Source organism: Gopherus flavomarginatus, chromosome 8 (assembly GCF_025201925.1).
Source record: "Gopherus flavomarginatus isolate rGopFla2 chromosome 8, rGopFla2.mat.asm, whole genome shotgun sequence".
NCBI lineage: Eukaryota > Metazoa > Chordata > Testudines > Testudinidae > Gopherus > Gopherus flavomarginatus.
In genome coordinates this window covers 71,503,932-71,648,110 of record NC_066624.1, presented here as the reverse complement: position 1 = coordinate 71,648,110, position 144,179 = coordinate 71,503,932, and the positions used below count along the sequence as shown (strand labels likewise).

Genomic DNA, 144,179 nt, shown 5'->3' with positions numbered 1-144,179 from the left:
TCCTCCTCCTCCCAGGGATTGCACCTACCTGTTAAGGCATGGCACAAAATATAAACATCACAGTACCTCCTGCATAGTTCTGTTTCATCGTTCATAGTGATGGGCACAATGCACCATTACAACTGTTTGAAATTTTTTGACCAAATCTTTTTTCAGAGAAAAAAAACCAGATTGGGTGAAACCAAAAGTTTAGTAAATTTGTGTCAAAATCACTTAATTTTTTTCAGGGATGATAAAAAAAATCTGAAAAAAACCAAAGCATTATTTTGATATTTTCAAAATGAAAGATTGTTTTTAATAAAATGAAAGAAAATTATTAAAAGTTGTTTGAAACAAAAATCAATGAAAAACATTTTTAAAATGCTGAAATCAAACATACCATTTTACCTACAATGACTCTTTAAATTGCCAGCTATCTGAAAAAAATCTATTATTCACCCAGCAAGTCTCCTACAAATCAGTTTAAAGTTTACATTTGTAACAGGAAAATAAAAAGTAAACAATGCCAAAATGTATCCTGGAAAGAATGTACTTTATTTTAAAACTTGATTTTCACAGGAAAAGCTAGAATATCTAGCCATGACTATGGAGCAATATGGAGGGGAAAGCCCAAAGGGAAGCATTAAAAAAGGCAACTCAGGAAATGAATAAATGTATGTGCGTTGGAGTATGAGTGACTATATGGTACAAATTATGTCAAACGGTGGCTATGGATTTGGTTTTGATGCGCACGCAGGACTAACGGTTAAAAGATAATGACTATGGGTCAGTTTGCTGGTGTGACTAGCTGCAATCCCACTGAAGTCAGCTGCGATGCCTAATTAAACCATAGGTAATTTGTCCCTATAGCCCATTTTACACTCACAAAGAACCTTATCAAACTATAAAAAAACTTTTAAAGTAGAGATGGGTTATATAAGGAGGAAATTCAAGTTAAGTTTTTGGGCTTGGTTAAAAAAACCTCTCCTATACAGATTGTATGTAAATTGCCACTGTTCAGCTAGCAGCTTTGGTATTATATGTGAAAGTCTAGAGAAAGGAAAGAAATGGTGGAGAAAGATGCATATACTAGTTCCAACTGGATTCTTCAGGCACCAACAGACAAAGCAAGGGTTTTTGGATATGTAGCCCGGGTTTAAACTGGCTCATGGCCCTCTTCCTGATCCAGCAAATGGACAGGACCCCTGGTCCACGGCAGGCCCCAATCCTTAGGGTAGGGTTGGAAGGACTGGGCCTGCCAGAATCCATGTTAGGGTTGGGGTTAACTCTGGTAAGTTTGTTAGCATGCATGCTGGTTCTTTTATTGTTTTTAATATGTTTTCTCTGTAATGCTCTTTACCTTAAAAATAAAATAGGCTTGCATAGGAAGTACTATATGGTGTCTTAGAACTGTGGACAATCAGTCTATCAGTTTCTGAAGAGAAAGCAAGCAGGTGTCCTGGGGGAACCTGTCTGTGCTAGGAAATACAGAATGAAGGAAAGGAACTGTGTGGCTTGGAATATGCCAGTCAGAAGGGACAGAGTTGTAGGGCTTCCCCCAGAAAGGCAACAGCTGGGGAGCTGGATGCCAAGAGAGGGTGCCCTTGCTGAACCACTGAGGGGAAATACAAGTGCAGTTGCCCTGAATTGTGATGAGATCCATTCGTCCTGGGTGTCACTCTGTCATGGTATAATTCCCCACTGTGAACCTTAGCGTCCAAAAGATGGGGTACCAGCATGAATTCCTCTAAGCTCAATTACCAGCTTAGTAATTGTAGCGCTGCCACCAACCAGGAATTCCAGTGCCTGGTACACTCTGGCCCCCCCAAAACCTTGCCCGGGGACCCCCAAGACCCAGTCCCTCTGGATCTTAACACAAGGAAAGTAAACCCTTTCCCTCACTGTTGCCTTTCCCAGGGTTCCCCTCCCTGGGTTACCCTGGAAGATCACTGTGATTCAAACTTCTTGAATCTTAAAACAGAGAGGAAAATCCACCTCCCCCCCCTCCTTCTCTCTCCCCCTCCCAGACTCTCCCTGAGAGAGAAAGTAATCCTAACACAGAGAGAAAATTAACCTTTTTCTCCTTCTTCCCTCCTTTCTCTCCACCAATTCCCTGGTGGATCCAGACCCAGTCCCCTGCGGTCTCACTAGAATAAAGAAACAATCAAGTTCTTAAACAATAAAAGCTTTTAATTAAAGAAAGAAAAAATCAGTAAAAATTATCTTTGTAAATTTAAGATGGAATATGTCACAGGGTCTTTCAGCTATAGACATTGGGAATACCCTCCCAGCCTAAGTATACAAGTACAAATTAAAATTATTTCAGCAAAACACAAATTTGAACTCCTTCCAGCCAAATACACATTTGCAAATAAAGAAAACAAACATAAGCCTATCTCGCTTTATTTACCTAGTACTTACTATTTTGAATCTATAAGAACCTGTATCAGGGAGATTGGAGAGAAACCTGGTTGCACATCTGGTCACTCTCAGAACCCAGAGAGAACAACAACCAAAATCTAACAGCACACACAAAAATTTCCCTCCCTCAAGATTTGAAAGTATCCTGTCCCCTGATTGGTCCTCTGGTCAGGTGACAGCCAGGCTCACTGAACTTAACCCTTTACAGGCAAAAGAGACATGAAGTACTTCTGTTCTATTAACCCTTGATTATCTGTTTATGACACAGTCACACACGTCAAAATGGAAAGAGACCCCATAGGTAAGTGGATTTCTGAGTTAATATGTGAAAGAAAGTGAGTGAACAAAATATGTCTGAGTGCTGGTGACTGACCCACGATTTTTAAAAGGTGCCGAACACCATACAAATGGGCACAGGTAGCAATGTTATCGCCAACAGCTGCAGTCAAATGAGAAACCATGCAACCTCAGTATCTTCAGTAAGATATGTGCAGACAACTCTGGATGGTGATGACTATTGACACAAATACTTCTACTTTCCTAGAGCTCTCAAACAGCTACCAAGAACATCCACAGAGCCCAGTCTAGCAGCACAGGAGCATTTCTCAGTGCATGGCATAGATGGCTATCGTCAAAAGTGTTTTTCAGCCACAACAATTATGAATAGACAGTATGCATGATAAGAACATTTTAGCATGGGGCTTACATGTCCTTTGTAGAGCAGCTCTGAGGAAAATACTGTTCTACTGCAGAAATAATCCCAGATTCCCTTTTATTTCTATTTATTTATTATCCCTAGATTTATTTATCTCAGCATCTGAGCCAGCTAGCCCTCACTTAGCTGCTAATAACTGCCACTGTTGCTGAACCACCCTGACAAATGCAGATGTAATTGGCTTCATCATCTTCCTTTTGGAGACTGCCATATTGCAGAACTAGGCAGATGTTCTCTGCTGAATGGAGTCACCAGATAACAAAATTTCTAGAGATTATCTTATCACTGAAAGGATGTTATAGTTACTAGATAATATATTGTACAACTCCACATTATTTACAGTATTACCTCTTGTGTGTGTTGCTTAATATTGCAGGCTCCACAGTTATGCTTAGGTAGTTTGAAGTCACGTAGAGTAACAATTTATAGTCTTCCCTCTATTTTATTTGGTCTGATTTAATATTCCATTCTCATACAGCTGTAGCCTTATGGGCCAAAATAGTCATTGGTGCAATCACAATTAGACTTATGGGTTATATCAAGGATGTATTTGCCCGATTTCCCTTGTTGCCTTTTCTACTGAAACAAGTCATATTGATTTCTCATACATCTTTCCTGTTGACAACTGGGCTGCCTAAGCTTTTATCTAGGGCAGACAATCAGCTAGCAGTCTCTTTTCAGATTACTCTAGTTGGTTTTCCTCAAAAATCTCCAGGTTTCAAAGGATTTTGATGTATAGGAGGCAAACCAAAAACATGGTCCATCTTGAGCATTTCTTCTGGATCAGGAGTCGGCAAACTGTGGCACGTGTACCAAAGGCAGCATGCAAGCTGATTTTTACTGGCGTGCTGCTGCCAGCTGGGGTCTTGGCTGCCGGCCCCACTCAGCCTGCTGTTGCCAGCCAGCAGCGGCTGAGTGGGGACGGTGGCTGGGACCCTGGCTGGCTGATCTGAGATTCCAGCCGCTGGCTCCTTGCCAGCTGGGGTCCCGCCCATTGACCCTGCTCAGCCTGCTGCTGGCCTGGGATACTAGCCACCAGCCCCGCTCACCTCACTGCTGGTCTGGGGTTCCAGCCGCCCAGGCCCCTGCCAACTGGGGCCAGGCCTGTGGCCCTGCTCAGCCCTCCTGCCAGCCTAGCGTACCAGCAGCCAGCCCAGGGCTCTGCTCCTGGCCTGGTCCCAGTGCTCTGCAGCCCTTATAGAAAATTACATTACAATTAGCTTAAAAACTTGAAAACTTAAAAACTTTGTATATCACAGTAATCGTTAAAACATGTAAAATGTTAATAAATACATAGGTTTGATGAAACAAAGTAGTTGTACTTATGTGCCTGTGCTTAATTTGTGTTTTCGATGATTTACCTTCTAAAAAAATCTCAGCATGTCTCGCACCCGCAGAAAGGGCATCTCGCACCCCAGGTTAAGAACCACTGCACTAAACTGATAAGATCTGCCTTTTAATTTAATTTTAAATGAAGCTTCTTAAAAATTTTAAAAAACTTGTTTACTTTAAGTCTATATTATATAACTAAACTATTGTTGTATGTAGAGAGAGAGAGACCTTCTAAGAACGTTAAAATGTATTACCAGCACATGAAACTTTAAATTAGAGTGAATAAATGAAGACTCGGCACACCACTTCTGAAAGGTTGCCGAACCCTGTTCTGGATGATTGTTCAGTCCTCTCCCCTCACTTTAACTACAAAAGCTAGTAAGAAACGTGAACCAGCTATGCTCTTATTTTTAATGCCTAGTGTCATTGCCTAGGTGATGCATAATGTACAGAAAGCTTTCTCTTCTAGAGACTCTGGGTTAAGTTCCACCCACGCCAGAAAACAACAGGTGTCCTTAACCACCTTGCATGGCAGTAGGTTATGTGAAATTGCTGCTCTCCAAGGTAAGCATGACTGGAGATTATATGTGGGGGCTAGTAAAATGGAGGCATAGTCCTCAATACTGAACTCTAGTAAAGATCCTGTTCTCTGCACAGCACAGTGCAGGGTAATAATAAAGGTTGGGGTCTGGGTGGAAAATGGGCATATTAGGGCAGATGTGGGCAGACACACAATCCCTAATATGCTAATGAGGCCGTTATCTATACCGTCCTCTTTGGCTTTGTTTATGGCAGCTGACTCATAGACTTTAAGGTGAGAAGGGACCATTATGATCATCTAGTCTGACCTCCTGCACAATGCAGGCCACAGAATCTCACCCATCCACTCCTGTAACAAACCCCTAACCTATGTCTGAGTTATTGAAGTCCTCAAATTGTGGTTTGAAGACCTCAAGCTGCAGAGAATCCTCCAGCAAGTGTCCCACGCCCCATGCTGCAGAGGAAGGCAAAAAACCTCCAGGGCCTCTGCCAATCTTCCCTGCAGGAAAATTCCTTCCCGACCCCAAATATGGCGATCAGTTAAACCCTGAGCATGTGGGCAAGACTCACCAGCCAGCACCCAGGAAAGAATTCTCTGTAGTAACTCTGATCCCACCCCATCTAACATCCCATCACCTCTGCCTTACTCACCATTTCTCACCTTGTGCTTGTATGTGTAACTCCACGCACTTGCACCATGTAGGCATAAGTCCTAGCTGAAAGGGGGCAAAGCAAAAAGTTGTAAATACTTACTATTAGAAAAGAGACCTTTTACTTAACAACGCTTCTGGGATGGACTCAAAGCAAGCCCCAATATGCCTACCCCAGAGTGCTGAGAGATGCTTGAGCTGAATCTGAACCTTCTTACCAGGGACGGCTCTATGTACTTTGCCATCCCAAGCACAGCAGTCAGGCGGCTTTTGATGGCATGGCTGCGGGAGGTCTGCTGGTCCTGCGCCTTCAGCGTACCCGCCGCCAAATTGCTGCCGAAGCCGCGGGACTGGTGAACCTCCCGCAGACATGCCACCAAAGGCAGCCTGACTGCTGCCCTCACGGTGACCGGCAGGCCTCCTCCTGCGGCTTGCCACCTCAGGCACTTGCTTGCTGTGCTGGTGCCGGGAGCTGCCCTTGCTTCTTACTCAGGCCCATCTGTACCAAACAGGTGACTATCCAAGACGCCAGTTTGTATTTCATCAGTGGTCCTCGTGCTTGGTCTACCCATTGCTGCTATCACACACTGGATTTTTAATGTTGAATTTTAACTGCATCCTTGTGCTCTGACATTTCACCTGTGCCAGCTCTTCTCTTCCAGTTTTGTCTCTTTTTGCAGATCACAAAAAGTTTTAACAAGTGCAGTTAGTGCCTTCTTAAGTAAAATCAAACAGGAGTTCTCTACCACAGCCCACCTCCTTGCAATAATGGCCCAAGAAAACTCAGCATTGCTACATACATGTACTGGCAGTTAATCATTTCATATTAACCTGCTTCACAAACCAGGGCTTTATCTGTCTTTAAAACCTAGCAGGAGTCTAGGAAGGAGGGAGGAAGAGGGAAGATGACTGCAGAAATTTCCAAACTCCCTTCAAACAGCCACTTCCTAGCTAAATAACAGAGGATCAATCTGAAAGCTATGGGCCAATGGAAAAGGAAATCAATATAGTTTTAGAGGGAGATGTATAGTTGTCAGTGATCTAATTTCGAGTACACAAAGTATATGCACCCTCTAGTGGACAAGTGAATAATTTCAAAAACAAAGCTGGCCAGTAAATACCTCTCTTCTGTGATACTGTAAAGTTAGAACCAAATTCTACCCTATTTGCATAGGAGATACTGTTTTAAATTGCACACCAATTCTTTTTGTAAGAGCTTATTTCACAAAGGACACAACTGCTGTGAAAGAGTGATAGCTTTAAATTACAGCCCACCTGAACCAGATTCAAAATAGCACTCGACAGATTAAGGGCTCCAGACTTGGTTACAGATTCCATGAACTAGCCAGTGAGTTGTGAAACTGCGACTTTCTGATCCTTCTTCAGTCACTTCAGTACAGTCTTCAAATCCCTCAGGTAGCTGCAGGTTTTCAGTTCTCTCTGGACTGTGGACTCCAATACTTTCTTAGCCTTCTCTAATCCCTTGTTTGCTTTGTCCCACCCCCTGTGTTCCATCATGCTGAATCAAACTTCTGTTTTACATCATTCTGTTGGTTAGTGCTATTATCTCCTAAGCATTTGCTTTCCCTCCATCTCCCACATTTTCTCCAGATGACAGTTATGACCTCCTTACTGTCCCAGGGCTCGCTCTCCTATGTGACAGCATTTCTCCTCCTGTATTCTCTGTTATATCTGCTCGCCTGTATGCATTAGCTCACTTTGTTAAAGGAGCACTGCAGGTGAATAGGCTATAAGTATAACCACCCCTTCCCTATAAAAAATAAAGTTATGACTCTAAATTTCTTGTATCTGATGCGGCGCCGGCTCTCTTTATTCTTTTATTGTCATCAGAACCCGGCAAAAATGAACTGCACAGATACATGTTTGTCCTGCCAGAATATGAGTGATACATGAATGCATCTATTTTATGAATGGACAGTGATTCATAACAGGAGTTATATGTGAGATGTTCCCTGTGGCTTCCTGGGACATAAATGCCTCAGTATCACCTGCATTAATGATAATGACCTAATCAGTCAGAGAGAATTACCCAGTCCAGTTGTGGATGAAACTTGTGTCCAACTCAAAGGCACATCATGCCTCACCTTCAATATACGGTTTAACAACACACTATAAATAAACAGAAACTAAAGGGTGTAACAGAAAGTTAGTGTCCTTCAATCAAGTCAGAAGGGTGTTCTCAGACTACATTTAACCTATTTTAAGACTATTGTTTAACAAATAAATATGAACAATTTACCCTCCGCAACCATATCAGATTTCATCTTTTTCCCCTCACAGTTTAATCCTCTGTAAGAGCAGGAAGTAGCAAAGTAGAACACTGCTGATCAGCTGGCCTGTTGTATTAACACATAAACTGGCAACTCTATCATGTCTTTAAAAAGTAAAAATTTAAAATCTACAAAAAGCACGGGTGCTGATAAGTGCCAGTGATGGCATTATGTAGAGACATGACCTATTGGCAAGAGCAGGGGCCTGTAGCTCAGGAGATATGGGTTTTATTCTCCACTTACTCCTTGCCATACCTTGGATAAGTTACTAATGACTTGATTTTCAAAGTTGCTCAGTATCCACAAAAGAAGCCATCTTTACTCCCACACCATTCCACTTCTGCACTCAGCACAGGAATGGGCCAACTGAGAACTGGGATCTTGCAGTCTTACAACAGGAAGAGAGAAATGGTTTAGACAAGAACTTGAGCACAGAGCTGTTTAATGGCATTCTGAAAGCCTTGTGCTGCCATACCTGCTTCCACTATCTTAATATCCCTGTTCAAGTATGTACTTATTTATAAACAAATTATCTTAGAATACAGTATCCTGTGTATGTATCGTATCTCTCTCAACTAGGGTGACCAGACGGCCTGATTTTATAGGGACAGTCCAATATTCAGGGCTTTGTCTTATATAGGCACCTATTACCCCCATCTGCTGTCCCCATTTTTCACACTTGCTATCTGATCACCCTACTCTCAACAAGGAATTGACCCGCTACCAGCATTCAAATTACCTGACTGTGAGGAAGCCTTTATAGAAAGCAGATGCTGAGACATGGATGCAAGCATATTGTTTGTTTGTATTGGACTGCTGGCATGTGCTTTTCATGGGCCTAAGCCTTAACCCAGCTTGAAAATTGAAGCTTAATCAGGCTGTGGAAGTGCACTCTTTATATGGTGTATGTTACCAGGAATGTATGGCACTAGTGTGCCATGACCTGCTCTTGCTGTTCAGGTGGAATTTAAGATATCAGTATAATTATCTAAGTAGCTTAGGAACCTGTCTATTTGAGACCCTGCCTTTCTCTCTATTTATATTGCCACATCTGTGATCAGTAGGTGCTCAAGCTTACTCCTGCTTGGTATAAATGAGAGAGATACTCAGCTTGAAGGGTCCTGAACTATGAAATCTGCCACCTTCCTTTGGTCCAAAACAGCCCAAACTTCGCTGACATTCAGGGCATGCTACAAGGCCCATTTCTTTGCATAGGGAGGATTAAGCTCAAGGACTGATCCTTAAGGGAGTAGAGGTATTGTTGGGAATTGACTTGGTTGTGATCCAACATATTCTTTGCGTTGGAAGTGTGGAGCAACTGCTGGCTTTGTTTTTTAATTGATTTTATTTTTAAATTTGTGGCAGAAACACCTAGAGCCCAGAATAGGTGCACCCACTGAAAGGAAGAAATATAAACATTTAAAAACTAGATACTTCTGTTGAAATTTACATCTCCCTTCCATATGCTATCGCAGCTTGACTAGTAACTACTTCTCTGGGTCACATTAAAACAGCAGGCTGTAGCCACTTTCGCCTCACAGCTCCTCCTGCTAAAAAGAAAGGTGCCAGTCCAGGTTCCAGAACATTCTCTGACCCACCCCCAACTTCCCTCAAACTCCCTTACTCTAGCTCTTAAGTGTTTCTTGTGAAAGTCTGTATATTATTGTTTGATCTCTCAGCAATGAGTATGGTATGGGGAAATTACACTTCTACACCATCCATTCGTTAATCAGAGACTAGGGATATTGACATGTTTTTTCTCTAAGTAAGGAGAGAAAAATCAGTTGATGAGATTAATTTTGAAGAACATCCTACTTCTAAATTAGTCCTATTGAACTACAAAATTAACAATGCACACTAAAAGCCACAATTTGTGTAATTATTTGATACCAATTAGTAATAGTGAATGAAAGACTGTCACTGCCACAGAGAGAGAGAGACAACAAAGTGAATATATCTGGTGCTAAATTAAGAGGCATAATTACACATCCCTACAGATACAGAAACATGTGTAAGGAATTGAATCTGATACAAACAGAATTTTTTAGAGTTGTTAATACTGTTAAAGCCATAAGATTCCCCAGGTGAAAGGAATGGACTTTTCCCCTCTGTTTTTCCCACCTGACACCCAGACAAATGGTTCCTGCAAAAAGATTCTAAAGCCTGCAGGGCTAAAGCCATCACCAAGCCTGCCCCATGTCAGATTCCTCTACAATGTGGAAGAAAAGGCTCCCTGTGAAGACTGTTTCATTTTCAGCCACTGGTTGCTTCTCAGATTACTGAGGCTTTGGAAGCAAAGACTGTCTCTACTCCACTGGTCACTATACTTTCCCCATCATATTAAATAAAAGGAATAAGAAGTCTGCTGGTATATACAAAAGCCATCAACTTCTTACAGCGAGCACATAACTGAAATCTTTCTTCAGTGCTGAATGAAGCCAGCAACAGCTACCAGATTATTAACAACAATATCCAGCTAATAACGACAACACAAGACCGGAAAAACAAAATAAAGCATGGTAAATTACTGGCCAAGGGAAGAGTACAAAGAGGCTTGACTTCCCCCCCCCCAAAAAAAAAAAGGCTACTAAAATGTTCTTCAGAGATGCAGGAAAAATATTCCAAAACCTATCAGCTTCCAATCTCTACCCACAAATGAATAATGAGGAGTGCAAAGCTTGTATAATTGACTCTAGAAACAATATCTTATTGCTCCAATATTCTGCAAGGTAAGATTTCATTCTGTTTGTTTTGCCTTCACTGTTCCCTGTGCCTGAGCTCTCTAATGATCCTCAGATAGCTAATATTATTTATATTGAGCGGCCTCTTTTTTCCTTACACTTCCATTCTTAAAGAAAGCAGGCTTTGCCTAGTTGGTTGTAGAGGTAACATTTAACTCTGACACTCCAGTATTATGAACAGAGAGTATCATTGTGCTGTTAATCCACGTGGAGTGTCTTGTAAAGTCAATAATATTTTCTAAAAATTATAACAAAACCTATTCATTTAAAAAAATTGTGGGTGAATTTGTTTCTCACTGAAGTGAGCATCCAACAGCTCTGCCTCTGTGACAGAGACCTTCAATGAACAATGACCCTGTAGGTTTTCCCATACAACTCTAGGAATGAACCTCAGAACCTAGTTTGGGCCTGATCCTAATCCTCTGAAATCAATAGGAGTTTTCCCCTTGTTTCCAGCAAACTGTGGATCTGGTCCTTAATGCAGTAGATAAACAGGGTCAATTATGAGCAAATCAGAGGGTTTTAAAATGTGCTTGGCTCAACAGAAATTGGCTGTGTGCAACTGTATCTATTAAAACAGCTTAAATTGGCTTAGACGATGGCCTGGTCTACACTACAGGGTTAGGTCTAATTTAGCCGTGTTAGGTCGATTTAAAAATGAATGCTTCCACACAATCAACCCCATTCCATCGACCTAAAGGGCTCTTAAAATAGACTTCTCCCCAGTGAGGGGAGTAGTGCTAAAATCAACTTTGCTGGGTTGAATTTGAGGTAGTGAGGACACAAATCAATGGTATTGGCCTCCAGAAGCTATCCCAGAATGCTCCATTGTGACCGCTCTGGACAGCATTTTGAATTCCGATGCACTAGCCAGGTACACTGGAAAAGCTCTGGGAACTTTTGAATGTCATTTCCTGTCTGGTCAGCGTGGCAAACTCAGCAGCACAGGTGACCATGCAGTCCCTCCAGAATTGTAGAGCGTAGAATGTTTCTACGCTCCCCCTATCATCTCTGTCCCTCAGGTTATCGCAGATTAGAAGGTGAAAAAAATGCACTTGTGATGACATGTTTTCCAAGATCATGCAGTCCTCCCACATTGATAGGGCACAGCTTAATGCATGGAGGCATTCAGTGGCAGAGGCCAGGAAAGAATTAAGTGAGCGCAAAGAGCAGGCAGGACACGATGCTGAGGCTAATGGGGGAGCAAATGGACATGAAGCATCTGTTGGAGCTGCAGAAAAGCCAACAAGAGCACAGACTCCCGCTGCATACACTGTATAACTGCCTAGCCTCCTCCCCATGTTCCATAGCCTCCTCCTCCGGATGCCCAAGAACGTGAGGGGGGATGGAGGCTCCGGGCACCCAGCCACTCTACTACAGAGGATGGCCAAAGCAACAGAAGGCTGTCATTCAAACAATTTGATTTTTAGTGTGGCTACAATAAGCAATGTGGCCTTGTCCTTCCCTCCTTCTCCCCCGCCCCCCGGGTAACTTGTCTGTTATTTCATTTTTTTTTAATTAATAAAGAAAGAATGTATGGTTTCAAAATAATAGTTACTTTATTTCAAAGGGGGGATAGTGGTTGGCTTACAGGGAATTAAATTCAACAAAGGGGGTGGGTTTGCATCAAGGAGAAACACACACAACTGTCACACCGAAGCCTGGCCTGTTATGAAACTGGTTTTCAAAGCCTCTCTGACGTGCAGCACGCCTTGCTGTGCTCTTCTAATTGTCCTGGTGGCTGGCTCAAAACGATTGTCTGCCGTTGCTTTCACGGGGCGGGGGAGGGCGACTGACTAAATGTACCCCAAACCACCCGCGACAATGTTTTTTGTCTTATCAGGCACTGGGAGCTGCTTAACCCAGAATTCCAATGTGTGGCAGAGACTGCGGGAACTGTGAGATAGCTACCCACAGTGCACTGCTCCGTAAGTTGATGATAGGCCCGGTAGTGAGGATGCACTCCACTGACTTAATGCGCTTAGTGTGAACATACGCAATCGACTGTATACAATCGATTGCAAAAAATCAACTTCTATAAAATCAACCTAATTTTGTAGTGTAAACGTACCCTATGTGTGACTTCTGTGATGCCTGAAAAGCTTATTAAAATCCATGTTTTGTTTTACATCAGTGCCTATTAAACATATCACTCTCCTTTAATAGCTGGATTCTCTGTGGAAACCTGAAGGATGAATGATTTTGTCACAAATACAACAGAACTCAGCCAGTCAAAATATTCATTCATAAAGGGTTCACTCCTATTGAAAACAATATCAAAACTCCCCTTCATTTCAGAAGGAACACAATTCAGTCCAGAATGAAACGATGCTTCTGATTGCTGCCAGCTTGAACTACCAATGGAAAACTAATTCCTAGAGCAGAACAATACTAAATCAGAAACTGAATCTAAGATGGAGCACTCTGCATCAGTGTCATAAACAGATAGCTAAGGGTTAATGTCTCTTCCAGCTGAAGCACCTGACCAGAGGACCAATTAGGAAACCGGATTTTTTCAACTCTGGGTGGAGGGAAGTTGGTGTCTGAGTCTTTGTTTTCTGTCTGCCTGCTTTCTCTGAGCTTTGGAGAAGTAGTTTCTACTTTCTAGTCTTCTGTTTCTAAGTGTAAGGACAAAGAGATCAGATAGTAAGTTATATGGTTTCTTTCCTTTGGTATTTGCATGAATATAAGTGCTGGAGTGCTTTAATTTGTATTCTTTTGAATAAGGCTGTTTATTCAATATTCTTTTAAGCAATCGACCCTGTATTGTATCATCTTAATACAGAGAAACCATTTGTATGTATTTTTCTTTCTTTTTATATAAAGCTTTCTTTTAAGACCTGTTGGAGTTCTTCTTTACTTCAGGGAAATTGAGTCTGTACTCACCAGGGAATTGGTGGGAGGAAGAAATCAGGGGGGGAGATCTGTGTGTGTTGGATTTGCTAGCCTGATTTTGCATTCCCTCTGGGGGAATAGGAAAGTACTTTTTGTTTCCAGGATTGGGAACAGAGAGGGAGATTCACTCTGTTTGGATTCACAGAGCTTGTGTCTGTGTATCTCTCCAGGAGCACCTGGAGGGGGGAAGGGAAAAAGGATTATTTCCCTTTGTTGTGAGACTCAAGGGATTTGGGTCTTGGGGTCCCCAGGGAAGGTTTTTCAGGGGGACCAGAGTGCCCCAAAACACTCTAATTTTTGGGTGGTGGCAGCAAGTACCAGGTCCAAGCTGGTAACTAAGCTTGGAGGTTTTCATGCTAACCCCCATATTTTGGACGCTAAGGTCCAAATCTGGGACTAAGGTTATGACAATCAGAGTCCCCGTTCGTAACTGTAGAAGCAGCTCTTCATGATTTTAAAACCAGGTGCTTTGCCCCCACAGTTGACTTTGTGGTCGTGGGTTTTTTGGTGTAGTTACACACAACATGGGAATGTAGAATGCAAACAAGAAATATAACAATATAATATGTGAGTTTGTTACTTAATCCTGCATACTGTTCTCCATCCTTCTCTCTTGGGTTTATTACCTTCATTTACTGTATCACATCTGAATTTAAGCCCCAATTCTGCAAACACTGAAGTATGTATATATCTTTACTCATGTGTACTCCTATTTACTTCATTGGGACTAAACATGAGAGTAAATTGCACACATGCTTGTATGTTTGCAGGTATGGTGGGAATCCAAATTATTCTCACAAGGATTTCTGCTTCTGCATATTAGCTTACAAGGAAAAGGATAATGTTTTTTTTTAAATTGCCAGTCTAATAAGATCAATCTTTATTCTTTCTGCCCATTCATCATCACCAAGAATGAAGTCTGTAGCTATTGACTATTTAGGTGATAATTCATGAGTCAAAATGGACTCCAACTTACCCTTTCATAGGTGTATTAGCTCATTAGTGCTGGCAGGAAACACTTGTTTTAGTCTGTAAATAAACATCTCTTGAAGACACACAGACATGTTATATTGAGTAAAAAGGTGACACTTCAAGTTTTTCTGACCATAATTATGTAATCCTTCTGCCAGTCAGAGTTGACAGCACCAGGGCCAGGTTCAGCATTTAGGTGTTCCTTTTCAACAATACAACACAAACTGGCTTAAGTCCCCACCCAGTGACCTGGGACAATTACACACCACTCCCTGGGCGCCTCTAAGGCAATACTTCCCCTCTCACAAGCACAAAGTCTGAGTGTAGCAAAATAACTTTTAATAAAAGGAGGGAAATAACACAGCATTAATTTTGGGAAACACCACAAACAGAGTATATAAACATAAACCCTGAGCAAAAGACCCACCACCAAGTAAGTTGGGCAGTGTCCTTTCCCCCCGAGGTTCTTAAGCCCAAGGGGGAAGGGATAGCTCAGTGGTTTGAGCATTGGCCTGCTAAACCCAGGGTTGTGAGGTCAATCCTTGAGGGGGCCATTTAGGGCTCTTAGGCAAAAAATCTGTCTGGGGATTGGTCCTGCTTTGAACAGGGGTTTCGACTAGATGACCTCCTGAGGTCCCTTCCAACCCTGATACTCTATGATTCTAAGGCCAGGTAACCCAAAAGTCCCTTTCATATGCCCATCCCTCTTCTGCACCCCACTCACCGTTGCTGTCCTTCAACATTGTAGGCCCAGAGTTCAGCTCCAACCCTGGGGGAGGAGGGTAAGGAGGCACTTTACTCACACCACTGCTTGGGTACTCATTCACCCCCCACTCTCTCCAGGGATCTGCTCCAGCACTCTTGGCCAGCCACCCTGCTGGCTGCTCACCCTGCCTCTCTGCTGGCCACACATGTCCACCAGTTGCCCTGCTGGCCACCAAAATGTCTTCAGAGCCCCCCACTTAACATAGCTCTTACTGATTTCAGCTGTTAATAGCAGAGCTTCACTGCTGGTGCACACTAGGCAGTTTCTTGCATCAGAGACACTGTAACAAATTAGATCTAATATTTAGATGTAGGTTGACACAAAAAGGAATAACAATTCTTTATTACTTCTGACCCAATAATGAGACCGGGGATCCAACACTAGCCACAAATGACCCTTTGGGCAAGCAATCCCATCATGCTGAGCACCTAGGCAGGGCAGGTGTGTGCATACAAATGAGACCAGTTCCTGAAGGCTTTTTCCACATCTCCCCACTAGATGTCAGGGAGAGCTCATTCACACTCTGCTTACATCCTCCTCCCAGCCAAGAATTTGTCATCCCGACAAATCACACTCCATATGATACCAAATTAATTGGTTCCCCGCAAAGGACCTCAGGAAACCCACTATGGCTTCCACAAGCCTGTGAACTAAGTGTATTGGTTCTTCACTAGCCACCCCAGGTGCATCATAAGTTAACTGGCTTACTGGCCTTATAACCCTGTCCCACCTACTGGGAGTGGGCATTGCAGGGGCAGCGGGCACATCTTCTTGGGCAAGGGATGGTTCTTCACTAGCCACCCCAGGTGCATCATAAGTTAACTGACTTACTGGCCTTATAACCCTGTCCCACCTACTGGGAGTGGGCATTGCAGGGGCAGCGGGCACATCTTCTTGGGCAAGGGATGGTGAGGGTTCCTTGGAGGATCCCTCAGCTACTGGCATAGACCTCTGCATCTCTAATAGTGGAAGGTCCAAGGCATCCGGGACACCTTCCACCTGTATGTCTCCATTGTCCAATAACTTAGATATGGCATTGCAGGATGTTCTCACTGGTGGGACAGGTGTGTCAGCAACAGGCTAAATACTTCTGCTATGGGGTTTAGGGCTGAACAAGTGCCGCTCTCTCTTGGTTCAGCTGATCGAGAACGAAATCTCATCTCCATTCTAGGATACATCATGGCGGTGTCTTCCTTCTCAGACTCACTCTCAAATATGCTGAATAGGGGTAGGTTAGCCGCAGGGGGCACATTGTCTATGTTGGATGGTGGCTTTGGTCTAGCACGTTTGTTCTGCCCAGTTGCCATGCTGTGGTCTACTTCGTAAGGGGTGCCTACCAACTCCCCAACAGGGAGTGAAAGGTTTCTATGTACTGTTTTTATTTGCCCTGGTCCCACTTCGGGTTTAATCTGGTAGACCGGCAGATCTCCCAGTTTTTCCACCACCAGGTAAGGTATTGCTTTCCATTTGTCATCTATCTTGTGTTTGCCAGCAATACCCAAATTTCGCAGCAGAACTGTATTCCCTGGCTGTATCTCCTCCGAACGCACTCTAGCATCATACCAATGCTTCTTATGGTCTGAGTTTTTCTGAGCTGAAGATGTAGCTAAGTGATAAGCATCCCGTAGCTTTTCTGTTAGTTTGGATACATATGGCTGATGAGTCTCATGGCTATGTCCACCTTCTGATATGCCAAAGCACAAGTCTATGGGTAAACTTGGTTCTTGCCCAAACATAAAGAGATATGGGGTGACTCCTGTAGCATCGTTCTTTGTAGCGTTGTAGGCATGCACCAAAAACGCAACATGCTGGCTCTAGGTTACCTTCTGCTCTGGCTGTAATGTCCCCAACATATCTAACAGAGTTTGATTAAACCTCTCTGGTTAAAGATCACCTTGCAGATGGTAAGGTGTTGTCCCAGTCTTTTAAATTCCTGCTATCATCAGCGCCTTCTTCAGAAGGTGACTCTCAAAGTCCCGCCCCTCGTCAGAGTGTATCCAAATTGGGAACCCGTACTGAAAAATATTTTTCCCACAATACTTGAGCGACGGTGGTGGCCCTTTGGTCATGTGTGGGATATGTCTCCTCGTAAAATGGTCAGGCACTACTAAAATGTTCCCAACATTCCTCTTGTCCATGTCTAAAGGCAAGAAGTCAATGCATACCAACTTCAAAAGTTTGTTGCTGGTGATGTTCTTCAGATATGCAGCTCTAGTGGGCAGAGTCTTCCTTTGAACATATCATGCACATGTCTCACATTTCCTGCAAACATCTTCAGCCATCCAGGACCAATAGAACCTATTATGAATAAGTTCCAGGGTCCTCTCCATTCCTAAATGTCCAAAGTCATTATTCAGGGCCCTCATGGCCAGGGCTCTGTACTCTTTTGGTAGCTCTCGTTGCATTTGTTGTTTTCTAAAGGATCAGTGTTAATTCGGTGCAGCACTCTCTGAATCAGTCTTAGCTTGTTCCATTCTCTCAATAGTAGCTTACCCTCAGGGTTAGGTGGGATAATCGCAGCTGGGCTTTGCCCCCTCCCTTATGGCAAGTAGTGTATCATGAATTTCAATATCTTGCAGCTGGGCTTCTTGCCAGTCAGCTGCATTGAGCATCAGCAGTGGAGACTGGCCCAACATATAGTTCACCGAGGCAGAAGGCACACTTTCAGGCGCAGAGCTTCTGCAACATACCCAGGAAGGCTCTCATGGCTCTCAGCGACTCACACTGCAAATAGCTCTCACTCCATCCATTGGTATCACAGCAACTGCTGATGCCTCTGGACACCGGGACAATGCATCTGCATCTACATTGCTTCTCTCTGATCGGTACTGAATACTGAACTCGTAACTAGCCAGTGCGGCCACCCGTCTCTGCCCAGTAGCATCCAGCTTAGCATGTTAACACATGTCAGTGTATTGTTTGTCCACATTTGTAACTGAGCACCATACAAGTATCAAAATTTCTCAGTGAGGGACCATTTCAAGGCCAAGAACTTCCACAATGCCTGTTTTCGCCTAGCTGGTCATTGGTTTGAAATCTACTGCCCTGCCCTCAGGTGACCAACCATCAACAACACCCTTTAAATTCTTTGGGAATTTTGAAAGGCATCTTCCTATTTGCTTGGCAATGCATGCAGGTGTAATAACCTTAGTCCCAGATTTGGACCTTAGCGTCCAAAATATGGGGTTAGCATGAAAACCTCCAAGCTTAGTTACCAGCTTGGACCTGGTACCTGCTGCCACCACCCAAAAAATTAGAGTGTTTTGGGGCACTCTGGTCCCTCTGAAAAACCTTCCCTGGGGACCCCAAGACCCAAATCCCTTGAGTCTCACAACAAAGGGAAATAATCCTTTTTCCCTTCCCCCCTCCAGATGCTCCTGGAGAGATACACAGACACAAGCTCTGTGAAACTACACAGAGTGACTCCCCCTCTCTGTTCCCAATCCTGGAAACAAAAGTACTTTCCTATTTCCCCAGAGGGAATGCAAAATCAGGCTAGCAATCCAACACACAAATCTCCCCTTGATTTCTTCCTCCCACCAATTCCCTGGTGAGTACAGACTCAATTTCCCTGAAGTAAAGAAAAACTCCAACAGGTCTTAAAAGAAAGCTTTATATAAAAAGAAAGAAAAATACATCCAAATGTTCTCTCTGTATTAGATAATACAACACAGGGTCAATTGCTTAAAAGAATATTGAATAAACAGCCTTATTCAAAAAGAATACAAATCAAAGCACTCCAGCACTTATATTCATGCAAATACCAAAGAAAAGAAAACATATAACTTACTAGCTGATCTCTTTGTCCTTACACTTAGAAACAGAAGACTAGAAAGTAGAACTACTTCTCCAAAGCTCAGAGAAAGCAGGCAGCCAGAAAACAAAGACCTTAGACACTCAATTCCCTCCACCCAAAGTTGAAAAAATCCGGTTTCCTGATTGGTCCTCTGGTCAGGTGTTTCAGGTGAAAGAGACATTAATCCTTAGCTATCTGTTTATGACACGCCCCCCAAATTGCAGACAGTGGGGAAGCTCACTGGCGGCGATTTCCTTCTAGAACTTGAAAATAAACAGATTAATACAACACATACACCTTTACAAATACTCCTAAGTATATAACTAACAGACTTGTACATTTTAAGAACACTTTTTAACTACTGAATTCTGGGAAACTCTCACGGGAGAGTGCATCAGCAACTTTATTAGAAGCTCCTGTGATGTGTTGAATTTTAAAATCAAAATCTTGGAGAGCTAAACTGCAACGAAGAAGTTTCTTGTTGTTTCCCTTGGCAGTATGAAGCCACTTTAGTGCAGCATGGTCAGTTTGTAGTTGGAACCGCCGTCCCCAAACATATGGGCGTAGCTTTTCCAGGGCGTACACAATGGCATAGCATTCCTTTTTACTGACTGACCAGTGACTTTCCCTCTCAGACAGTTTCTTGCTGAGAAACACGACAGGATGGAAGTTGTGATCTGTTGCTTCCTGCATGAGCACTGCTCCTATACCACGCTCAGATGCATCTGTGGTTACTAGGAATGGCTTGTCAAAATCCGGGGCCCTGAGCACAGGGTCAGACATGAGCGTTGCCTTAAGTTGGGTAAAGGCCTTTTGACACTTATCAGTCCACTTAACTGCATTTGGCTGGGTCTTTTTGGTCAGGTCGGTCAGTGGGGCAGCGATTTGGCTGTAGTGTGGTACAAATCGCCTGTAGTATCCGGCCAAGCCTAAGAAGGATTGGACCTGCTTCTTTGACCTTGGGACAGGCCACTTTTGGATAGCATCCACCTTGGCCTGTAGGGGGTTTATGGTTCCTCGACCCACCTGGTGCCCCAGGTAAGTCACTCTGTTTTGGCCTATTTGACACTTTTTGGCCTTAACAGTTAGTTCTGCCTGCCTGATGCGCTCAAAGACCTTTTCCAGGTGTAGTAGGTGTTCGGGCCAGGAGTCCGAAAAAATGGCCACATCATCGAGGTAGGCAACTGCAAATTCTCCCAGTCCAGGTAGTAGACCATCTACCAGCCTCTGGAAGGTGGCGGGTGCATTTCGAAGGCCGAAAGGAAGGACATTGAATTCATACACCCCCGCATGGGTGACGAATGCTGACCTCTCCTTGGCAGGTTCATCTAGCGGTACTTGCCAGTACCCCTTGGTTAAGTCTATTGTAGAGATGAACTGGGCCCGTCCCAACTTCTCCAATAGCTCATCGGTGCGTGGCATTGGATAGTTGTCCGGACGAGTTACCGCATTTAGCTTACGGCAGTCCACGCAAAAGCGTATTTCCCCATCTGGTTTGGGTACCAGAACCACTGGAGATGCCCATGCACTGGTAGATGGGCGGATTATACCCATCTGTAGCATGTTTTGGATCTCCCGTTCTATAGCAGCTTGGGCATGAGGAGACACCCGGTAGGGTGGGGTTCTGATTGGGTGAGCATTACCTGTATCAATGGAGTGGTATGCCCGTTCAGTCCGTCCTGGGGTGGCTGAGAACAATGGGGCGAAGCTAGTGCACAGCTCCTTGATTTGTTGCCGCTGCAGACGTTCCAGGGTGGTTGAGAGGTTCACCTCTTCCACGCCACCGTCTTTTTTCCCGTCGTAGTAGACACCGTCAGGCCACTCAGCATCATCTCCCTGGACTGTAAACTGACAAACCTGTAAGTCTCTGGAATAGAAAGGCTTGAGAGAATTAACATGGTACACTTTAGGCTTTAGTGAGGAATTGGGAAATGCTATGAGGTAGTTTACAGCTCCCAGGCGCTCTTGGACCGTGAATGGCCCTTCCCATGATGCTTCCATGTTATGGGCCTGTTGCGCCTTCAAGACCATAACCTGGTCTACTACCTTGAAGGACCGATCTCTGGCATGTCTGTCATACCAGGCCTTTTGCTCTTCTTGAGCATCCTTTAGGTTCTCTCTAGCAAGGGCTAAAGAGTGTCGGAGGGTGCTTTGTAGGTTGCTTACAAAGTCCAGAATGTTAGTTCCTGGAGAAGGCGTAAACCCCTCCCATTGCTGCTTCACCAACTGTAATGGCCCCTTAACCTCGCGACCATACACAAGTTCAAATGGTGAAAACCCTAAACTGGGATGTGGTACAGCCCTGTAGGCAAACAGCAACTGCTGCAACACTAGGTCCCAATTATTGGAGAATTCGTTGATGAATTTTCGTATTATGGCCCCCAATGTTCCATTGAACCTTTCCACCAGGCCATTGGTTTGATGGTGGTACGGGGTGGCAACCAAGTGATTCACCCCATGAGTTTCCCACAGTTTTTCCATGGTCCCTGCCAGGAAATTAGACCCTGAATCTGTAAGGATGTCAGAGGGCCAACCTACCCTGGCAAAGATGTCTGTTAGGGCCAGGCACACAGTGTTAGCCCTGGTGTTGCCTAGAGCGACTGCTTCTGGCCATCGGGTAGCAAAGTCTTTGGGAATGCTGTACCCAAGACAGGCTCTTTCAAAATTTTCCAAGAAGGCCTCGGTGTCATCACCTGCCTTGTAGGTGGGAAATTTCCTGTGCTGTGGAGCAATATTTGGCGCCGGGTTGTTAGGGTTGGCTGGCACATGCAGCCCAGCTTTTACCAACTCCAGTTCATGTTTTCTCTGTTTTTCCTTCTCTTCATTCTCTTTTTGTTGTTTTTCCATTTCTTTTTGGTGTTTTTCCATTTCTTTTTGGTGTTTTTCCATTTCTCGGTGGTGGGCCAACTCTTCTTCTGCTTGTTTCCTTCGGTAGGCTATCTCTTCTTCTTCTAGTTTTCTTTTGTGTGCTGCCTCTTGGGCTGCCTGTTCTCTTTGGAAGGCTGCCAGTTTCATGCTTTCTTCCTTTTCTTTCATCTCCATCTGTCGCCTGTGTTCAGCTTCTTTGATTTGTTCTTCGGCGCCAATTTTTGCCTTAGAAGTCATGGTTCCTGTTTTCTTGTGTTGGGGTGCCCTCCGGTGTTTATCTTCTGAACTGCAGGTTCTCTGTTGCCTCCTGAAGTCTGCCTAGCAACAGTGCTTTTTTCCCTTTCTCTCTCTAGCTAATGTTCAATGAAGGGAAACCAGAAAAACCACTTTATTTGCATGCATATAAGTGCCGGTACTTGCCCCCTAATGGGAGGGCTATTGCATGACAAAAGACCCTTAACATGCAAGCCACAAACTGCGAGAGAGAGCAGAAAAAAAAATTCTCTCTGGTTCCCTTTTAAAACCAAACTGTTTCTCTCTGCTAAAAAGCCCTTAGCAGAGAAAAGAAAAATATAATATTCCTACTGGCTTCTGGATTCTAGTCCCACCAGCTGCACACCATGTAATAACCTTAGTCCCAGATTTGGACCTTAGCGTCCAAAATATGGGGGTTAGCATGAAAACCTCCAAGCTTAGTTACCAGCTTGGACCTGGTACATGCTGCCACCACCCAAAAAATTAGAGTGTTTTGGGGCACTCTGGTCCCTCTGAAAAACCTTCCCTGGGGACCCCAAGACCCAAATCCCTTGAGTCTCACAACAAAGGGAAATAATCCTTTTTCCCTTCCCCCCTCCAGATGCTCCTGGAGAGATACACAGACACAAGCTCTGTGAAACTACACAGAGTGACTCCCCCTCTCTGTTCCCAATCCTGGAAACAAAAGTACTTTCCTATTTCCCCAGAGGGAATGCAAAATCAGGCTAGCGATCCAACACACAAATCTCCCCTTGATTTCTTCCTCCCACCAATTCCCTGGTGAGTACAGACTCAATTTCCCTGAAGTAAAGAAAAACTCCAACAGGTCTTAAAAGAAAGCTTTATATAAAAAGAAAGAAAAATACATCCAAATGTTCTCTCTGTATTAGATAATACAACACAGGGTCAATTGCTTAAAAGAATATTGAATAAACAGCCTTATTCAAAAAGAATACAAATCAAAGCACTCCAGCACTTATATTCATGCAAATACCAAAGAAAAGAAAACATATAACTTACTAGCTGATCTCTTTGTCCTTACACTTAGAAACAGAAGACTAGAAAGTAGAACTACTTCTCCAAAGCTCAGAGAAAGCAGGCAGCCAGAAAACAAAGACCTTAGACACTCAATTCCCTCCACCTAAAGTTGAAAAAATCCGGTTTCCTGATTGGTCCTCTGGTCAGGTGTTTCAGGTGAAAGAGACATTAACCCTTAGCTATCTGTTTATGACAGCAGGTCTCAGCGTATCTTTTCAGGTGACCATGGCTGCTCCATGCACCAGGCAACCCCCCCCCCACTTGGAGCAATGCCAAGCTGCAGGACCTCATCAGCATTTGGAGAGAGGAGGCTGTCCAGTCCCAGCTGCGCTCCAGCTATAGGAATTATGATACCCATGGACAGATATCACGATGAATGATAGAAAGGGGCCATGACTGGGACACAATGCAATGCAGGGTCAAAGTGAAGGAGCTGCAGAACGTCTACCACAAAGTGCAGGAGGCAAACAGCCATTCTGGTGCTGTGCCCACGAGCTGCTAGTTCTACAAAGAGCTGGATGTGATACTCTGTGGTGGCTCACCTCCACTGCGAAGAGCCCCATGGATACTTGGGGGCTCGCATACCAGTCGAGATTGGACCGAGCCAGGAGGAGGAAATTTTGGACAAGGATGTGGAGGCGGAGTGGGACCCAGATGCAGAGGATGACTCGGTGTTCAGAGATGCATGCAGCAAGGAGCTCTTCTCTATCCCAGAGGTGGCTGGCCAGTTATAGTGGTTGGAGCTTGTCAAAGTGGTAACAGGAGAGGAGGCCTCTGGTTAGTGGCTTTGACGTTGGGAATCACTGAAGTGAGTTGTTGCAGGAAGAAGGGTTGCAGAAAGCTGGCTAGTTTTCTGTGTGCTGAGCATAGGCGCCGACTCCCCTTAGTGCGCTGCGTCCCAGCTCCTCCCTCTACCTCCCAGTGCTTCCACCCCTCCCCCCCCGGCCGCCATCAAACTCCGGGAGGGAGGGAGAGGTGCGGGAATGTGGCACGCTCAGGGGAGGAGGCAGTGAAGAGGGGGAGCCAGGACATGGATTTGGGGAACGGGTTGGAATAGGGGCAGGGAGGAGGCAGAGTTGTGGCAGGGACTTTGGGGAAGGGGTTGGAATGGGGGGTGGGGCAGGGGCAGGGTCTCCTGGAAGGGGTGGAGAGGGGGAGGGGCCAGGGGCAGATCGGGGTCGAGCACCCACAGGAAAGAGGGGAAGTCAGCACCTATGGTGCTGAGCTTGCCGGAAGGGATTTGCAGAAGGCAGGCTTGTGTCTGTGTGATGTGTGTACCACCACATATCTAGTCAGAGTGGCAGAACAGGGACTCCCTCACTTCACGTGAATCTGCCTCAGCGATCTCCACAAAACTCTCATGGAGATACTGGGCAATCCACAGCGGCAGGTTCTTTGATAGAGCTGCTTTGTTTCTTGCCCCGTTAAGGGCACCACTCTGCCATCACTGTCACTCACGATGTGTTAGAGCGAGCAGCATATTTGTTAACAGTGCAGGATCCATGCCTGGCGACCTAAGAGGCAGAGCATGCACTACACAAACTGTTGAAAGATGGTGCCAAATATGGACAGAAGCACCGGGATTTCTGGGATGTGAAGCAATGCATCATGAGGCATTGGGACAGGACCAGGATGCCCAGCGACCCCCTCCACCTTCCCACAACACTTAGCAGCAAAAGAGGAAGAAATGCTCTGTGAATAGCTGCCCAGAGTGCACCACTCTCAAAGCTGATGCAAGTGCTGCAAGTGTGAACATGCTATTGTGCAGGCAGCTGACAGTGTGAACACACAACAGCAGTTTCCCTTCAGTGCTCTCTGAGTGGCGATATTACTGCCAGAGAAGAAACTCTGCCAGTGTAGACATACCCTAATAAGAAGGGTAACTGGAAGCTGTTGTTCTGTTTACTCAGGTAAAATAAAATGTTAGTGATTTTCAAAGCCCAGAGGACAGAGTTGTTCAGTGGAGTTGTGAAGAGATATGCAGGGCCCTGAAAATAGAGGACAAGCAGCAAAACCAACAAGGAGTCCTTGTGGCACCTTACAGTCTAACAAATTTATTTGGTTCTAGCCCATGAAAGCCGAAATAAATGTGTTAGTCTCTAAGGTATCACAAGGACTCCTCGTTCTTTAGGCCTGTTCTAGACACCCAGAGACACCAATGTTGAAGAAAGTGTGTACTCAGGAAGGGGCAGGTTGTGACACATAGTGATGTGTGCCAGATCAGAACATAGGCCCTGAACCTGCAATGCATGCTGGTGGATTGCTGTGCCCAGATGGAGGTCCACTAACTTTAGTGAGACTTTGGGGGCAGAGGGATCTGCCTTTCAGGATTGGGGGGACCTAGATAAAACTTCAAGCAGGATGCGATATAGAGCTTTGACAAGTCTTATGAGAGGAAAACTGGAATGGTCTAAATGTGTGATAATTAAATAGTAAATTTAACAAAGTGGAAAACTTTGAGACAGGGCTGCCCGGGGGGGGGAGGCGGGGGGGCAAGAGGGGCAATTTCTTCTGGGTCCCGGGCCCCACAGGGGCCCCCATGAGAGTTTTTCAGGGCCCCTGGAGCGGGGTCCTTCACTCGCTCTGGGGGTCCTGGAAAACTCTCAAGGCGCCCAGGCCCCCGGAGCTTCTTCCGCTCCGGGTTGTCGGCGGCGAGGGGTCCTTCTGCCCCAGGAACTGTCACTGAAGTTCCCCGAAGACCCGCGGCGGGGGGTCCTTCTGGCACTTCGCCGGCGGGTCCCTGGACGGGTCTTCAGTGGCAATTCGGTGGTGGGGGTCCTTCTGCCCCAGGACCCACCGCTGAAGTGCTGGGTCTTCGGTGGCGGGGGCTCCCCGCCGCCGAAGACCCCAGGCCCCCTGAATCCTCTGTGCAGCCCTGCTTTGAGATGAACACATACTAAACATATGCCAAACACATACTAAAAATGAGAGGTTGATTTTGGCCTCAAGAGTAACTTGTTCTGGTGCCAATAATAAACTAGCTCCTGATTTTAAAGGGGCAGAACTCTTTAAGATTCTCATAGTAATGTTAACTCAACCACATTGCACACATACAGTATCTCTTTTTTATTTTAAATATTTATTGAAATATGTAAGAAACACCATGTAAAACAATACCCTGCTTTTAACTTTAAAATATAGAAAAGACTGAGAGCGGTAAACAAAATTATTTGTTTCTTGGTTGGGTTCTTTTGATCCTGCAAATACTTACACTATCTTAATTTCATTCACATAAATAGCCCCCATCTGGACTAATATACATAAAGTACACAGTACTTGGATACTATGATGGCAGGCAGTATACAAACTGTGAGATGTGCAAAAGTGTTAGCAAGATTGAAGTCTAAAAGTTAAAAAAATATTTCTCTAACAGTTTAGTCCTGCTGTACTTAGCAACCATTTTATTTGGTGTGTTTCTAGCAAGACAGGAGCCAATATGGTGGCTAGTTGTTTCTTTGGCTGTGAACAAGAATAATTGATTATGTCAGCAGGGATGTGCACTACTGTAGGAGTAATAGACCTGGTAGCCTCTTAATTAATACTACTGTTATCAGGAGTAACTTGCTGTACTGATACAAACTGCTATAACCACTGGAAAAGTGGGACGAAAGGAGAATACAACCTAGTTTTCATTAGCACACTGCTGTGAGAAAACAGTAAAGGAACTCCCATATTTGGAGATGGCAAATAGTTTTTTCACTTTGGTTTTAAACAACCCAATAAGAAAAGTAGTTCACTTAAAAGTATATGGAAAAGTGGGGAGGAGAAGGGGTCAGGGAATAGAACCCGGACAATATTCTCATTGGTTTCTGTTTAGCCCCCGCCCCCAAAACACAACAAAAACCAAACAAAAAACCAAACCAACCTGGACAGCATCCCTTTAAAATGAGCTGGGAGCAAGTGGCACTGGTGAGGTACCAGGTGGAGTACTGTCTATAGTTTTGGATGCCACACTTTAAGATATGGACAAACTAGAGAAAGTTTGGCGGAGGGCAACAAAAATGATAAAAGGTTTAGAAAATCTGACCTATGAAGAAAAGTAAAAAGAAGTAGGCATATTTCATCATGAGAAAATACAGGGGGGCGAGGGGGAGCAGACCTGATAATAGTCTTCAAATAGCTTAACAGCTGTTATAAAGAATCTGGCAATCAATTGTTCTCTATGACCAGGAAGGGTAGGACAAGTAGTAATTAGGGTAAACAAAGAAGACTTGGTGAAATATTTCTAACTATAAGGGTAGTTAAGCAGTGGAATTGGTTTCCAAGGTAGACTGTGTCATTGGAGGATTTTAAGATCAGATCTGAAAAACCCTTGCCAGGGATGGTCTACTTGATCCCACCTCACTGCAGGGGGCTGGACTAGATGCCCTCTCCAGGTCGCTTCGAGGTCTACATTTCTATGATTTAAAGGTCTCAGCTAGGATGGGGCTAGGCTCAGTACAAGCTGGCAAAAGGCAGCCCCTGCCCCAAAGGGCAGCCTTGTCTTCAATGCTAAAAGTGTGGGGTTTTTGTTTTTTTTTTAAACCCTCAAGGTAAGTGAGCATGCATGTGCTACCCCACGGTACGAACAGCGGGCTGACCAGGTGCTCTCGTTTTATCAGGTCAACCCTGGGGAGCGGGGGAAGGGCTGGTCACCTCCTGGTTTACTTCAAGATACAGAGTCCGACCTACATCAAAATGTCAAGTCTACGCTGAGTTTTTTCCTGGGGATCACTCATGCCGGCCCAAAGTAAAACCCATCCTGGCTAGTGCCCACCACGCCAAGAACGGGGCGAGGGGAAACTGAGGCACACAGCCGCGAAGGACCCTGTCCTGGTCGGCCAAGACCGGGGCTGGGCACAGAACCAGTTTTCCTGCTCCGGGCTTTTAGCCAAGGCTGCCTCCTGCTAGCTCGGTTGGGGCCCGGCCGGCAGGTCGCCTCCGCAGAGTAGCTGGCGGGCGCGGGGCTCTGGGCACAAGGGGGAAGGTAAGGGACGAGCCACTGAGGCAGCGCTACGATGGGGCAGTCACCGGCCGCTTGCCCCGCCGCTCATGGCTGCCCATGCAGAGCCCCGCCCCTTGTGACGCACGCATTGATTCCCTCCCGTCCGCCCTCGGCACCCGTTGACGTCAGCCACAGTTTCAGGCAGGGAGAGAAGTCTCGCTGCGCTTCTGACCGGGATGCAGTCGCTGCCCTAGTTGGCCGTTGCGGGTGGCTGCTCGTACCCTGCCCAGCCCGGCGCTGGCGAGCCCAGTGGAGGGGTGAGTATGTTTTGGCCCTGCCGCAGCCCGTCGCTCCGGAATGGGAGGCGGTTGGCCCTGAAAACGGCCATGGAAACATGGTGTCACACGTGAGGCTTATGTAAAATGAGCGATGTCTGCCAGAGCCAATGGGATGGCGGGTGCCCCCTGCCGCTGGCCGAGGCGGTGCCTCCCGGGCCAATGGGCGGCGCGGGGCGGTGTCTCAGTCACGTTTCTGAGTGTATGTAGTCTGTGCTGGGCTGGGGCAGCGGCGCTGTGAGGAGCCGGGGCGCCTGGTGAGTGAGGGACGGCGGGTCCCTCTCCCGTTATGTAACCGTGCCCGGGGATTAGGGGGAATATCCCGTTCCCTGCGCCTGAGGGGGCGGGCCTGTCGGGGTGCGGTACGGACTGGGGGGTCGGCTGCAGCCCGGCCCCGAGCGCAGGGAGCCCCCTGCTCTGTCTGTTTGAGGGTTGGTGGGTGGGTGAGTGAGGGGAATCCGGGCGAGCGGATTGGGGTTCGGGGACTGGGCGACGGCGGTTACGGGATTGGGGGCAAGCGGATCGAGGGTGCAGTGGGTTATGGGGGCTGGGCTGGGTGAATGAGAGGAGCGGGGGATGGGGGCTGCTTGAGGAGAGAGCAGGCAGGTGGGTTTGCAGTGGGTGGATGTTTGGTAGTGTCAGTGTGTGCGTTGTCTGCACAGAGGGGTGCGTACTGAATGTTCCTATTTCCCTGTGATGTGTGGTTCTTATCTAGTTCCTCTCCCATGATAAGTGGAAAGTATTGGCCCTGGCTCTGCAGTGTGGCTAAGATCCTCCCTGCACTGTGAGAGGTGAGCTCCCAGCTAGACTGTGGCACTGCAGGTGGTTCTAATCCTTCCAGTCTGGCATTAGGAGGCAGGATGATGGGACAGAGTAATTGTTTCATCACATTTAGGGCTTCACTTGCACTTAAACTGATGTTAAAGATGACCTTAAAATCTAGCTGTTGCTTATTTTCTTTGCAACTCTGCTGTGTCTTGTTAAGTGTGTTATAGTGGAGTCTGCTTTTCTGATAGGAGTATTGTACAGTATTGTAGCTGAGCTGTATGTTGTAGGTGTCATGCATGTATATTAGTGATCATAGAATACTTTTGAACGTGCATAATACTAGATAAGTGATAAATATCAATTCAGAATGCAAATTCTAAAGTCAGATAGAATTTAACTTGCCGGCTGCTAAATCTTCAATGTATGCGTGCAAATCTCTACTTGTTAAAATGTGAAGATAAAACATTGTACTAGCTAGCTGAATCTCTTCTACAGAATTAAATAAACCATAAATGAGGCTGGCAAGATGCTTTGTCTTATGTTGCTTTTTATGCATGTTAGCAAACTGTCTCAAAGCTATTCAGTGTTATTATTTACCTTACAGGCACGTACGCTGTCTTAGTAAAACCATTCTATTTGCCAGGCTCTGTCCATGTAACTATATGGACAAAACTTATTAATTTCTTTTAATAACATTTAATAATTGACCATTAGTATTACACTGAATAAATTATAATTTGAGAGAATTTAGCTACAATTTAGCCAACAACAGGATCTCTAAAAGATGGCACTATGGCAGTGGTTTTCAAACTTTTATTCTGGGGACCCAGTTGAAGAAAATAGTTGATGCCCATGACCCAACGGAGCTGGGGATGAGGGGCTTGGGGTGTGGAAGAGACTCAGGACTGGGGCAGAGGGTTGGGGTGCAGCGGTGAGGGCTGTGGGGTGGAGCTGGGAATGAGGGGTTCAGGGTGTCAGAGGGGGCTCTGGGCTGAGGCAGGAGGTTGTGGTGCGGGAGGGGGTCAGGGTTCTGGGCTGGGGGTGCAGGCTGTGGAATGGGGCTGAGGATGAGGGGTTTAGGATGCAGGAGGGGCTCTGGGTTTAGGGGGGGCTCACAGCTGGGGCAGGGAGTTGCAGTGTGGGAGGGGGTCAGTTCTGGGCTGGGGGTGCAGGCTCTGGCGTGGAGCTGGAGTTTGGGGTGCAGGAAGGGTTTCCAGGTTTGGGGGTGTTCAGGGCAGGGTATTGGGGTGTGGACTTACCTCCCATGGCTCCCGGACAGCGGTGCAGCGAGGGTGCAAAGGCAGGCTTCCCGCCTGTCTTGGTACTGTGGACTGCGCTGCGCCCTGGAAGCAGCCAGCAGCACGTCCAGCTCCTAGGCGGAGGCGCATGACTCTTGCTGCTCTTCTCCCCTCTTCCTCCCCCTTTTTCCCCCCCAGTTTGGAGCCAGTGCTTGGGGCAGGAGCAGCGTGACGAGCCCTGTGGCTTCCCTGTCTAGAAGCCAGATCCACTGTTGGCCACTTCCGGGGTTCAGCGCAGTGTCAAAATAGGTACACACTAGCCTGCCTTAGCTGGGCAGAACCACTGACGGAACTTTTGTAGTCCCAGTGCGACCCAGTGCCTGACATGTTGCAACTCACCACTGGGTCGCAACCCGAAGTTTGAAAAACTCTGCTTTATGGTGTATTCTAACTTGGACACCAAAACAGATTATTTGAGACTTTATTAACTGTTTTCAGTTGAGGGCCTAGATTATCAGATTTTAAAGGACTATATTTTTTAATTGTCTTAAGACCTGTGCTATAAAACTGATTTTCTAAAATAGGTATGTAAAGTTTTAAGCTTCAGAACCTTACATATTTAATAGCTTTTTTATTTTTTTAAAAAAATGATAATACAAATTTACACTATATTAATATTGTTTGGTAGATTACATAGGAAAGTAGAAAATGTTTTTAATGCTTCAGTAAAACTGAAGGTTTATTTAGAGTGAACATCATCAACTAATATACCACATTTCTCATTCTTTCTCCTGCTATTGTTTCAAGATTACTATTATTGAAAGTTGAGAAGAAAGTTATTTTGTTTTTTTTGTTACTCATTTGACAGGTGTGTGTGTTTGTGTGCGTGCATGTGTATATTGATAGTCACTTTTTTTTCCCCTGTTATCTGTGTGGGCCTTTCATACAGCAACTAAGGAAAGATCATAAAGAAAAATAAAAACCAAACCAGTGATTCTAAAATCAAATTTGGCATGGAATCAGGAGTCATACCTGAGGCTATTAAATACGTTTTTGAAAACTGACAAGATTTCAAGTTGTCAGGGTTCCTTTAGCCATTGAGACGGTGTTTACATATGATATACCTGTTTAGGTAATATTTCTCAGTACTACTAGTATCTCTGGGAATTGTCTTCTGTCTCTCAGGGATGATGAAAATAAATCCAGAAGATGCTAATATGATAGTGGTTGCCATCTGAGCATTTACTGAGATATCCAAATCCTTATTATCTGTATGTGTAGCAGCCGTATTAAGGCTTAATACATGGCATAACAGTGTCAAACTAAGGTCCTGTTCCTGCAAAGACTTACCCATATGCTCAACTTTATGCACTCCGGCCCTGATCTTGCACTATTACAGATTTTTTTTTTTTTTTTTTTTTTTAGCCTGGCTATGGAATATGGCAGGCGTGGCCAAACCATGGCTCGTGAACCACATGCAGCTCTTTTACAGTTAGTGTGGCTTGTGGGGCTCACTCTACTCCCGCCTCCATTCTCTGCCTATTTCGGGGATTCTGCCCTGTGGTGAGATGGTAAGGTTAGGGGTTTCCGGCAGAGATGACTGGTGCCTGCTGGTGGGGGAGGGGGGCACGCAATTTAAAGGTTTATCGTCCCCCCTCCCCTGGCACACCATCCCTCTTACACTCAGCAGCCCCGCCCTGCAATTCCCAGATGTTAGTTCCACCTGGGGAAGCAGCAGCAAAAGCAGTGTCTATCTCTGCAGCTCCTACCTCTTTGCCGCTGGCGCTACCTCTCCCTATAGCCGCGCTTAACAGTTTGGTGGATTTAGCAGCTGCCTTGCTGGGAGGGGGCCTGGTGGCATCATGTGACAGAGCAAGGCCAACAAATCCTGGCAAAAATCGGGAGGGGGGGGAGCACTTGACCTCCATGTGTCCCCCCATAAATCACCTCTGGCTTCTGCCCAGCAGGCAGCTCAGGGTTTCAGCCCCACAGGGTGCACTTATCAGGGTTTGGGGCTTCAGCAAGAGTGGGACTGAAGCCCTGAGCCCTGGCAGGTGCTCCCTGCAGGGCTGAAGATCTGAAGATGGTTGTATGTGGCTCACAGGGTCAGTAAACTTGGCCGTCCCTGGAATATGGCTAACAGCCTGTCTGCCTTATGGTGTGTTGTGGCAAAGGGCCTGGTTACAGATGGATTTGAAGTGTAGGTGAACCTCACAGGAAAATTATGTACTAGTTTGAAAGAGAAGGCTGGAGTCTTCTACCACTATTAGTATATCATTTATTTTTTTACCGCCATTGTGTTGTAATGACATACGTCAAATGACCTTGAGCCACTAACACATTTACAGTAATTGAAGCAGTTTGAGTGGATTACCATTGTTTGTTTAAACAAATTCCTATGCTTATAACTGTGCAAGCAGCGTATATTAAAGACAATTTTGTAAGTGCTAAAGAGCTAGGTATGCTTTTTTCTTTTTAAACAGCTATACCATTCAGTATGATTCCTCCTGTTGTTTATGAATAGCTGCTGTCTCTGCTGAAATCTGTAAACTAGTTTTTCATCACTCTGTTTGTTTGTTTATTTATTTTGATTATTCAGGCCATTTTATTTTTTTCGCTATAGATCTAGAATTATTTTTATCTGCAAGAAAATAAAGGCTGAAGTTAACGAGAAACAATATCAGAATATCGCCCAAATACTGCAGTGCAGCGTATTAAAAAGAATACATATATAAAAATCTAGAGATGATAGTGGTGTAGGACTGAACACCACTGCAGGTTACAGTAACATTTGGAAACTTTGAGTATTTTTGACAACATTTGCTATTTGTTTGGATGGAAACATTTGTCTTAAACTCTTGAAAGGAAAAAATTGTCATCAGTATTGAATTAAGAATTTCTGTTGTGAAATTCAGTGTATTCTATGACATTAGGCTCTTTCTATTTGAGGTGTGCGTCAGGGTTTTGCAGGATCCTAGGTAGAGAAACTTTGGTTTTGTAGACTACATTCCTTTGTGTAGAAGACTATTGTTTTTGTTGTTATTTCTTAGTGGGATTATATCTCTATCTCTGGAAAGGCATCTAGTTGAAATCAAAATAAATATAATCAGTGAACTACTTGAGCTCATAGCGGTTACTTCCAGCCTGAAAAATGATCCTTGTCCCCTTTGTATTGCCTCAAGAATAAGTTCTACATATTTTTATAGTGTTAGTGGATCTCCTAGCACAATGCCTCCTATCTGCAAATCCTGACTTTTGGGATGGTACTAAATAAAACTACTTAAATTTTTAGGAAAAACTAGTTTCGGACCTAGTCCAGGAACCTCATCTTTTTTTATATTGATAAGTTTTCCTCTGCATGAGATCAAATACCAAATTCTCAGTCTACTTAATAGAATATGATTTCCTGGCTAAATACAAATAGACAAGAAGCGGGGAACGCGAAAGCTGAGCATGTGAGCTGGGTTTTTCTCTGGTTTCTGATGACCCAGAAAAATGTTAATCCTTGATAGCCTAGGCTGACATAGGGTTTAAAAGAAATTACATTAAACTTTTAACAGTGTAAAAGAGGTTTTATACTTTTTGTAAAGCTCCTTTTGTCTATTAGTAATTCATCTGAATTGACAGTAGTTTCACTGTACTCATAATTGGCCGATTTTAAAAGGGAACAGCATGTTCTCTTTAATCCATTGTGTAACACTGGGCAAAGCTTCTTTACCGGAAATGCTTGGTTACCTAGCAATTATGATACATAATAATAAAACAGCTGTTATGTATTAAAGTTTTGTTCCTCCAAGTTTTGATTCTAAGCTGTATGAATCCATTGAGTGTCTGTTACCAAGATTTCCAATTGGGTTCTGTGGTGGAGTGCTTAGGATCATTTCTACGTCTGCCCTTCGTTTCTTTTCCCATTTTACCCTTTCTTTTTCTTATCACCTTTTCTTTGCCATTCTTAGGCCATGTCTATGTGAGCAAGTTTACAGTGGCATAGCTGTATCGGCATAGCTGTATCAGCACAGCTGTGCTGCTGTAAGATTGCTTGTGTAGTTGCTCTGTGCTGATTGGAGAGAGCCCTACCGTCAACATAATTAAACCACTTCCAACTAGCGCCGCCGACATACCATGTTCACATGGTGCTTCTGTTGGTGTAACTTACGTTGCTTAGAGGGGTGGTTTTTTCACATCCCTGAGTGACATAAGTTATACCGACAAAAGTACTAGTGTAGAGTTAGGTCAAGCCTCTTCTGTTCTATTCCTCCCCCCACCCTCCTTTCTGAAGTCCTGCAGCGTGTAAAGCATTTTTTTACTACTCTTTTTCCTCTGGCTACAGTAAAGCTCTCTACACAATCTGCTGAAAAAAGAAAATTTAGTAGGCTTATGTAATCTTATACATTTTCCTTGCTAGCTGTTTGTGGCTACTGTTGACATTGTATCAGACTACATTGTGCTCTTAAACTAACATAAGGGCTAGATGAATACATTGATTGGGCCAACAGTGTGAAGTTCATGTACTACTTAGTTTAAATACATAATTACACAGTTTGTAAAATCAGTATTTATTCACTTTGTTTCAGGAGTTCACTGTATCAAGGGTTACTTAAGTAGCATGATTCATTGACTGTCTAGAAGCCACTAGGAATCAGGTGGCCTTTACATGCTAAAAATCCTGTGCAAGTATTGTAGATGTATGTTATACATTTTGGTTTAAAAATTATTTGTAATTGAATTACTTTTGTTACTAGTAATATGAGAAGTCAGGTTCTTCTTCAAATATGCGTTGCTGTGGATCTATAGGTGTGCATATGCCCCAGGCATTCAAGCTTGGAATCTTTTGCATAGCTGACTTTCAGAAACCAGTTTCCCCTGCTTCCAGGAGGTTTGGGTGGAGATTTTAGCTAACAAATGGGTGCTAGACATTTTTTTCTTGTCTTCTACCTGCCCCTTTCCTCTCCTCCCTTCGTCTGCAACCCATCTCACAAGAGCCTTTTTACAAAAAGTGGCCTATTCCACCTGGGAGCCATAGAAAACATTCTTCAAGAATACAGGGGCAAGAGTTTCTACTCTCATTATTTCTTCATTCTGAAGAAGGTGGATCTTCATCTTTGACCAAAACTGAGGTATTTCCTGATCCTAAGGCATTTCCCTACTCTCAGTTGCTGGGAAAATTCTTGCATGGGTCATATTGAATAGATTTAACACCTGTCTTGTGGAAACCATTCTAGACATGATCTTCGCAGCCCATAAGCTTCAGGAAAAGTGCTAAGAGTAAAACCATGGTCTTTACATGATATTTTTTGACTCAGCTAAAGCTTTTAACTCTATAAATCATGAGGGACTCTAGAAATGCAGAGGGTTTTTTCTTTTTCTTTTTAATTTTTAGTCATTCAGTCCTTCCATGATGTGGTGCTGTCCAGAGTTGTGGAAATGGCAAGATACCAGACCCATTTCTGGTTGCCTGTGTCACTGAACAAGGTTGTGTGTTGGCTGCCATGCTTTTTTCCATCTTTTTTTTTTTTTCCCAGCTATGCTTATGGATGCATTTCATACCATTGACAGAGGAGAATTTATCCAGTTCTGCACTGATAGACAGTTGTTCAATCTACAACAGTTGCACTGCAACTTCTTGCATTGGTCTGACTTTGCATATGTGTTTACCTGTAGTGTTTACTGACTCCTCATACATCGATGTGAGATGTGAGAACTTGAGGAGACTGAACAAATGCCTCCACAGCCTTGGCTTCAAGATGGTGGTGCTTGCCTCCATCACTTCTGACTCAAGATTGGTTTGTGACTTTCAATTTGCATTCCATGTTGCCATCCATCAAGCCTGAGGAAGTACCCCTTACTTATGCAATGGCCTAATGATGATCAGTAATGCTGCAATTCTGTTACAGAGGTCGCGGAAGTCATAGGGCCAGTTGCTCAGGCACCCCACGGCCAGCCTCACCGGCCACTGCTGGAGTGGCCCTGGAGCCTGCCGCTGCTAGAATAAAATCGAGATATTGAGAAAAAAATTAATCGAGGAACCAAAGGACATGAAGAGAAGACGTTCTTTAACTGCCCGTCCACCAGTGCTAGGAGCTTGGATAACAAACAATTAACTTGTGAGCATAAATTTGATCTAGTTGGTATTACTGAAACTGGTGGCTGATTACCTTTATCAAAATGCTAAAATCAATGGCTATAACCAATTTAGAAAGACTTCAGCAGGTAAGTCTTTTTGGATTCGTCTTCAAGAGGATGTGGTGGACATACCCACCCTTTTTGGGTGACACATCTGAAGTACTGTCTCTCACTGATGTGTCCATAGAAGAAGTTTTAGAACAAATTGATAGATTAAACAGTAATAAGTCATTAGGGCCAGATGGTATTCACCCAAGAGTTCTCAAATATGAAATTGCGGAATGGAGTGTAGTGTGTAATGGATTGCTGAAGCAAGTCTCTGTATCAGATGATTGGAAGGTAGCTAATATAATTTCAAGCTTTAAAAAGGGCTCCAGAGGTGATCCTGGTCATTACAGGCCCATGAGCCTTACTGCACTACTGGGCAAATTGAATCAGATGCTTAGGTGACCATGCTATGTTGGAGAAGAGTCAATCTGACTTTTGTTAAGGGAAATCATGCCTCATCAATCTATTAAAATTCTTTGTGTGTCCCCACGAGCATGCGGATAGGGGTGATCAAGGCCATATAGCGTACTTGAATTTTTAGAAAGATTTTAACAAGCTCCTTCACCAAAGACTCTTAAGCAAAATAGGCAGTCATGGGACAAGAGGGGAGGTCCGCTCATGGATCAGTATCTGATTATTCCTACCCTTTGTTTCTTATCTTTTAAATAGTTTCCATAATGGAGGAGAGTAAAAAGTGGAGTCTCCCAAGCATTTCTGTTGGGACCTGTGCTTTTCAATATGTGTATTAATAATTTGGAAAACAGAGTGAACCAGTGAAGTGGCAAAGTTTGAAGATATTACAAAATTATTCAAGATGGTTATGTCCAAAGCAACAAAATGGCATATGAAATTCAACATTTGATAAGTGCAAAGTAATGGGCATTGGAGGGGAGGGGTTGCCTTAAAAAGGGTAAGTGGAACTGGAAAAGATTCCGAGAAGCGTAACCAAAATGATCAGGGGTTTGGAATGGCATCTGAATGAGCAGAAATGAAAGACTAGCTCTTTTTAGCTTAGAAAAGAGATGGCTAAGGAGGGATAGGATAGAGGCCTATAAAATCATGAAAGATGTGGAAAAAGTGAATAGAGAAGCGTTCTTTATCCTCTTCCACAATGCAAAACCGGGATCACTTGATGAAATTAATAGGCAGCAGGTTTAATAAAAACATGCAGTTAGCCTATGGAATTCATTCCCATGGGGCATTATTGCCGAAAGTATAACTTAATTATTTTTTTGAACCCATACATTCATGGAGGATAGGCCCATCAGGGGCTCTTGGCCAAGATGGTCAGGGATGCAGCCATCTACTTGGGGTGATCCTAAATCTCTGACTGCCAGAAACTGAGAGGAGAAGACAGGGCTGGATCACTCCACCTGCTTTGTTCTGTGTACACTCCTTAAGCTCTGGTACTGGTCATTTTTGGAAACAGGATACTGGGCTAGATGGACCATTGGTCTGACTCAGTGTGGCGGTTTTTATGCCCTTAAAAGGAGAGGAGGAGTGGCACCCGATGTTAAAAAATGGCATTACCAGTTTGAGTCACTGATAACTTGGAAGAAAATTATCTTGAATGTACATGGATCAATGTTCAAACAAACAACACAAGACTGGTATTAGTTGGTGTCTGCTACAGGCCACCAAATCACAGTAGGCAATAGGATGACTGGCTCCTTATGCCTCATCTCTAATAGATGGAGAGGGAGGGAAGCTGTGTGATCATAGAATCGTAGACTATCAGGGTTGGAAGGAACCTCAGGAGGTCTAGTACAACCTCCTGCTCAAAGCAGAACCAATTTCCAACTAAATCATCCCAGCCAGGGCTTTGTCAAGCCTGACCTTAAAAACATCTAAGGAAGGAGATTCCACCACCTCCCTAGGGAGCCCATTCCAGTGCTTCAGCACCCTCCTAGTGAAGACGTTTTTCCTAATATCCAACCTAAACCTCCCCCACTGCAACTGGAGACCATTACTCCTTGTTCTGTCATCTGGTACCACTGAGAACAGTCTAGATCCATCCTCTTTGGAACCCCCTTTCAGGTAGTTGAAAGCAGCTATCAAATCCCCCCTTGTTATTCTCTTCTGAAGACTAAACAATCCCAGTTCCTTCAGCCCAGGCCTGCACAGCTCGTAAAGTGGCGAGGGCCATATTACTCCAAAGAAAACAATTGAGAGCTGAACACCCCCTGCCCCCAGTGCTGCCAAAACACCCCCCCCAATCCCCTCCCGAAACATAGCATTCTCCCCCTCCCCCAGTGCTGTCCGCACTGCGGAAACAAACCCTCCTTCCCCAGTGCCGCCCTGCTGAAACAGCTGTGGGCTGAAAAGGAAGGTTGTGGGGGGAGGGCGTGGGTGATACTCTCAAGAATTTTTCAAGTAAAGCAAACAATTCTTTAAATTTATTTTAAATTTTTTTATAAATCATGGAAAAATGAAACACCTGTTCCGTTGACACAAAACATTTGTACTTTTCATAATTACCTTGCAAATTTAATGAGAGAGATTACATCTCTTTTTGGCAACAAGCTTGTCTTATTCCGGGCTCATATTTGAAGTGGATATTTTCATAATGTCTTCCAAATGGTCATCAGTCAGAGAAGAATGTTGCTTGTTTTTATTCATGTTCACGATGGACAATGTTTGTTCACATATGTAAGTGCCTCCAAAAATGCTGAACGTTTTCAGTGTAACTTTGATAAGATTCTTGTATTTTCCATCGTCCAGACTTTTGTAGAAGTCCCGCAGGCCACTTTCTCTGTGCTTATTTCGGTTAACTGCCGAACATTGAAGTTTAATAACCTCCAACTGCAAATCTAATGGCACTTCCTCTGGATCCACAGAAAAGGGATCTTCAGTCAGCTTCAACTGGATGTCTTCTTCTTTAGACAAAGTAAATCTTCTGTCAAATTTTTCAATCAAAAGATTGATGTGCTCTGCGTAATTTTCTCCTAACTCAACGTGTTTGTGCTGAGGGATACGCTGTGCACAAGTGGAAAAGTGACACATTTCACCTTTTGACAGCTGACTTCTGAAAAGTTTCAATTTCATTTTGAAAACTTTCACTGCTGCACACATGTGAAATATAGTTGATTTTTTTTTCCTGAAGTTGAATGTTGAGATCATTCAGATTTGCTGTAATATGACAAAAGAAAGAGATCTTGATTCTAGGACTCATTTTCAAGCTCTGGGAATTTTATTGGCCCAATTTTCTAGGAATTTTGCTACCTTCTCTTTCAAAGCAACAAAATGTTGGAGCACTCTTCCTTGACTCAACTACCTCACTTATGTATGGTAGATTAAGTTGCTGCACTTGACGTCTCTCCCTTCAAGAAAGGCTCAAAATGTCCTATGTTTTAGTTCTCTAGAACAGATGTAGTTTACAATGGAAACTACCACTGACATTATATGCTCAAATTTTAAGACTTTTTACATCAGCAGCTTTTGTGTAGCATAATGCAGTGATTGGTTATTTGTCTCCCAATAAATTCTTCAAGAAAAGTAACTGCTCCAACATTTTTTCCGTACATTGCTGGAGCACCATCAGTACAAATGGCCACCAAGTTTGTGAAATCTAATCCTGACTCATCATTTGTGCACTTTATCACTTCAGTGGAGATTTCTTTGCCGGTTGTGTGACCTGTCATGGAGCACATGCCAACAAGTTCTTCAGCAATTTTAAAGTTTTTATCAATACCTCTAATAAAAATAAGAAGCTGGGCGCCGTGTCTTTTAAATCGATGCTTTCATCCATAGCTAGGGAGTAAAAGCAGAATTCACTGACTCTCTGTTTTAACTGATCACTTAGACTGGTAGAAACGTCAGCTATTCTTCTCTGTACAGACATGCGTGATAGACTGACATTCTCAGATATTCCCCTTTTCTGGACATAACTCAGATACAGCAATCAACATACGCTTTTTTAAAAACTAGCCTTCCGTGAAGCATTTCCCAGCAGCAGCAATGTCCTTAGAAATTTGAAAGCTTACTTTAGTAACCGTATCGTTCTCAGTGCTCACTTTCTTGAAAATTTGCTCCACTAAGGTTTTTCGCTAAGATGGCTGCTTTAATTATTTTTTCATTTGGGTTCAATTTGGCGAAATTGGGATGTTTAGTTTCAAAGTGCCGTTGAGGGTTGTATTCTCGGAAGGGCTAACATTTCGTGACTCACGAGGCGCTGTATTTTATCTTTGGAAATGGTACATAAGTATTTATTTATTCGTCCATTCAGTGTTGAAAACTGTGCTCTGATTCTCTTCCTTTTCACTCATGGTAGCCATTATGAAGCTCAGGGTTTTGTTGAATAAATTCACATACAAGGGAAACACTCATAGTCACACACAAAGAGAAGAGATATCTCATGGTGCATGTCACACTAGCAAGGCACTGACAGTGTGTGGAAGCCGGTAGAGGGAGAAAGAAACAGTGCACATAGAGTGATCAGATCACAGCAGTAAAATAGGACCCGCCCCCTCTTCAGCCCCCAGGGGTCACTATATTACTGCACACAGCAATGCCAAAAATTAAAATAATGAAAATAGATGCCTCCTTCCAGCCACCGACTTGCCACTCGTCTCCTCACTCCCCTCCCCAAATATAAAGCCTCACTGCCCACCTGCCCACTCAGTTCATCATCCTCTCATGAAATAAAGGGAGGGGAAAAGGACACTTTGAAGGGATTTTCTGGAGTTACGAACTAGGCTGGGGAGGGGAAAGGGGGGCAATGTGAAGGGATTGGATGTGACTGTCCAGCGCACAAACACAGGGGCCACAGGGAGCTCTCCAGAACTCCCACCCATTCAACCCTCCTCCTGCTCCCTGTCCCCTGACTGCTATGATCCCTCTCCACACCCCTGCTCCCTGACCGCCCCTCTGAACTCCCAACCCATCCAACTCTCCCCCGACAGCCCCCCCCGAACTCCCGACCCCTCCAACCTTCCCCTGCCCCTTGGCAGCCCTGCCCCCTCGAACTCCTGACCCATCTAACCCTCCTTCTGCTCCCTGACCGCCCCCTGGGACTCCCCTTACCACCACGCCTCTCCAGCTGCTGGCTCCATGTGGAGCCAACCAAACAAGCTGCTGAGCACACAACCCCTCCCCTGCAGAGTGCTGTGATGCGACACTGAGGCAGGGGGGGAGCGGGGGAGGGACTCTACCTGCTGGAGGCCAATGGGAGCAGCTAAATCAGGCCCAGGTGCCCAATCAGCCACGCCGCACTCTGTGTGAGGGGAGGGAGGAAAAATCCCAGACCGTTGCACCAGCGTTGGGTGAACCTGACATCCCCACCCTGCCGCTTCCCTGCGGGCCGCACAGTGAGCCCATGCGGACTGCATGTTGTGCAGCCCTGGTTCAGCCTCTCTTCATAAGTCATGTGCTCCAGCCCCTTAATCATTTTTGTTGCCCTCCACTGGGGAAGAGCGCAGCGGCAGCATGCTTGCCACTGGGGAGAGGAGGCAGAGAAGGTGCGGGGCCTTGGGGAGAGGGGTGGAATGAGCATACCTACTCTGTGACGGCAGAGCTGCACAGCCCAGCTGAAAAAAGAAGGTGCTGCTCAGCTCCCTGGACTTTACAGCTGGACACCACCTTCTGGTCCTAGTGCTGGTTAAGCTCCCTTCTGTGGGCTGGGAGCCATCCTTTGTCTTGTACAACAGTGAGTGTCCGCAGGGGCAGGCAGGGCAGGGGGACAGGCAGTGGGGAAGGAAGGGGGTGGGATGGGGAGGAGATGGAGTGGTGGGGAAGGGGCATGGGATGGGGAAGAGAAGGGGATAGGACAAGGATTGGCAACCTTCAGCACATGGTCCGCCGAGGTAAGCCCCCGGCAGGACGGAATGGTTTGTTTACTGGCTGCATTCACAGGTTTGACCAGTTGCGGCTTCCACTGGCCATGGTTTGCTGCTCTAGGCCAATGGGGGGCTGCAGGAAGCAGTGCAGGACGAGGGATGTCCTTGCTGCGGCTTCTCGCAGCCCCCATTGGCCTGGAGCGACAAACTGCGGCCAGTGGGAGCTGTGATCGTCTGAACCTGCGGACGCGGCAAGTAAACAAGTCCGCCTGGCTCGCCGGGGGCTTACCTTGGTGGGCTGCGTGCCGAAGGTTGCTGATCCCTGTGATAAGGGAAATAGGGGCCCAGTATGTGGATCCCCTTGGCAGCATCTGGGGCTCCCCTGTTAAGCAGGCCCATCAAACCCTCATCCTGACAAGCCCCACCTGCTCTGCATCTGTACTACCTCGAAGAGCCCCAACCACCCACACCTAGACCCCCACCCAAATGAACCCTCTAGAGAAATCTCTGTATTAAGCATCTTCACATAACTTTCATGTGACTCTATATTATACCTCTTCATATAACCTTGTATTAAGCTATTTTCATACAACTTTGTATCAGACCCCTATGTAGAATAACGTATAGAAAACTTTGTGTTAAGCCTTGGTATAATGTTATAGCCCCTAAGGCAGTGGCTCTCAAAACTTTTTTACTGGTGACCCCTTTCACATAGCAAGCCTCTGAGTGAGACCCCCCTAATAAATTTAAAAACACTTTTTATATATTTAACACCATTATAAATGCTGGAATAAAGTGGGGTTTGGGGTGGAGGTTGACAGCTCATGACCCCCCATGTAATAACTTCACGACCCACTGAGGGGTCCCGACCCCCAGTTTGAGAACCCTTGCCCTAAGGATAATTAAAGTAAAAGAAAAATTTCTTTTTGCTAGGAGTAGAATAAGATTTCCTCCCCTCCCCCAGTCAGTTGTCCTGTTGAATGAATGAGGTGTGAATGAGCAAGGCATTGAAGGCGAGCACCTCCAGACAGCTGCAAGGGTTGGAGAGGGGATGGAAGCCAGACCCAAGGACAATAAAACTTGTCAAGTGGGCTCACTAAAGAAGATCAGATGTATTGACGGCTCGGGGGGGGGGGGGGGAAGAGTAGAAGCAAGCACCTTCTTTTGGAAGCACCCTCTTTGAACAGCATTGGCACAACTTCCCAGAAGGAAGCAACACAAAGGACCAACGGACACAGACACAGATTTTGCATCTGGTATAGATTTGCGTGAGTGGGAAGCTGCTGTAAATATGAGGTGTCTTGCAGAGGACCCTCGGTCATGTCTTGTCAACATCGGAGCATCGATCTGGATTGGCAGAAGCCTGGCTCCACCCTTCCCCCATCTAACTCACCTGGCCAGTGAAGTTAAGGGGAGTAACTAGTTGGTAACAACAACAAGAAGATGGAGTGTGTTTGTGTGTATGTGAATGCATGAGTGTTATATATATCATATGCATATGATACAGTGTTGATTGATGCATATATTACCAATAACTGTGGCGTTTGCCTTATTCCCCCTGAAAAGATCCTGTGCAGTACTTTAAGTACAACAATGCCCCCTGCTGCACCCAGCCTCCCGCCCCCCGCTGAGCTCCAACCACTTTCACTTGGTCCTCCACTGCAGACTCCCATTGCCCCTGAACCTGGCATGTCCCTGTGCATCCAAATCCCACACTGAGCTGCCTGCACCCAGACTGTCCTCCACAGAACTGTCTTACCCACATCTGGATATCCTCACACTAAGTCCTTCTGCACTTGGATCCTGCTGCCAGGCTGAGCCTCCCTGCCCACATCTGGTATGCCTGCCGCAAAAGGGGCAGGGCCCCAGGGTGTTTCTGTGGCAGACATGGCCCTTGTTTTGTATCAGTGTCAGGTCAGCCTCACTCCCAAGTCCCTGTACCAGGACAGTGGGGGACGCTGCAGGATATTCTCCCACTTCCATGCAGCCAGTGGCCTGTGCTACCCACTGCCATGGTGGAGCTTCCACATTTATTTATTATTAAAAAAAAATTCAGAATTTTAAAATATTGTCCACAGACTTTGATGTAGAATTCCCTCAGGAATATGGAGCACTGTACAGCTGTGATGGTGGGACTGTGAAGGGGGTGCTGGACAGTAGGGGATCTGTGGGTGGGGAAGCTGGGCAGGAGGTATGGTGTGCAGGGTGCTGTGCAGTTGTGGTGGGAGGTCAGCGGGAGGGGTCTCCAGGCAGGGGGTGCTGTGCATAGGTATCTGTGGAGGAAGTCTTGGTGAGGGGGCACTGGGCAGGGGGCAATGTGGAAGGGGCACACTGGCAGTGCAGGGCTGGATGGGCCAGTGTGTGTCTAGCAGTTTTGGGTTTGTAAACAGTGCCCTTGTGCTGGGCTGAGGGGCCACTCCCGCTGTGCTGTGTTGTGTCTCATTGCCCACAACCGGGCCCTTGCTCTGCGGATCGCCCTCCCATCACATGCCCTATTTCCCCAATGGGGGCCCACAAGTGTTTGGCGCCAGGCCCGCAAAAAGTTAATCCGGCCCTGTCACTTGTCCTTGTTGAACCTCATCAGGTTTCTTTTGGCCCAATCCTCTAATTTGTCTAGGTTTCTCTGTATCTCATCCTTACCCTCCCGCATATCTACCATTCCTCCCAGTTTAGTGTCATCTGCAAACTTGCTGAGAGTGCAGTCCACGTGTCAAGGTTCTTTCCCCACTCTGAACTTTAGGGTACAGATGTGGGGACATGCGAGGACACTACTAAGCTTAATTACTAGCTTAAATCTGGTATCACTGCCACCATCCAGAATTTTCAGTGTCTGGATCACTCCCTGTCCCCCCAAAACCTTCCCCTCCCTGGGTGGCCTTGAGGGACTTCACCAATTCCCTGGTGAACACAGATCCAAACCCCTTGGATCTTAAAGCAAGGAGAAATTAACCATTCCCCTCCTTTCCCCCCACCAATCCCTGGTGAGTCTAGATCCAATCCCTTTGGATCTAAAAACAAGGGGAAATCAATTAGATATTAAGAAAAAAGGCTTTTAATTAAAGAAAAAAATGGTACAAGAAAACCCTCCGGGAGAGATTAGCGTACCAGCTATTCTCACAGACAACAGATTTCAAACACCGAGGATGTTCCCCTGGGCACAAATTTAGTTACACACAAAAAAATAATAATATCCAAATACCCAATTTGATTCTACCTCTAATTGCATAAGACAGGTTACAAAGAAATAAACATAAACCTATTTATTCCTTTCTGAAACTTATTACTCTGAAAAGAGGCTGGTTCCTTGATCTTTTTCACTCCGGCTGAAACTGAAACTCTCAACAAAGGAAAAACTTCCCTCCTTCCTTTTGAAACAGCTTGTTTCCCCATTGGTCCCTCTGGTCAGGTGTCAGCTAGGCTAAGTGAACTTTTTAACCCTTTACAGGTAAAAGAGGCATTAACCCTTAACCATCTGTTTATGATACCACGTCATCCTCCAGATCATTAATGAAGATACTGAACAAAACCGGCTCCAGGACTGACCATTGGGGAGGCACTCTGCTTCATACCGGCTGCCAACTAGACATGGAGCCACTGATCATTACCTGTTGAGCCGGATGATCTAGCCAGCTTTCTATCCACCTTATAGTCCATTCATCCAGCCCATACTTCTTTAATTTGCTGGCAAGAATACTGTGGGAGACCGTATCAAAAACTTTGCTAAAGTCAAGGAATAATATCCACTGCTTTCCCCTCATCCACAGACCCAGTTATCTCCTCGTAGAAGGCAGTTAGGTTAGTCAGGCATGACTTGCCCTTGGTGAATCCATGCTGACTGTCGTGATCACTTTCTTCTCCTCTAAGTGCTTCAGAATTGATTCCTTGAGGACCTGCTCCATGATTTTTCCAGGAACTGAGGTGACACTGACTGGCCTGTAGTTCCCCGGTTCTTCCTCCTTCCCTTTTTTAAAGATGGGCACTACATTAGCCTTTTTCCCAGTCATCCGGGACCTCCCCCAAACGCCTGGAGTTTTCAAAGATAATGGCTAATGGCTCTGCAGTCACATCCACCAACTCCTTTAGCACCCTTGGATGCGGCGTATCCGGCCCCATGGATTTGTGCTCATCCAGCTTTTCTAAATAGTCTCGAACCACTTCTTTCTCCACAGAGGGCTGGTCACCTCCTCCCCATACTGTGCTGCCTAGTGCAAAAGTCTGGGAGCTGACCTTGTTCATGAAGACGGAGGCAAAAAAGGCATTGAGTACATTAGGTTTTTCCACATTCTCTGTCACTAGGTTGCCTCCCTCATTCATAAGGGGCGCCCACTTTCCTCGACTTTCTTCTTTTTGCTAACATACCTGAAGAACCCTTCTTGTTACTCTTAATATCTCTTGCTAGCTGCAACTCCAAGTGTGATTTGGCCTTCCTAATTTCATTCCTGAATGCCTGAGCAATATTTTTATACTCCTCCCTGGTCATTTGTCCAATCTTACACTTCTTGTAAGCTGCTTTTTTGTGTTTAAGATCAGCAAGGATTTCACTGTTAAGCCAAGCTGGTCCCCCTGCCATATTTATTATTCTTTCTACACATCGGGATGGTTTGTTCCTGCAACCTCAATAAGGAGGGATTGAAGTTACACATGCTGGAGGTCTTATGCTGCCAATACTAAAATATCTTTGGAATTTCTAAATATCATAGGTGACAATTTCCTAACTCAAAAAGTGTTGCAACCGATGTGGGTGAATTCTAAATTTTGATCTAGTCCTGACAGGTAAAGAAAAAATGATCACAGAACAAAAATTAATGGTAGCTTAGGTACATGTTTTGATTGATAAAAGGTAATAGTATTGATGTGATATACTAACACTTCTTTAAGGTATTTGACTTGGTAAGGCATGATATTTTGATTAAATATACTAGAACAAAATAAAATTAACATGGCTCACATTAAATGGATTAAATTGATAGGTCTCAAAATATAATTGTGAACAGGGACTCCTCATTGAATAGGTGTGTTTCTAAGGTGATTCCTTTCTTGGCCCTCTGCTGTTTAACCATTTTATCAATGACCTGGAAGAAGACATAAGTTTATCACTAACACAGTTCTCAGATAACACACAATTGGGGGAGTGGTAAATAATGAGGAGGACATGTCACTAATACAGAGCAATCTGGATTACTTGGTAAGCTGGGTACAGACAAACAATAAACATTTTAACATGGGTAAATGTATACACCTAGGAACAATGAATGTAGACTATATTTACACAATGAGGGATGCTATCCTGGGAAGCAATGACTCTGAAAATTTTTTGGAGGTCATGATGGAGCTCCTCACACAGTCCCATGAAAGTGGCTTTTCTCATCTGAAAGTTCTGCAGCCACTACAACCCAGAGTTGTAGGACGATGTGATCCCACCACTCAGTGCTTGTTTCCCAAGCCCAAACGTGGCATTCCACAGTGGTGAGCATGTCCATGAATGCCACAAGCATTCTCTTGTCGTATGTGTTACTTGAGTTGATATCGTCGGAGTCCTCACTGTCAGTTTGGATCTTAAGGAGTAACTCAGTTGCCAAACATGATGTGCTGGTGAGAGTCATCTGCATATTCCTCAGCAGTTTGGGCTCCATTCCCGCAGACCAAAAGGGAAGACAGAGTGCGCAGTGCAGAAAACGTTGAAAAATGGCACCAAATGTGGACGGAAGCAGAGGGATTGCTGGGATGCCAACTGATGCATCACAGGATGTTGGGACAGGACCCAGAATGCCCTACACACATCCCTACCCCGCATCCTTCCCACAAGCCACAGCACCAGAATGGGAAGAGGTGCTCTGTGGGATAGTTGCCTATAATGCACCGCTCCCAATGCCGCTGCAAATGTGGCCACACCAGTGCGCTTGCAGCTGTCTGTGTGGACAGACTGCACTGCTTTCCCTACTGTGCTCTATGAAAGCTGGTTTAACGCAAAGAGCTCTATATTTGCAAGTGTAGCCATGCCCTTAGTCTCCACATATATCCCATGCAGTCTTTGGCCTCTGTGGAAATGTGCCTGTGAACAGGCTGCAACAAAGTTGTCAATCATGGGCAAACTTCTGTGTGCAGTGCTATTCCTAAGAGAAGAAAGGGAACAAGGGAAAATGTTGAATGTGAGGGTGGTGACTTGGATCTAAACCTATTGGGAAAGGAGAATAGGAAGACTCATGAGAGAGAGAGAGAGACTGAGAGAGCTATTGGAGTGTTTTGGGAAGCCTTGAATAATCCAGACCTGTTGTGGAAGTGAGCAGTCATGGTGGAGGAGCAGCAAGAGAATGGTGCTAAATCTGTGAGAGGAGTAGGATAAGCATTGCTTATGGTTTGGCTAAGGGAGGGAACATGGTCCTACTGGATGACTAAGGATGAAGTGAAGCAATTGGAATAACTAGGTGCTGTGGGGAGGTGGAAGTCAAACCGTGCTTCAGATAGATTAGGTGCTTCAGCATCACAGATAACTCAGGTGGTGGGGTGTGGACTCAAGAACTCAACCACTGAGATTTGAGGCCTCCTGCACCCTTCAGTTCTACCAGAACATAGTTGAAGGAACTTTACATTCCCATTCTACTGTCCTGACAGCAGCATGCTGATAGTGAGTGGCTTCTGCTGAGACCTCCTCTTTCATGGTTGTAAATCCCATTTTCCAAGAACGGCTTTTGCAGTTGTGAATGCACAGCAGTGTGTCAAAGCAAGGGGCTAGTAATGGCCACAATGGGCTCTGAACATTATGTATGTACTGAGTACTTTTACCCCATTGGATTACAGTATTTAGCTGAATGCAGTTCAAAAGTTATCTGAAATGTCTTTGCAAGAGAAAAATTATAGTTAAGGGTTCTCCGTTTGTCTTGCAATAGTTGACTATTTCTCAAACACTTGTAGAGTAAGAAATGCACCTTTTTGCCATTCTTCAAGTGTTTTATCTCAATTTTTATTCTAGGAATACAGATTCTTTAACTTGGATTTTGGCAGGCAAGCAATTGCATAAATGCCTTTTGAAATAGGTTTTTCTAGCATATATATTTAAGTGTGTGTGTGTCCTGTTGATTTAGGGTCTAAAACTGGTGTGAGGCTTTTTTGGCTTTTTCAAATTTACAGAGGAAAACAGATCAGTAACTCTTCATGTACAGTTTAAGAAAACAATATTGTAGTTTTATTTTCAGATATCAGTTGTAGCTAAGCTAAGGAATTTTCCCCATTTCCTCTGGTTTCACCTTTGAATATAACTGCTCTCTAACTTTACAATTCATGTTTTCTGTCATGTGTGACTAGCCTTTATTCCACTAATTAAATTGACTCATTAAATAAGTAGGATTTTAAAGTCCTTTTCTGTAATTTATTTATAATACTATGTTGGGTTTGTTGTTTTTGCAGGAGAGTATTAACTACAATTTCAGACCTTGATTTGGAAAGATCATAATTAGCACATTCATTAAGGTGAGTGTCTTACTTATGCTCTCCCCCAAGAAATGATCTGAAGTGTGTACATTCTGCTTTCTTGCTTACTCTGAACTTATTGTGTGTTTGTGTGTGGTGTTGCTTTGGAGCTGTTGTTTATATATAAAGCTTTTTGACAAATAGGAAATACAGAACAGAGAGAGTGAGGTAAAAGTCATGAAGCACATGGAAATAAGCAGACTTCTGCTTCCTTTTTAGAAAGTGGAAGCCCTCTAGTGTTACATCTAATACCATGTGCTAGATGTGCTGCATCTTGCTATGCAATAAAATGATTTTCTGTTTTTTTTCCAATATTTTGGGTTCTCCTTTCAGATGTTTTAAGGAATTATAATGCCAAAGGTGATTCTGGGAACAGCAAATGTAGATGCTAATTTGCATCAGAGTCTATGGGATTGTGGCTCAGGAGAAAATGGGCACAACTTTGCTCCTAAGGCTTGATGTTACAGGGGATAGTATGCTTTTTTTGGTCAGATTCTAGTTTCTAGTCACTCCAGTACTAGTTTATATGTGGATTGTCTATGCCTAAATAGTCTTTGACACACACAGATTTCAGAATATTGCAGGCTTCTCTATACAGAGAACTATTGTGATCATGAAAAGGTTACTTTCAGTACAATAGTTTTTAGTTTCTGTGAATAGTCCGGTGATGCCTATGTAATGTATAAATCAAAATAGTATAGATGCTTACTGAGCTAATACTGTTCTAGATAGGAAATTAGAATTGAATTATAAATAGGGCTTCTGATTTTCAGGCTTTATTTCATTTTTGGAAGTTTATTTTTTGGCATTTTTTTCAGTTTTATGCAGATATCCAAAAATGAGGATGGGGTGGGGGGGGGGTCTTTTTGTATATATCCCTAGTGCTGTTTCAAGCACCACTATGTGAAGTGCACTAGCGAGTCTTTAGTGTATATTGGCAGGGTTTAAATATACCAATTAATGAGGAGCATGTTAATGCGCTTTAGAAATTGCATCCCCATAGTTTGCATTACTGCCGCATGTAGACAGGGCCTTAAATGCAAGCCAGGAAGCAGACAAATTGCCTGTATATAGGGCCCTACCAAACTCATGGTTGATTTTGGTCAATTTTAAAAATCCTAAATTTCAGTTTCAGATCCTTAAATATGAAATTTCATGGTGGTGTAAACGTGGAGGTCCCAACCCAAAAGGGGGCTGGAGCGGCGGTGTTGCAGTATTGCCACCCTTACTTCTGTGCTGTTTCTGGTGGTAGTGCTGCCTTCAGAGCTGGGCAGCCAGAGATCAGTGGCTGCTGGCTGGGCGCCTGACTCTGAAGGAGTACTGCTACTAACAGCAGTGCAGAAGTGAAGGTGGCATCATATAGGGGGGTCCTCACTTTTTGAGGGGGCAGGGATGGTCTTTAGGTGTGTTACTGCCCAAGGTTTCGTGGTTTGGGGGGTGGGAGGAAGTGTTCCGTGGTTACCTCCCCTCCACACACACACACAACCAGCCCAAGACACCTTTTACTCCCAAGCACCGGGGCACTGGGCCCACAGCCAGGGGAGGGGTAAGCCTGGGGACACCTTGGCTGAGGGCTCCTATTGTACGTCGGGATCTAGCTGCTGGTCCTGGACGGACTGGTGAGGTATGGGACTTCCATCTCCAGGAACCTCTGCAGCTGCTGACTGGGAGCCCAGTTCTGAAGGTAGTGCCACTGCCAGCAACAGTGCAAAAATAAGGATGGTATGATATGGTATTGCCACTTATACTGCTGCAGCACTGCCTTCAGAGCTGGGCTCTCAACCAGCAACCGCCGCTTTCTAGCCACCCAGCATTGAAGGCAGCACAGAAGTAAAGGTGGCAATACTACGACCCCCCCCAATAGCTTTGAGACCCCCTCATACACCCTTTTATTGATGTTTGTTAAAATATGAAATCAGAAGCCTTAATAAACAACCATAGCTGAGTTCTTTGTCAATCACTTAATTTTCCTCTAAAAAGTAGAAAACATGACTTCAGAAGATGAAAGCTTAGTGCAGAAGAAAAAACTAAATTTTGATAAGGCTCCATTGTACACTTCAGAGAGGGCAGTTCCTTATGGATCAAGTTCAAGGAGAGTTTTCCATATGTAAGAAGTTGACAAGCAGGCAGACAAGGCTGATGTTGCAGGGCTAGGATGTGTGTGAGGAAATGAGTTACTGGATGCAGGGTTCTTAAAAGACCTAGAAGATGAGGGCACATTTGAAGATGATGCAGTGAATATGGGAAGATCGTGGAGAGCTTCAAATAAGGGGTGATGTGGTCGGGGCAATAAGCAAGGAAGATGATCTTAGAAGCTTTATTTTCTGTAGGCTGGAGAGGGACAATGTATTAGAGAGGCTGGAAGGGAGGAGATGGGTTCCTGTACAAGAGTTTTGGCTAGTTCTATAACATTGCTGAGGATGTAGAATCAGAATTCTAAGCATTTTGGTAGTATCACATATATACCTAAATATCCTTCTGATCATTTGATCTTCATCTGTTGCTACAAAAACCTTAACTTGTTAAGTTTTTAAAGCTGACAGTTTACTATTCTGTTTTTAATACTACAGGTGTGACTTCTGTTCCCTTTAAAAGGGGGATTTGACTTGGATCCCGTGATACAGGTGTGTCACCTAAAGCAGGTTGTTGGCTCTTCTCTAATATTTGAAGACTTTCTATTTTATGTTGTGTACAATATATATAATTCAATCTCAAAAGAAATTATTTAATTAGTCTGAATGTTCTCTTTAGTTCAAATTTCAACTAGATTTCCTCTCATAGAAAAGCTGTTCTTAGGGTTCCATATTTGAGTGCTTTAATTTCTTCTTCTTCTCAGCCACAATTCGAAGCAGAAGACATTCTCTTTTTGGGGGAGAAATTAGCCGAATCCCATCGTGCTAAGTGAGAACCACTTAGTGTTTCTTTTAATCACTGGAATTTGTTATTCATATTTAATTTCATGATACTTTTAATTTAAACAAATAATCTTCTGAAGATGCATTCTCTATGTAATTTAAGATGCTATACATCCTTTGTATGGTTGTATTTCAAGGTATAGCTGGAAACTACCTTTTCAATTTCAGATAAATCTCTTTGACATAGACTTGGCTGCTCAGCTCAGTTAAACACTGAGCAAAAGGCATGTATTGAACCATTAAATAGGTAATAACTTACAAAAAAAAAATCTTTTCCCAAACATGAGCACAAGGAAGTCTGTATTACCCCACTTCAATCTACTTCACTGTCCCATCTTCAGTGAAACAGTTGATCTTGAAACAGAATCTTATTTTTAGTTAAGTTTAATTGAGAATTCCATGATTCATAGCAGGTTGTTAAACCAAATGCCGAATACATCATTCATGGAGAGAATAACAAGTCCTTGTGGCTCATTTTCAAATATCTCAATTAGTGAAGATAAAAATTAATTTCCATAGCCCAAATAGTGTTTGGAGGGAGATGGAAGGGAAAGGACACTGTCACCTACAATAAATATGAAAACTGGGAAAGACTATGCATGAGAATTCCTTAATTATTGTTGGAAATGCAGCCACATTTCCAGTGCAAAATTTTCAGATGTGCAAATACTTCTGGCTAAGAGTTGTTGGTTCTAAAATTTTATTGTCAGAGGGACCGGATTTATTATGGAAAACTTGAGGCCAGATCCTGCACCGTGAAAATATACAATAGAGGAGGCCAAACATTGATGGAATTAATCTGTTCACAAGATTGCCTGTTATGTAACATATAACCACAACACAAGACATTCTAAACTACTCTTTGGTACAGTCATTAATATTATACTTAAAAAATTTCTGTAGTCTCTTAGAACCAACAAAAAGGGCCTCATCCTGTATTCGTTGCACATCCAGAACTCACATTGACTCATGTCACATGTTGCAGAATGGAGCGTTGTGAATAAGTTTTTTTTCCTGAGAAGTCTTGCCAACATTGTAGTGTACTTTAACAAACAGTAGTTGTAAAGACACAGCATTTTATGATGAGACTTAGTAACATATGCTGTTTTCCAGCACATTTAATGAAAGGTTCTAGTACTAGACCATTTTTTTTAAACCATTAGTCTTGGGTATTGAAATGCAATTTGTTTTTTCAGTCTAAGTATTTTGAAAATGATTTAGATGTTTGACACATATAAAATACTGTTTATTTTAATTTATTCTGCTACTTATGTCTGCCATATACTGATTATACTTTCCAACATAGCTGGATGTTTTGGGTTCAACAGGAAATTCAGCCAACCTCCCCCCCCTCCAAGTTTCACACAATCTAGAGCAGCCTCAGAAGGACCCAGAATTTACTAATGTATATTGCCAAAGAGCCACAGTAATACATGAGCAGCCTGCATCAGTTCCCCTTCCCACCCCGCTCCCAGTGCCTTCCACCCACCCGCAGCCCCACTGATCAGTGCCTCCCTCTTCCTCCCCCACCCCCTGATCAGCTGTTTTGTGGCATGCAGGAGGATCTGGGATGGGGGAGGAGCAAGGGTACGGAAAACTCAGGGGAGGGGAGGGGAAGGGGTGGAGTGGCAGCAGGGCCAGTGGCAGAGGTAGGAGTTGAGCAGTGAGCACCCCCTGGCACATTGGAAAGTTGGTGCCTGTAGCAACAGCCCGAGAGTTGGTACCTATACAAGTAGCTGCATATTAATTTCTGAAGAGCTGCATGTGGCTCCGGAGCCACAGGTTGGCCACTCCGATCTAGACTCTTACTTTCCCCAAGATGTGCTGAATCGGATTTTAATGTACACCAAACCAGAACTTGAAAAATCCTCTTACTAATGGGAAGCTTTTACTGATGAACATGAAGGCTTAAGACATCAGTTCCTGTAGAATTTAACCTTTGCTTTAAAACAACAAAAGATGTTAATGCCCCATATGGTTGTAAAGATACCATTTCAAAAGGGATTGAAAACTAAAGAATGGATGTTGACTTTGTCAGTAGACAGGCAGCTCCAGTGCTTTTGCTTCTTAGGCTCTGTGTATACTACACAGCTTTTAGTGACATGGCTGTGTTGATACAGCCATGCCACTAAAAGTCACGCAGTATAGCCGCTGTTTTTTTGTCAGCAGGAGAGCCAACACATCCACTCCCAACAAGCGGAGTTGGCGGCAGGAGAGGGCTTCTGCCAACAAAGTCCTGTTCAGAACGGTGCTTGTTGGTGGCAAATTTTTTTTGTCTTTTAGGGTGTGTTTTTTTTTTTTTAAAAACACCTCTGAAAGACAAGAGTGTTTTGTTTTTTCCTTTGCCAGTGTATGCATAGCCTTAGTTTAATAAGTAGAAGCAGAATGAAATGTGTATCTTTTCATTCATTAAGATTACTGCTGTTGAGAACCTTTGTGGGCAATGGCTAAACCGAGAACTGTACAAATTTCATATTTCTGCAGAGCACTAGGAGGGGAGAAGAAACACACAACTTCTTTCCAGGATTTATTACTTCAGAAAATTGTAGGTTTTGAATTTCAGACCCCTACTAGCCTGATGCTGACAAGAAATATGGATAGTGAAAATCATTGGGCCAGAAATCTGAAATCTGAGTACCTGAACTTGGACTCCTAAACAAGTAGTCTAGTTTTTCCAAAGGTGCTGAATACATGCAACTTCTCTTGACTTAAATGGGTGTTTAGTGGTGGTAAAGGCCACAAAATGTGGCTCTAAATGTGGAGGTGACATTTTTCAACCAGTGCAGACTTAGAAGAATCCTACCATGCTGCTGCTTAACCAGAACTCTACATACTGTTTAGGTGTGTTCTATCTAGTTTAAAGATATTTATATTTTGAAACTTTAAATAATTTTGCTGAAATCCAAGTGTATTAAAATATCCATATGCTTCCTTTGCTGGATGAGAATTCCTTCTTTGCCAAAAGGTTATCTGTGTAGGGTTGGCATAACTGTGAGCAATATTGTGGTATTTTTTTTGTTCTCAAAGCTATAAGAAAAGGACATTGCTGGGGGGCCCTGGTATTTCTTTTATATTTTATAGTTTTAGAGGTGTCCGGACTCTCTAATGGATGAGGATTACCAGTTGAAGAGGAAGAGACACAGTTTAAGTGCATGTGGGAGATTCTGGACCTAGGTACTTCATGCTTTTTGATGCTAGCAGGGAGGGAACCTGATAACACTTATGCCAACCTTGATTAAAAAAGCAGGTAAGGAATGTGTGTAATTGTTCTGATTCATTTGAGTAGAAAGTTAGATTTTAAATAGTTTATACAAAAAGCTATTTTTCTTCCAATTGTGCTTTAATTTCTCTTTAATTGCTGCTAATGTAAATATGCCAAAAATACAATAATAGAATCAACATATAAGCTCAGTGAATTAGGCTTTATTCACTGCCTTAAAAGACTGAATTTTCAAGCATTAGGGTTTCTCAATGTAGATTGCAGCATCTGATTATTGGTTTGGATATTGCTGAGAATTTTTTTTATTGCTGTGAATTTTTAATGCTTAATGAATAGTTTAATACCAGAATTCTTCAAGTATTAAGCTTATGCTCATGGTAACTCGAAGAACACTAGATGTGAAAAAACATATTTAGGAAATAAAGATTCCTGGATTACTGTAAAAGTCTGCCAAGTAAGCACTGCTCTGCATTTTCCTTGTGCTGAGGTCTGAGAACACAAGTTTTTTGCTGTCTCTTTTCTGGAAAGAATGCCACATTGAGGATAGTCTATTAACTCTTAGCTCTCAAATAAGTTTTAAGACTCAACTATTTGTATAGTTAATCTTTTACAGGTACACAGACAACTTGTAGATTAGTACTAAAGCGACTTCTCACTTTTGTTGGTTGTTGTCAAGTTAGCATCCTTTTGTTACCAAGTATGAGGAAGTATTTAAGCATTGCCTGCTTGCTCAGGGAGCCTTGTCTTCAGTGTAAATTTTCACATCTAATTTTTCACTCAGATAGCATGGAATGGTCAAATCATCGTCAGTTGTTTGCCATATAACAATTGCAAAACAATACCAGTTGGCAAAGCAGCCCTCTAAAAGAGGACTTCTGGAAACATTTCACATTAATGAAAATTACAGTAGCAAACTCTAAAATCTATACTGTCAAGAATGATCACTCTGATATCTGTACTTGTGTATGCAGTCTGACACAACCCGTCCTGGTAAAAAAATTATCCTAAAGTGTTAGAAAATGAGGCAAAATCAGCATACTTAGATTTTTAGAGAGAGTTGATTGTGTTCACTGATGTACATCACTAGTACTTCTGTGGTTTGGGGAAACTGAAATTAATTTGCTTTTCCTTTTTGCCGTATAAAGACCCATAGTTTATATGTTGTCACTTTGCCAATGGCTCTGGGCGTGGGGATTTAAAAAATATTAATAAGAGAGTGGTTGTGTCGAGGCAGTTCTCATCCCATAGTATGAAACCAGTCACTCTGCACAATGTGAGCTTGTTACACCCCAAAATGAGCACTATGTATGTGAAGGACTAGATAAGACTGTCTGTATACAGAATATGTGATGGAATATACCATACAGTAGAATAATCCTTTTTGTTAGAACTCAACCATAGTTGCTTGGCCACTTGTGCTTTTGTGAGAGAAACAAAACAAAACTCTAGGGGAAAATAGACATTCCTCCCCTGGAGTGTAACTGTGATATTTAAAGATGTGCCTGTCACCTTTCAGACCACAACTTTTGATTTCTTTCCCTATCAAGGCTGTCTTTTCAGGTATCTACTAATTCAGCAAGATAGTTGTATAAGGTACATTACTCCTGGAGGAATTCTGCACCAAAAAAATTAAAATTCTACACACATTCTGCATATTTCTTTTCAACATAACATAATATAATTTCGCTGGTTTTAATTATTTTGGTAATTTATTTAAACTACAGAACAATGGATGAAGAATTGGAGTGGGGAGCATTGGAGGAAATCACCAACCCCCTTCTGTCTAATAGTAATGTAGCTAGTTTTGACCCTTTACTTCTAGTTATTAGGCAACAAATATATGCAGCCGTATGCTCGGCATTACATCATAGGTAGGGCCTTACCAAATTCACGGTCCATTTTGGTCAATTTCACGGTCACAGGATTTAAAAAAATTAAATCTGAAATTTCCCTGGGTTGTAATTGTTGGGGTCCTGACCCAAAAAGGAGTTTCTGGGGGAGTATGTGTCACAGGGTTATTGTACAGGGGGGTGCAGTACTGCTACCTTTACTTCTGCACTGCTGCTGGTGGCAGCAATACTGTCAGAGCTGGGTGGTTGGAGAGCGGCAGCTGCTGGCTGGAAGCCCAGCTCTGAAGGCAAAGCCCCCACCAGCAGCAGTGCGGAAGTAAGTATGGTATGGTATGGTATTGCCACCCTTATGCACTGCTTCTGGTTGGGCGCCCAGCTAAAGGCTACCACTCTCCAGGCGCCCAGCTCTAAAGGCAGCACAGACATAAGTTTGGCAGTACTGTTACTACCTTAAAATAACTTTGTGACCCCTCCCCCACAATTCCTGTTTGGGTCTGGACCCCCAACTTGAGAAATGCTGGTCTCCCCCATGAAATCTGTGTAGTATAGGGTAAAAGCACACAGAAGATCAGCTTTCATGGTGGGAGAGACCAGATTTCGCAGTCTGACACATTGTTCGTGGCTGTGAATTTGGTAGGGTCCTAATCATAGCTAACTGAAGAGCAAGTGAGGTTTGGAGACTCAGACTTAATAATTTATACTGGCTACCGACCATCTCCAAAAAGGTCAGTAGCAAACAGTTCATGGGGCACATTTTGATAGGAAATTTTTTCAGTCCAAAAATTTAGACCAGTTCTAATCACTAAAGCATCCTAAGCATTTATAAGGCAATACTGTCCTTTTACAGTAAGGCTCCTTTACACCACTCTGGCAGTGTAAAGGAGTCTTAACATTTTTACACCTACTTTATATTCCTGGAGGAATTCGCCAAGAACAATGGGAACAATTCACTAAGCAGTCAGGCTGCTACATTCTGCTACACACACACATTCTGATTTGTCTCTACTGGCTGCTCTGTGTTCCCAGACTGACTGGCCTGAATTGCTATAGTTGCGCATAACCATTCTTCCGGCTTCCCTTTGCTTCCCCATCAGAAGTCATTTTTCTGTGGGGAAGCAAAGAAATCTCTGGGCGCCATGATGCAGAATCCCCCAAGAGTAGTATGTTGATGTGGGCATCTTCCCAGTGGAAGTGTCAAATGCACGCAGCAGGGCTGCGCAATAGAGCTGTGCCAATGTTGTAAAATAGACAAAAGATGTCAGTAGCTGTAATTTAATTATTGTCAAATAGGTAATTAAAAGTAGCTTCCAGAGGCCCCAGTCATTATACTAGTTGCTGTACAGACACATAAGAAGAAACTGTCCCAGCTCGGAAGAATTTACAGGCTAAGGGCTAGTCTACACACTAGAAGCTGCACCGCTGTAGTGTGTCTGATGAAGTCGTATAAGCTGATGGGAGAGAGCTCTCCCGTTGACTTCATTACTTCACCTCTGTGAGAGGGGGTAGCTATGTTAGTGGGAGAAGCGCTCTCACCAACATAGTGCTGTCTACATCAGTGCTTAGGTCAGTGTAACTTAAGTCTCGTATGGGTGTGGTAGTATAGACAAACCCTTAGATTCTGCATATAGGAAGATACAATTATCTGATTACATATGAGACTTTAGAGAATTTGGGGTGGAGAAAAGAGGGGAAGTTGTACTCAGACTCATAGATTTTAAGGTCGGAAGGGACCATTATGATCATCTAGTCTGACCTGCACAACGCAGGCCACAGAATTTCACCCACCCACTCCTGTAACAAACCCCTAACCTATGTCCGAGTTATTGAAGTACTCAAATCGTGGTTTAAAGACCTCAAGGTGCAGAGAATCCTCCAGCAAGTGACCCGTGCCCCACGCTGCAGAGGAAGGCGAGAAACCTCAGGTTTGGTTAAAGCATTGCCTCTAGAAGAGTTCTGTTTGAGATCCTTTCTGTTTTCACTTATATGTTAATCGAGGTACACAAGACTGTTTCATTTGGTAAAATAAAACTTACAAATGCCAAGATTTTTCAAAGGTAACTTAATTTTGGGAGCTTCTGTATTTGCGATGTCCAACATGATACACTTACAAAAAATCAGGTCCTTTTTAAAGTGTTGAACTCTGAGAATCAGGCCCCTTAAGGTGTGTCATATTGGGCACTCACAAAGTCTTTTTTTTCAGTGGGTCAGTGCTTGCAATGCAGCATCTCCTTGTTGGGCAACTAACTTTTTATGTGTGACATCTGTTTCTGTTTGGTGTATTAGAGCCACTGAAACCAAATTTGGAAGTAAAATAACGTGCATACCATTTATAATAAACAGAAAAGAAGATCTCATAAGAAAAACAAGGCTAATTTTGCTTCCTTGTTAACCTTCTTTGAAACATAGGAAATGATGTAAACTGTATCTCTGACATCCATTGCTATTGGTCTGTTGGTCATCTTGTTCATAAACCACCTTGTTAGCTTGGTGGAAAATATTGCTCTTCAGAGCCACAGTTCAGACTCATGGGGTTTTGTGCACTTGTTCTGACAGGCAGATAGAGGGCAAGGAAATACTCAAGTAGGGAGTGACATAAGCAGCATCCCTGGGATTTCATTTTTTCGAGCACATTTAGCTCAGGTTGTAGATTTTGTTACCACACGCAGATATCTCTAATTTGAGTTAAGTGGTGCTTTAAGCTTGAGTTTAGCTGGCTAGTCGGGGATGGGGATGGGTTGAAGCTTGAGTGAAGCTAGTGCTCAAATTAGTAATGCAGCGGTGATACAACAACTCAAGTTGCGTCAGTGTTAAGCCAATCACTCTGTGCTGATAATGAAATCACACTGTGTAATTCCAATATTGTTGTGCAGTGTATTCACACTTCATGCGGTAACTTAAGTATACTAACTTAAGATATCTGTTATAGTAAAAACAAGCCTTCTGGTAGACTTCTGTAGTTACTGGTTTCCTTCCTACCTTCTACTGTCTTGGAAGGACTTGTGTAAAATAAATAGTGATGGAATGATTTTCCATAAGAGGAATTCAGGTTGGCTTGTTCTTCATGATCCAAAGACATGACTATAGATAAGTCTGGCTTACCCTCTCAGTAGCTGACCTGATTTTAGACCAGAACTAAGCTGCCCTGTAACAGAGCTTTTGAGGTAAATGCCAGTGCCAGTTCTTTAGATTTCAACTTCTCCTCCCAGTATGGTTTCCATATTAAGGTTGGAGGCCTACAAAAGATCTCTTTACACTTTGGGAGCCTTGAAATGCCTTTTTTCCTATACTTGAAGGATATGATTAGGTACCTAACTCACATTGATTTCAGTGGGGGCTAGATGGCTAAATACCTTTGTGAATCCCATTCAAAGTTTTTAAGTTGGCTTATCCTGGCTGCTGCTGTTCTTGATTTCCAGCCCCATGTACGCCAATACTAAACTGGTATCTACATGAGCTTGTTATACAGAAAGGCTTTCCCTGTTAGACTTTTTTTCTCTGCAACTTCTCAGACAAGTCCTTACTTAGACCGTCCTGTAAGTTTTTTGTCTTTTAACTACCATAGTTCATAAAGGGACTTTGCCTCCTTTGTACCTTGGAAACCAAGCCCAAATTCCAGAACATCAGTAACCGAAGAGGACTTGTGTTATTTCTCAGAAATCTTAATTGAATTATTATATACTAGTCTTTTTCCAAGGACACTTCTGGACATTGTGGGAAAGGTCTTAAAAATGGATCCCATGGAAGCTGCGCATGTCACTAAACCAATTCCTTTTTTGTTTTGTTTTTGTTGTTGAATGACCAAGTAAACAAATAAAATTGACCATAATGTATCTAACATAAGGTTGTAAAATGATCTTCTGGCCAGGTCTTATTGGCTGAGACATATAGGGCAAAACTATTACTAATAATTATTGCCTTAGGCAAATTGCTGTAAAAAAATTAATTTTTGATTTTCTAGCACAATGCAGCTTTAAATGTCATGAACCTAAATGCTGGAAGGACAAACGGTATAGTGAATTAGGTGGGCATTATGTATTGAACCTTCCCTAGATCTGGTGCTTGGTTTCTATATAGGCACCTACTTACTTAGAGAACGTCCATTCAGTAGAGGTGAATTGTCTAGTCTTTTTGATCCTAGGTAACTGAGAGAAGATTTTATTATATGTCATTTTTAAATGCTACTGGGAGTTTCATCTAAGGGCAAACTTCAATGTGATTGAGACCTTGAACAGATTTTTTTAATTTAATAGCTTCTAACCAAAAGCCCATCAGTCTGAAATGAAGGAAGAGAAATTCCCCTATCCTGTAACACTTTTTTTTTTCTCGCCACATTATAGACCAGTGCAGAGCTTCTCTTTTTCCTTTTCTTGTGTGTTCCAGTTTAAGTAACTTTAGGGAGACACAAGTAGCTGCTTATTTTGGCTCGGGAAAAACTGCTGAAATAAACTGTAGTTCAGAATTTGTGCTACTATAACAAATCTCCACCTATTGATCTGTCTGTATATGGATGAACAGCTTTGAGCCTATCAGCTCAGTCATGACTGGTGGATCTGAATTGCATAAATTCACTATTCTGGTAGAAAAACACTGCCTCATGTTACTTGCAAAAAGCTGTTCAGGTTTCCAGCAAATATTCTAATTGTAAGAAAATATTTATAGTTATCAGTAGTGACTGCTAAAATAAATGCCCCTAAAAACACTTCCTCTTCCAACTGAAAACAGATCTCTTGTGCACATCTTTGGCTGAATGAGAAGAAGAGTGATATTTGCTTCTGAGAACTCGAAATAAATGTAAAATGTCTGGAAAACCAAAAATTAGGAGGGTAAGAAAATAGTTTCAATTGTTTTTCTGGGGGAAAATAGGAGAATTTTTAAAATATCTAAGTTAAAACTACCTGACTGTTATAGGTTTTGTTCATTTTCTTTTGCGTGTTAAAAAGCAAGGCACTAGTAGTAGTACTTGCAAAACTTACACTTTTTCATTCTTTTGTACTCAATCTGAAAACCATCAGATTGGAAATGCAAACAGATGGTAGGGTTATATGTTTTAATGGGAAAAAATACCAAACACTGAATTGCTCATATTTTAGGTAAGAATAAAAATAATTTACATTGTCTAGTATTACATTAATGTTGTTCAGAGCACATTAATCCTGGAAATGTGCAAATGACCTGTAAGCCTATTCTTCTGGAACAGGTGTTGCTGTTTCTGGATCAGGGAAATCTAATTTCCTGAACTTGTTTCGCCTATGTGTTTTTCTGGTGTTTAGTTTGCTACTTAAGGATGACTGCTATTTGGTGCTTTTTGCCTTTGATGGCAAGTCCTTAACATGTTTATTATTGCTTTAATACTGTTGATGTCATTTTTTAAAAATTGATAACTGCTTTAACAGCAGCTCTTTTTCTTTCCTTAGAGGTATAATTTCCCAAGCACTACTTGACATTTTTGGTTGTACTTAATGTTAAAAGGTCAATTTAAAGAACTTACTTCCGTCTGGATTTTTTTTTTTTTTAACTTTTGTCACTTAGGATTATTGTAACTGAGAGAAATGAAAGAATTCTTTTTGTCTAGGTTGTCCTCAAAATGGACTAGATCCATAGTCAATTCACTGTTTTCACTGGATAGTCCATCTCCTCTGTTTGTCGGTCTCTCGTGCAGCAACAAAGGAAAGAATTTTTTAAAATGGAAAAATGAGATTGTATACCCCCTAAACCTAGTAAAGCAGCCTTTGAAACGAACTATTTTCTAGTTCATTGTGTTAGTTCAAGTCTTCAGATAGAAGTAAGATAGAAAAGTAAGATAGAAAAACAACCTGTCATATACTTTTGATTTTTGCATATTTGTATACAGTCCCAGCCAGTAAAGATGACCAGAAATTATATAGACTAAGAAATGAGCAATATTGAAATTTTTGAAAAGGCTGTCTTCTAATAAAAAAGTCACTGTATTCCATCTTCCTTTTCCCCTGTGAATTTTATGCCAAAATGAATATTTGTTTTATAACATTATTAGCCTTGAATTAAATATGGAAATGTATTGATGAAACATTTCAGAAATGTTTAAATGTGTCAGCTTCTGGGATAAAATATTAATAATGAAACTCTTGAAATTAAAACTTAACATTAGAGCGTCTTCATTTTTCAGTTTTGATTGCCCAATAAGAGAACTTTAATATTGAGCAAACTGAAAAAAAAATTGATTAAAACAAATTATTTCAGCATTGTTTTCTTTTCTCCCCTTCTTCCCCCACTCCCTGTAGGATTCTGGATTCACACTTCAAGACTGGCAATCTTGTATGCAGAGCACAAACATGAATATGGCTTGACTAATTCTTGGTCTGCGCAAATATTGCTAATGAGTGTTCAGTGGACTTTTATTAAGATTGGAGGTTCTACTCTAGCACTGAGGAGCAGAACCCACAACAACTTGAAATCAGTGGAAATATTTCTCAGCAGTCAGACTCATCAAAGCAGCAATACAAAATGAATGGATATTCTGAACTTGCAAACAACCATAGCCAAATGATTGCTGAGGAGACTGATGGTCAAACCAAGCCTGAACGACATCCAGATACTCTTCAGGAGGACATTGAGATGAGCAGTGGCTCAAGCGGTAATGACTTCAGTGGAAATGATATGAATGAAAATTACTCTACTGGCCATGATTCTCATGGCAATGAATCTGATGAAAATGGGAAAGATACAGCAATGCTCATGGAGTCTTTAGATTGTCATAAAAGGTAATATGTTGATTTTTTCCATTCATGTTTTTCTTAAGATTCTTAAAACCTAACCTACTTTCATGTTAATACATGCAATGTAATCTGTGTTGGGCTGTGTTCCTATACTTAGTGCTTTTTCCATTCCATGCTGATTTATTATTTATTCATTCATTACTGGCTCATTCCATAATAGGCAGGTAGTAGTTTGCATCTACATAGTTACTTTCTTCTACTTGAAGAGAATAATGCTATGGTGAAATACTTTTGAAAGTAGAGCCATATGAGAACATTAAAGTAGAAAAATATAGTAAAAATGCTACTGGAAGTGCAGCAAAGAAGTTTGTCTTCATATTTTCTGCTAAGGCAAATAGATCGGTGAGGTAAGGCTTTTAACTGCTTGTTTTCACCATCTCAGACTCTCCATATCTTATTGCTTAAAAACAGTGCAGTCTGGTTTAAATTAAAGTGTTCAAATTGTGACTTCAGAACAGAACTTCAGTTTAAAATTAGATTCAGAATGTGTCTTTCCTATGAATAAATCTTGTTTATCAAGTTGAAGCATTTACAATATCTTGTGCCTTTCTTTTTAAATCCTGAGAGTATTATTTTAGGAGAGTAGGGAAGAAAACCATGAAGTGGTGATGTCACACCTTTCTATGGCTGTCCGTTAATGACACAACTGCTGGACACTACCATTATTAGTCTACTATATAGTGATTGATTTACTGGACACACCGATCTATCGTATAATTACATCTTTTTAAGCATATGTAACATTTACACACAAACTAGTTTGGCTGAAGCTGCTTAGTTGACATTATCACCAGTTTCATTGGTATAAAGTTGATCTGTTAGTTTAAAGTAACAAATAGAAAATGGAGATGTTAAAGCTAAACACAACTTGTATTTGACTTCGTTAACATCACTGAGGTTGTTCTTTTTTCAGCTCGAATGCATTTAGCCTGATGATTGCAGACTCTGAACATAATCCATCTACCAGTGGATGCAGGTAAATAAAAAATCGACAGTTGTGCATTTTAAAATAAGTTTTAAAGCAATGATGGGATAATGCTGTTTGAGGTTATTGTTGTGAACAAAAATGAATTAGCTATTTAAAACTTGGTAAATCTAGTTCAGGGTCTCTCACCCTGTGGTTGACCCAAAAATAGGTTGCAAGAATATGTCAAAGGTCACATGGGAGGCCATGGCTCAGGGTTGGGTTCTCCACCTGGGGGAGTTGGAAGACTTGGGGGTGGAGGATTGCAAAGCCTGTGCAGCACTCACTTTGCAGTAGTGGCTGCAGTCCCACAAGGCTGGCTGGGTTTAGCTCCCTGCCCTGGGCGTTTGTGACCTAGTTCATGTGGTTTCAGCGCTGCTCAGGTTTGGCCCCACTGCCCCTCCGTTATGAGGGGGGCTGGCTGGCTGGGCCAAATTTGGGTGAGTATTACTGCGACCCCATATGCCGGGTTGCAACTCCATTCACACAAATTTGGCCCCGTCAGCCCATCCTTCAGGTGGACCTGGCCAACCCTGAGCGGGGCTGTGACTCTGGAGGTTGCAAGGCCCAGAGCCGGGAGAGTAGCTCAGCCAGTCCCCTGTGACATGAGCCACCTCAAAGATACTTGCAGTGTACTTATTACATTAATGTGTGTATCAGATGTCGTGGGCAAAAAATATTTAGTAAGACAGGTGTTTTTTCACTAAAGCTATTTTACTGGTTTGTGACAGGCCATCAAGTTTACAAATGGGTCATTAGCCCAAAAAGGTTAACAACTCCATATGTAGCTAATGTAGCAATTATTGCAAATCCTGAAGTGTCTTTGAAACTAAATGCTTCCAAAATTATATTATATTAAATTTGAAGAACTAGTCTAATGATGTGATAGATGTCAAAAGGCTTTGGTTTTCTGGAAGATCTGGTATAAGTTTAAATATCAGTGTAACTTTTTTTGTTTTAATTTTGTAGCAGTGAGCAGTCCACTAAAGCCAAAACACAGAAGGAATTGAGGAAAACATTGCAGGAGCTGAAAGCACGCCTTCCTCCTGAAAAAAGACTCAAAGGAAAATCTAGTGTGCTGGCAACATTGAAATATGCACTTAAAAGCATTAAACAAGTTAAAGGTAATGTAGCCGAAGAAATATCATAAATTAAATTGAATAAAAGTAAGCTCCAAAACTAGAATCCGAACCTGGATCTCTTTATAAAGTCAAGTTTGTAATAAATGAAAGATCATAAAACTAATGTAGTTGTAGCATTTTAGTAATTTGGGTTTGTGACTCTACCAAAAAAAAAAAAAAAAAAAGCCATGGGGGCAGGGTAAGCATTCACAGTAACTTTTTAAGCTATTAAAAAAAAATAACCTAGTAAAATGTAGAGTGAGACTTGATTTTATTTAAAAATACATTTTTGGTATTTAGTTAGCCATTCACTTACAAATTGTAAGTGATACTGACTATAGACAATATTCAGCAATGCCTTCTATCTAATGATTGCCAAGTGCTTCACAGACTGTAATGAACTAAGCTACACAACACCCTTATGAGCTGCATAAACTTCCCCAGGTTATAGATGAAGAAACTGAAACAGGAAGAAGTTAAATGCTTTTCTTGTGGTGGAAATGGGAATAGAACTTAGATACCATGTCCTGTACTTAACCACAAGCTCATGCTTTCTATCCAGTCAGTGTTAGCAGGCTCGATGTTAACTGGTCACATTTTGAAATTTGAATATAAAAAACTGGCTTAATATTCTTATGTAGCCAATGAAGAATATTACCAGTTACTGATGATTAATGAAAGCCATCCTTCTGGTCTTGATGTGTCATCTTATACGGTGGAGGAAGTTGAGAACATTACTTCAGAATACATCATGAAAAATGCAGTGAGTATGCTGACCCATTACTGCAGTGTGTATGTAATTGGTGGGTGTGGTTGGAATTCTTAACTGTAACGTTTCTTTAAAAAACAAAACAAAAAAGATTGGGCATAATGGATTAATGCCTTATTGCCAGCAGCTTTGATGGTTTTGTTGCTGGTATTGGACTCTGCATTTCTGAAGATTGTGCTCTGTGATGGGAAAGAATTGATCATGCTGGATATTGCAGCTATACACTTTTCCCATATGCTATATAAGTAAAACAACTGAAAAGAACGCAAAATTCTTAATCCCAAATAATGGGCTATCTGACCCTGACTGCTACTTTATCATCTGTTGCAAAGCATCCACTCCAGAAATGAGGGATTTGATCTTGGCAAATACTTATGAATCTGATCATTAAATTATCTTGGGCAGAAGTTCACTCTGGAGCTTACAGTATGGTGGTAAATACTAAATTGCTTTGGCTTATGTGTAGAGAAGTAGTGCCTCACAGTCTAGGGAGCTAATGTATCTGGTGAGACTGCACCTAGGTTTCCATGTTCAGTTTTGGACACTTTTTCACTACAGGAAAGTTGACTACAAATTTGTAGAAAATTCAAATAGGAATTTAGGAGGACAGAATTAAAATGGTGACTCTTCAAACAGATTGGGGCCTGGTCTACACTACAGTGTTAGGTCAATGTAAGGCAGCTTGCATCAACCCGATTATATCAGTGTATAGACTACAGCCTTGCCCACCAAAGTTTGTGCCTTACTACACTGACATAATAACTCCACCTCCACAAGAGTCATGGGGCTTATGTCGGTGTAGTTATGAGTTACTTACATCTATTGGCTGTCATTGTCAATTTCATGGCTCTGCTTCCCTGCCAGGAACAGGGCAGCTGCACAGAACACCACTCATGGATCTCTCTGCCAGGAACCTGGTTGCCCCTGCAGGCTCCCGGCTCCCCCTCCTAGAAGCCTAGCGGCCTCCTCTGGGCTCTCAGCTCCCCACTGGGGGCACGGCTTCCCCTAGAGGGGAGCCCTGCACCCAGAGTCCTGGTCACACTGCCACTGTTAAGTTGGTGAAAGCTCCTGTTGAGGATGCACACCACCGACAGAAGAATAGTGTGGATGGACATGAAGCACTGCAGTAATTACTGTAGTGGCTGTAAGATGACATAACAACATAGGTCGTCTTAAGTTTATAGTGTAGATATATCCTGGGAGATCCTCTTAGTATTTGGACTACTTCATGGGCTTGGAAGCACCTGTTAATATCGGGGCAGATGTCATCATCCCTCCCCTAGTTGTCTTGCAGAATCTGGGATAGAGGAGGTGCCTGACTGAGGTGTGAAACTCCCAGCAAGTTCTTCATTGGAGATGAACCAGGAGATGCTTGGTTGGCAGGAAAGGGAGGAAACCCCCTTCCTCAGAAAACCCTAGGAAAGAAATGGAGAAGGTGGGGAAAGTGTATGCCCTGCCCGTTCCAAAGAAGCTGAAGGGGGGGCGGTAGGCCTGGAGGGATCACCCCACCGCAATAACCAAAAAGAGTAGGGGTAAGAGGCTGCGGACGAGCTGAAATAAAAATGTTCTTCAGTGAGTTCAGGGAGAGGTGCCGGAGAGGCAGCAGGAATGCTCTGGTCTAACCCCTTTTGAGAAGGCAAGAGTTAAGATTGGCCAAGGCTATACACTGTGGAGGGCCGGCATTTACCTTCAGCTTCTTTCTACAGAGCACAACAGGGGGCTTTGACCTCTCTTTGTGTGGGCCTTCATAGTCCATGCAGGTGGCAACTGGCTACTCTGGGTTTGTGAGGGTCTCTCAGCAATGAGAGAGAATAAATGTTCTTGAAGTTCATGTTTAAGGCATAAACTAACCACTACCTGGTGGGGTTTAGAGGAAGAAACTTCCCTTATGCATCAGTGATTCCATAATTGTCTACTACAGGATTCTTCACCGCGTTCTGAAGTATTTCAGTTGGCTATTATCAGGATACTGCTCTAGATATCCCTTTTGGTCTGATCAGGAAAGGCTACTTCTGTGTTCCTGTGTATAGTTAAAGGGGTATAAATAGCAGTATTCGGATAGGATGGTATTAAGGGGAAAAAACGTAGGCTGAATATCAAACGTTCATTCACACTGAGATCTGTTAGACGGTAGAGTTTTCCAGCAGCAGAGATCAAACTTTTGTTTCTCAAGTTGTATAAAACAGAACTGGACAAAGGTATTGATGCATATGCTGCATAGAATCTGTATTTCCACAAAATAGACATCACTAGGCCACCTAATAGATTTCCATTTATTAACTTTTGTGTTAACCGCTTGTCCATAAATTAGTGTACTAAATTACTAAGCATGGGCATGTTCATTTTGGCTGTAGATGAATGTACTGATTTGTGTTATCTTTAAGGCACTTGAATAATTTAATTCTATAAATGCAAAATATGCCTGTGATAGTAACATTTATGAAGAGGGAAACTGTAGTGACCAAGTCCAGCTGTCTCTGTATCCAAAGTAACTTCTGCATTATGATAGAGTCAAGTTCATGTAGTAAGATTGTACAACCAACTGCTAAAACTACATCAACATATGTATTAAAACCGTCACCTACTTCAGGAAGTGTTTATATCAGCTACATGTATTTTTCAGGCAGTTAAAAGAATTTTGTCTTGAAACTTGATGTACATTTGGTTTACATACAGTACATTTGGTTTAATCATTTCTTATTAGTTAAAAATAGATGAGATGAATAATACTTAACATCAAATTAGTTTGAACTTCCAAATACCATTTTTAAACCACTGTATTATCAAAGAAGAAGATTGAAATTTTTCTCTTGTCTAAAATGTTTGAGATTTTGTTATTGCTTAGGACATGTTTGCTGTAGCTGTTTCCCTGATTACTGGGAAAGTCTTGTACATCTCTGATCAAGCTGCCTCTATTCTCCGCTGTAAAAGGGATTTCTTTAAAAATGCCAAATTTGTGGAGTTCTTGGCACCTCAGGATGTCAGTGTTTTCTACAGCTCCACTACCCCTTACAGATTGCCATCATGGAGTATTTGTAATGGAGTTGGTAAGTACTCTCAGCATTGAATACATCTCTGTTTTTCAGTAACAATCATTTTGGAATACAAAACTTGAAACTACTTATTGCAACTTGTTATAAAATCCATTTAATATTTTTAGAGTCTTCCACACAAGACTGCATGGAGGAAAAATCATTCTTCTGTCGCATCAGGTAAAACCAAATATTAAAATTAGACTTGAAGTATTAAACACTGAGACCATGCATGTCAAAAAGTACTCAGTGGATTCTTAATTCACTGTCCCTTTTTCCTTATATGAAAACAAGGCAAATCTCATGCATGGCCTATGGTTATCTAACATACGCTATAGAGATTGTTATAGAAAGTAACTGCAAAGCAGATTCAGGAAACTGCATCGCAGTTGTTAATGCAGTGTAGTTGTAGCTGTCTACCTCAGGATATTAGAGACAAGGGGGGCTGAGGGAATATCTTTTATTGAACAAGTGTTTGTCTCTCTCACCAACAGAAGTTGGTCCAGTAAAAGATATTCCCTCACCCTCATGTCTCAGTTATTAATCAGTTTGGAATTTGACCTTTGCACTTAGGTACAAGTAAACTGATCCTGTTAAGCTTTGGAGGAAGGGTTTCATCATTTCATTTAACTCAGTGGATACTTGTATATTCCACTCAGTCCATCTCTGTTCAGTCCTTCCTTTGATCATGATGAAGGGCATTGTGATTGTTACTTGTCTATATGGTACCTGAGGATCATCCCTGCACCAGAGAGTTTAGTCTTGTTGATAGCAGGCCACAGGCAGATGAAATAGAAATGAAGTGGGTGTGAGATAAAAGGATAAGACATCAATATGCTAAACAGAGCTTAGAAGCCCCAACTCCTTGACAAATTGCTAGTTCTGCCACCCCCATGCAGATGAAACACAGCAGTTCAAGACACTGCTGTTTCTTTTCAGGCTTTTCTCCTCAGTTTTTTTAAGTAGCGAGCTGTTTCCATTTTTTCTACTTTCTGGGCACTCATGTAGAGGACAGGTTTTTTTGTCCCCCCCCGGACTACTCTCTTTGCTGCTCCCCTCATGCTTCCTACCTCCTTGACCCTCTCTTACTTTTCTCCCTCCCCCCTCCCAAAAAAAAAAAAACAGGCAAGGAAGTACAAAGCCAAACATTGAATGTATTTCATTTCTGCTGAATACCTGCAGCCTGTTGCAGAAGAAGAATTGTGCAGCTGTGTATCTGGCACGGGAAGCCTTGTTCTGCCAGGGCAAGGAGCATTTGTGATGCAACATAGTATGGTCTCTGTCCAAATGAAAGCTGGCATCCAGGGCAGAAGCCTCATACCAGCTCTGATCTATTCAGTCTAGACCATAACTCCTTAAAACTCTTGATGTCTTTGGAAGAGACTGCAGCCAGTTAAAGATGCCAGGATTCCAGTAGTCTATTTGACTTCGTGAAATGGGTCCTTTTGTACCTGGGAAAAGAATTAGGCATTCTGCCATTATCTGTCCATGGGGAAAACAGTCCTCTGTCCAGTGCTGAAATTTCCAAAGGTGTTTAGAGGTGTTAGCAGCACAACTTCCATTGACACTTAGGAAAATTGTATGGTCACATCCCCTAATCACCTTTGAAAATCTTCAACCCAGGCCTTTAAGAGGACTAGACTCCTTCCTTCAGATTGGGGTCCGCAGACATAGGACAGAGCACACTTTCTCTTTAAGAGCACAAAGTGAATGTTTCTTTCATGAGCTGAAATGGAAAAGGAGCTGAGTAAAAGCCCCAGGAAGCCAGCAAAAATCTAAGATATCTTAAACAGGTAAGTGTCACAAAAAGAAATTTAGGGGGCCTCATATCTCCTTTTTTCTCAAGGAATGGAGAACTATTGCTGTTGCAGGGTGAAGAATTTGACTATGACCAACAGGAAAAGGCTTTTCTGGATCCCGACCTCCTTAGTTGAAACATTAGAGTTGTATGTTTCAGACTTTGCTTTCCTCAAGGAAATCCAGCATTGTGAATTTTATTCCAGCTCTTAAAGATAGTTCTCATGCAGGAGAAATAAAGTGAGACCCTCAAAATCCATTATACATTTTCTGTAAGATGGCTTCTCACTCTAAGATCTAGTTATCAAAACATGGAAGTTGCAGATTTAGGAGGGGTTCTGAAGCTGTGTCCTCTTCACTAATCTCAGACACTCATGTCAGTAGTTCCTGGAAGGATTGACAAGCTGGCCAAACAACCTGAACACACCATTCCTCCTGTGGAAACTAAGTCTTGTGCAATAGGAACTGGCTGGCCCTACCTTCCAAGGCCATTTCTCTCTGTAGAGTCCTGATTCCTATATTGAAATATATTTCTGGTCAAAATCATTTTCATGGAAGAACCATGTAGTATTTATTAATCAACACAACATTGTTCTCAGGAATGTCTCTAGCATTCATTTTTTTTGGAGTGAATTTCTTTATTATTATTAGTTTTATTTATTATTTAAAATAAAAAAAACTCTTAGGATCTGCGTTTCTCCTACTCATGTTGGAATTCAGTGCATCCAGAAGAGAAATTATAGAACATGTGAGCTGTCAAGCGGCTAGTTGTATTACGTCAAAAGAACCAGACCCAAACCATCAGAAAAATCGTATTGTATTTCCTTCTGTCTCATATGGCTGAGGAAAGTCTTCAGTCCTCCACTTCCAGATGTAGCAGATGCTGTATTACTGATCTGTACAAGGCATAAATTCAACCAGTTTTAGTAGGGATTCTCTTCCATTCCACCACATAAGTAGCAAGTCTTGAGCAGAGAGAGCCTCAATATCCCGTAGAAAGATGTACAGTAGAGAAATCTGGGCCTCCTTTTCTACATTCACAGGGCACTGCAATATTTATTTCCAGGCATCTCTGATGCATGCTTCAGCCACAGAGTTGGTCCCAAAGTAACTCACCTTGTTAGGTGGCAGGGCAGGGACTTATTCTTTTTGCAGCCTACATTTTTTTCTTTCCCTCACTATTTCACTTTTCTCTGGTGACATTAATGCTGAGTGACTGGAAAATTTTTTAACAACTAATTCCTTGTCTCCAAAAGCCAACTCTGCTATTCTGTTCCACTCTAGTATATCTATAGTTATTAATCTTCAAAACTGGACACTGTGGGATCCACTGCAAGGCTGGTGGTCAGATTTCTTTGTACCATAATTAACGTTAGCTTTAAGAACTGTTCTCTTGTAAGTTTATTATAACTGTGTAAGAATTCTTCTGGCAGTTGGATTGTTCACCACCACAAAAGTACATACCTGGTCTGCATAAAATGAAAGCAATCCTGTAATGAGAATTAGTAGAGATGGCATTTAGGAAGGGGATATTAACAGATAAGAAGTTTTCCATTACTTAAATGTTTTCAAGCACAGAATATAATACATTTGTATATTTTTATTTGCCTTAGAGGTTCTTTGAGCCTTTAGAGGGTTCCCCTTTTCTAGCTCGTCTCCTCAAGCATGAGGAATAGAAATTTGGTAACATTGAACATAGTAAGATAGTTCCATATGTCAACTAAACTATTCCCCAAAGAGCTCAGTCATTTTTGTCTCTGATAGTACTTCAAAAGTACACAAATAAAATTTTTGTTATACTATAGCTATGAACTTTAGAAAAACTACTTTGAGTACTAGAGGTTTTGTGGGGATTTTAGTAAGGAAATGTCATATGAGCGTACAGCCACTATGTAAATATAAAATTAATTCCTTTTTGAAGGAAAGACTAGGATTAAGGCAAGAGAAAGATTATTAAGTTATTAAAGAGTGACCTTGTTCAAAATGAATGGTGTTCACATGATTTAATGTGAACACCAAATATCAGAGAGGTAGCCGTGTTAGTCTGTAACCACAAAAACAATGAAGAGTCTGGTGGCACCTTAAAGACGAACAGATTTATTTGGGCATAAGCTTTCGTGGGTAAAAATCAAACCACTTCTTCAGATGCGTTGAGTGAAAATTACGGGTGCAGGCATAAATATACTGACAGGTGAAGAGAAGGGAGTTGCCTTACAAGTGGAGAACCAGTGTTAACAAGGCCAATTCAATCAAGGTGGATGTGGTCCACTCCCAATTATTGATGAGGAGGTGTTAATGCCAGGAGAGGGAAAATTTGCTTTTGTAATGAGCCAGACACTCCCAGTCCCTATTCAAGCCCAAATTCATGGTGTTAAATTAGCAAATGAATTGTAGTTCTGCAGTTTCTCTTTGAAGTGTGTTTTTGAAGTTTTTTTGTTGAAGAATGGCTACTTTTCAATCTCCCTGGACATTCAATAACAGATTTAAGTGTTCACCTACTGGCTTTTATGTTACCGTTCCTGATGTCTGATTTGTGTCCATTTATTCTTTTACGTAGAGACTGTCCAGTTTGGCCAACGTACATGGCAGAGGGGCATTGCTGGCACATGATGGCGTATGTCACATTAGTAGATGTGCAGGTGAAGGAGCTCCTGATGGTGTGGTTGATGTGGTTGGGTCATCTGACTGTGTCCTTATGCCCAAATAAATCTGTTAGTCTTTAAGGTGCCACCAGACTCCTCGTTGTTAATGTGAACACCATTACAAAAAGTAGAGTGTTTTGGTTTTTATATAAGATGACAGAATAATTTACTCTCATTACAGTTAATGTTCAAAGGCCCTGGTCAGGATTGGGTCTCCCTCTAGGTACTCTCCAAGAAGACTTTGAGATGGGATTTTTCTAAGCTCTTACGGGAGTTGGATGCCCAGCTCTCTTAAGCACTTTTGAAAATTCTGTCCATGAGCTGTTGCACTGAAGACCTCACTGTAGACTAAATTCTGTGCAAAACAAATAATTTAGTCCTTTCTTTTCATTATTAGTGCAGGAAAAGAACATGAATATGTCTTCTACCACCCATTTCGTATGACTCCTTACCTTATCAAAATACAAGATACTGAGAATGCAGAAGATCAGCTTTGCTGTGTGTTGCTTGCAGAAAAGGTGCACTCTGGCTATGAAGGTAATAACACTAAGGTGCAGTGATTTTTAGCTGTGAAAACCAAAAGGTCTGCATTATTAAAATAAACATTCAGCTGTTTTATGAAATTGCATATAATATAAGAAAAATGACTGTCTGGTAAGAACTGTCTTGAGGTAACTAGATCAGGGGTGCCCCACATCTCTCATGTTATAAACATGAGTATTTAAGGGAGAAGATATTCAAACCACAAATAAAAGTTTTTTTCACATCCCTTTGTGAACAGCAGTCTAGGGCATTCACAGCCAAGTCATGATTATTTTAAAAATATAACATGGAGCAGTTGAGGTAATTGCTCAAGCTCATTTGGGGTCCTTGGGTGGAACCCTGGCCCCACTGAAGTCAAATGGGAATCTTGCCACTGACTTCATTAGTGTCAGGATTTCATCCTTAATATGTATTCTCAATTGCCTGCAGAGGATTGGGATGGGGAGAGGAAGATGACATCAACATTGTTCTTGAAAAGGAACATAAACAGCAGAGAAAATAATTGCAAACTGAAATATCAGTTTTTCTGATTATAGTTAAGAGAAACACCTTTGCACACATTTTGCATGAGAATGCTTATTCACACAGGGTGAGATTTGTCTCTTTACAGAGGGACCACAGAACCCTTTGTGCAGTGGAGTGCCTATAAATGCACAAGTGTGCTGGTGCTCAAATAAGGATTTACTTGTACATTGGGTATGTGTAATCATAAGGCAGGTGTGCACCTGACTTAAACTGTAGGCCTAGATCAGAGGTGGGCAAACTATGGCCTGCAGGTCACATCCACACCGTGGGACCCTCCTGACCGGCCCCTAGCTCCTGGCCTGGGGGGCAGGGGTCCTGGAGGGGCAGTCAGGAAGGGGAGGAAGAGGTTGAATGGAGTGGCAGGGGGCTGTCAGACGGGCTCCAGGGGCGGTCAGGGAGAAGGGGTGGTTGGATTGGGGAGGGATCTGGGTGGAAGTGTAGTCAGGAATGAGAGGAGAGGTTGGATGGGGCAGCAGGGGGCAGTCAGGGCAGTCAGGAGACAGGAAGGGATGGATGGGGCAGAGATCCCGGGGGGAGGTGATGGGGGGAGTGAGGAATGAGAGGAGGGGTTGGATGGGGCTGTGGGGGGTGGTGGTCAGGGGACAGGGAGGGATGGATGGGGCAGAGGACAGGAGGGGTTGGATAGGGCAGGAGTCCTGGGGGGGCCATCAGGGGGTTAGAAGCAGGGGGAGTCGGATATGGGGCAGGGACTGGGCCACGCCTGGCTGTTTGAGGAGGCACTGCCTCCCCTAACCAGCCCTCCATACAATTTTGGAAACTCAATGTGGCCCTTAGCCCGAAAAGTTTGCCTGCCCCGGCCTAGATGTCTTTTCTGAAATACTAGTATGGCAAAACATAAAATGAATCCTGATAGTGTTGCCATAACTTCAGTCACATACTTCTCATTTTAATCACAATGGTCTTAAAAGCAACATCAGAACTGCAATGTGTAACTGTTAAGCTTGAGTAAAGTCATAAACCATCCTGAAATGAAAATAATCGTCTTGGGTAGACATTTTCTGTAGGCATGCTATGAATCTTATTCTGCTTGTAAGAGCCATTCTGCTCGAAACAAATCACACTAGCATCAAAGGTCAGATCCTGGTCCCTGCTGCATCTGATTGTACCAGCACGCCAACACAAACCAGCTGGTATAGTCAGATACTTGAAGATTTCCCAGTGTAGAAGAATCCCTGGGTGTGATGTAAAGTTAGAGTATCTTGCTTTATGCTCCCTCTTGTAGTCCCTAGTATATCAGGCTTTTTGGGTCCATTGCCAGAGTGCAACTGCAGTCTGGCAGTTCCCAGATGTCACAGTGGTCCCTTCAGGTGATTGCAAGTGGGTGAAAGTAATACTAGCTTTGAGGTTATCCTCACTTGTGTTGGGAGCCAAACTAGACCCAGGATCAGGCCATGGCATATTAAAGCAGTGTATATCATCTTAGGTCTTGCTACCCTCTCGGGTCCTCTGTTAGGTGAAGCTGAGCCACACCCAAGGAGTGAACCCCAGATATCAAGAAACAAAACAATTTTGATTTTGTATCCAATACATTCGTCTTGGAGATAAAATATTGCTATAAACTGTAATATATAGGTGATCAGGGCTGCACTCTGTTGTCATTAGGAGGGTATAAGTGGATGTGAGCAAGTTAGTAACATTGAAAACTGCTGTCTGTTGGGTTAAAACTTATTCTATTTTGACAGAAGGATCCAGGTACTCTAAAACAATGTATGCATATGAAAAGTGCTGTCAAGCTATTTTCCCCTTTTTCTTTTTCTCTCTCTCTCTCTCCTTTTAGCACCCAGAATTCCTCCTGACAAGAGAATTTTTACAACTACGCACACACCAAGTTGTTTGTTCCAGGATATAGATGAAAGGTGAATAACTGAAACTACTATTTTTTTGGGAAGGGCAGTTTTTGTTTATATGTCCTCCACAAAATATCCAATAGCTGCACAGCAGTTTTAGCACTTAAATAACTTCCACATTTTAGGAAACAAGCCGATATCTCTCATTACTGTCAAATATATTTATGTATATATTTTGTGACATATATATATACACACACACACACGTTCTATGTCTCTCTTGTTCTTAAAATAATGAATTTAACCAAGAAAAATAAAAACAAAAAATCCCCAAACTTTAACCAACCTGATTTCTATTATAATGTGAATTCACCTATGGATTTTGTTAATAGCTAATCTTTAAATGATTTTTATTGCAGTTGAAAATGGAAAACATATTTGCCAGCTATTAGACTGCCCACTAATAATCAATTTCTCTAATAATCTATGCTGACGTGGGGGTGACGCCGGATGTTGTCTCTGCAGAAGAGCGCTTTTAAAACCATAAAACATTACTTATTAAAATGTTCTCTAACTTCTATTCTTTGACTCAATTTAGTTAATAAGTAGCTGTATGTCACATGCATTCCCTGCTGGCATAGTTACACAGTGGACACGCACTATCCAATTAGATAGCAATACATTCTCTTTTATAGTTTTACTAAGTCCTTGGAGACAGACGCTACAGAGGAATCAGATGATTTTTCCCTGTGTTGCAGCATTTGTTGCAATTAAATTGAGATCTCTGCAGTCGTGTTTCTGCTATGTCTGGTTCTGAAAAAACTGCTTTGAGCAGTATGAAAAGTTGAACTGGTGAAATTTGAAGAATGTAGTATCTGCTTAGAGTAATTATCCACATTCCAGGGGTGAAGCCAAGTAAGGTATCAAGCCCCCAGATTGGAGGTTATGGCTTTATCTGAAAAATATATGGCACACATGAAGCATTAGCAACTATAGTGGAGACTAAATAAATCTCTTTAACTGGAGAGAGACTTGCATGTTATATGTACAATATAAACTACTAATGAGATGTCCAATAACTAGACTTAATCAATTTATTAATCAGATTATTAGAGTTTAATACAGAAAGGAAAAGTACATATATTACCAAACCCTGTGGAAAACAGCAGTTGCAATGATAAATTATCTCAAAATTCTATGCTTACCCCTTTTGTATTTAAACCTAACTGGGTGGCATTTCACAATTTTTCCCTTTATCACTTTACCTAGTACATCTTTCTTATGTATTTTCTTTGACATGTTTTTTACAGACAGGTACCAATAATTGATGCATCTGATTTATGTGGGGCATATATGGCCATATTGAAACTTACATCATATCTTACATTTTAACCATTATACGGACCCCATACATTACACAAACCGGATTTGTGGATACAAGACTATATATTTTTTGAACGTTGCAGAGATAGTATTTCAGAAATTAACTAACAAAATGTAAATGTATCTCAGTTTTTGCTAGGCTTGCATTCTCCATCACAGATACAAAGCAGGAGTTTGTACAAAGGTCACAGCATTTATCTATCACATAATTTAGAGAATTTAATGTGAATGTAAAGGACTTCAAATATAATTAATATACTTTAGTTATTCACTATTTATTTATTTTTATTTTGGTTACATAACACCTTTCCCTTTATGCTTACAGTTGCTACAATAACCACTTCCCATATTTTAATAAATACTTTTTACTTATAAGAACTGATTTTTCCAGTACTATTGTGCAGACAAACTGGTAGTGCATAAGAATGCAATTTACGTTCCTGGTTAATAGCTCTGTTTCTGAGAGCTCAGATTTTAGGTAGCTCTGTTTGTGGGAGCTTAGATTTAGTAAAATTGTGTCTTATGGTAGCTGTCATTGCAACATCAGTGCTGTGGTTTCACAAGCTGTATTTATTCACTTTGTCTTTGACTGATTTAGCTGCAAAGTTTATATTGATTCAATTTAGTCAATAGTCTCATCTCAAAGCACTCTGGTTTTGAACTACTGCTGCAAATTATTTTGGATTTGAACTTAGTTTGGTCAGCAGTGTTAAGTGCTGTCCACAGACTTTGTCACGTTATGCTATAGTGTCTCTGACAAACACATAGATGAAAGAGTTGCTTACAAAAAGATAAAAAGTCTGTTCTGTAGAGGGTAGTTCTGATCTTTCTGCTGAGATGGTCTGTGGGAGAAAAATCAAGATGATATTCTTTTCTGGAGAAACTACTTAATATAATTTTTTGAGATACAGATTGAGGGTGTGGGAGGTAATAGGAGCCTATATAAGAAAAAGACCCAAAAATCGGGTCTGTCCCTATAAAATCAGGACATTTGGTCACCCTATGTAGTATTCTGGTTTGTGGATCTTATAAGATATGAAGCAGACAAGCCTTAGCTACTTTGGGGGATTTCTATTTACATGTTATCATCACCTTTAAGGTGCAGAAGTGAGTCTAATTTGACTTTATGAGCAGGTACGTGCAGGAGAAAGGGGTTTTGTTACATAGTTTTTGGTGTCAGTTGGCCCTCCTGTTTTCCTCAAATTCCTTCTCCACAGAGTGTGCGCTTGTTTGTTTCCATTTGGACTTCTTGGATTTTTTTGGTGTGGCTGCCATTTTAACTGAAATCTGAGACACATCTATGTGCTTGCTCTTCCTAAATTTGCCAGCTCCCTGGTATCTGTGAATATAGGTGCCGATTTCATGGGTGCTTCAGGGCTGGAGCACCTATGGAAAAAAATTAGCAGGTGCTTAGCATCCACTGACAGCCAGCTCCCCTCCTCCCCCCCCAGTGCCTCTCACCTTCTGGGAGGGAGGGAAAGGAGCAGGGATGGGGTACACTTGGGGGAGGGAAGAGGTGGGATGGGGTCTTGGTGGAAGGGGTAGTGTTGAGGTGGGGCCTAGGGCTGATTGAGGGTTAAGTACCCCCAGTGAAAATTAGAAGCCAGCAACTGTGCCTGTGAGCCTAAGCCTGGGAAAAGAGCTGGACTCATGATGTTGCCTCTTCAAGAAGAGCCTTTTGAAAAGTGCATTTCCAGTAGTTAAATTTAAAAGGAGTGGGAGTGACTACAGGAAGAAGATCTTCCTCTTATTTCCTTGGCTTAGGGTACAGCGTTCCCCCCCCTCCTTCCTGGCTGATGCGCTGAGGTCATCTCTCCTGTATTAGTCTTGTTTTAACCAGTGGACATTTTTTAACTCTGGCTCTCTACATTGTAGAGTAGGGCTGCTGCTGCTGCAGCACCACAAACTTAATATGGTTTTAAGATTGTTAGAATAAGTTCCGCAGCCCACAGTTGATACAGTTCCACTAAAATTAATAAAAATGTATTACTTTTATGACCACTGGCATTTTCCAAACTGCAAGTGAGATGAAGGTTTAGGAGGACATGCGTGTGTATGCAGTATATTTTCCCGGTCTCTCAGGGGTTAGGTAGAATATGTAAAACAGTACCTCAACTTTAGAGCTTCAGTTTTTAAGAGTATAGAATTAAATATTTATAATAGAGATCCTGCTGTCAGCTGAGAGTTGGTCATAATGTGACACTGAAACTTATGAACAGGCTTGCACAAGGTAAGTAAAGCTTACATGATGACCAGTCTTAATTATGCAATAGATCTACATATTCAGTATGTTGGGTAAAAAGTAGACAATTCCTTGTAATTAACTAGGAGTCTGGTGGCACCTTAAAGACTAACAGATTTATTTGGGCATAAGCTTTCGTGGGTAAAAAAAAACCTCACTTCCTCAGCTGCATGGAGGATGCATGCATTTTGTGGATACAGACTAACACGGCTACCCTGTGATACTGTAATTAATTGTCACTCCTACCATATTTCTGTTGTTAACAAGTGCATGATGCTCAATAGCCATGTTATCTTTAAATATGAACTTGAATATACTGACTAATATGTGCTTCTCTTGAGTCTAATTAAATTCCTGCATAAAATCTTCAACTCACAGTAAAGGTTGATAGTGTATAATAAACCTCTCCTACCAGTTACATAAGTGTTACAATTTAGAGAGCGAGAGAGAGTGTGTGTGTCCATACATATTCTGTTTCCTTAATACTTCATAGTTTCTATTAACAATATACACATTTGAATCAAAGTAAATTTTCACAATAACCTTAGCTCTTAATAATCCATTCAATTTTTAGAAATGCTGTTAATCAGCTCATGGAGCAAATATTGTATATGGAAATAGATAATGATACTGAACTAACAGTTCTGGTAGGTAGAATGTACTTGACAATACATTATTTGTTGTTAATGTGCATATTGAAATTCAGATTAAAAATTCATGCCTGATGACTTCTTGCTTAATGGTAACTAAACTTGCATGTTCCTTCATAACTAAATTAGTGATAAGAGTTCAAGTTGCTAAAATTAGTAGGGCAGGTGTTGCACTCCAACACACCACCTAACATAGTGTTTGCTAGATTTTTTTTATTTGAAAGCTAGCTGAGTGTCTCTCCCCTCTGTCCTCCACCTGCCTATTTTCAGGAAAATGAAACCAATTTCACCTCCATCTCTTTCAACCTGGTCATGTGATATTGAAGTCTACCCAAAAGGAGAAGTCATTGAGAGTAGATTGTATAGAGCTTCATAATACATTTCCTCTCCTTATGTGCCTGTAGCCTTGAAGTACTTTAAATATCCACAGTGTTAACTGTCATAATTAGCATGCTCATTTAAAATGAGCACGCAGTTCACCTCCTGAGAGGTTATTATTTCAGGCTGTCTGCAGACTCAGGAAGACATTGCTTCATCAGTTATGCTCAGGTCATGTTTTTGTGTTTTCTTTATGGCACAGCAGCTACAGACCTGTTCTTAAATGAATGCTGAGATTTGGGAATAGTTGAGGTCTGTCTGTGTGCTCCATCCCCTACCCCAAGGAAGTGAACTTCATGCTTTTGGAAACTCTGACCGAACATGTTGAAGGGGAGTTCTCTTGTGGACTGTCAGAAGTGCAGTGCTGAAAGCAGTGCTTTCCCTGTAATGCTTTTAGGCTCCATGGGAGCAAGGATCATGCTTCCCTGGAGTTTGTTCTCTGCTTGTCAGGCACTTTGTCTTTGACAAAAATGCAGATATCTGAAATTCCAGATGTCAACTTTTGATGTCTACAAAGATAGTTGTTTGTATCTTGCAAATAACTTCTGATCCGTCAACTTCTTTTGCATAAGTAGGAATGGTGCGAGTACTGCTAAGATGTTTTTCAAGGCACATATAGGAATTAGGCACCTAGTTGCCAGCTGTTCTTCGAAAATCTCCCTTATATGCATATTTTAACTAGTCTATGAATGAGTTTTTGTTGCATTAACCTAAAGGCTTTCTTCATTGGAACAAAGTCATTGGTAAGTTACGGAGATCTAATAAAATTTCAGACTAGCTCCTAACGTTTTAAGTCTTCCTTAATTCCTTTTAAATACCTGAACTACTGGGCTGACTGTGTGGCAACTCTTCAGAAAAGTAAACCTTTAATCTGAGAGGAAGAGTGGATTTCTAGTTAAGGCACCAGACTTGGGTTCAGGAGATCAGTTCCTGGTTTTGCCACAGACATCTGGTATGACCTCTCTGTCTCAGCTCCAAATCCGTAGATGGAGGATACCTCCCTATTTCAGAGGGGTTTTGTGAGAATAAACTCCTTAATATCCATGAATGTTATGGAGGTGCTCAGGTACTCTGGTGATTGGTGCCATAAATAAGTGCTATAAAAATGAATGCAATCTTCGCCAAAGGGTTGTCGCATGTTACTATGGAACTGATACTAACGCTTCCCCAATTCAATTCCACATAGTTTTTTTAATTTAAAAAATAAAAAGCTAAAGCTTAGAAAAGAGAGTTTTAAATGAAATATTTCAAAGTAGGATTTTGTGTGCATTTATTCCACTTGACTTTCTTTTTTTCAGAGCTGTACCTCTTTTGGGATACCTACCTCAGGACTTAATAGGAACCCCTGTTTTATTGCATCTTCATCCAAGTGACAGGCCTCTAATGCTAGCAGTTCACAAAAAAAGTATGTTATCTTTTATGTTGACAAATAAGGTAGATTTTTCTAAGAAAAACACAAGTTAGAATTCAGGGACCTTAAAACTTTCAAGGAACTAAAGAGGAGACAAGCTGGTAGGTTGTATAGAATTAGTCAATTTTCTGATTTGTTTTGAAAACAAAGAACAACGAAACTATCCCTTTTCATTTGGTTTACAGCTGAACATTTAACACTAGTCAACAACAAAATGGGAGAATTATTACTCAACTTCTTGTTCCTTAGGGTACAATCTGACTGTTGGAGACAAAATGGCCATAATAAGTAAATATGTTAGCCATTTTTCAGAAAGATATTTGTCTCAAGATCACATTTATATACGTAGTCATTTTTGAGTGATCTTTTTTTCGTTGATTAATGAACTGACAGGAAAGAAAATATGAGCCTCTTGGTCAGTGTCAACTCCTTTTTTTTTTTTTTTTTTTTTGAGTTGCTTAAATTTTGAAAATGAAATAATTTTTCAGTTTTTTTTTCTGGGGACATTTTTCTTGGTGGAGTTAGTGTTGCTGTGATGGCATCAAGTTTTAAAATCTTGTTTTTACATATGAAATGCATTTACAAAAATATATATATTTAGGTCTTCTGCCTAGTGAAGAATTTTATGTTGGAGAATAAAATTCAGCATTCTGATTTCTTTTCATTAAAACGTGTTTGTAGATGTTGGTATGAGCAAAGAATATAATTTTAATTTCTATAAATGTAAATATATACAGTGCAGGTCAGTTCTCTTTGGTGGCCAAACACTTGTAATTTTCCCTTTTGATGTGAAATTACCCAGAGTTTGGTTACTGGATAAACTTTATCTGCCCTATATGTATACATATTCAAATTTTTTGTTATGAAATTATTGTAAAAATTGAATTAAAGCATATTAAATATAGTGTTCATGTGTGACTATAAAACTGACATTTTTCTAAAACTTGCATTATAGTACTTCAATATGGTGGACAGCCTTTTGACTATTCACCAATCAGATTTTGCACTAGAAATGGGGAATACATAACTATGGACACCAGCTGGTCTAGTTTCATTAATCCTTGGAGCCGAAAAGTCTCATTTATAATTGGAAGACACAAAGTTAGGACGTAAGTAGACAAGTTATTAGATTCTCATATTAATTAATGAGAGTGGGGGTTCAAGTCTGCAAAGCAACTCTTTTTAAATTAGTGGAAGAGAGCTGTACAAAAATGACAAATTCAAACTGCTTTCTTTTAATCTTGGTATTTGGGTTTTGTGATTGTAAATGTATATTATAATACATTAAATGCTTTTAACAATAAATTTGTAAGTGCTGCAGGTTTTTCCAATATTGTCAAGAGTTACTTCAGAATGGAGAAGCCATGTTCAGAGTAAGGCTGCACATTTTATCAGATTGAAAGTTTTTTAGATGCAATAGAATAGGAACAAGAGCCTATTTAATATATATGAAAGATTAATTTAGGTTGTGTTTTACATGCATTTGGAATATTTTGGGTATAATAATTTTTACAGTGGTCCCTTAAATGAAGACGTATTTGCTGCTCCCAACTACACAGAAGATAAAATCCTTCATCCTAGCATTCAGGAAATCACAGAACAAATATACCGGCTGTTGTTACAGGTAGGGTCTGGAGTTTTATGTCGTGCTGGGGTCTTGAGTACTTACATGGCCTCCATTACTGCAGTACCTGAGTGTTTTATCTTTAATACCTTTGTCTTCATAACACCCCTTTGCGGTAGCACTGTATTACCCCTATTTTACAGAAGTCATTTGTTTAATTATCTGATTCTCTATTGTGTAACACATTCCTTTACAAATTTATAATAAACTTACGGCCTTATGACCCCATCTGCATTTTACACCAGGCGTCCCACAACCTACACTAACAAATATACCCAGCCTTTTCCCGTCCCCATTCAATAGTTTAAATAACTTTTTACTTAAAAAGTAAACTGTAATAACCCCCCCCCACCCCCATCACCATAGCAGAGGTAACAGGAATAAATTGCATTGTAGTCCATTCTCCCAATTCAGACAAAATGGCCTGTTCAGCATTGTAGTGGCACACTTCACCACTCCTCTCAAAAACCAACTGGAGACCTCTCTGTGCAAACACCAGTGCCCTTTTATTTTCAGTGTTTGTTCCCACCACCTTCTATATACAGTTTATTTCAGCCCAGGTAGTCCCTTGGGGGACAGCTAGCTTCTGCAGCTAGCAGGGAACTCCAGTCTGAGGGCTTGTCTACATCACAAAGTTGCAGCGCTGGTGAGGGGGGTACAGCGCTGCAACTTAGGAGGTGTACACATCTGCAGGGCATCACCAGCGCTGCAACTCCCTGTTTGCAGCGCTGGCCGTACTCCCGTTTTGTCTTGGGTGTAGAGGATCCAGCGCTGGTGATCCAGCGCTGGTAATCAAGTGTAGACACTTACCAGCGTTTTTCTTGACCTCCGTGGAATAAGCAGGTATCCCAGCATACCTGAGGAAGAGCCTATTTACAGTCCAATCCAGTGAATCCTCTGCAGTGCTGGCCCTATACAGCTGTATACAGTGCTGGCCCTATACAGCTGAGGAAGCCTTTCTTGACCTCCGTGGAATAAGCAGGTATCCCAGCATACCTGAGGAAGCCTCTCTGGTAATCAAGCAGGTCTCCTTCCCCGCGGTTTGCTCCGGTGTTCTCCGAATCCTCCCCCAAGCGGGTCTCCTTCCCCGCGGTTTGCAGGGGGGTTCGGGGAACGCTAGAGCAAACCGCGGGGAAGCAGGTCTCCTTCCCCGGTTTGCTCTCGTGTTCCCCGAACCCCCGTGCAAGCAGGTCTCCTTCCTCGCGGTTTGCTCTCGCGTTCCCCGAACCCCCGAGCAAGCAGGTCTCCTTCCCCGCGGTTTGCAGGGGGGTTCGGGGAACGCTAGAGCAAACAGCGGGGAAGCAGGTCTCCTTCCCCGGTTTGCTCTCGCGTTCCCCGAACCCCCGTGCAAGCAGGTCTCCTTCCCCCCGGTTTGCTCTCGCGTTCCCCGAACCCCCGTGCAAGCAGGTCTCCTTCCCCGCGGTTTGCTCTCGCGTTCCCCGAACCCCCGTGCAAGCAGGTCTCCTTCCCCGCGGTTTGCTCTCGCGTTCCCCGAACCCCCGAGCAAGCAGGTCTCCTTCCCCGCGGTTTGCAGGGGGGTTCGGGGAACGCGAGAGCAAACTGGGGAAGGAGACCTCCTTCCCCGCGGTTTGCTCTCGCGTTCCCTGAACCCCCCTTGAAGCCGCCCAACAGCGCTGCAGTGTGGCCACATCTAACACCACTTGCAGCGCTGGTTGCTGTAAGTGTGACCACTCTGCAGTGCTGGCCCTATACAGCTGTACTAATACAGCTGTAACAACCAGCGCTGCAAAATTGTAGATGTAGACATACCCTGAGGCTCCTCCCTTTCTGCTTCCTTCCTGTGAGCTTTATACAGCCCCCTGGCCCATAAAACCCACAGGTGTTTCTTCTTTAGCCCGGCAGTGAGCCACACCCTGCCAGCTCCAATCAATTCCCCTTAATGGGAGCTGGGGCTAACGGGGGCCTGGCCAGGTCTCCTGGCCAGCACCCTGTTACAAGCATCATAATGAAGAGATCAAAATACTTTTGGGTGGAAAATGGTTATCTTCCTGCATGACAAGTTAGGACAGAGGTCCCCAAACTGGGGTGCACCCCCTGTGGAGGGAGCATGGAGGAACGTTCGGGGGGCACAGCTAGGGGCTGGGCCAGCTCCAGTGGGAAGGGAGCGCCACCCAGCTTGGCTTCTGGCCCTCAGCCCCGTGCTCAGGGCCCCAACTGCCGGCCCCAGCTCTGGGAGGGAGAGGGGAACACAGACGAGTAAGGAGGGGCACAAGGTAAAAAGTTTGGGGATCACTGGATTAGGACCACATAAATTCATATACTCCACTAATACGCTCCAAATCAACCAATGCCTGCAGTTCCCCAAGTATCCAACAGATGCTGGCACTATTCCATATATAAGACTGTCAATATATAACACAGAGGTAGACTTAAGGTTAATTATTGAATCTTAATGATAGTTTTCCAGACTGCAAGACACTGTTATTTAAAACTACAATTTGCCTTTAATATCCCATGATGTAGTGAGTTATAGCTTTATACTTACCTTTTTTTTTTTGTCTGATGATGGTTAGATTTTTAAACAGTTACATGTTTTTTCCCTGTCATAAAGTTGAATTCTTTATTTGGCTGAATGCGTTGTCTTTTAAACTTTTTTATCTGAAATTTTAAGAGGCTACACAATAGTCCTACTCAGTCTAACAATAAAGACATTAATAGATACTATTTTCTCTTTATCAAAAGTGATACAAGTATATTTGACCAGGTAGAAATACTGTCAGTGATGGATTCAAAATCATGCTGTCTTTTAACTTGCTATGATTTCTTTATTAGAAGTCACATACACTATCCATATTAAAGTATATTTTAAGCTACCCCAACCCTGCAATGAACTTTGCTTTGTGCAGAGTCCTATTGACTCCTTTGGGTTTTCATGGCTTCACGGGATTGTGCCTATTGGGAGCTCATTGCCTGATTTGGGGCATGAGGGTGCAATCCTAGAAATAATTGCTCATATATGTACAGTATTGTACTTGCCTTGATATATAGGTATAGTCAAATGTATCCCTGTCTGGGATCTTAAGAAAGCATGCAGCTATAGAATCTTGCTAATTTTTGTCATTCTGAATCATCAGTATGTGCTTAACTTTTGTTAAAGTTGATTGCTAATATTTTTTTGCAGCCTGTACACAACAGTGGATCTAGTGGCTATGGAAGCTTGGGGAGCAATGGATCCCATGAGCATTTAATGAGTATAGCATCATCCAGTGACAGCAATGGGAACAACAATGAAGAGACGCTAAAGGACAAGCATGTACGTTTTTGTTTTTTTTAATTTTATTTTTTAAATGAAGTCTTTGGTACAAAACTCTCTCTAACTGAAAATGATTTTCACTGTTGTTGTGGTTTCAAATTTTGGGCTAGGATTGAGGCTACTGCTGCGTTATGGCTCTGGCCAGGTCCTTCCAGCAGAAATGTTGGGGAGATGGTTAGTCCTGTTTGAGAGGAATTCCTATCAAGAACTAAAAGCAGTGGTGGATTAGCAGTGGGCCAATGGGGCCTGTGCCCGGGGACCCTGGAAAAATGGGCGCAGACCCGCTCCGCCCGCCCGGTGCTCCTGCCAGGGAGTGGGGGAAGGAGTGGGGAGGGCACTTCCTGGCAGGAGCGCCAGGTGGGCAGGGGAAGCCCCCGTACCCTCACTCCATTTCCCTAGCAGGAGCTGGGAGGGGCCAAGGACCTGCTGGTGGAAGGGGTGGGGAGGAGCCCCTACTTGCTCTGCCCCAGGGCCCCACAAAAGCTTAATCTACTTCTAAGCAGGGATATAGCTTTATTAGTTTGTGAAAACTTTTTTTCCTTAATTTTGTAGGGGAAGAGCTAGTTCGCTGGCTTACCTGTTTGTGGATGGAAGAAATGAGGGGGAGGAAATCTTTGTATTTGTCTTCTTCCTGTGAGGGTTGTGAGACATTCTACAGAAGAGCAGTAAACTTGTATGATGTGTGGATGGCAAGTGTGAGACAGTTGCCTAGGAGTGGAGTAGTTTGGCTCTTTGAATGATTGTCCATATGGTTTCTGCTCACGTGCATGGGAAAAGATTCTTTTTGAATAGCAGTGTCCTTTGAGGCTGTGCCTAGGCCTTGACATTCTTGTTGGCAAAAGAACCCAAAGACTGATAACACTGCCCACCCCCCTAGTTAGAGCCTAGCACAGGGGTAGGGAACCTATGGCACTTGTGCCGAAGGCGGCACGCAAGCTGATTTTCAGTGGCACACTGCCCGGGTCCTGGCTACTGGTCTGAGGGGCTCTGCATTTTAATTTAATTTTAAATGAAGCTTCTTAAATATTTTAAAAGCCTTATTTACTTTACATACAACAATAGTTTAATTATATATTATAGAGTTATAGAAAGAGACCTTCTAAAAATGTTAAAATGTATTACTGGCATGCAAAACCTTAAATCAGAGTGAATAAATGAAGACTCGGCACACCACTTCTGAAAGGTTGCTGACCCCTGGCCTAGCAAATAGTTGATTTTTTAGTTAAGGGGTTGAATCAAAAAAAGTATGAAAACAACTTGTTTCAGTTCAAACTAAAACTGAATTTTTGTTTTGGGTTGACTGCAGCATTTTAGTTCAATCTGAAATGAATTTTTATTTTTTGATTTATTTATTTATTTATTGGTTTTTCATTTTTGGTTGTTTTTGGATACTTTCACCTATGGATCCTTTTATTAGCTAAATTTCATAATGAACTGATTTTTTGAAATGACAAGTTGAAATGTGTTGTTTTGACCTTTTGTACTCTTTTCCATTTTTGTTTGAAACTATTCACTGGATTGGACCTGAATTCACTAATAGTTTTGATGCCCCCCCCAAAAGAGGAATGGTCCTGAGCCTTTTGCTGGCCAGGGCAGACCATGTTTTTGGTGCCCACCTGGAGAAACAGCCAAAAACCCCACTGCTCTGGTACAGAGCCCTCTGGAAGACGGTGCCCAGGATGACTGCTCTGGTTGCCTGGACCTAGAAGCATTTTTTTTGGCCAGTTTACCATTCACTGGAAAATTTCACCCAGCTCTAGTATTTGTGTCCTTAGCGTTGGGCTGGCATTCAAATCTGGGCTGCAGAAGTTTGCAGATTCTTCTGAGAAATATTTTTTAAATTATTTAATATAGCTTCTTACTGATCCTGCTGTTGTGTTACAACTCCTGTGGGCTTTCGAGTATGTCATTGTCTTTGTTTTCTGCTGATCAGCACAAATATTATGTGCAGGAAAAAGTATCTTAGCATTCACTAAAACCCTTAAAGACTTTTACCTTCCCTATCTTGATTTTAACAATTTTTTTTCTAAACATGAGCATTAGAGATACAGGTTTTTTTGTTTTTTTTTTAAACTATTCTAGCAAGTCCAGAGGCAGGGTCAGAATGATGATACATTTTGTGAGGATAGAATAAGAATTTTTAATTAATGAGGTTTAAAAAGGTAGGCAGATCTCTTTTGAAATGCTATATTAAGCATTATTAATTCTTTTTTTCAGAGACCAGGACTGAGTCTGTTGTGTAGAATATTCTTTTTCTAATTTTCCTCTGCAAGCTCAGTTGCTAGTTTCAAATAAATGGCCCAATATTTTGGGAAAAAGTGTTTTGTTCTTGGTAGTTTGTGCTCCCCTAGCTAACACTGGAAGAATTAAATGCAGTCTAAGATGCGACTATGTCAACCACAGTGTGTAGTAAAATTATGTAAGTCTTTGCTTTCTCAGTCAAGAAAAAAAATCTTGTTCACCAATCCTTTCAGTATATGTACACAGCCTTTGGAAATGACCTTCTCAGCTCAGGTCAACAGGCTTCGGTTTGTGAGGCTCACACTAGCACTCTGAAAATAGCTGTGTGGACAGCAAAGCTCTTTGAAGTTGCATCTAAGGTTGGAGCTTGGGCTCTGAAGCCTAGGGAGTTCATTAAGGACCCAATATGTATGAATAAGCCAAAATTTTCTAGTGATTATTTTTTCTCTTTGCACACCCCTTGACACTTTTCAGGTGACATGTCAAGATGCACATATGGCCAGAAATGAAGGACAACATATTTTCACTGATAGAAGAGTGAAGCTGGAACATAAGAAAAAGTCTTTTGGAGGTAAAGCAGCAAGAGCTTGTATTTTTTTCTGTAAAACAGCAGAAGTTCAGATTTTTGTTCAAGTGAGCTGTGTTAAAGTAACTAAATCCAATTTCCAGGCAAAATATGACTGTCAGACTATAATACTAACTGGGAAACAGAACTTTACTTTTATTTAGTACTTTTTTGTGTTTATGGATGTGAGTTCAATGTCTGAGAATTGTATCAAATATCTTTTTGGAATTTTCCAGTTAATTGAATATTTTTGTGATGGACAACTTTCAAAGACTTAATAGCTAAGCGTGTTCTAAGATAACTATTTGGATTATACTATGTTATAAATAATTTAATTATTATTCTCTGTCTCTCTTCTTGCATATTTGTTCTGTTTCTGAAAGTAGTAAATTCCTTCAGGGAGGGATTTTATTTTGTACTGCAACATTGTTGGTACATAATATATGTGCAGTTGTAAGAAGATGTATAGTGAGAACTTTCCTAGATCCTGTCTTCATTGCACAGTGTTCTCTTTAGCCTTACTGGGGAGTATTCCACCAAACCATCAGATAATTGCATTTTTTTAGTGGGTATTAGGTCGTGTCAGCATAGATATTGTAACAAATGCCTCAGCCCAACAACTGTGATGTGACTCATAGAAAATATAATGAGGCACATGAATTGAGCTCACAGTTTTTAAAGTTAAAAGCTAAATTTAGGAAGGGACAAAGTGTTACAAAAACAAGTAAAATATTTTCTTTCTATTTGTAACTCCAAAAATTCATAGATACTTTCAACTTGTTGTCACTCATAAGATTTAAAATTTGAACATACAAAGAGTTTGGCTATTCACCTGGTTCCTTAATACTTTACATCCACCCTCGTAGTCCTCAGACCTTCATAAATTCTGTTTTGAGTATGCTGACTTAAAATAAGTAAGTACTGAATACAGCGTAATATAAATTAAATTTCAAGTTAAAACTATGAGGACTATTGGTTTTCCGCTAATTGTGAAAAACATTTATGCAATACTCCTGTTACATTTGACTGGCACAAACATTTTATTGCAGTATTTACTGGTTTTACTATATTTTAATGAAGGATAACTTCTGAGTCATTCAGAAGAAGGACATAAATTAGGGTTTGATTTACATCTGCTTTATTTTAAGAGTTATGAAGGGTTAACTTGTAATAAGCATGAATCTTTATACAGAAAAAACAAATTTTTCGAGTGTTCGGATGGAAGATATAGCTGAAAAGGATACTGTAGCCATTGCTGCTCATAAGAATGTGGTTACAGAGGAACTGACTTGGAAGGAACAGCCTGTGTATTCCTATCAACAGATTAGTTGTTTAGACAGTGTCATCAGGTAGGCTTCCATCCAATGTGTATTGTTGGTGTGTAAACTGTTTTTAAGCCCTAAGTTTGCAATATTTTTATTTAACTTTGTTAAACACTTACTATATAGGTACTTGGAGAGTTGCAGCATACCTGGCACAATAAAGAGAAAATGTGAACCTTCATCAAACAATGCTGCTTCACTGAGTTCTGATGATCACAAGCAAAAAACAGCTGATAATGCCATAAAGCCATCAGGAGGTATTAATTAACGTAATTTTAATTAGGATTTAGCAAAAACATCAGTTCTGTGCAGAACATTCTCAAGTATGGAGTTTTTTAAGTGGAGAGGGAGAGAATGCCCATGTTTGATTTTGACAGTCTCATATCTAGCAAGACAATGTGGCCGTGAAATCAAAATTCTAAATAACTTTAGCTTAGGGTAACTTCTGCACTGTCAAAGACAATTGATGAAATTTCTTCTTGAAATTTCATTATCTGTGTTCACTAAACAAATCACGTTAGTGTTAGGTTTTTAAAAAGCTACATAAAATTATGAAAATTCATGAATGTTTGCAGCTTTTGTAGTTTGATAATTTGTGGTTAAGATTCCCTTAATTTGGAGTTTCTGAAGGTGTTGACAGTTCATTACAATAGAAATAACTATATAATCTTATTTTGGTTTTGATGTTGTAACAGCTGTGTTTGTTATGGTAATCACACAAGTGCATTAAGCATATTAATATACATATATAACTTTTCTGGGGGTCAAAGCTAAAGCAAATCAATTAAGAAGCAAACATTGGATATGACTAGTTATAAATAACTATACAATTTTAAAGTAACCAAAGATACGTTGTACTTTTTAAAAGAGAATTCTTGATGGCTATCACATTTCTAATAATAATTGGAGATATACTTGTTCTAGAAATGATAGAAGATTTTCCTAGTGGAACTGAAAGGAACCTTGAAAAGTCATTGAGTCCAGCCCCCTGCCTTCACTAGCAGGACCAAGTACTGATTTTTGCTCCAGATCCCTAAGTGGCCCCCTCAAGGATTGAGCTCACAACCCTGTTTAGCAGGGTTTAGCAGGCCAATGCTCAAACCACTGAGCTATCCCTCCCCCTATGTCTATTGTTGGAAAAGGGATGGAGGAAGTAGAAAGGGAGGCAGAAGGAATATATAAATAGGCATGGCAGAATTTTATTTTTATTTTTTATAATTTTGACAACTAATATTGTTTTTAAGCATTTGTTTTGTTTTTTATCTTTTTAAATGTTCATAATGGTTGGAAGTTATGGGGAGTGTCAGACAATTATTTAATGACAGTAGACAGTGAGATTCAAAAAGCTAAAGCTTTATAACTGTTAAAACACAAATTGTCAACATCACATGTCAAAATAGATCGTTAAATCAAACACTAAGTTCTCAAGAAGCATTCTTCTCACTTTGCCTATCTGTAAATTTCAGCTGTTATCGATGAAAATACGTGTGTGTGTGTGTGTGTGTGTGTGTGTAATAGTATGTTGTCTTGGAAGTTGGGGTAATATCTGACATAAACACGTTGGCCCTTGCTGAACTATTGGGAATGAACAGAATCTGAATCGTCTCAAAAGCAATTCAGTCTCTGGCATTCTATGACTCAGGCGATTGATTTTTTTTTTTTCATTAGCTTATTTCATGTTTCATCTAATGAAGTTTTATTTCATGTTTCATCTAATGAAGTTTTAACTTTTTCTCCTCTGAAGAAAGAGTGCTGTTGAAAACTCATATAGACCCTGCTGTGTTGAAGACATCTGATAAATCAAATGGTCCTCCGGTAGTTGGTGCTCACTTAACCTCTTTGGCTTTACCTGGGAAACCAGAAAGTGTTGTATCCTTCACCAGTCAGTGCAGCTACAGTAGCACCATAGTTCATGTTGGGGACAAAAAACCACAACCTGAATTAGGTACAGTACTTATTATTGAGATGAATAGCTTAATTTAAGACATTTTACCACTATAATTAGCTATTCCATTATCAACCGATGGGATGATGTACGCTTTTTTGTTGCTGTAGAATACTTACGGACAGACATTTTAGAGTTACAGTGCTTTTATCGTAAAGTCTTAATTTTAAAATTAGCAGAATATTTTGCCTCATTTGCCTTAAATATTTTTTCACTTTTGTTCTAGAAATGATAGAAGATGGTCCTTGTGGAACAGAACTCTTAGATAGTCAACTTCTTGTCCCTCCATCCACCGCTATACATGCAAACCAGGAAAAAGAGCTATTTAAGAAGCTGGGACTTACAAAGGAAATTCTTGCAGTGCATACACAAAAAGAAGAGCAGAGCTTTTTGAATAAATTCAGAGAAATTAAAAGATTCAAGATTTTTCAATCCCGCTGCAATTACTACTTACAAGATAAACCCAAAGGACGTCATGGTGAACGTGGTAAGGCAATAATTGTTGTCTTTTTTGAACTTTGTTTTAACCATTAAAGTTATCTGTGAACAGGAAAAAACATATCTTAGATGTTGCAGGTTCAGAAGCTGTTAAACCATGGATCACTTTAAGGGTAGTACAAATGCAATTGTCATTTTTCTTTGGCTGAAGTTAGGCTTCAGTGTTCACTGAACCCTGGATATGAAATCCTGCTCCTTCCAGGAAGCCCAGAACGGAATGGAGAAGGGACACTGATCTGTAGGGCACAGTGGTAGGAGGAAAAAATAGAAGGGAACATTATATGTAAAATAGGCATGGATAGTTGTATCTTTTGTATTGATAACTGGCATCAGTTACAAATTGAAGATTTATTGCATTTGAATTTAAAGAATCTATAGCGGGGTGGCCAAACTTACTGGTCTTCTGAGCCACATACAACAATCTTCAGAAGTTCGAAAGCGGGGGCACACCTGCAGGAGCCGGGGCTTGGGGCTTCATCCCCACTCCTGCTGAAGCCCCTACCCCACTGCAAGGCAGAGGTCTTGAGTTCGTCCCCCTGACCCCCAATTGATAGGAAGAGAATGGGGAGACATGGAGGGCTTGCAAGCTGCACTTTAACAATAAAAGTGCTGCATGTGGCTCATGAGCCACAGTTTGACCGTTGTTGATCTATAGCATAAAGCATAAAATTGCTAAGTCCTTTAAATGTAAGATGTTGTGTTATACCTATGATGGCGTGTAGGGATCCCACACAGATGAGGAAGGCCTCAGAGTCCAGGTGGTGTAGCTAGCCCCGTCTCTGCAGCCCTGTCAATCATGCATGATAATGAGGAGGCTTTTAAACTGCAGTCACCTATGGGGGAACCGGGAGCGGAAGGAGCAGGATTGCCCAAAGCATCAGACTGCAGGAATGACTCCTGAAGCTGTGGATGGAACCCCTCACCAGAGACCTTCACCATGATGCAGAGGAGAGTATAGCAGACCTCAGAGGCCCAGCCAGAGCGATCTTCCCAAAACCCACTACTTTGGTGCTGGATCACTGGTAGCACTTTAGACTTGCCAAACACACCCCCTTACTGGGGCTGCAGAGAGGAATTATCCCTGAACATCTTGGGGGTTGTGACTTTCATTTGATTCCCCATCTGGAGAGACTTAAGAAGGCCCACAAAGGGCAGAGCACACACACCCTTGCAAATAGTGAGGAACCGCGCAATGTAGATAACTGGGCATGGTTAGGTTCTCCTATCCTTGCAGTGGGGAACCACCAAGGATTCTGTTGTTAGATCTTTAAAATATAAATCAACAAAACATACAGTAGAACCTCAGAGTTACGAACACCTCAGGAATGGAGATTGTTCGTAACTCTGAAATGTTTGTAACTCTGAACAAAATGCTATGTTTCAAAAGTTTTACAACTGACCATAGACTTAATACAGCTTTGAAACTTTACTATGCAGAAGAAAAAATGCTGCTTTTAACCATCTTAATTTTAATGAAACAAGCACAGAAACGGTTTCCTTACTATGTCAGATCTTTTTTTAAACTTTCCCTTTATTTTTAGTAGTTTATGTTTAACACAGTACTATACTGTATTTGCTTTTGTTGTCTCTGCTGCTGTTTGATTGCATGCTTCCAGTTCCAAATGAGGCGTGTGGTTGACTGGTCAGTTACTAACTCTGGTGTTTGTAACTCCGAGGTTCTACTGTACTACAAGTTGCCATGGAAAAATTATGACAAAATATTTCATCTATGAATCCCTTGTTTGAAAATCAAATCCATAAAAGTAATGTTTAAACTTGTATGTGTGGGATTGTTCTTCACTTCTACAGTGTGTATGATCAACATTTTAACAGAAGATTCAAATTCTACTAACCTCTTTATGGTAGGATGTGAACATCTACAAATTGTGTGCTAGTGCATTTTACATTAATATTAAAAACAATGGGGCAGCCTCATCCCAAGTTTTGGAACCAATGGATAAATGTACTTTTAAGTAATTTTGTGATGGTGATGAATGAAAATGATCATGAAAGATGGCCATATTATCGGTTAGGGAACTAAAGTATTAGCTGAACTGATTTTAGATCGGCAGTGTCAAACTCACTCTGAGAGGGCGGAATTCAATTTTTAATTATAGTTCATGTACTGTGTAGCTATTGACATCTACATACTATGCACAATCCACAGCCAGGTGTTTAACACACTGATAATCGAGAAACTTTCTTCTGTCTTCTGACAAGTGTGCACCAGAATAGAGATTTTCAAACGTGTGAAATTTTTCTTTCCTCCATCAATCCAGTTGACTACTGACACCAGTTTAGTTTGTAACTAAAAGAAAATTTTAGTGTTGTCTTCCACATAAAATAAAGCAACACGCTCTTCTACATAAAAAGACCTTTTCTTCAATCAATCAATCAAAAAATAAATTGCCACAGCACCTCCTAGTTTTGCTACATCTTTTGTTCTGGGTTTATTCCCTCTTTTGCTTGCTTGAGAGTCTTTAGAGTTTCCTCTGAAATTAAAGGCCTGTGTGGCAGTGATTCTCTAACACAAAGAGGGCTAGAATTGCCTTTCTGTAGTTGCTGTTTTTATAGACCAGAGAGAATTCTAGAGGTACTCCCCCCTCAAAAACTGAAGTCGCTGCATCAAAACTGTTGGACAAAGGGGTGAAGGACTACATTTGGGCACAAAATGCACAGCTTTTTCCCCCTCCTCTTGATTTTCCTTTTCTGCAATTGTGCTAATACAGCTGTTCCTGCAAAGTTTCTGTGCCAGAGGCAGAAGAGTGAGTCTGACTACTCCCTAGTCAGTTCCATTCAGTTGTAATAGAGCAACAGACACAATTTTCAGCAGCTTCTGAGAATGACTTGAAGGGGACACTTCACAATTTGGTATAATTATTTCCTGCTGTGTTCCAGGTGCTCGTGGGCAAAGAAATGGTACTTCTGGAGTAGATCAGTCTTGGAGGAAAAGTGGAAAGAACAGGAAATCAAAACCAAAACGAATTAAACCACAGGAGTCCTCGGACAGTACAACTTCTGGACCCAATCCCCCTCATCAGTTTCCTTTGCAAGGCCTAAATAGTACAGCTTGGTCACTATCAGATACTTCTCAAGCTAGCCATTCAGCCATGTCTTTCCCTGCTGTTATGCCTGCATATCCACTTCCAGTTTTTTCAGCAGCAGGAACTGTGCCTCCAGGTCCTGAGGCTTGCCTTTCTGGTTTCAATGATTTACCAGATTCTGGAAATAATTGTCCTGTGCAGCCATCACACTTCTCTGCACCTCTTGTAGCACCAGTGGTAGCTCTTGTGCTCCCCAACTACATGTACCCTCAAATGAACAATAATTTACCCCAGACACTTTACAATGGCCAGCCTAACTTTTCTGCTGATCCTACTTTCTCTTCACAGTCAGTGTTTTCAGCACAGCCGCCATTAGCTGTCCCAAATCCTTTCCCTCAAGAGACATTCTTTCCAACACAACCATTCCATTATAGTACACCAGCAGAAAGTGAAAAGACTCCTGCCATGGAATCACGGAATGATCCATCCCGTTCCTCCACGCCACAGTCTCTTGGTCCTCAAGATCAGGCCTCGCCACCTTTGTTCCAGTCCAGGTGCAGTTCTCCGCTACAGCTAAACCTTCTGCAATTAGAAGAAACCCCCAAAAGTGCTGAAAGTGGAGCTGCTGCTGGTTTACATGGAGCTTTAATTGAAGGAGGATCCACAGACGAACCCATAACTGATGACAGCAGCAGAAAAGGATCCTCTCCTGTAAGTATTGCATATAGTTTCCAGAAAAAAAATACATCTTTACATTTTGAATATAGCTATTCTTCTTTTCATAGTCCATGTGCAGAAATACTTCAGAAAAGTGTAAAATTGTATTGTCCCAACAGTAATTTATGTAACATCAGTTTCAAAGCTGTACAATTTGTTTTTTTGCTGCAGAGTTTCAATGTAATCTCTTTAAACCTACCCTCAAGTTTAGGTTGGAAAATTTGGACTTTTCCAGTGAGCTCATTCTAGTGAAATAAATTGTTTTAAACTTACTCTTTCCCTGAGGGAAAGAAGAGAAATGAAATTTGTTTTCATACTGAACAAAAACAGCATACTGTTTTGTTACTACTTTTTTTTTAATTGCTTTAAAAAGTTTATAATATAAAGTTAGTAGAAGAGGTTTGGAAATGTATTACGTATATTGCAAGACCTGTTATATTTTATTCAGTTAATATGAACACACGATATTCTTTTTGTGAAGAGAATTGAAACTGATTCTAAGAAACCATCTTAGCAGCTTAATTATTTTGTTACAAGCTTTGAGGGGCAGATAAGTGGAAATATAACTGTGGACTAAGCACACATTTTTGTAATTTTAAAATCCAATGTACAGTACATTGGCAAATGAAATGAGGAAATTAATTAATATATGTATCTCTACACCATTTTAGCTTTTCCTTGGTCTACGTGGTATAGTAAAATTGTATGGACCATCAGTCAGTTTCCCTTTTACCTCAAGTTCCTTAAATTTCAAGGATCAACATGTGAGTGTTGATTTTGTTGAATTTAAACTCTGAAAATAAGAGGATCTCTGTTAGAATAATGTTTGCTATACAGGATTTAACAGCATAGAGGATTTGGACCCCTGTTAGCCCCTTAAAAATATATGTGGGGGGAGGGGGAGGCTTGTGCATGCACGTACCCAAGATACATATACTGTTACTTGTGTACTTATGAGTCATTAAATATTATGCAGTTAATTGTAGTAAATGATATAGCAGTGTTAACCTGTATGGAATCCCTAAAAATACTTATTGAGAACGTGGATTTTTTGATGATGTAGTTGATGCAAAATGTGTTGATGCTAATGCATATGCCCTGGAATTCCTATCTCTCCAGAGTGTTAGGACCTTGCCATCACCCAGTGTTTTATTTTCAACTCTAAGAATCTCTGATGCATTTTATTTTAGTGCTCATTGGGAAATACTAGTCTATAATCATAGAATCCTAAAATATCAGGGTTGGAAGGGACCTCAAGAGGGCATCTAGCCCAACCCCCTGCTCAAAGCAGAACCAATCCCCTGACAGATTTTTACCCCCGTTCTCTAAATAGCCCCCTCAAGAATTGAATTTACAACCCTGGGTTGAGCAGGCCATTGCTTAAACCACTGAGCTATCCCTCCCCCCTGCAAAGGAGTTAACCAGTATGTATAACTTCTGCTTCATAGATCTGTTGTCTTACAGTGGCATGTGTGTGTTTAAATTATGCTCTGTGGAGCTATTACCATTTTCTTGGCATATTAAGCAAGATCCAGATACCTCTGTGTTGGTGCAGAGAGAGAGAGTGCACAATGAATGCCCTGTGATTTTTATAAGTCTTAACTAGTTTACGCAGATCATACAATATTCTCCTCTTAAAGGTTAATTAGATTAAAACACTAAAAAAACATAGACTAATCCATATTTAGGGTTGGTCAAAATTTTCTGAATTTAGATATTTGGATGTGGTGGGGGTGTTTTGTTTGTTTGTTAAATTGTATTTTAGAGAAGGGGGGGAAGAAATTTTTTTTTAAACACTAGTTCTACCCACAATGGATCATAAAACTTATTATTTTAAGGGGGAAAAGCTTTCAGGTAGTGAGACAAATAGTCCAGTTTCATTTCTAGAGTACAAAGGGTGCTTACTAGATGGTTTTCCTTGTATCAGGTTTTCAACCAATGAGTTAATGTAATAGGTGCACCTCTGGAGAATACTGTGTGAGAAACTTGAGAGGAAAAATTCATTGTTGACAAATACAAAGCATTGTACAATGAAAGGAATAATTTGTATTACTCATGCTCATCAGTTGGGTTTGAAAGTAGCTAACTACATGGAAAACAACTTAATGTCATTGTGAACAGCTCAGTGGAAACTTCTGTTCAATGTGCAGTGGTAGTCAAAAACAAACAAATGTTAGAATGTATAAAGAATTGGATGGAAAAATAATACTGAAAATATGTCATTATCTGAGCCAATGGAATGTCCTCATGTGGCATAGTCAAATGATCAATCGTGATCACCCTATTTCAAAGAGAGAGAGCAGAAATCAAAGGATCCAAGAGATGATGAGAACTATATGGAGAGGGATTGATAAAATTTGAGACTGTTTAGAAAAGAGACAAATAAAAAGAGAGATGGCATGAAGAAGGTAAATTGTGTGCTTTGATTTATCCCTTCTCATAACACCGAAAAAGAAGACATAAACAAAAATGAAAGGTAACAAATTAAAACTGACAAAAGGAAATACTTGTTAATCATATATCATGTAAACCTACAGAATTCTCTTACCAGTAAATATTATTGAGGCTGACAGTATAATATGATTTAAAAAAAAATCAGATGTATATAGATGATATCTTGTTAAATTAGATAAAGTTTTTTTTTAATTAGCGTAAAAGTTAATATCATGTTTTAATACATAAACACTAACTCTCAAAAATTGGAAACTTCCCCATTGGGCAGTTTAGTCTATAATTGTCTGTAACAGGTTTTCTTGCATCTTTTTCTGAAGCATGTAATGCTGTCCATTTTCAGAGACTCTGTTGGACTAGATAGATCACTGGTCTGAACAATTCATTTGTGTAACTTTTCGTAGGACTCCCTCAATCTCGGTCAGTTTCTTCATCTGACATTTTTAATTCTGTTTATGTTCCATTTCTTAAAGAAGAAAAACTCTGAACTTGATTGACTTGAAACAGAGACTGATGATGTACTAATTACATTTTTGATATATTTCACTTTTGCAAGATGATAGAGTGGAAAATTCAGTTTTCATAAACAAAGCTATTTCTGTGTTTATGCTAGTCATGAAAATTAAACTTACTGGAAGTTCTGCCTTTCCACATCGGAGTGTATCATATGCTATACTTGAGCTAATGTTCTATTTTTAATATATTCAGTCAGAAGCTTGAATTTCCAAGTATCCTTGACCTAAGTTGCAGCAAAACCTTTACAATATAACTGTAAGCCTGCTTTTCAGTTAGAACCTGCTCTGAGATGTAGAAAATGTTTCCCAGTGTCTTACTTAACCACTAACAGTTCATCTTGTTGACGCTTTCACTGTAAACTTATTTTACTTGTCTGAGCTTCCTAAAATGTTTGGTACATATTTTGTTTCGTAAGCCTTCAAAGCATAATTGTATTGTACCTGTTGTGAAATCTTTTACTGAGATGGTTCTTTTCATCATGAAAGAAAGATAGGTAATACTTTCTATACAGGTCTAACTTTGCTGTTAGAATTAGTCCATACAAATGTCACTTCTAAATCCTCTGCCCAACCTCAATTTTTAATCACCCCACAAAATTTGGGCTGGTCTACACACACGTTCCATACCCAAAGAAACACCAATATAGTTACAATGGCATGTGTTAGTTTGGATCCCACTGTGGATGCATGTGTGCCTCATGCCTGCAAGACTGGATTTTTTTTTTTTTTTACTAGCAGTGTCCATAACTGTACATGTGCCCTGTGCTGCTTCATGCTGCTATATGAGGGCTTAAAAGATGGCATGACCTCTGCCCTCCCTTGGTTCCCTTTTACCACCAGTGACAGTAAGACTTACCCTAGCAGATGTCTTGAGTAGACCTTAGATTAGGGCAGCAAGCTTTTTGGCCTGAGGGCCACATCGGGTTTCGTAAATTGTATGGAGGGCCGGTTAGGGGAGGAGGTCATGGCCTGGCCCCCACTGCCTATTGGCCTCTCCCATTCAACACCCCCCCCATTCCCTGATGGCCCCTCTGGGACCCCTGCCCCATCCACATACATCCACTCCTTGTCCCTTGCCTGCCCCTGGACCCCTGCTGCATCATCCAACCCCTCCTCTCATTCCTGACGGTCCCCCCGGGACCCCCGCTCTATCCAACCCCCCCTGACTGCCCCCTGCCACCCCATCCAACCCCCACCCCCTGACCACCACCCCGAACTCCCCTGCCCTCTATCCAACCCCCCTGCCCCCTTACTGTGCTTCCTGGAGCACCGGTGGCTGGCGGTGCTACAGCCGCGCCACCTGGCTGCACCCAGGCCGCACTGCCACCCCACCACACAGCACAGAGACTGGGTTAGGCCAGGCTCTGCAGCTGCGCTGCCCCAGAAGCTCACAGCCCTGCCACCCAGAGCACTGTGCGAGCCGAGGCTGCAGGCTAGGGGGAACAGCAGGAGAGGGGCCGGGGGCTAGCCTCCTGGCCAGAAGCTCAGGGGCCACGCAGGACGGTCCCGCAGGCCAGATATGGCCTGTGGGCCATACTTTGCCCACCCCTGCCTTATATCCAAGCTTCAGATAACCCGTATAAAGTACAAACCACAATTGAAGACTTGCGCTTTGATGGCTCAGAATTATTCATTGAAAGTGACAGTGTCCTACTCTTGCTGAAAGATCCTATGGTGACTTTATACTTCTGGGGATCTGTGCTCCTCCAGCTTCCTGCCCTCAGCTTGCGTATCAGCAGAGGCAGCATATACAGTTTTACAATAGACAGAATGTGATGCAAAGGAGCATCTGAAGTACAGTAGGGAACAACAGCTTTCTCAACCTTGACTCTAAACTCTGTTATACTGACACATCCTCAGATGAATGAGGTGTTCAAGAGCAGCACCAGAACCAGTCCACAGAATATGACCACCTTCCCCATCCCTCTTTATGAATCCTTCTCACAGGAAACTATTGGAAACAGAAATGGCCTCATCTAGGAGCTGTAGAAGAGGTTCCCCATGAACATAAGAGGCTTCAAACTCCTCGTACTTCTGAAGAAAAAAGGAGGTCTTTGTCCTGTTCTAGAGTTGAGGAAAAATGGATGGATAGATAGCTCCACTTGCAGGATCCTTCCACACCTCCATCCATCTGGCCCACTAGAAATACCTAAGGGTCACAGTGAGTCCCAACCGTTATCAATACAGGTTTCTGCCATTTGGACTCTCCATAGCATCAAGAGTGTTCACAGAGTGCCTGGCTGTAGAGATGGCACATCTAAGAAACCAGGAATCCCCATCTAGGCAACTGGCTGATAAGAGGACGGTCCCAGGAAAAGATTGAAACAGCCCTAGATGACGTGTTTTCCCAGTTGGGATTCCTGGTGAACTACAAGAAATTGTCCTTCGCAGTTGGTAAAGTTAATAGGAGCTCTGATCAACTCCAGATCAGCAAAGGTATCTGCTGGAGGACAGGTATTGGTCCCTTTAGTCAATTAGTGCATGACGTGTGGTCAAATTGACAACAGCACATACATGCCCTGAGCTTTTTAGGCCATATTTCTGTATCAGCATATGAGACACCACTTGCCAAACTTAATCTGTGGACTCCACAACAGCGTCCAAGCATCATATGAGCAGATGAGTTGTAGTTTAGCCCCATGTCCTACAGGATCTCAGATGGCGGCTAGATCCACTGAACATGAGACAATACTCTTTTCAGTTCCTTCCCAGTGATTATGCTAGTGACAGATGTCAGGAACAGATTGGGGCACCCAATAGAACCACTTTCAGATGCAAGACTCATGTTGTCAGAATCATCTGAAGCTCTACATGAATTTCTTGGAACTAAGGGCTGTCAGTCTAGCCTCTGTAGCTTTCCTGCCTGTTCTTCAGACTCTGTGGTGCAGACAGATGGCACATTGGCAGAGCACCATTTGTAGTGGCAGTGCGCTATATAAACAAACAAGGATGCCCTCAATCATCCCATCTCTGTTTAGAAGCCATGAAGTTCTGGGAATGGCATCATCAGCCTGTAGCAATCTTGGTAGATCTAAATCTTCTGGGAGTCAGCAATGACTTGCACACTTTGAGCTGGAACTTAACTAGTCTTGAGTGGCCACTGCAGAAATCCATTCTTGACCTGATATTCTACCAGTGTGAGACCCCCTACTGTAGACCTCTTTGCCACAGTGGACAGTTTCAAATATAGGGACTTCTGTTTCAGAGGAGATGTAAACCCAGCCTGCCTTCTAGAAGCCTTTCTTTATTTGATCTCAAGAACTCCTATGTTTTCTCACTGATCTTTCTTCTCCCCATCCACAGGATGATATCCAAGATACGATGGGACATGTCTACAGTTATGGTAGCCCCTACTGACTGAAGCAGCTTTAGCTGTTAGATCTCGTGTATATGTCCAGCCAGCCTCCCAGCGTGCCTTCCCATGTGTCCCGACATACTGTCTCAGAACCAGGGTCAAATACTTCACCCAGACCCACAGTCATTACACCTAACTGCCTGGATGTTGATTGGATGAGTAGGACTGACAGACTACTCCTTATCGGTTCAGGAGATTGTTTTACAAAACCATAAGACCTCCAACAAGAGGACTAATTCCTCAAAGTTGAAAATATTTTTTTTCCATCACAGGGGCAGCCCAAAATCCAATACAGGTTCTGATACCAAAGATTCTGGTCATAGTGCTCTTAAAACAGGCAGAATTGGCATTTAGCTTTAGTCTACCTGGCTGCAGCATCATTGTAATATGCTCAGATAGTCATTTTCAGTCTTCTCTGACTCTACAGTGTCAAGGTTTCTCAAGGGCCTTCTTCATCCCTGCCCTCCAATTAGAGACCCAGATCCCACATGAGATCTTCACATTGTCTTCCTGCAACTTATGGAACCTCCATTCAAACTTCTATCACAGTGATCATTATACCACCTCACCATCAAGACTTTCTCTCATGGCCATCACATCAGCATGGAAAGTCAATGAACTCCAAGCACATATGACCAAAATATCCTTCGACAGGGACACAATGGTGGTGAAATTGCACCTTAAGTTCCTCCCTAAAGTGGTCTCAGAATTCCACCTGAACCATTCTACGATCTTACTGCTTTTCTTCCTGAAATTGCATTCTTTGCTGGAGAAAAGAAGCTTCATACTTTGGATGTTTTCAGGGCCTTCTTTGTTATCTCAACAGGACACAGCCTTTTAGACTCTCTCTCCACCCTCCTCTGCATGGCCATATCCAGCATGTTGAAAGGTCAAGTGTAGAAATATCAATACACACAGTGTATTTCCACTTTCTGTCAGTTGGCTAGCAAGCCTTTTCCTCCGGACAGTAATGCGCACCCCACTAGGGCACAGGCAGCAGCTTCTGGAACATGCCAGTCCTCGTGATCTGTAAGGCAGATGCCTCGAGCAACCCGCTAACTTTTGTCAAGCATTATGCACATAACATGGCTGCCAGGGCAGATGCCAAATTCAGAGGAGCAGTACTTCAGTTTCTGTTTGACTGATATAGACAAGACACTCCCTCACACTATCCAGGTACTGCTGCAGGTACATACTGCTTGTTGGTCAACTTCAGTGGAGTTCCACACTGTCACATACTCAGAACGGTTACTTACCTTACAGTCACAGGCTTTTTGAGATGTAGTCAATGTGGATCCTATGACTTGTTCCGTTTCCACTTTTAGCACTCCTCAGCAGTACATACCTTGTATTGCAAGAGAACTGAAGGAGGTTTGTGGCCACTGTGCCCTTTATGACCTTGTACAGGTGCACAAGGAGGCACAGAGGTGTGTGGCCCCAGCGCAAATGGCTTGCGTGTCTCTGTCTTACGCGCAAAGGGTGCATGTGAACCTGTAGTGAGATCTACACTGTGTACAGCATTGTGAGGAGCCATGATTAGAAAAAATACTGTTACTGTGTTATAAAAAAGTATAGTTATTGGTACGATCCCCTAGAACACACTAATTATAAACCCGTATAAAGATGCTTGTACACATGTAGCTTCTTCCCCCAGAGAACTGTGTGTAGACAGGCCTTATCTTTTTGTCCTCTTACAGCAATGGTGATAGCTATTTTTTTTAAGTTTAAGTTACAATAGGGACAATTCCTAGTCTTTCCTGTCCCGTAGAAGCTAGATGCTGCAGAAGAAGTCAGATGGCTCCAGCACAGTGAAGTACATTAATACTGTCCCTTTGACAAACTGTTTCATTATATTGAAGAGAGATGTTTAACTTGTGTTGAAAAAGAATATGTAGTTGAAATCTAAATGAGTTATTTGACTAAAAGATTACCTGACAAACCTATTAATCCACTTCCTTCTACCTCCTTAATTATCAGTCAGACTACCTGTGTATTGTGCAGCTGTCCCTTTTCTCTATGAAAAGGTACTGTTACTTAATTTTATGTAAAGAACTGAAGTCTGTCCCATATATTAACATAAATGTTAGTGAATAAATGGTTATGATTTCATTTTCACCTTCCTCTCACCCAGATTGATTCTCCAGTGGAAGCTCAAAATAGTGATGCTCTCTCTATGTCCAGTGATTTACTTGATATTTTACTTCAAGAGGATACATATTCAGGCACTGGCTCAGCTTCATCAGGAAGTGGTGTATCAGCAGCTGCTGAGTCGTTGGGATCTGGATCCAACGGCTGTGGCATGTCAGGAAGCAGAACAGGTAACATTTACTGGTTAAATATAATCATGCCTTAAGAGGGGGATTGTGAACTATTACAGATATCACTTTGACCTCAAGAGCTTTACAGTAAAATCATACTCTTTTAAATCTAATTTACAATCCTAATTTTACGATATTTATAAATTTCATGTAGCTTTATTTGTCTCAGGCTGCTGTAATAGCTTGTTGAAAATGGAGAAACATTGACTTCTGTTTAAATGTTTTTCTTTGGGCTGCATCTGGAACAACTAACATCTGCTATCTTAGTTGTAGAGAGTCTGTGAGGCCAGGTAGGAAGATATTTGAGGTAATTGTGACAAATCAATAGATGAGTTTTTTCTTCATTTTCTATTTAAAAGAACTAATTTTAAACTGAGAAGTATTTGTTTCTTTTAATCAAAACTAACGCTGCAGATCTTAGAATAATAATAATAAAAAGCTTCTGGGTAACGTTGTCCAGTGTTCAGATACTGCCTCTAACGTGTTCAGTCATATTTTGAATTGGATTTTGACTACAGATGGTGTGATAGGGTTCCTTTCTTAGTTGCCATCTTTTCTGGGTAATAGCTCATAGGGCAATGACTATGTATTCTATTGACCATTCCAAACTTTCTATTCCATGTTTGGCAGCAACAGCTATCGTGGGAAACTTCCCTATGTAGGATGGGTGGGCAAACTTTCTGGCCCTCGGGCCACATCGGGGTTGTGAAACTGTACAGCGGGCCAGGTAGGGAAGGCTGTGCCTCCTCAAACAGCCTGGCCTCACCCCCTGACTGCCTCCCTCAGAATCCCTGACCCATCTAACCCCCTCTGCTCCTTGTCCCCTGACTGCCCTGACCCCTGTCCATCCTCCCCCCCACCATCCCCTGACAGCCTCCCACCGAATCCCATGCCTATCCAAGTACCTCTGTCCCCTCACTGCCCCCCGGAGCCCTCTGTCCCTTATCCAACCCTTGCCCCTCCTTCCCCCCCAACCATGTCGCTCAGAGTGGCAGGAGCTTGCAGCTTCGCTGCCCAGCTGGAGCCAGCCACCCTGCCCAGAGTGCTGGCGGTGCATCACGCTAAGGCTACAGGGGACAGAAGGGGAGGAGCTGGGGACTAGCCTCCCCGACCAGGAGCTCAGGGGCTGGGCAGGCCGTAGTTTGCCCACCTCTGATGTAGGAAGTTAACACAGATGATCTACTCAGAGACTTTTAAAGAGGTTCTCTATTGTATACCTCCATCAGGCATTTTGATTGGCTAAAAGGGTTTTCCTGTTACAGGGGAAAGCATAGTTCAAACAATGTACTGAAATGGAACATGTGACATTTATTATAAAAGCCACTTTTTATTTTTAAAGGCAGTAGTGAGACAAGTCATACCAGCAAATATTTTGGAAGCATCGACTCCTCAGAAAATAATCATAATACAAAAAAGAACCCTGAAATGGAAAACAGTGAACATTTCATTAAATATGTCCTTCAGGATCCTATCTGGTTACTGATGGCAGATACAGATGATGCTGTTATGATGACTTACCAGATACCATCCCGGTAACTCTAAGTACTTTTATTCCTGTATGAGCTAAGAGGTGCGGTTTCACTAAAGATTACCTGACCCTGAATGGACTAAGAAGTTATGTCATTCTGCTTTTCAAGCTTGCTCCCTTTTTAGCACTTTCTATTTACTAGCCTAAAAGATTAGAAAGATGAATGTGTTTGATAGCTATAGAAACAAGGATAAGTCCAATTTAGTAGGATTAATATGGTTCTAAACTATGGTATTGGCTGAGGATGTTGTACAGTTACTGACTGACAGTTGTATTCTTACAAATCCTTTTAGTCTGACTAGTTAGACCTCTATCAGTTGGAGTGCATGGATTAGTGAGGTGATTGTAGTATGCAAATCACTGTACTGTTGCTATTTCACTTAAAACCTACACATTCAAATGCTTGCCTCCTGTCTAAATTCTTTCCCCACCCTATAAACACACACATTCCGTGCTCCTCACAAAGCCCCACTCTCTGCACCTTAGGAAGGATAAGGACCCACGAGCAGAGAGTAAACTCTTAATTTAAAACATTTGATTTGGTTTCTCCTCCTCTATCTGTCTTTCAGTAACTTATCAAAACTGCAGGTAGGTGTGTGAAAAGAGAAGCCTGTTATCTCCTGTGAGGAGTGAAAAGGGAGATTGGACTTGGGCATCCAGATTTATAAAGTGGTTAACTTTAGTGCTCCCTATTAATCTGATATAAATATAGACTTAGTGTATGTCTACACTACAAATGCTACTGAGGTACAGCTGCACCAGTAGTATAGACCTTACTACAGCAACAGAAGGCGTTTTTCTGTCACTGTAGTAAATTCACTCCCGTCAGTCGAGATATCCCCTCTTAAGGAACAAGTCTTTGGTCAGATTGTGTCTATAATGAGAGTTAGGGCAACCTAATTCCATCACACAGAGGATAAAAATTTTCACAGCCCTAAGTGATATAACTAGTTTGAGCTAAGTTTTAGTTGTAGCCCAACCCTTAGAATTTCTAAGAGTAGCAACAGATGCAAAAGTATATTGTTTCAAATATTGTTCCAGTGGACAGTGTCTAATAACCAGAGATTTAAACCCACCAGCATAGAGGCTGATATGAAAGACAGTGGAAGTGCAACACCTAAGTGAGAAGCCAACCCATTCCTATTCCTACTGGCAGGAAAGGAGAAGGTATTGGAATTCCTACCAGTGTGCTGTCCTTTGACTCTGCTTTGGGGTTTCATCTTCCTTATCAGCACGTGACTAGTAAATGGTGTGACAGACCAAGGCCAGTAGGGTACAGGAGTCTGGTAGAGGGCAAATATACTGGTCACTGGATGAGTAGTTTTCTGTTCCCTGAGTGACCAGAGCAGGGCTGCACTAGGAGTAATCAGGAACCTGCTAGAACCAATTAAGGCAGACAGGCTGATTAGAACACCTGCAGCCAATCAAGGCAGGCTAATCAGGGCACCTGGGTTTAAAAAGGAGCTCATTCCAGTCAGGCGAGGGGGAGCCAGAGGAGAGGAAGTGCGTGTGAGGAGCTGGGAGCAAAAGGTGCAAGGAGCTGAGAGTGAGAGGGTGTGCTGCTGGAGGACTAAAGAGTACAAGCGTTATCAGACACCAGGAGGAAGGTCCTGTGGTGAGGATAAAGAAGGTGTTTGGAGGAGGCCATGGGGAAGTAGCCCATGGAGTTGTAGCTGTCATGCAGCTGTTACAGGAGGCACTATAGACAGCTGCAATCCACAGGGCCCTGGGCTGGAACCCGGAGTAGAGGGCGGGCCTGGGTTCCCCCCAAACTTCCCCACTGCTGATCAGACACAGGAGAAGTTGACTGAGACTGTGGTGAAGATCACTGAAGTGAGCAAATCTGCCAGTAAGCCCAGGACCCACCAAGGTAGAGGAGGCACTTTGTCACAATGGTCAAATTTAAGTAAACATTCCAGAACCAAATTCCACACCCCCTCTTACTCCTGGAAAGGAGGAATGTTTTCTGTCTCTCTGTAACTTGTAATTCCAGAGTTGCCTGACTGTGCTGCCTGTTGTAGAGGAACAGGTCTCCTTTTTTTCTGTTGGAACCCGCATCAGAAAGCCACATTCTTGAGTTCTCCTCTCTAGTTAATACCTCTAGTGCTTGTATCTGCTCTAGATCAGAACTGTCTTCAGCAGCAGCAGAGTGCAACTGAAAACATTCTTGTCAGTTTCACAGATGCTGCCAGCAGGTTTCTGAAGAGTCACTTCAGGAAAGCAATGAGCTAGCAGCAGAGACACAGGAGTGGTCTGTCTGCAAACTTGGGAAGATGCTGACACAACCATAACATCTTTCAGACTTATAGTTGGTTGTAAATTTAACATAGATTAATGAGGGATGAGGGGTGAAGCTTTAAAATGTTAGCTTTCCACAAGATATTTCTATGTGCAAGCCAGATACAAATTAGACTTTAGGTCCTTAAAACTGTGAATTTCAATTTCTAAATACATTTATTTTAGAAATGTGGAAATGGTTTTAAAAGAGGACAAACAAAAACTAAAGCGAATGCAGAAATTCCAGCCAAAGTTTACAGAAGAACAAAAAAGAGAGCTTATTGAAGTTCATCCATGGATCCAGAAGGGTAGACTTCCAAAAGCAGTTGCTAATTCAGTAAGTTTAAATGGATTAATGCTACTCTATTACGTAAGTCTTTGTTTGCTGTTGGGACTCATTTTTATAGTTGTTACACAGAAAACTTGATCAACTACATTGAGAGACAGCATTTATAATAGTTTTTAATTTATACGGGGGGATCGTACTCACAGGCTTGCTATGTGAAAGAGGTCACTGATAGATACATTTGAGAACCACTGATATAGAACATCCACATATAAAAAATAATTCTTCCTTTGACATAGCTGTAGCTACGACAAGGGTTAGGTCAGCTTAACTAATTTTTCACATCCCTACGTTCAATGACAGATTATCCACTGATCCCAGGGGGCCCTTGCCTAGGTGTCCTGGCCAATTGAGGAGGCTCAGGAAAAATGGACACCTCGTCCCCAGCAGACAAGGGATAGGGTTGGGGCCAGAAACTCACCAGCCATGCTGGGACTCTGCCCACAGCAGCTGCCTGGAAGAGAGCCTGGCTGGGAAGAAGCGGCAGCCCACTCCATGGAGAGCAACTCCATCCTGCTCCCTGCCTGGGTCTGGCTGCCAGGAAGGGTGGGAGGCAGCCAAATGCAGCTGGGGGTGGGGAGCAAGAGAACAGAGAGAGCAGGTATTGTGGCGGCAGGAAGAGCACAGGCCCTGGGCTGTGGGCAGGAAGGAGACATGTAGGGAGGTCATGCATCCTCCCCTTTAGTTGATGCCCCCTCCCCCAGTATAGGGAGGCACCAGTCGGCCCGGATAACTCTGGGCAAGTGGGGTGTGAGAAGTCCCAGTGCCCCGAACCCCACCCCCACAGAAGCAGAGGGCAGCAGGCGAAGCCCCAGTGCCCAGTCCCATGCTGCGGTCTAGGGACTGGAGGAGCTCTGGCAACCTGCCGCGGCCTCAGGGCTGGGGGAGCACTCACTCCCCACTGCAGCCCTAGGGCCCAAGTGAGAGAGGGAGGGGGCAGAGCTTCTCTGGGCTTGGGGCTGCAGTGGTGGGGGCGGGGGGTAGAAAAGAGCAAATGGGCTGCAGTGGGGGGTGGAATGGGGTGGGACGGTGGGTGGAACGGGTGAGGGAAAGGAGCAGAACGGGCAGGGCTACAGGCGGAAGGTGTGGGGAAAGGGCTCTCCACTTGCTCTGGTCCAGAGCCGCACGAAACCTTAATCCACCTCTGCCTAAGTGTCGACCTAACTTTTTAAGAATTGGTTCACTTAATGCTTTATGAGGATATGTCACTATCGTATTTCTTTTGAAGGAGTGTATTTATTGTGAGGTCAACACACGAAGCTGCTTTTATACACCATATGATGAAGAAATCCATGAGATGGAACTTAATGAAATGATTGAAGCCAATGAAGAAAACATCTTGGCTACCCTGAGTCAAATCAGTGAAGAACAAACCTAATATTTGGCACTATTTAAAAATAGGAGCTGCTTTAAATTACAGTGATGCATCAACATGTCTTAAAGGTTTTAAAACTTATTTCTAGCTAAATGAATCTGGTTTATAAAACAAATGGATTTTTTGTTCTAGAAAAAGGTCATTTGTGAATAAATCTCTTTGAATGGGGCAATCCCTTATCTCTCCAGTACGTTGTTGGAAACAAAAATCTTTTATTTAAAAACAAACAAAAAAAAAAGGATTAGACTCTCACATAAATGCCTAAAACGTTTCTATAAATTGTAGAAGCTTTCATGAAAGCCTATAGATCTGGTAACCAGGTTAATTAATACTGCAAAATACATAGTTTAGTTATGTTTTCTTCAGATATCCACTTAGTAATAATGCAGTGTTAAATTGAATTTACATTTTGGAATCACTGTTAATTACTGAATTAGTCCACTATATTGAAGAAGAATGTTGATACTCTGGGTATTTTGATTCACAATTCCTATCCTTTCTCCAATTAGTTGATCCCATCTTCTTTGTTCGCTTTCATGTTATTTAAATGCTGGAAATATTTTAATAACATATTACCATGTCAATATCTAGTCTTAAAATGTTTAGGTCACAGATTAAAATTGTGATGGGAGAACATAAAGGAGTGCCATGAACTTTGTAATGTTTTATTTTCATGACCATTGAAACGTTATGAACTATTCATTACACTGAAATCTTAGTTCTGAGAATTTTATTTCTAGTATATGTTCAAAAACTTGAACCGCAGAAAAGAACACTGGTTATCTACCACTGCCTGTTTGTTAAACTTGGTAGAAGTTTGTGTACCCTTCGTTCTAGTTCATTCCTTCATTAAGTTGGCCACCAGTCTTTCAGTTCTGGCTAAATAAACATTAAACATACATGCGTTCAGAGGTTTAGAGAGTTCTCTCAACTTCAAGATAGTTGTTATACACAGAAAAGGATTTTAGAACAGTATTCATTTCATTATATTTGGTTACTGAGTGATCGTTAGCTATGTGGGTGGAATCCTTTGCTGTCAGGAAGTTTACTTGTAGTACCTCTGGAATTGTATGGATCTGGATGGTTGTGCATTAGGTGCAAAAGCTGTTCTTTTATACTTCTTGGCAATGAGAAGAGGACAAAAAAGGGTGGATTTGCCAATAAGTATTGAGATAAAGAACACTTAAGCTTAGAATACTTCTGGATGGCAGTACTGAGTCTGAAGGGTAACAGGGGAAATGTATAAAGAGGTTCAGCTGCAATCAAAACATTAGTTTTAATGTATCTTCACTTAATGTATTTACAGTTACTGCAACTGTATTTCTGGTGTTTTTCATCTTCATAGCTTGAAGGCAGAACTCATGAATTTCATACAGTCACAACTTACTTGTGACTATTTCACTTTAATGTTGTATAAAAAACTCACCAGCACGATCTCATACTCCCATTGTTTTTGGGAAAGAAGATCAAACTTAAGTCTGTGTAAATATTAAAGGGGAAACCCAGTTTAATCTTTTAGTGTTTATAAAGTCCAATGTACTAGATGTTTTGTGCAGAAATTAAGCCGTGCAGATATACCAGCATATTGTGCGTATTTCGTTATTACATGAAAAATATATTATTTTAATTGGACCAGAGTGATTGAGAAATAAAGCTTTAAGAGTGCAATCTAAGTGTACAAACAACTTTCAGGGACTTCTCACACACTTCGTAATTTTTTTCACCATTAGCATGCTTTTCTGGTTAATTTTTTTAACAAACGTCTTGTAACTTAGTGAAAGGGAGGGAAAAGGTGAATTTAGAGCATTTTGTAGATGTGTTTACACAACAACTTACCCTTGTTTTTTAAAGTGTGTGCATTTACAGGGGTAGTAGTAAAATATTTTCCTGTAACTTTAAAATTACAAATCTCCACTTTTAGATAGGTTGGGAAAAATTATAACTTATGTTTGTAATATGATTTGTGACGTAACCTTTTGTCAGCAGTGTTTTCTGTACACAGTGCAATATCTTTTGGTTTTGTCACTTGTGACTAATTTTTATGACTTTTGTTGCTTTTTAGAAAACTGGTAAATAAAACAGATATATTTTTAGCTGCCTTTTTATTTTATTGACCTTTTGCAGCTGGGGGTAACTATATGCCAGTTATACCTAACACATGTAAACTACTTTATCAAACATGAAGATTATATAAGCTACTAATAGTTTACCTATACCAAAGCCGATAAAATTAAATCTTTGCTATCAACTCAGAATAGTAAATTTAGTGTTCAAAATGGAAAATGCAAGTTTTGCTTGCTGAAAATGTGGGTTTAGTGGTTCTGGGATTCTGGACAAAGTGACTGGCAGGGGAAGCACCTAATTTGACTTCAGTATGTTTTATTGTGAATTAATGGGCACTAGCTGTTCAAAAATGCCAGAAGGCGATGTTGTCTTGCTTGTTTTTTGTTACATATCAACTAGACTACTATCATTACTTCTTCTCTCGTCCTCTTCTAAATTCTTGTAATGAGCAGGTGAGGAAACCAGAATTCCAGTTTCACCCCCTGAAATTCAATCATGTTTAATCATTATTAGACACACCTTCCTTTGTGGTGTCAGTAATGCTGTAGAGTATTAAAACCCAACACTTCAAGCTAAGTTACTTTCTGTGTGTGTTTTCTGTAAGTTTGAACTTTAGCGTAGCTAACTAAAATAATAAATTTTGTGTTTGTTTATAATCAGTTTCTAACTATATTTTTATATTTTTGTGCCCTCGCTCAATGCTGTAGTGTTTGAGTTGGGAATGCTACTTTTTAAAAAAGAGTTTCCACTGGAGTGAAAATAGTTCTGTTGGCATTAGAGTTGATTAAAAGCTTTTTTTTATATAAAACCTAAATTTGGGTCCTACCACAGGAAAACAGATTCAAAACTATTAGGCTCAGGTTTTTAGAATTGTGTATCTATTTTTCACAGTTACCACAACTGGATGCCAAATTCTAAGCCTTAATAATAGAGGTGCTACGAAAGGCTAAATGAAAGGGGTAGACATGTAAGATTTCTCATAGACTCTTAAGGCAAAGAGTAGTTCTGCATTGACCACAATGCAGTGTGTATTTGTCTACTGTGTCAGGGAACTCTGAAGTCATATAGTTCTTCAAAAGAAACCCATTGTATCAGGGAGAATTAAGGCCTGGTCTACACTACGCGTTTAAACCGAATTTAGCAACATTAAACCGATTTAACCCTGCACCCGTCCACACAACGAGGCCCTTTATAGCGCTATAAAGGGCTCTTTAAACCGGTTTCTGTACTCCTCCCCGACGAGAGGAGTAGCGCTGAAATCGGTATTGCCATGGCAGATTAGGGTTAGTGTGGCCGCAAATCGACGGTATTGGCCTCCAGGCGGTATCCCACAGTGCACCATTGTGACGGCTCTGGAAAGCCATCTGAACTCGGATTCACTGGCCAGGTAGACAGGAAAATCCCTGTGAACTTTTGAATTTTATTTCCTGTTGGCCCCGTGGAGAGCTCACCAGCACAGGTGACCACGCAGAGCTCATCAGCACAGTAACAATGCAGTCTCCTGAGAATCGAAAAAGAGCTCCAGTATGGACCGCATGGGAGGTACTGGATCTGATCGCTATATGGGGAGAGGATTCCATGCTAACAGAACTGCGTTCCAAAAGATGAAATGAAAAAACATTTGAAAAAATTTCCAAGGCCATGATGCAGAGAGGCCACACCAGGGACTCAGTGCAGTGCCGTGTGAAAGTTAAGGAGCTCAGACAAGCCTACCAGAAAACCAAGGAAACGGAAGGTCCAGGGAAGGGCTGAAAACATGATGCTTCTACGCTGAGCTGCATGCAATTCTAGAGGGGTCGGTCACCAGTACCCCACCCTTGTCCGTGGATTCCGAAGTGGGGGTGGTAATCTCAGCCATGGCTGAGGATTCTGCAAATGGGGAAGATGAGGAGGAGGATGAGCTTGCAGAAAGCACACAGCAATCTGTTCTCCCCAACAGCCAGGAGCTTTTTCTCACCCTGCCGGAATTACCCTCCCAGCCCTCCCAAGCCACTATCCCACACAATGAAGCCATGGAAGGGACCTCTGGTGAGTGTACCTTTGTAAATATAAAACATGGTTTAAAAGCAAGCGTTTTTTAATGATTAATTTGCTTTGAGGACTTGGGATGCATTCGCGGCTGGTCTAGTTATTGGAAAAGTCTGTTAACATGTCTGGGGATGGAGCGGAAATCCTCCAGGGACATCTCCATGAAACTCTCCTGGAGGTACTCCAAAAGTCTTTGCAGAAGGTTTCTGGGCAGGGCAGCCTTATTCTGTCCTCCATGGTAGGACACTTGACCATGCCATGCATGTAGCAAGTAATCTGGTATCCTTGCATGACAAAGCCTAGCTGCGTACGGTCCTGGTGTTTGCTGGCATTCAAGCAACATCCGTTCTTTATCTCGCTGTGTTATCCTCAGGAGAGTGATATCGTTCATGGTAACCTAGTTGAAATTCAGGAATTTAATTGAGGAGACAGAGATGGCCATTCTTACTGGGCTATTTGCCTGTTGCTTAAAAGAAATCCTTCCTTGCAGATAGCCAAGCAGGGGAAGCGGGGGGGGGGGGTGGTGATTGGCACTGAGCTTTTTCACGTTTGGCTAGCAGTGATCTTCCATGATACCAGCCACGTGGTGGGGGAAGGGGTAAAGCGATCATCCCAGAGAATTGGATGGGGGGGTGGTTTCTGCTGCTGCATGTTAACAGGAAAGAAGCAGCACTGAATGGGCTTTGCTTGGTATTTGGAAAAAGAGGGCACTGTGCATATGAAGGCTGCAGAAGCCGAAAGACAATGGCTTACCATGGACGCCTGCAAGCTGAATTCTGCTGCCTGGACCTGTGTCTGTGAGATCTCTAACACCAGAGCCGCAGGCACTCAATATTAAGATGCAAAATGCGACCTTGTAGTGAAATCACATGTGCTATGTAAGGTGAATAGTGTTCACTGTGAAAGAGTATAAGCATTGTTCTGTAAAATGTATCTTTTTAAATACTTCTCTCCTTTTTTTCCCTCCCTCATGCAGCTGCAAATTTTTCAAGCCTCCCTTGTCCATCCCGAAGGCTATCTCAGATAAGGCGGCGGAAAAAAAAATGCAAGACGAAATGTTCTCAGAAATCATGGAAGTGACCCGCAATGAAAGAGCTCATCTGAATGAGTGGAAGGACGTGGTATCAAATTACAGGAAAGATGCCAGTGAACGTGAGGACAGGAGGGATGCTTGAGATGAGAGGTGGTGACAGGAAGATCAGAGGAGGCATGACGCAATGCTGGGGCTGTTGTGTGATCAAACTGACATGCTCCAGCATCTGGTGGAGCTTCAGGAACAGCAGCTGGATCCAGAGTACCACTGCAGCCCCTGTGTAACCACCCTCACCCTTCACCATGTTCCATATCCTCCTCACCCAGACGTGTAAGAATGCGTGGGGGGAGGCTCCGTGCACCCACCCACTCCACCCCTGTGGACAGCCCAACCAAAAGGCTGTCATTACTTTGAAATTTTTTTTAGTGGCCTTTTCCTTCCCTCCTATTCTCCTCCCAAACCACACCCGGGCTACCTTGTCAGTTCTCTCCTTCTTTTTATAATGAATTAATAAAGAATATATGATTTTTAAACGATAGTGACTTTATTTTCTTAAGCAAGCTGTAATCGAAGCAGGACGGTGGGTTGCTTACAGGGAATGAGTCAATCAAGGAGGGTGGGAGTTCGTGAAGTGGAAACAAACACAACAGTCAGACCGTACCCTGGCCCATGATGAAACTCATTTTCAAAGCTTCTCTGATGCGCAGCACTTCCTGTTGTGTTCTTTTAATCGCCCTGGTGTCTGGCTGCGCATAATCAGTGGCCAGGTGATTTGCCTCAGCCTCCCACCCCACCATAAAGGTCTCCCCCTTACTCTCACAGAGATTGTGGAGCACACACAGCAAGCAGCAATAACAAAGGGGACATTGGTTTGGCTGAGGTCTGAGCGAGTCAGTAACGTGCGCCAGCGCACCTTTAAATGGCCAAATGCACCTTCTACCACCATTCTGCACTTGCTCAGCCTGTAGTTGAACAACTCCTGACTACTGTCCAGGCTGCCTGTGTATGGCTTCATGAGCCATGGCATCAAGGGGTAGGCTGGGTCCCCCAGGATAACTACAGGCATTTCAACATCCCCACTGTTATTTTCTGGTCTGGGAAGTAATTCCCTTGCTGGAGCCATTTAAACAGCAGTGTTTCTGAAGACGCGAGCGTCATTAAGCCTTCCCGGCCATCCCATGTGGATGTTGGTGAAACGTCCCTTGTGATCCGCCAGTGCTTGCAGCACCATTGAAAAGTACCCCTTGTGGTTTATGTACTGGGTGCCCTGGTGCTCCGGTGCCAAGATAGGGATATGGGTTCCATCTATCATCCACCACAGTTAGGGAATCCCATTGCAGCAAAGCCATCCACTATGACCTGCACATATCCCAGAGTCACTACCTTTCGTAGCAGCAGCTTAATGATTGCTTTGGCTACTTGCATAACAGCAGCCCCCACAGTAGATTTTCCCACTCCAAATTGATTCCCGACTGACTGCTAGCTGTCCGGCTTTGCAAGCTTCCAGAGGGCTATTGCCACTCGCTTCTCAACTGTAAGGACTGCTCTCATCTTGGTATTCTGGCGTTTCAGGGCAGGGGAAAGCAAGTCACAAAGTTCCATGGAAGTGCCCTTAGGCATGTGAAAGGTTCGCAGCCACTGGGAATCGTCCCAAACCTGCAAAACTATGCGGTACCACCAGTCTGTGTTTGTTTCCCGGGCCCCAAATCGGCGTTCAATGGCTAGAACCTGCCCCATTACCATCAGGATCTCCAAAGCGCAGGAGCCCGCGGTTTGAGAGAATTCTGTGTCCATGTCCTCATCACTCTCGTCGCCGCGCTGCCGTAGCTGCCTCCTCCTCGCCTGGTTTTGCAGGTCCTGGTTCAGCATAGACTGCACGAGAATGCGCGAGGTGTTTACAACATCCATGATTGCTGTCTTGAGCTGAGCTGGGTCCATGCTTGCTGTACTATGGCGTTTGCACAGTTCATCCAGGAAAAAAGGCGCAAAACGGTTGTCTGCTGCTTTCACGGAGGGAGGGGTGAGGCTGTACCCAGAACCACTCGCGACAATGTTTTTTGCCCCATCAGGCACTGGGATCTCAACCCAGAATTCCCAGGGGTGGGGGAGACTGCGGGAACTATGGGATAGCTACGGGATAGCTACCCACAGTGCAACGCTGCGGAAATTGACACTAGCCTCGGTACATGGACGCACACCGCCAAATTAATGTGCTTAGTGTGGCCGTGTTCGCTCGACTTTATACAATCTGTTTTAAAAAACCGGTTTCTGTAAAATCGGAATAATCCCATAGTGTAGACATACCCTAATATAGTTTCAAAAAGTCACACAAAAGTAAAAGCCAGTTTTTTTTAAAAAGTGCAGATTGGTTTACCTGCTTGAAAGGGTGGGGTTTAGGGGTCGTGTGTGCTAGATTAAGCTCAGTGCTTTCTTTTCAAGTAAATTGAGCTTTCCTTTTAATAAATAAAAATGAATTGTGTAGACCAAAGGTATCTTATCCAGAGTTAGTACAGTCCATACAGCAGCAGTGCAGATTCCTCAGATTACCCCATTTAGTCAGAGACTTTCTTAGGTGAGGATAAATTAGCCTACTTTGATATCATCCCTGAAACTGACAAACCAGTGTGTCAATCATGGTGATGGCTTTTATATTGTGGACGCTTGTGGACTGAGATTAACGGCTTCTTTCGCATAGGTTACTGAACAGCAGCCAGATTGATGATAACTTTGACAAGTTCTTTGGTTAACAATCACAGGCCTTTTTATCAGATGTATAAAAATGTTCTATAATTAGGTAGTGAGAGTAGTGATTTGTATTGTGGAAATGCGAAAAGTAAGATACCATATTAGAACAAAGATCCAAGATGCATTAAAGCAAGTAAAAAATGTCAGGCAGGAATGAAAATATGAAATTATATTTTACCTAGATATTTTCAAAATCAAAATTTTATGGATTCAGTAGAGACTGAAATATTTGTACTAGGCTGTGGAGCCAAAGAATAGTAACTTGAACACACTGAGCATGTGTGTAAAACTTGTGCTCAATTTCAGTTAATTGCTAATCTTTTCCTGGTGTTTTCCGCTTTACCGCAGGTATGTTTGGTGCATATTAACTTGTTAATAGTTATTACTGTTACCGGAATGTGGAATAACCATTTTTTTTAACCCATAGCTTTATTCTGACAGTGCATACTGCACTTTGCGGCTCCTGCAACCCAACCTTTTCTCTGTGACTGCAAGACAAAACTCAGTGTATCTGAAAAGCAGTAGTTGTGACGTGGACACTTGGATTTGGAACATAAATGAAGAAAATATCCTTTAAAACAACTCTGCACAGAACTATTTGTGACTGGAATTTAGAAAAGGAAAATAGAAAGCATGGAATCCTGGGTTCTGTTTTTTTTATGTCTGCCAATGGCACAGTACGACTTCAAATACTTGGGACAGGTTGATTAATAATGCCAATTTATCTTCCTGGTGTGTTGAGATGGAAAAGTGCTTCTTCAGGATCGGAAAGCAGGCATTATATATAAGTTCAAACTATAACTTTCAGAAAAACCTTTCTTAATTTAAAATGGTGGTCTCTGATCTATCACGTGTCCTTTTTCTGTCCCTGATCCAGCAGAGAATTTCAGCATGTAGTTAGGTGCTTTGCTGAACAGGGATGGATTTATGTCCCACTGAACTCTGTGTTAAGTGTTTGCAGAATCAGGGCCTAAATTTGCAAACTTACTCTTTTGGAGCCAGAAAATTATTACTGTTCTCTGACCAAAGCACTAACTTGGTAATGTACCTTTATCAAGGGAGGCTCTAGGCACCAGTGCACCAAGCACGTGCCAGGGCGGCAAGCCGTGGAAGGTGGCCTGCCGTTCGCTGTGAGGGCAGCAGTCAGGCTGCCTTCAGCGACATGCCTGTGGGAGGTCTGCCAGTCCCACAGTTTCAGCAGCAATTTGGCAGCTGGTACATCGAAGGTGCGGGACTGGTGGACTTCCCACAGATGTGCTGCCAGAAGCCGCCTGACTGCCGTGCTTGGGGCAGCAAAATACATAGAGGTGCCCCTGACTTTATAAATGAAGAGTTTGTAAAATGCCTTAAATTTTTGACCTGTATACCAACCTTTACTAGCATCAAAACACCTACAGAATTGCAAACTCTGCATATATAGGAGTCACTTATTTATAATTAAAATAAATGCACAAATGTACAGTGGAAGAATGAGGAAAATGCACTACATAATGCATAATTTGCAAGTAGGTAGCAAAGGGGATGAGTACAAATGTTTAAAGAAGCAACAATGCAATCAAATACCAAGATTTCTCAAGAAGCATTACTTTCCTGAATACATAATATGGTTAAACTTAATATACCTTTTCCTTTATATTGGCTACTTTCCAGTATTAGCTCTGCTTCTGATGCAATATCTGCAATTTTATATATTCGAGTGTGTTGATTTTTAGAAAAGTTGGTATATGTTGCCCACAGAGTACATTATCTGGTACTCACAGAACAAAGACCATGGGGAAGACACTGAAGGAGGACAAATTTTGGTGTCAGCTCGGAAGACACGCTCAACAGGAACCCTTGGAGACAAAACAAAAGCTGCCCACCCTGACTAACACGTGAAGAAGAATTCCTACAGAACTGTGGATTGTGTTATGTGAGAGGTGCATGCATGTCAAAAGAAGTACTCTTGGCATGTTCTCTGACAGCATTAAAGATGAGTGGTTTTCTCTGACATTGTAAAACTGTTGGGAATAATTTAATCTGGAGACTGGAGCAATATCCAGTTGGAATATTTCTCTCTCTGGCCTATAGATGTCACTCTTCACACACATTTGGATTTGCTGGAGGCTGTTTTGCTCACCTGAGATTCACTTCTTTCTATTACCCCTTTTTGTTGTATTAAATGATTTAGTACTGTTGGATGAAGGGAGGGGGGCAGAGGATGGTTGCTTTTCTTTTTTGTGCATTTCGAGCTAGATCCTCGTAGATCCATGGCCTGGATTTTAAAATAAGTAGTTCAAATGAAATAGTACTTTAAGTGAACATAGAAGTGTTGGTTCAATTCATGTTTCCACAGTGCAAATAGAAATTTATTTTGTCTCCCCACACTTAAGACTACTTCAAAACAGAACAATTTTAGCCAACAGACAACTGCTGTGGATTGGAGGACTTTAATTCTGGCTGCTGAATATTAGGAAGTTGTTCATAATCAGTAGTATTATTTGCCCATTTTCTGTGTGTGCAGTTGCCAAATTGGTCTGTTCTGGGTGAGACAGCTAAATGGGATGGGCTCTGCCTGTCAACAGTAACATTCAGCAGCATGCCACATCATTATACATAGCTTTCAGAAAATATCCTGTGTGCAGCAGTGAATCCAGCACTTACCAATGTAGCCGCAGAAATACCTTAGATCTGCTGCTGAAGGAGATAATCATTGAATAGTTTACCTCTCTCCTTGTTGGGCTGGTAGCACTGGACAGCATTTCCATGTGGAATGCACAAAGTGTATGAGTACAACTTGACTGTGCCCCTGGCTTTAAATACTGTCTGTTTTTCACTTTAATGGAGTTATTGGAAAAGGCTTAACTTAAACAGTAGCTTGTAAAACAGCCATTTTAGTCACTTGTATTTATCATGGCACCCGTCAAAGAAATCGAAGTGTAGAATGGCCGTTCCTGCCACTCACTGAAGGAACAGGAGATGATGTGATTGAATTCATCCTCCCTATTAACTGTTTGTTTTAAGACTCCAGGTGTAACCAATGGCTTATGGATGATGAGCACACTAGTCCCACCTCTATCAGCAGTACAGAGCTTTGCAAGCATTCTACGTACCCGCTGTCCAACATTCACCTGTTAGTTGCTAAATAACTCTGGAGGGAGAAGGTTTAACAACTCAAGGCATTTAGAGGAAGCAGCTTATGTGGCAAGTCATTAGGATGCTGGTTCCAGTCCAGTGATCCCTTACATTTGAGGAAGAACAATCGTTTCTCAGTGCTGTATCCACCTGAGTAAGCAGATGGAGTATCCTTGTTTTTGATGCACTGCATGCAGCAGGCACAACACAAGTCCTGTGAATCACCAAATACATCTCTACCCCGATATAATGCGGTCCTCGGGGGACAAAAAAATCTCACCGTGTTATAGGTGAGACAGTGTTATATCAAACTTGCTTTGTCCCCCCCCCTTCTTTGTTCCCTGACGATCCTCTCCACAACTGCATCTGCTCTAACCCCTCAGACAGAGACCAACACCTACAAAATCTCCACCAAGCATTCTCAAAACTACAATACCCGCATGAGGAAATAAGGAAACTGATCAACAGGGCCAGACATGTACCCAGAAGCCTCCTACGGCAAGACAAACCCAAGAAAGAAACCAACAGGACTCCACTGGCCATCACATACAGTCCCCAGCTAAAACCTCTGCAACGCATCATCAGGGACCTACAACCCATCCTGGACAATGATCCCACACTTTCACAGGCCTTGGGTGGCAGGCCAGTCCTCGCCCACAGGCAACCTGCAAACCTGAAACACATTCTCACCAGTAACTGCACACTGCACCATAATAACTCTAGCTCAGGAACCAATCCATGCAACAAACCTCGATGCCAACTCTGCCCACATATCTACGCCAGCGACACCATCACAGGACCTAACCAGATCAGCCACACCATCACCGGTTCATTCACCTGCACGTCCACCAATGTAATATACGCCATCATATGCCAGCAATGCCCCTCTGCTATGTACATCGGCCAAACTGGACAGTCACTACGGAAAAGGATAAAGGGACACAAATCAGATATTAGGAATGGCAATATACAAAAAACCTGTAGGAGAATTACTTTCAACCTCCCTGCCACACTATAGCAGACCTTAAGGTGGCCATCCTGCAGCAAAAAAACTTCAGGACCAGACTTCAAGAGACAACTGCTGGAGCTTCAGTTCATCTGCAAATTTGACACCATCAGCTCAGGATTGAACAAAGACTGTGAATGGCTTGCCAATTACAGAACCAGTTTCTCCTCCCTTGGTTTTCACACCTCAAACTGCTAGAACAGGGCCTCATCCTCCCTGATTGAACTACTTCATTATCTCTAGCTTACCTGCATATATATACCTGCCCCTGGAAATTTCCACTAAATGCATCTGAGGAAGTGGGTATTCACCCACGAAAGCTCATGCTCCAAAACGTCTGTTAGTCTATAAGGTGCCACAGGACTCTCTTTGCTGCTTTTACAGATCCAGACTAACATGGCTACCCCTCTGATACTTGATCCTCTCCACAGACTCCCATCCCTCATCACCCCCAGGACCCCACCCGCTACCCATCCCTCCCTGCTCCCTGTCCCCTGACTGCTCCAACCCCTATGCACACACTGCGCCCCCTGACAGGCACTCACCAGAAGCGGAGCAACATGGCCCCAGCCAGTTCCACTTCGCCACCTCCCAGCTGCAGCACTCTGCTTCCTGCTGCCAGTGAGTGTGGGGAGGTTGGGGAAAGGACGCCCTCCGCCGCCGGTGAGCGCAGGAAGCAGAGCGACGCAGCCCCAGCCCTTGGGGGTGGGGAGGAGTTGGGGAAAGGTCCCGCACTCACCTGCGGTGGGAAGTGGAGTGTCGCGGCTGGGAGGTGGCAGAGTGGAGCGGGCTGGGGCCAGGCTGCTCTGCTTCCACCACTGCCAGTGAGTGCAAGGGGATCACTTCACCCAAGCCCCCTCCCTTGAGCGACACGACTGGTGCCTGGGCGAAGGAAGTGGAGCAGGCTGCTCCTGGCCCCTTGCTAATCCGCTGGGCCACTGTGGGACTGCAGGGCCCCCAAAAGCCCCCCCCCCAACAGCTCCTGCCTCCCAGATGGGGGGGGGAAGCCCCTGACTGTCCTCCAAGACCCTCTACCCCTTTTCCAACCCCTTGGCCCCGGCCTGGCCCAGCTCCCTTAACGCTGCTCAGAGCAGTGTGTCAGAGCTTTACCACATTGTATGCGAACCCACGTTATAACAGGTCATGTTATATTGGGATAGAGGTGTAGAGTCAAGGATTCAGAAGTGAGACCATTTTTAGGGACCTGCTGCCTGTGAGACCAGACTCTGTCCACCAGAGGGACCTTTAGGCCAGGTCTCACTACCACTTAGTATAACTTGCTTGACTCAGGTGTGTGAGTAAGCCACCTCCTGAACAATGTAAGTTACACAGACCTAGGTGCCAGGGTGGACAACATTATGTTTGCGGGAGAGCTACTCCTGCTGACCTAGCTACTGCCTCTTGCGGATGTAGATTTTTTTATATCAATAGGCTTTCTCCTGTCAGCATAAAGCGTCTTCACGTGATGCACTACAGTGGTGTACCTGTGCCGATGTAGTGCTTCTAGTATAGACTAGCCCAGGGATCGGCAACATTTGGCATGCGGCCTGCCAAAGCAAGCACCCTGGCAGGCCGGGCCGGTTTGTTTACCTGCCGCGTCCACAGGTTTGGCCGATCGCGGCTCCCACTGGTTCTCTGCTCCAGGCCAATGGGAAAGGCGGGAAGTGGCGGCCAGCCCATGCCGCTTCCTGCAGCCCCCACTGGCCTGGAGCGGCGAACCACAGCCACTGGGAGCCGCGATCGGCTGAATCTGCGGACATGTCAGGTAAAAAAACTGTCCCGGTCCACCAGGGTGCTTGCCCTGGCGGGCCACATGCCAAAGGTTGCCGACCCCTGGACTAGCCCTGAGTGTTGTCTTGCATTAAGGTCTTGTTAATATTCAGCAAAGCATCAACCAGTGTTTGCCTTGAGCTAGGGCACAAAGTACTTTATGCTTTGACATGTTTATATGATTAGGGTAGCAAGTAGAACAAAGAGAGGTGAGGGGGGAATTCCCTGACTTATCTAGTTACCACAAAGCCTGCTTTTTTTCTCCAATTTTCTTCATTGTGTGTTTTAATATGTTAACTAGTATGCACAAGAATGAGTACAAGTTCTCAGGTTTCTTTATGCTGGCTCAGGTTAATAATTAAATTATTTTTGGTGTTACTACTGAACCAACTTAAAAATCATACTTCTGACTCCCCCCCCCAAAAAAAACTGGCTTTTTTTTTCTTTTTGTGCATTTGACAATGCTTTGTCTATAATCAGTTTGCTTCCCTTCTGTACAGTCAGTCAACTTCCTTTTATATTTTTTGAGCTTGGGACTTTCACACAGCCACATGTGAGAAGGGAAACAACCTTTTAAAAAAGGAAACATTACAAAAGCATCAAATGGGTTGGGTTACTTGGACAGAGGTCTTACCTGAAACTATTTAACCGTTAATTCTCACAAGCAAGAGAACTCCTCCCACTTCTGATTTCCTGTCAGAGAGGTGCTTTTCCCTCCCATTGGGGTGGTGGTAGGGAAATGGAATTTCAGCTCCTGGTGCTGCCAACTATAGGCACTACTAGAGGAGCATTCTGTGATGTTTGACCTACCAAAACAAATAGATAAACTACCAACAAGCCAGCAGCAGCAGATGGCACACATGGTAGAGTTCTGAAGGACCAGTAAGCCTTACTTCAGTAGCAGGTAACCCTGTTCCAATTAAAATACAATTATAAATCACTGAGAGGAACTTGATATGATTGGAACACATTACTACCATTCTGTAAAGTAAAACAGTGTTTCATTAATCTAGACTGAGTTTGAGTGTTAACAGAATAGTGGATAAAGGAAAAACCTATTGACAATTTTATTTGGACTTTCAGAAAATCTTTGACAAAGTCCCTCATGAGGCTATGAAGAGGACTGAATAGTCCTGGGGTGAGAGGCAAAGTATCATCAGGAACTGGGTTAAGACAAGAGTAAGAGAAGTGTCAATTTTCAATATGGTAAAAGGTTAGAATAAACAATTTTCCTAACTAGGACTGGTTGTGTATAACTAATAGATGAGATGGCAAGTGGTAAGGTGGTAAAACTTTGTAAATAATACAATTTTTAAACTATTTAAGATAAAGAGAAGACTGAGGATGTCCAGATGGGCCTAACAAAGCAAAGTGAATGGGCCGCAGCGGAGCAGAGAACACTCAGCAGTGGGAAATGTAATGCATGCTGGAAGGAATAATGTGAATTAGTCACACATCTAACTCAGGAAATAGACCTAGGTTATAGTGACAAATACAACAGAGACTAGAGGAAACAAAAGGCAACAGGAAGAAACTAGGAAAGGTTTATTCCAGTCACCTGGGATAGGTAGTGGTTTTTTGATGTTAGTGCACTTTCGGCATTGTGATGGGGTAAGCTACACAACTCCTTAGTGTTAATGGAATTCTTGTTGCTGAATCTCTGAACGCTGCACTGGAACTCTGCAACCAATGGTCTCTTACTCTGTCCGTCATGAAGCTGAGAGAGTATTTCAGGCTGTTAAGAAAATCCAAAAGTTTGGTCAGTGTTCCTCCTCTGTTCTCTGGCTTAGTGGACAGACCATCAGGTTTGGAATACCTAGGACACATCGAACCACTGGCTCAAATCCTAACAGAGTTGACTCAGCTCTTCATGCTTCCCAGGTGAGAGCAGCATCCCACAGCTCACTTCAGAGGAGCAGAAGTTTGTTCTGGTTTCCTTGTCCAAACTGTCCATCCTTCCTACTGGGAGCTGTGTTCTGTTGGCAGGCGCTTTCTATTCTGAAAACGTTGCATTTCAGTGATTGTATTTGGATGCAGCTGGAAGAAGATAAGGCCCCAAATTGCTCTATAAAATAGGGCTTGTTGATTGACTTTGTGTGTGCATTAGAATCAGAAGCTATTCTTTCCCCTCCCTACCATCCCCTCAAATTTAATTTTGGATTTCAAGTTCTAGCAAACCTGACAAATAGAATTCCTTGAATTACCAAATCAAAACGACTTGTATATTCTACCTTCCCTCCAAAAAATGAATGTTCTCAGCTAAGGTTCTGATCTGGCAGCTGGAGCTCAACAAATAAACCACAGCACCCTGTTAATTTCAGTAGTGCTGTGTCCATGCACAGGAGCCCACCTATGTGGATTCAGTTGCAGTAGGGTCACAGCAGTTTTCACACGGATCATTTTTGGTAAATTTTTAAACACTAACATTGTAAAATATTGAGAAAGTGGCATGAGGGAAAGAGATGTGACTTCAGGAGGCAGCTGCAGCATGTATGTGGTAGTGGCATTCTGAAGCTGCTGTGGTGTTCTGCCCTTGGCGTGACACTATCTGTATTGTGTGCTGAAGGCCGTATGTCCCAGCTACCCTGCACAGACTTTCTATTGGCAAGCGGTGGGTGGCTACTTGTGCTTAGATCTGCTTTCCATGCAAAATCCTATCCTTACGGAAACTCCACCTCCACTCAATAAGCCAAGTGTAGTTACCTGATTTTTGCGCTCTCCTGGATCAGTAACCTTTAAAAGCCAAGAGACTATACAGACAGTCTAATAAACCTTAGTCATCAAACACAGGTGGCAGCATTGGAGAGTTCCTACTTTATATAGTGACCACTGGATTGCTTCTTTTCTCTTTTTAACTAGACATTTGAAAAGGGACTATGCCATCAAAGCTAGCAGGATGAACTTTTTTTTTTAATTAGTATTTGAAATCCTATAGATCAATTTCTTCAGTATCATTTGTAACAAAATTATAGTGCAATGTAAACTGCATATCGTAACTGTAGTTGAGCATAAAGGCCTGATCCCCAAAACACTTATCTCCAGGCTCAGCTTGAAACATATGTTTTGGCCTATTAATGGTCTTACCTGTTTCTTCCTTATAAATATTCCTCCCCTTTGTATAGTACCTGTTTTGGGATTATGTGAGAAGCATAAACTTTTAATAATTTGTTTGCAAAACAACAGTGTGGAGTTTTATGCAAAACTTTTCCTTTAATTTTTTTTATAAGTTGTTAAAGAATCTGCTTTGTGGATTGTCAACTACTTACCAGAATTAAGGTGACCACCGCTTCATTTATATTCATTGTTTTGTAGACTTACTCATTTCTGTGGCAAAAGCGACACAAAATTGAGTAACTTTGAATACTCTAAGTGGTTTTACAAATTTGACTTTCTCACAGAATTTACTGGTTGAAGTAATATATGGCTGCCTTTGTCACCTAATTTAAGGTTCATAAGACTGTGAATTTTATGATGTTGACTTTTACTCATTAAACTGACAACAGAATCTTTACAGGTAAAAATCTTTTTTAATATATTTGACAGCATCAGAGGGTCCAAATGCTCAGGAAGTTGTTGGACAATATCCTGTTTTTAATTTTATTTTGCTAATCTAATTGTTTTATGCTCCATTGTTCAAATCTACAAGTATCTTGATAAAAATGTTTGGGTGTGCAAACAAAGCCAGCTAGTCAAGATAGGGTGTATGCATGTCATTTACGCAAACTATTCTCCATTCATTTTTTGCCATGTAAATCTTAGCTTTTGGAAGAACAGCTTATCCACAAGTCTTTCTGTGTCTTGTACTGAGAGAGGGGGCTAAGAAATCCCATGCATTTTGCTGAGTGCAGGATTGGGCCCATAAAGAATACTTTGAGAGACATGACAACATTTTTCTTTAAAACCTTTTTATGTCTCCCTCAGCGGTGACTCTACAATTCCATGATCAGAGAAAGGAAGGGTGGAATCACTAGTGGTAGATTTTTTCCTACTTTGGAAAAGGGAAAAAGTTTGTTTCCTTTGTGGGCCACTTGGTATATGATGTAAGGTCAGGTACAAAAAGGCCAAGGCAGCATTTAACAAGAGCAGATGGTGTACTTAGCTGCAAGCCTCCTTTGGTTTCATGAAAGACTTGATGATGAGTAGAGGGGGGGGAAGGCCCTGTTCTGAACCTCTGCCACCTTAAGTGTGTTAGGATCTGTAAAATTACCCACTCAATTTGCCAACTAGTGTTTTTCCTTTATCTGGCAAATTTTCAGCTTTGGAGAAAAATATGGACTGATATGAATGGGATACGTTCCAGTGATTTCAAAGCTTTATGGAAGTTCCTTTGTAGGGTTTTTTTTTTTGTGTCCACCATAAACTGACTCTGAGGGATACGTCACATAGAAACTCACAGAAGGAAAGTGTGTTTTTTTCATGCAAGAAAATAATTTCTTGGAAATGGTGTCATTTTGAGGCAGTGTGGCCCAGTGGACAGGATTCTAGACAGGGACTCAAGAGACCTGGATTCTGAACTCTGCTCTGCCAGTTGTGGGACCTTGGGCAAATGCTCTCTGACTCAGTTTCCCCACCTGTCAAATGGGAATAGTGATACTTACCTTCCTTTGTGAAACATTTTGGGAACTAAGCATGAAGAGATAGGTGGCATTAGGTTATATATTGCATCTATTTAACATAAAAGATTCCAGAGCGGTTTGTCTCTACCAGAGGGTTCTCAACCTTTTTATTTCTGAGCCCCTCCCAACATGCTATAGAAACTCCATGGCCCAGCTGTGCCATAGTAACTGGTTTTCTGCATATAAAAGCCAGGGCTGGTGTTAGGGGGTAGCATGCAGGGCAATTGTTTGGGGCTCCATGTCACAGGGGCCCCTGCAAAGCTAAGTTGCTCAGGGCCTGGTCTTCAGACTCATGCAGTGGGACTTCAGCTTTCTGCCCTGGGCCCAGTGAGTCTAACACTGGCCCTGCTTGGTGGAGCCCCTGAGACCTGCTCATGGCCCGCTATGAGGCGCCAGACCCCTGGTTGAGAACCACTGATCTATTCTGCACAAAACTCTTTTGCACACCATGGAAATGCAGCCACTGGGTTGGAATGGAGCAGCTATTTAACAGTGCACAGTGCCACTATCCAACAGTTTAGGGTAGAAAGCTAAGAATACAGCATCCCCTTTGTAACTGTAGACAGAATGTTGGTAGGTAGAATGTAATTACCCAAATAAAAATTTATCTGGGACACCCCAGTTAACACTTCTGCTCTTAAAACACCAAAACCAGCCCACACCAGCTATAGATCTTCACTAAGCACAAGTAGTCAGGGCCTTGATTTTCGCATTATATTTGAGTGATGCTTCCCACAGCAGAGTGAGTGTCCCTTAGTGCCATTGTGCTTTCATTCAGTACAGACACAGAAAGAAGTGACTCACTTTTCCCACTTCCTGCAACAGCTAGAAGAGCTTTGAAGCCCCTCATCCAACTATTCATCCACCCTCATTGGACTTACCGTATGATATCTCCTTGAGTCACCCAAGAAAGCGGTATGAGTGCAAACTATCCCGTTATACTATTATTATTCGAGTGCCTGCTCATGTCTATTTCATGTATGTGCTCGCCACATGCACCAGCGCTGGAAGTTTTTCCCTCAGTGGTATTCATAGGGGACCAGCTCTGGTGCCCTCTGGAGTGGTGTGTGTATGTGTTGGTATAAGGACCGTGGATGGCTCCCCCCCACCCTCAAGAAATATCTCAAAAAGCTGAAGTTCTGCATGGTCTCCCTGGCCTCCGTTATCCCCTCCCTGGTCCTGGAGGATGGTACGCTGCCCTAGACCCGAAGGATGCATACTTTCATATCTCAGTTTTCCACAGACACAGGAGGTTCCTGCAGTTCGCAGTGGGACAGGCTCACTACCAGTTCACAGTGTTTCCATTTGGCCTGGCTACAGCACCAAGGGTGATCATGAAATGCATGGCGGTGGTGGCAGCTTGCTTGAGTCACTAGGACGTTCAAATCTACCCATACCTTGACGATTGGCTCATCAAGGGTCGTTCGAGGGTGCAAGTCCATTGCAGTGTCGTGGTGGTACAAGCCACTTGCCAAGCGCTGGATCTGTTGATAAACTAACAAAAATCCACACTGGTCCCAGTGCAGAGATTTATAGTTCATCAGGGCAGTTCTGGCTCGGATAGAGTCCAGGGCCTTTTCCCTCAGACCCCAGGTTCAAGGCAATGTCAGATCTCATTGTCCAACTTACCAGTTACCCAATCACCACGGCCAGAATATGCCTCAGGCTGCTACGACACATAGCAGCATGTACTTACATAGTTAGACATACCCCCAACTATGTCTCAAACTCCTCCAGATGTGGCTAGTGTCAGTCTATACCCCAGCTGGGCACCACCTGGACAAGGTCTTCACAATTCCGCCACAAGTATTTACCACTGTGGAATAAATGGTAGTTCAACCCAGTAAATATGTCCTAAGGAATACCCTTTGCAACCCCGAAGCCCACAATGATGTTAGTGTCGGATGTGTCCGACCTGGGCTGGGGAGCCCACCTCGGAACACTTAAAGACTCGGGTTGTGATCATGGGAAGAACTGGCACTACACATCAGTGTCAGGGAGCTCAGAGCCATCAGTCTGGCTTGCAAAGCATTCCTTCTGCAGCTGTCCCGTCAGGTGGTACAGATGTTTGACAGACAATACAGCTCCATGTTCTATGTCAACAGGCAAGGAGGAGCATGGTTCTTGGCCCTCTGTCAAGAAGCCCTCTGGTTGTGGGAATTCTGTATCCGGCACACCATACACACTGAGGCTCTACATCTCCCCAGCGTCCAAAACATGCTGGCGGATCGCCTCAGCAGGTCGTTCATTTCTCACCACGTGTGGTTCCTCCACTCAGAGGTCGTCAAAATGATCTTCCAGAGGTGGAGAACTCCCCAAGTGGACCTGTTTGCCACCACGCAGAACAGGAAGTGTCAATGGTTCTGCTCCCTTCAAGGGCTCAACTGTGGATTGCTTTCCAACAATTTTCTTCTGTCTTGGACAGGCGACCTGATGTATGCCTTCCTGCTGATCCCACTCATCAGCAGGTGCTCCTGAAGATCAAGAGGGACAAGGCCAGGGTCATCATGATCGCCCCAGCATGGCCTCACCAACATTGGTTCGGCATGCTCATGGAATTGGCAACAACACCCACATGGACACTTCCCAAACATACAGACCTGCTCTCTCAAGATCACAGGAGGTTGCTGCACCTGAACCTTGCCTCTCTCCACCTCACAGCATGGCTGAACCTGAAGGAGCAGACCGACTCTAGTCAAGTCCAGCGAGTTCTACTGGAGAGTAGAAAGCCCTTAACTAGAGCGACGTACTGTTGAAGTGGAAGCACTTCTCTTGCTGGGCTTCGGAGCAGAAGATCTCTCTGATCCAGTCTTCTCTGCAGTCCATTTTGGACTACCTGGTTCACTTGAAACATCAGGGTCTCACCTTCTCTTTGATCAAGATGCACTTGGTGGCCATATTAGCCTTCCATTCCTGCATCCAGGGCAGATCAGTATTCTCCCGTGAGGAGATGATCAGGTTTATGAAAGGCCTTAAGAGACTTTTTCTGCCAGTCTGGGACCCAGTGCCCCCATGGGACTTCAACCTAGTCCTCTCTAGGATCACTGGCCTGCCCTTTGAGCCTCAAGCCTCTTTCACATCTGTCGCAGAAGGTTGCTTTCCTTGTGGCTATCACTTCAGTGAACTGAGTCTCCAAGATTAAAGCCCTTGTGTCAGAGCCCCCATACATGGTGTTCTACAAGGACATGGTTCAGTTGCATCCCCATCCTGCTTTCCTGCCAAAGGTGGTGTCGCCTTTTCATGTTAACCAGGACATATTCCTCCCAGTCTTCTGCCCAAAGCCTCGTGTCCAACGAGGACAGGTGTCTGCACGCCCTAGACGTCAGGCAGGCTTTGACTTTCTACTTAGAACATACTAAGCCCTTTCATAGATCAGCTGAACTCTTCTTCACGGTGGCTGATAGGATGAAAGGCTTTCCAGTGTCTTCTCAAAGGCTTTCATCTTGGATCACCATCTACATCCATACTTGCTATGAGTTGGCACAGGTTGCCCCTCCACTGATAGTAACAGCCCAGTCGACCAGAGGTCAGGCGTCACTGGCAGCCTTCCTGGCACAAGTCCCTATCCAGGACATCTGTACTAGCTTGAACATCACCATGGAGTGCGGAGCAGTGCTAGCTTATTAAACAGGCAGTCAATTTAATGGGATAATGGAGGGGGAGAGGATTTGTGGCTGGTGAGAAAACTGGTAGGTGGATTTCAGAAGCAAATCTCTGGATTTCAAGGAAGTGCACAATGAGCTATGCATTGCCTCTGTGAATCTAGTGCTTTGATACTAGTGCCTTTTTCACCCACCTTCTGACCATGTGACGTGTCTGTCTGTTCTGGACCAGGCTTAAGCCTACTCAATGTGGAGTGTTGGGAACCTGGAAGAGACTAGGTGGTGAGCATCTATAGCTTGCTGTAGCCTGCATGGGAGTTTGTCTTCATGGACCAAAGACTGTCATTTTGTGGAGGCTGGCTACAAATGTTGAGTAGCACTCACTGGCACAGAGTAGGTAAGGACAAATTTACACCTGTAACCCTTTTGCTACAGGTTTGTGAGAATGTGGAATGAGGCATGTGGCCACTATTTACAAATGATCCTTGAGCTGCTGGAAGGCTTTAAGAGTGGTTGGGGCTTCCCTTACCAGTAGCAGAGCTAATGATAGAATTCGCTTGCCCTTTTCTGTCTGCCCACCACAGGAAACAGAATTTTGTCAGTTGCAAGGCCTACTCCGTTGTTATCCAAGATTAGCCACTGTCACACATTAGATCACAAATGGCCAATTTGGGGTAGTTTAGCACAGTGCATGGTTTTCCAGAAACATTAGGAAAAGCTTTTAACTTTTCTCTGTTCTTTTGCTGTGCCTCTATCTGATGCATGTTCAAGCATTTCTGATATGAAGTTCTCTGTAATGGGTCTGTAAAAGTGATGATGCATTGATAATACATCTTTGAATCTGTATAGGCTCTAGGTGGTGCCTGGTAACCTGCCTTACTTTTTAAGGACACTTTTTTAAAGGGTGCCACGCTACCTGACAAGTTGTATGAAGTCACCCTGCTTTGGCGTGCCCTATTGGAATGTGCAGTATATACAGTCTGGAACGCCCCTGTGGATCTTTCATCTAGAAGAGCCATTCCATCAAATTAATCGCTCTGAAGTGGCTCCTAAAATTGTGATAAAGGTGAACTTATTTCCTCACCTTTTGGGGCAAGTAGGGAGGAAAGAGGGGAGGTGTGGTGCCCCAGTGGCAGAGTGTTAAGGTGCTGCTTTTAATAAATAATAAACCTCTCTCTCGTCCCACACACACGGGCAGGAAAGGACACAGATTAAAGGTTTTGGAGTGTCTGAGAAATCAGAGTAGTAGGAGGTGGATGATATCGCAGAAGGAACTGGAGAGAGATGAGAGCACAAGGGGAAATAAAATAGCATAAATGAGGAATTGCTACCTTGCCTTGCTAAATTGGGATTCAAACTACCTACACTGATGACCCAATCCACTTCCCTGGCATATCAACAAGAGCATACTAGTGTCAGAGGAAAGGCAGGGAAAGGACACTTTGTTTTTTAAATTAGAGCTGGTCAAAAAATGCCGACTGCCTTACCTCATAGGGAAACTGAAATGTTTTTTTCCCCTTAAACCTCAATAAAATTTGATTATAAATAAAACTAAAACTTAAAAATCAAAACAAAAAACTTTTTTCAAGCAATATTTTACCAGAAACTAAAAAATTAATTACAATTTGTTTTATTTTGTTTTCAAACACAAAACCAGACAACTTGGACCAAAAATTTTGGTTGTGATTTAAAAAAAAAAAAATAGAAAAAAATTTGACCCAGCTCTGCTTGTAACCTATTTGTGGATCCAGAGGAATGACCATGACTGCTAACTTCTTTAGTTCTTAATGCAAAGACTAAGCCTTTCTGGTTCTTGGGCGCAAAGGAAAAAATATATATTTTCAGTCTAGATTAACATTTTGTCATATCTAAATTAAAAATCATGATTGGGACCCTCCTTCAAGGTTATGTCATGGTATCATCTGGGGGGAGGGGACCCTTGTTATTAGAACGAGATAGGTAATAGTAATGGGGGATTCGAATATTAGAATATAGATAGTTGGGTTTGTGATGATCGTGAATTACCTACTGGTAGTAAAGGTTGTGGGCCTCGTGAGACAACTAGAAAGGCTTACACACAGTCCTGGGATGGAGCTGATGGTCATGGTACGTATAGGTAACCATGACTTAGTGAAAGGAAGGAGATCCTGGAAGACAAATTTAGGCTGCTGGGTAAGATTAAAGTCTGGGACGTTCATGGTAGCGTTCTTGTGGCCACTTGGAAAGGCAGAAGTGCAGGGTCTCAATGCATGGATGAGATGATGCTGTTGGGAAGAGGGATTTAGATTTATTAGGAACTAGGAAACCTTTTGGGAAAGGAGGAGCCTACGCAGGAAGGATGGGCTTCACCTAAACCAAAATGGAACCAAATTGCTCTTGTGTAATATTACAAAGGTCATAGTTTAAGAACTCCTCTAAGAACTGGAGGAAAGCCGACAGATTTGGAGAAGCACATAATTTGGACAGACACATCCCTTAGGGGAGGATTTATTAAAGGGAATTCTCTATACCTTAGTAAAGAGGAGAGGACAAATGTTGATAAAGGATAGGTCAGAATTGAAGAGAAACAATTAAATGAAAGAGAGTCCCATTCAATTATATCACATAATGGCAGACAACTAAATATTGACAAATTTTGTAAGTGTTTGTATACAAATGCTAGATGTCTAAATACTAAGCTGGGTGAACCTGAGTACCTGGTATTGAATGAAGAGATTGATATCATAAGGCATCACAGAAACTTGGTGAAACAATGACAATCAATGTGACACAATAATACGAGGGTTCAAAATATATAGGAATAACAGAGTATGTTTGCTGGTAGGGGAATGGCACTATATGAGAAAGACAGCAAAGGGTAAAATATAGTAAAAAATCTTAAATGAATCAAACTGTACCATAGAGTCTCCATGGATACATATTCCCTGCTTGAATACTAAGTATAACAGTAGAAATATACTACCGACGATCCCACTGGGACAGTGGTAGTGATTATGAAATGCTCAGGGAGATTAGAGAGGCTACAAAAACAGAAAACCCAACAATAATGGGGGATTTCAGCTATCCCCATACTGACTGTGTATGTTACCTCAGGATGGGATACAGCGATAAAAAATGTCTAGACACCATTAATAACTGCTTCTTGGAGTAGCTTGTCCTGGAACCCACACGGGGAGAGGCAATTCTTGGCCATGGCTACACTGGCGCTTTACAGCGCTGCAACTTTCGTGCTCAGGGGTGTGAAAAAAACACCCCCCTGAGCGCTGCAAGATACAGTGCTGTATAGCCTCAGTGTAAACAGTGCCGCAGCGCTGGGAGCTGCAAGCTACACCCGTAGAGGATGTGGAGTACGTGTAGCGCTGGGAGAGCTTTGAAGTGCAAGTGTAGCCATACCCCTTATTTAGTACCTCTTAAGCCTGCTAACAAATCAGTGGGGCAACTGGATGATCCAAGTACTAAAGGAGTACTCAAGGAAGATAAGGCCATTGCAGAGAAGCTGAATGAATTCTTTGCATGTGTCTTAACTGCAGAGGATTTGAGGGAGATTCTTACTCCTGATCCATTCCTTTGGTGACGAATCTGAGGAACTGTTCCATATTGAGGTGTTAGTGGAGGAGGTTTTAGAACAAATTGATAAACTGGACAGAAATCAGTCACCAGGACCAGATCGTATGCATCCAAGAGTTCTCAAAGAACTCAAATGAAATTGCAGAACTACTAACTGTGGCATTTAACCTATTGCTTAAATCAGTCTTTGTTCAAGATGACTAGTATTAGCTAATGTGACACCAATTTTTTAAAAAGGCTTCAGAGGCAGCCCTAGCAATTACAGGCTGGTAAACATAACTTCAGTACCAGGCAAATAAGTTGAAATGATAATAAAGAACAGACTAATCAGACACATAGATGAACTCAATATGTTGGGGAAGAGTCAACATGACTTTTGTAAAGGGAAGTCATGCCTCATCAATCAAAATTATTTGAGGGGGGTCAACAAGCACGTAGGCAAATGTGATCCAGTAGATATAGTGTACCTGGACTTTTAGAAAGCCCTTAACCAGGTCCCTCACCAAAGTCTCTTATGCAAAGTAAGCAGTCATGGGGTAAGGGTCCTCATTCGTGGGTCTATAACTGGTTAAAAGATACAAAACTAATGGCAGGAATAAATGGTTGGTTTTCACAATGGAAAGAAGCAAATAGTAGGGTCCTCCAAGGGACTGTCTTGGGTTTGGATCAGTGCTGTTCAACATATTCATAAATGATCTGGGAAAAGGGGTAAACAGTGAAGTGGTAAAGTTTCCAAACGATACAAAATTACTCAGATATTTAAGTCCAAAGCTGATTGCAAGGAGTTGCAGAGAGCTCTTATTAAATTGAATGGCTGGGCAACAGAATGGCAGATGAAATTCAGTGTTGATAAATGCAAAGTAATGCACATTGGAAAACATAATTCTAACTATACATATAAAATAATAGGTCTAAATTATCTATTACCACTTAAAAAAGAGATCTTGGAGTCTGTGTGCATAGTCCTCTGAAAACAGCTGCTCAATGTGCATCAACAATAAAAAAAAAAAAACTAACAAAATATTAGGAACTATTAGGAAAGGAAGATGCAAGAGAAAAAAATATCATAATGCCCCTATATAAATACATGGTAATCCCACACGTTGAATACTGTGTGCAGATCTGGTCACATTTTCTCAAAAAGATGTATTAGAATTGGAAAAGGTACAGCGAAGGGCAACAAAAATGATTAGGGGTATGGAAGAGATACCATAAGAGGATAGATTTGGACTGTTCATCTTACTTTAAAAAAAAAAAAGACTAACGGGGATATGATAGAGTCTATAAAATTATGAATTGTGTGGAGAAAATGAATGAAGAAGTGTAGTTTACTCCTTCACACAACACAACAACCAGGGCTCACCCAATGAAAATCATTCCCTCTGAAGCATCTGGCATTGGCCACTGTTGGAAGACAGGATACTGGACTAGATGAACCATTGGTATGACCCAATATGGCCATTCTTATGAAGGACAAATATAAAATCTTCATGATTCACGGGTTCATATATTTTAATGCTGCAAGGGACTATTTGATTATCTGATCTAATCTTCTGTATATCACAGGCCATTACATTTCACCTGGTTACTCCAGTATTTAACCCATTAACTTGTCTGACTAAAGCATATTTTCCAGTCCTGATTTGAAGACCTCAGGAAATAGAAAATCCACCACTTGTGATGATTTGTTCCTGTGATTAACCATCACTTTAAAAAAAAGTGTCTTATTTCTACTTTGAATTTCTCTGGCTTCAGCTTCCAGCCATTAGTTCTTGTTCTGCCTTTCTCCACTAGATTAGAGCCCTTTAGTACCTGGTATTTTTTCACCTGTGAAGATATTTATATGCAGTAATTGTCACTTCTCAATCTTTTTTGTTGATAAACTAAACAGCTGGAGCTCTTTAAGTCTCTCCCTATAAAGCATTTTCTTCAGTGCTTGAATCATTTCAGTTTCTTTTTCTGTACCCTCTCCAGTTTTTCCACATCCTCTTTAAAATGTGACCACCAGTCTGCACGCAATATTCCATGGTCAGTCTCACCAATGATGTATACAGAAGTACAGTCACACAGAGAGTGAATGAGTGTCTTTTTTTTCCTACTGTACAAGCCCTGCCCATATAGCACACAGCTAGCCTATTCGGCTTAATTTAAAGGTAAATGGAATTCAGTAGGCCCAACTACTTGAGCAAGGACTATCTGTGTAAGGGTTTCTGGGCTCAGGCACTCCATAGCAGATCATGTATAAATAGTATATAGAACCATAGTTCAGGTGCAGGAAAGCAAGGCCAGCTTCGCAGAGGAAGGAAAGCCTTGTAATTAAGGCACTAGCCTGACACTCAGGTCTTGGTTCAATACCTGGTTCTGCTGCATGTGTCCTATGTAACCTTGTGCAAAGTCTTAGTGCCTCAGGTCCCCATCTGGCCAAAGGGAATAATTAGGTTATTTTTCTGACACCCTTTGACTTGTGTGTTTAGATGGTATGGGACTGTCCTTTGCGGGTGTTGCACAGAGCCTAGGACAACGAGGCCCCATCTTCATTGGGGCCTCTAGGCATGACTGTAATACCAACAATCAGTAATAGGAAGGCTTCCTGGAAGAAATGAGTTTTGAGGGAGAATTTGAAGGAGAAAAGTATTTTATTAGTGGCTGTACAAGACAAAGGAAGTATTTCAGATGTCAGGATGGAGTTCCAGTAGTTCATATATATTTTTATTTTTGTCTCTGGCTAAAAATAAACCATGCATATAAAATCAATTATAATGGCTTATATTCCTTATCAGAACACTTTTCATATCTTTAAAAATCTTAGTCCTTAGTATTGTTGGACTAACTTCTGGGAAGCTTGAAATGAAATCTGTCTGGGTTTTTTTTTTTTTTTTCCTCCTGGCTGTTTGTGTTCATCCTAGGGCTGCTTATGAGTACTGGCCTGCTGACTTTGATTATTTTTTTTTATTCCTTTATTTTTTCTTAAGAGAATTCAAGCATCTGTTTGGAGGAAAAACTGGGGAATTACACACATTGGCTAACATAAATAAGGAAAAGATAGGTCAAATTTAGAATATAGCAACCTTGATTGTGAACCTTTAAGTGATGACTAAGTTCTACATTCTGCCCAAGATACAGTTGCTCAAAAGTATTTAATGGTATTGCCACTATGTTTATAAGAATGTTTGATTAATTAACCATCAGCTCTATCCTGCTCTAACAAGGATCAAGTCTTCCCTGCAACAGGTGTGAGTAACTAACATACACTAGAAGGGGGAGAGAAAATGACTACATCCTTATCTAAGCCTTCAACTGCATATCAAACACGAGCTCCTCTTTTTGTGGGCTGCTTCTCTTTCCTTTTACAATGGGGTGTGGTGTCAGATCAGAGAGCGTGTTTATATTACTTTGGAATGGAAAAGAATAAAGGCAGTTTCTGTGGGGGAACTTGAAAAGGGCTGCATTGATATATTTTTTTTCTTCTTCATCAGAGCTGCTGGAAACCTCCTTCCCTCCCCAACGCTCACCTCTTCCTGCCTTTGCCAGGGAAGTGTTAGATCTGACACCTTTCCAGTAAGGTACAGAAATGCAAATTTAGAAATCCAGCAACACATAATCAGAGGATGTAAACTTTCTGTGAACCTAATTTGTGGATTTAAAAAAATCCCCTACTTTAGCACATTTCTAAAATGCTTTTGACGCTTTTGGGGGCTAATTATATTGCTTGGGCCCAGCTGATTTTTCTTAGAACTATTACACTGTTGAGAATTATACACAGAAAGGTAGATTTCCCTCCCTTCAGGAAGGATGGAGTATACCCACTTGGTTTCTGTTGCTGTTATATATACCCAGGCATTCTGGTTTTATTAAAAGAGCAGACAGATGCCCTTAGTTAACATGCCTAAAACTAAAACCTCCTCCCCTTCGTGCTCTTTGTGCATTTTGTTTTGGACACAGTTTCTCCACTAACACCATCTAAAAAGCACACTGGGGACCTGCATGGCTACAGGGCTAGTATGTCATTCCCTCCGTGCTGCTAAAAACAAATATGCAACAACAATCACTAGAGTATTGTTATATTATATGACATTTACAAAAAGCCATCAGTCCACTGCTGTAACATTCTGGAGTGGGCTAAATATGCACCAGGCAGCGCTTTCTCCCTTCAGCTGTAGCACAATGCAGAACATGCAAAAGGTAGGGCATATGGGTGTGAGAGAGAAAGAGTGAGTATATATAGTTAGGGAATCACAGTATTTACCATCTAGCTTCCCTTCTCCAAGGCTTTTTGCCCTCAATCTACAGTCATTTACAAAGGGGTAGGGTGGGGGAAAGACTATTGCTAGCCACAAAATCCACTGCTGAACCAAAGCTGGCATTTTTGATGTTGACTCTTGGCCATGTTTCCATCATGGAAGTGTCAGGATTTGCACTTCGCTTTCACAGGGGCATCAGAAGAGCCCTAACCAAGAGTCTTTCATCTCATGGAAATGAAACTAAGCTGAGCTGCCCCTGCACTTCCCACAGACTCTGAAGCACTTCCCCTACTGCCTGGGAATCTCTCCACAAGCTGTACACTGGGGAGGAGCTTGACAACAACCACTGCCAGAGCAGCATGTTGGATGTGTGTGACTGATGGCGAAAATGGTCTGAGACAGATGAATGCACAGGACTTCACCAGAAGTGTCTCGTGATGACTTAAATCTCTAAGCTCAGGCAAGTGCATGCAACCTAAGCTCAATTATGTCTTATGCTTGGTTTAAGCTGCAGGGGGCACTATGCACACCACTTCACTACCTTAGAGCAGGTTAACTTTCTGTCTTCCCTTTCCTACTTGTGAGGAGAAATATTAGGGCAGGTCCCTCTTTCTGTATGCTGCTGGCTGGTGATTCCTGGCCTAGGGCTTTAAAATGCTGAACATTTTTGTTGGTGATGGAAACAGCCTGTGGTTTTACCTTGTCCTTGAGAGAATTTTATAAGTAAACTCTTTGCTAGAGGGTGAAAGTAGGGCCAAATGTTTTTAATGTTGCAGGATAATATACATCTTTTAGGGTGTCACTATAAAGCATTAGTATTGGTGAGCAGAGGCTGAGAATAAAGTTTTCAAAATGAATGTATTACTGGAGGGCAATGGCTCTTTTTTTTTTAAGCAAATCTGGGATTGCATTCACTCTGCAAAATGCCAGTTTCCAGGAGATGTCATTTTGTGCTTTGGATGTTACTTTCAGCTGAACTGTCCATGCCACTGCTTCCATTTACACATCAAAACACCACCCTCCCTCCCTAAAGCAGAAAGGTCTTTACAGGCAGTAC

At 42.4% G+C, this 144,179-nt stretch overlaps 1 protein-coding gene across 9 annotated transcripts; it reads left to right on the top strand.

Moving 5' to 3' along the window:
- Nucleotides 1–28,352: 28,352 nt before the first annotated feature.
- On the top strand, nucleotides 28,353–115,429 carry PER2 (period circadian regulator 2). 9 transcript variants are annotated; one of them, XM_050963991.1, is made up of 26 exons: nucleotides 28,353–28,500; nucleotides 49,874–49,936; nucleotides 52,507–52,560; nucleotides 55,933–56,098; nucleotides 64,182–64,661; nucleotides 65,590–65,652; nucleotides 66,610–66,764; nucleotides 67,403–67,524; nucleotides 70,376–70,577; nucleotides 70,691–70,742; nucleotides 75,399–75,538; nucleotides 77,868–77,946; nucleotides 83,829–83,935; nucleotides 84,897–85,050; nucleotides 85,457–85,565; nucleotides 88,708–88,839; nucleotides 91,555–91,651; nucleotides 92,838–92,994; nucleotides 93,094–93,224; nucleotides 94,712–94,912; nucleotides 95,139–95,399; nucleotides 98,309–99,165; nucleotides 107,624–107,810; nucleotides 109,150–109,342; nucleotides 111,802–111,952; nucleotides 113,190–115,429. In XM_050963991.1, the coding sequence occupies exons 5-26, from the start codon at nucleotides 64,405–64,407 to the stop codon at nucleotides 113,337–113,339; spliced, it is 3,957 nt and encodes a 1,318-aa protein (XP_050819948.1). In that variant the 5' UTR covers nucleotides 28,353–28,500; nucleotides 49,874–49,936; nucleotides 52,507–52,560; nucleotides 55,933–56,098; nucleotides 64,182–64,404; the 3' UTR covers nucleotides 113,340–115,429. The 9 variants fall into 9 exon arrangements, with proteins under 9 accessions (XP_050819948.1, XP_050819951.1, XP_050819953.1 ...); XM_050963989.1 differs by lacking the exon at nucleotides 28,353–28,500 and adding an exon at nucleotides 28,722–28,775; XM_050963992.1 differs by lacking the exon at nucleotides 28,353–28,500 and adding an exon at nucleotides 28,729–28,775 and having other exon boundaries at nucleotides 55,939–56,098.
- Nucleotides 115,430–144,179: the final 28,750 nt, after the last annotated feature.

Coding starts and splice junctions, on each gene's coding strand:
- PER2 (XM_050963996.1), top strand. CDS start 64,405: ATGAATGGATATTCTGAACTTGCAAACAACCATAGCCAAATGATTGCT. Junction 65,653..66,609: donor CCATCTACCAGTGGATGCAG/GTAAATAAAAAA, acceptor TTAATTTTGTAG/CAGTGAGCAGTCCACTAAAG. Junction 85,051..85,456: donor GGAAGACACAAAGTTAGGAC/GTAAGTAGACAA, acceptor TAATTTTTACAG/TGGTCCCTTAAATGAAGACG.